The sequence below is a fragment of the Metopolophium dirhodum genome, chromosome 2, assembly GCF_019925205.1.
Source record: "Metopolophium dirhodum isolate CAU chromosome 2, ASM1992520v1, whole genome shotgun sequence".
Classification (NCBI taxonomy): Eukaryota; Metazoa; Arthropoda; class Insecta; order Hemiptera; family Aphididae; genus Metopolophium; species Metopolophium dirhodum.
Window position 1 is genome coordinate 26690204 of NC_083561.1, and position 144179 is coordinate 26834382.

The window sequence follows — 144179 nt, forward strand, 5'->3', positions numbered from 1 at the left end:
TAAATCAGTGACGGGGGAGGATTTAATGTAAAATTTGACTTGGAAAAAATAATTACGTGGCTGAAATTATTAAATAATATCAATAATAAGTTAATGTTTGTCTGTAATGTATGCTCTTTATGCATTTCTAAACGATTGGACCGAATTTGATGACACTTTTTGTGTGTGTTTGAAGTTTGACCGCACGACCGGCTTGAAGGCGGTTCGAGATGTGCTGTGTCACAGGGCCCCACAAATGGAAACGTCCCGCGACCGGTTGAAAAAATAAGTTATCGGGTCCATTATAAGTCATGTATATTCATCTAATGATTGAGAGTCGTCGATATAGGCTTGAATTCCGACTCTCTCTCTGAGACCCTACAGTAACACCTAATACCCACTAAATAGGCCTTTCAAAAACATTTGTATCGTTGGAAGTCTTTGAGCCTGCGGCCTTCCTTCTGGCTGCACAGGCGTCCGACCCGGGCCGGTGGATCGCCCTCTGCAGCCCCGCCAACTCGCATGCCAGGCAGCGGTTCTCCCCAGCTATGCAATCCTTCATTGCGTGACCCTTTTCGCCACATCTCCAACACGCCCCCGTCCTGTCAGTTGCAGTGCATTTACTGGTGTTGTGACCGATGGCCTGGCACCTGAAGCACCTTTTCGCTGCTTACTCTCTCTGAGACCATAAAGTAACACCTAACACCAACTAAATAGGCCTTTCAAAAACATTTCACACATAGCCCCGATATCCACCAAGACGGCCCTGGGTTCCCGGGATGATTAAGAATCATAATTGGATCCAGTAGGTCCAACCACGGGGATGTTAAGTTAGGTTAGACAGGGATTTTGATATTTCCGATGGACATTTTCGTTTATAAATGATTGATTTTGGTAATAGGAGAAAAAAATGTTAGAAATTAATATTTTATTTATACATTGGTTGCCATTTGTTAATCGAGCAAATCAGGTAAAAGCATATTTCTAATTATAGTTTATCTTACTTATGGTTTATTAAAAGTATTTTTTGCATATAATGATGAAATATTTAATAATAATAAATTGTTTATGTATTTTTATTCGGATTCATATTATTTTTAAAGTCCAATATATCCATGGATACGCTTTATGTTTGAAACATAACTTGTTGTTAAGCATTGTAATTTATGAGATCGCTTTATATTTGTATCTAATTAGTTAACTGACTTTGACAAGTGTAATAATTTGTATTAGTTATTTGCCTATTAAGTATAAAGTATTATTATAATGATGGATGACACAATAATGGATTTTGAAAGAGAACTCATTCCTATTTGGGAAGAATCGTAAGTAGATCGTATTGTGTCCGACGTTTAAAACTTTAATTTCCATAAATTTATTATACACTGTTTATTATTTTATTCGTAAAATTTACATGTAGTGATATTGTGTTTGGTATAACCGTATAACAAGGATTTAACATTTTGAATAATATTTCAGACCAGAAGTATATTATGATCCTGTAATACTCGAGCACGAGTTAGATCAAGTGAAAAAAGAAAACGCTGAGCTTAAATATGAATGCTCTGAACTTAATGCAGAAAATAAACTATTAAGAACAGAAATAAATACAAAGGAGAAAGAGAAAATAGACTTACATAAAAAATATAAAGTAGGTATTCATTTAAATACTAATTCCGATAGTAGCTTTATATACCGATATTTACTGTTTACATATTTTCAAAGAACAACAAAGATTCTGTATTGATCTGTAGCCTGTAGGTACCTCTATAATATTTCTTACGTATAATTCAAATCGCAGTGTAGGTATAGCTAAGTTTGAACTATAATCAACGTAATATATAGAACTCACTGTTGAATTAAACGAAGTTGTTCATTCAAACGCGCACATAAACTAAATTGCTAGTATTCTTCTTCTGATTAAAAACATTTAAATAGAAGTTGTTAAACAATGTATAACATAAATAAAAATAAATCCTATAATAAAAAATAGTAAAATATTTTGATTAAAAAAATGTAGTGTTTAAAACACTTCTTAGCATAATATAAACATTTTGTTTTAATAATCACAATGCACACACAAATTGAATCAGAAAACGTGTACCTACCTATAGCTATTATTCAGTTAGTAGTTGATCACGTAGGTACACGCGGATGAATTATAATATATTAAATTTATTAGTTCATTTTTTTTAGGATTATTCAATCAAACTACCGAAGTATCAATCAAAAATAACGGAATTCAATAAGGAAATATCTATGCTAACCACGGATAAAAAAAATTTATTATTGGCCAATAGACTTTCGATGGAAAAACGTGTAGAAATAGAAAAAAAATATAAAGAAACTACGGAGCAAAATACAGCTTTAATAGTAATAAATAATAATATAACACAATTCGCAAACTATTATATTATTCAAGATATGAATATAAAATAAATCTTTATAGGTTGTAAACCAAAAGCTTGAAAAAATTATCGCGAAATGTAATCTAGAAAAAGCCCAAGAACATAAAGACAAACTTCGAACAAAGGCTGAAAATGAAATAAAAAAAGCTAAGACTGATAATCTTGAAGTATTTTTGATATTTCAAAATGTAAACAATTACTATATGCGTATAATTTCAGATACATATTAAAACATTGCAAGTACAAATAAGTCAATATGAGGGCGAATTACGTTCCAGAGATATTTTAGCAACAGGATTGAATAGAGAGCTTAAAATTCATAAGACTAAGTTTGAAAATGCATTGGTAAGTTAGAAAACTATGTATCTCAATTTGATATCACATCAAACGAATAAATTGTGTATTATGTTTGAAACAAATTAAGTATATTTCACAAACCAATTTTACAGCAAAAATTGAGTGATTCTGAAACACGTGTTAAAGCTCTGGAAAGAACAATTCAAGATATGAATAAGGAATGCAAAGATTCCAAACTTAAATATTCAAGTCTAGTTCATGAAAATAATAATTTAAAAGCAAAATTGGTGATTATTTTATTTAACATTTTAATTACTAAACATAATCATAAAATAATTAACTTGGTGAAATTTTCCTTTAGGATGAAGAAACTCAATTGAAATTAACAGTTGAAATATTGAGAGACAATGAAAGTGGGCTTAAAAAACAAATGAACATATTTAAACGAATAATATTCACAGAGCAATTGGAAAATAAGAAATTAATAGAAATTGCTGTAATAATAAAAAAAAAACATTTAAACATTTAATTTTACAACTTATCTATATTGCATATAATATATATATAATAATAATAATATGTATTTTAGCGAGAACTGGAGAAGCAAAAAACAAAGTTTATATATACAGGAGAAGATATAACAGTAATAAAGAAGAAATTAGAAGAATGTATGGAGCAGAATCTTATTTTGTCAAAAAAATTCAGTAACCTTGATTGCCCTTTCGTAAGATATTATCCAAACAAGTTATTAAAAAGTAGAATCTTTATTTTATTTATCCGTAAGAAATGACTAGGTATATCAAGGAAAATGTATTAACCGTCACATCCGTCATTTAATTAGGGACGATAAGAAAAATTTAAAAACTTAAAAAAACTATAGGATAGTTAAAGGATACTATAACATGCATCTTCTTTTTCTAATTCGTAATATATATTTTATATTATCATAATAGTATTATCAATCAATATTTATAAAATATTAAATAAATTTGAACGTCTTAAAAATCATTCAAATTCGTTAAATATGTAACTTCGTTCACATTCACGTTCTATTTGAAAAAAAAAACGAGTGACGTTCACGTATCGTTCATTAAAATATGAACGTGAACACGTGCACGAGCATTCATGAACGACGTTCTTTTCAAACACCTAGTTAAAAAAGCGAATATTGGAATTAGGTGGTTGTTCTTATAAGAGTACTCAACTTCATATGTATATAATTAGGGTTAGGATTTGAAGGCAAATGCCTTTTTTTTAATAAGAATAGAAAAATAATTTTTTTAAATAAAATGTGTTTCATTTAATTTCTAAGATAATGGGTGAAAATTTTTTTTGTTTTTTATTTTTTTACCTATATATGCCTTTTTATGTTTTTTTGCTCTTTTTTAATTTGTATGTGTTTAAATATCAATTGACCTGATAGTTTTCTATACATAATATATCAATAGAACAAATCGATAGGAGCTTTTGAAGACTACGCATTGTCGATGTTATATTTAAAGTTATTATAATTTAACTAAATGTTAATATTAGCATTTTATTTACAATATTATAAAATTTTCAAAATATTTTGACTCGTTTTCTACTGTTTACATACAAACATTTTAAGTTTTTAATTTTAAATGTCAATAAAATGTTATTTTTTGGGTCAAAAAACTTAATATATTGTCACAATTGATAAATTGATCTAATTTTTTCCAATTTCATTTAAAATTCAAATTTTGACTAAATACATAAAAATTACGAAAATTTGCAAATTATTTTGAGTTAGAAATTCGTAAAAAATTTTCTTTTTAAATCTAAGATTTAAAAATTAAATACAAGATTCTTCATGTCTACCTTTACCTAAAAAAAAATAACTACTGGAATAGTAAATTAAATTTTTATGAGCGTTTTTACAACATTTGATATTCAATCTTTTTGTCATGTAGCGATTTTATTATTTTGATGTAATTAAAAAACGAGTACCTGTAGATACTTGAAATTTACGCCATATGTTTATTTTATCAATTCCTATATAAACATTGATAGGTAAGGATTGAAAATTTAAAACAAGGTTGGGTTCTTATGTAACCAAAAAATCTAAAAAATATAAATCCCTGTTTTTTTTATAGATATTTTATTTTCAAATTTGGACGAAATTAGATATTCAAATGAAGAATAATGATTTTGGTTTTGTGTTTATTTTAAAAGTATTATTTTTGGGTACTTGAAACTGCTAAAGCATATTATTTTGTACAAACTATTTGTAACAAATAATGAATATGATATTAAACAAATACGCATAATTCAACTTAATTGGCTATAGCGTATTAATAGCAATATATATACAATATAAAATATCCTAGGCTGATAAACTGTCCACGCTGAGAACCGTTTTTCGTTTACAATGAGATTATATCATTGAATTCAAATTTAATACCGTCCATTACAGTGACCCGCTTTTTTATTAATTATATTGCCTTCAAATCCGAACCCCATACATAATAATATTATGTATTATATATTATATAGGTACTTAAAATGAAAGTTGATATTTATGTGTAGTAATACAAATTTTACTTTACAGTACCAGTCAAAACATGGTAAACTTGAAGACGAGGAGCCGGTAATAAAATGCGGTAAGTTCTATAACAAATCTATCATCTATATTATCAATAATAATAATAATTATATACAATTAGTAAATAGCTTGATTTCAAAAGTTAACTATTTTATCTTAAGAAAAAAGAAATGCGATCACTATAGATGGTTTCTTCCCTCACCCTATTCATGTTCAAACTTATTTTAGTACATAATATTCTTATTATTCCTTTGTGTATAGATTGTATATTCTCTAATAAAAATTTTAAAAAACTATTTCATAATTCATAATTTCATAATTAGGGTTTGAATTTTGTTGTATTTGCATGTTATTAATTATGTGACTATTATATTATCCATAAAGAGTACGAAAATAAATTTAATGACTTTAAAGAATTTGTATACATTTTATTTAATTAAATATATCTTTTAACTATGATTTTATGTGCGTACATTCTGATTTTATGACTTTTTAGTGTATATTTGATTATTGGTTGTTAATATACCTAACTTTTAATAGTAGCATTATATTTATATTAAAAACATCGTGAAATAATAATAAAACAATTATTTGGAGTACTTATAAATTAATAATAATCTTGTGGCCGTAGGTAAGTAGGCGTGAATAGTAGGGAATCAAATTAATATTTTTTATATTTTAAAAAGTACCTAAATTAAAAACAAACTTAGAATCATTTTCAATGCTAAAAATATACACAAACTTAAATTAATATTGAATTTGCGCGTAAGTTGTGTATATAACTGCATGTATATTGTATATATTGAGTATGTTTTTAGTTCAAGCCCTAGTTATGAATGATAGGAACTTTTACAATATATACCTACATACCTATACAATATACCTATTCTATGATTGTTGTCACGTTTTAAATGTTGAATTAATTATTAATTCTAGGTTCAATAAAAGAAAGACATTACGAAAATAAAATATTTGCTTTAGAACAAATTATCAAAACGTAAGTTTTATTCTTATATTATACATAATAAAATACAATTAAATATATGCTATTTGTTTTATTCAATAGAAAGCAAATAAAATTTGATAACCAAGTGAAAGAACAAAAAAAATATCGAGACGTAGTGGTTAAAAGCTTGTATGATACAAAAAAAGCAAAAGATAGTGAAAAAGCGGCAAAAGTATTGCTCGAAAAACAAAAATATGAAATAATATATAATAAACTGGATGTCTTGGATAAAGACTCAAAAATTCAAAAGCTAGAGGTAAATGTTTAAAACAAATTCCCATAAACTATTTATCGGTAGTTAAAAAATAATTTCTTGATTGTTTATTGTTTTTTAACTGTAACTGTTTGAGAATGATTATGTTAGATACATTAAATAATCGTGTGTTTTTTTTTAACAGATTCAAATGGATAGTTGTGATTATCAACGTAAATTAGCAAATAGACAATCAACTTTGCTATGTAGACAAGTACGAAATGATTATAAGAAAATATATTCCATGAGAAAAAGCACGTATTACCTTGTCATTTAAATATTTGTCTAATATAATAAAAATAAGTGGTGTAAATTATAGTTTATTTTTATTTTTCCAGATTCCATGAGAGTAAATGAAATCATTAAAAATGTGGAGAAAAACAAAGAAGAGTTAAAATATAAATCTGAACACTCAGAGAAATGCTCGGATGTTATGAAAAGGCAATTAGAATATAATAAAAAATGCCAAAAGGTTCAACAATTAGAAGCGAACAAAATGAAATCTACTGTTGAAGAGGTAAAACAATTTTCTCTAAATAACATAGAGTTACTAACTTACAAACATTCTCGTAGGTTAGGTACTTATTAATATATTTTAGTATTAGACAATGTTTTCTTATTGAAAAAACTATTTATTATTGAATAATGTAAATGATATTACTTTAATAATCAGCTAATTGGAGTTAATACTTAAATAATAATAAACATATAATACATTTAAGTTTCAGAAAAAAATCTTTAGAATGCAAGAAGAATTAAATAATAGTAAACGAAAAAACGAAGAATTGACAAATGCATTTAAGCAGTTTCAGACCGACAGTGAATTGAATTACAAAATTCAAGTTAAAAATATAAAAGATGCAAAAAGTGAAAACACAAAATTGTCAATTCAAAAAAATGAATTAACGTAATTAGTGTAATTTATATATATATATATTTTTTTATTAGGGTTAAGGCTTTGACTGCTAGGTAATTAGCCTGTGGTACTGTAGGGGAGGGTACTGTAGATTTGTTTACACTATAATAATTTATATTATACATGTTAAATATCGCTATAAAAAGGAACTAGGAATTTTTCATATTATATTTGAATAGATATTTAAACAAGTAAAAACTATAAGAATATCTGTAATGAATCAAAAATAACCTGATTATGAATGAAACATTATCTTGAGTCATTATCAATTGAGAATTGAGATGTTGTAGTTCAGTACTTTTAATGAATAATAGGTTAGTAAGAAAGTTATCTTCGGTGGTAATATTACAGATTTATAAACTCGGGTTATTTTACTATTTGATTTGTCTAAGTCTACCTTTTTTACTATATGGTTTTTGATTATTAATTTTGGTGATAATCAGTGTTAGGAATAGATAACTAAAATATAATGTAGATAGAGATAATAGATAAAAATTCCTAAAGTATCTAGATAAAGATAACAGATAAATGAATATAAAAGCATTGTTATGTTTTTTTTATACTTGACATAAATTATGCAGTGGCTTAGCCAGAAATCTCCTAAGGTGGGGGCAACCACTAGATTAAATACCATATATATATATATAATATTATAAAGCCTGGCCTGTATACTACACAAAAAAGGGGGTGACCGGGTTTATCAGCCATCCTATCCTAAATACGCCACTGGAATGGATGGGTACAACGATTAATCAATATTTTTCTACGCAATTAATCTTGTCACTTAAAAAATCAAAAACTGTGGCCTGTGTTGCACATTAATTGCATCATGAAATTGTATAATGTATATTATTTAACTAAGAAGGGTTTATATTATATTTAAACTGCAGCTACAAGTAAAAACTATATGAATTTGTATTTTTAGATTAAAGCTCAAACGTCTTTCGAATACCGAGGAAGGCTATATGGAATTAGAATCCAAATTAAAGGCCGTAATACGGGATTTGGCTTATCTTCAAAAGAAATATGATAAATTATATTTGGAAAAACAAAAAAATGTCAGTTTAAACAGAATGCCAAAGTAACTAAAAAAAAAAAAAAAAATATGCGATAGTTACATTACAAACTGTATTATTAAATGTGTGTTACAGATTGCAGTAGTTCCAAGACGTTTGTTAAAATGCATTAAAATGAATAGAGCACAACACACGAGTGTCGCGCCGTAAAAATAAGGCACGTCATTTCAAAAACTGTCGCGTGCACCTTGACTATTCCGTGCGTTAAAAATAGCGCGCGATAAGTATTTTCCGTTCATATGCACTAAAATAAATGAACGGCATCACATGGGCCGTAATAATCGCCGTTAATTTATTTTAGTGCATATGAACGGAAAATACTTATCGCGCGCTATTTTTATCGCACGGAATAGTCAAGGTGCACGCGACAGTTTTTGAAATGACGTGCCTTATTTTTACGGCGCGACACTCGTGTGTTGTGCTCTATTCATTTTAATGCATTTTAACAAAACGCGCCGTAAAAATACGGCGCGGTAAAAATGTCGTGCGGTAAAATATCGACCGTGTGTTGCCAAACTCACAAATTTGGGCCCGTGCAGAACACATTAAGCAGTCATATTGACTGTAGAATATCGTTGACTTCGTATTTTTTCATATAACTGTCAGGTACAAAAATTATTTTTTTTGTTTATTGGATGGCGTTAGGGAAAACTGATTAGGTATCTTGGCTAGTTTATTTGCTTACTTTATTATGAATAAATAACGAACAGTCAGCTTCAGGTTCATTACAATATAATAATTTATTACAATCAAATGTTATTAGGCATATAAGACAATATTATAATTTCCATTGTAAACCACTACAATATGTTGATACTATAATAGTATATGTTTTATGTCTATTGCATACACTAATATATATATACATATATAATATTGTTTCGCAGATTACACAATTAAATAATTTTAAAAATATGACTTTAATATTAATTGGTCTTAGTATATTATATTAAAAGAGTTATAAATTATAAACACAGCACACGTACACATGTTGTTGTATAAAGTATACAAACTATAGCACCGCACCTACAATATATTATTTATATGTTATGCTTGGATGCGTTTTCCACTCTCATCATAATACTAGTACATTGTATTTTATAAATTAAACTATTTTTTTTAAAGTATTATTTATATTTTTTTAACAGATTTTGGAATAACCTACAAACGTAATAGAAACGTTGAAGAAACTTATAAAATAAAGTTATATTTTGCGATTTATACGAAATATGCATGTTACAGAACTTGGATACAATACGAAACATACATGCAATTATAATTGTCAGTGCCTGCATAATATTATAATATCATTATGATTTTGAATTTTATTACATGGAGATAATATAACGTTTTTCGCTTACATTTCTACGAATTTTTAATATTTTTTTTTTGTTTACCTATTGCAGTATTGCTATTAACATGCTATTGTAATACATTTATAAATCGTTTTTGGTGATGCGATTATTATATTAATATATTAAACACAATCACGTGGAGTAACGCCACGGGAGTTTCAGGATTTCAATAAGTAAAATATAATAATCGTTAATTGAATAATGTGAATTATTATAAATAAAAATGAAATCAATCATCACAGCGGTAATGGTGACAATTTATTATAGTAAAATATTTTATTATTACATGGTTTATTGTACTCGTCAAAACTTTCACGGAACGACGAACGTACGACCGTCCTGAAATGTATGATTTTTCGTCGACGCAATTTTCGTCTTCTGCATACATATTATTATAACATTTTTATAATCGAAAAAGAAACGCGTGCCGTGCTATAATATTATTATAATAATTTATTATCACTCGTCGCGGTGTGCAGCTTACAACACTATTGAAATATCAAATTACAATATAACATACAAAAACAATCATTATAATTACGAACTACCCATTCGTAAGTTACATTTATGGCTATTATTTTTAAATTGACTCTTCAGAATATTGGTCATCTAGCCACTGCGATTGGTGATTCTATGAACATAATATTATTACATCCAAATACTAGAAACCCTTATAACCCTTCAGTTTTTTCACATCATCTTTCTATCCAAAAAAAATAATCCATACAGGATTATTAGCTATTTTACATCCATCAACGAAATCCATTATTAATAGTTTGGTTGAATCAAATATTTCAATATCACTACACAAGTTTATATTAACCAAGTATGACGAGAGTTTTGTAAGACGTCAATTGTACACGTTGGTGTGGTTTGTATCGGGTCTTTCACAAACTTTTGATCGCAACTAGACGGAGTACTAACTAACAACAATTAACAACTACAATATTACAGTATACATATATTACATAATATTATATACATTAAAAAAACCCTAACAAACTTCAATCATTATTTAATAACATATTAAAATGCAATATATTTTTTCAGAAAGGAAATAAAACCGTCATGATGAATTAATCGATCCTATCTACCTACCAAAACATGAAACATGATTTTGAATTCTGATTATGATAAATACTCCAGATTCAATACTACATCTATTTTATAATTTTGTAAAAACATTTAAGGAGTCTTATCTCTTGCAGTATAATATGACGTATTTTACTAACTCAAACATTAAAAAAAAAACCATTTCCTCAACGATTTTCAGTAAAATAGATTGATTCCTATTTGAAAATATAAATGTATATAGCCACGATGCACATGGTGAAAAGTAAAATAAATAGTATAACAAATCTAATTGATTGAAAATATGGTTCTCAGGTGTGATTAAAAATTACAAAAATTAGTATTTGAATAATTTAATTACTTAAACACTGGGGAGCATGCTATTGGTGTTTGGTTGAATCAAGTCCGGAACTATAGTTATAATACGATATAGTTATACGTCATATTATAATACAATATAAATCACATTATAAATTTATAAATATAATCATTTTTGTAATATTTTGTTCACACTCTAACGAGTCTAACGGAATCCTAAAATGGTAACCAATCATTTCATAAAATCGACAAAAATATTTTATATATATACCTATGTGCCTCGTAATATAGGTAATAAAATAGTAGTAGTATAGTACCTAACTAAAATTGTGTTTCTACAACTATTGAATCGAACTAAGGGACATGGTGTATTATTTTTGCTGCCTCATAAGAATATCACAAACACATATCTGTAAAAATGTATAAGAAAAATCAACAAGTGGCTCCATTTACAGCACAAATTCTATAACTCAATGCAGTACAAAAAGACTGATGTCTGATACTAACGTTGTCGATGAATAGTTATGTACCTATATAGTATACTATATATTACATTACATATTATAACATGTAAGCTACTCATGGTGTAACTGAGTAGCTATTTAATTACCTCTTCTAATATATTATGAAAAGTATTGTAGTACCTATAGTATCTGTAGGAGTATTCGGACGTTGTCGATCAACGTCTCTGTAAAAACCGTCGTCGACTTGAGCTTAAGTATATTATAAATAAAGATCTGTTTGGCTACCGAAGACAAAGCAATATGTACAATAATAAAATGCAATATTTATTGAATAATAATAATAATAATAAAATATCAGTACATCAGTATTATTATATACCTACATTTGGTGCTTTGAATGCAGGGTTTCGAAATAGGTCACTCAAATCCACGCCAATTGCACGCTAAATATTGGCGTTGAAAAAAATTCGAATAAAAATGTTTTTGTCGTTTGTGGGTGGCTGGGGAAATTGCAATAAAGGGGAAAAGCCCACGGTTCTTGGGGCTTTGGGTTTACGGTTTCGAAATAGGTCACGCAAATTCACGCCAATTGCACGCTAAATATTGAGACATGAAAAAGTCCTTAATGTTAAAAATTCGGATGAGGAGGGGCTGTAGAAACGTACGTGCTTTTGAAAACTTTTACTTTTGACCCCCCCCCCCCCCAAAAAAAAAAAAAAAAGTACCAACTAGATTCACTTTTCTATCAGAAAAGATACTGTTGAAGAAAATCCAAGCACTTTTACTGTCCTAAAAGGTGATGACAGACATTTCTATCAGAAGGAGTGCTTTGATCTCAACATATAGTACTTTGACATTTATCAAATTGAAACAAGGTGGTACTTTAGAGAAATCATTTTTCGATTTTTTCCAATAATTATTTGAATTTGTTTAATATTTCAGATTTGTTAGTTAAAGTAGTATTTGAAACAAAACTGTTCAGACAGTTTATTGGAGGTTCTTATTTAAATTTAAATTATTCTGTCTTACATTATCCTTTATATTGTCAATAAAATCTTTTTTAATAAAGAAAGTCAAACTAAAATGATCCGTAATATCTGTTTTAGTAACAAAATAATTTGTTTTAGATATATTAATATTTCTTATAAAAATATGATCAATACAAGACATTTTAGTATCAGTAACCGTAGTGTAAGATTCAATACATGAAATAAAATTATAAGATGCCAGAATATTTAGAGACATTACTTGATTTTTCAAGGATATTAATATTCATATCACCACAGATAATTATTTTATCATTATTATTAATGCCTAGTAAGAAATTATTACTAACTAAACTTGGTGATCTATAAATTCCTATTATTTTATAATTATGTAAATTGTATTTAAAATTGATTTCAATATAATTGCTATCAGTTATAATATTAGTACTAATGTCCATGATAAATATATTATTTCTAATAAAAATAGTATCATTATCAGATTTTTTTAAAAAACCCAAGGAATGATATGTTTTATATCCATTAATATTAAAGTTTAAATCCACACTTAACCAGGTCTCCGTTAAAATAATAAAATCAAAAATTGAATTGAATTTAGATAAACCAAAAATTCATTAAAGTTCAAGTTAATACTACGAATATTAAAATGAAAAATTGATAAGTCATTAGTATTGAAAACAATATCAGTTAAATTATCAATTACCTTACTAGCGACATTGTTACTAGAATTAATTTCATTAAGTATTTCAGGTTGGAAAAACATAGATAATATATATAAAAAATATAATATAATTACTTATAACAAGTTGTATTGAAATTCGATATGAGGGGGGGGGGCGGGCTGGAGAAACGTACGTTTCAAAGGCCCCGTGAAAAACAAAAGAAAAATTAAGGAAAACCAGAATTTTTACACAAAATCTGTTTTCGAAAAAAATTAACTTTGGTTTTTGGTACAGCTCTTAAACAAATAACTGTAGGTACATGCAATTTTGACTGAATGTTTGTATTTGCATTTTCTACACACGATAAAATTTTCAAAATATTTTGACTTATTTTGAGCTGTTTACAGACATTTTCAATTTTTTTTTCTATAAATGTCAATAAAATTTTATTTGTTGGTTAAAAAACCTATAAATTAAATAGAAGGCTCCTACTATATTGTTACAATGATATATGAAAAATAATAAAAATCCTTAGGCACAGTTTTTATTTATAAGCATCTAAAGTTCAAATATTGACAAAATACGGAAAAATCACAAAAATGAACAAACTATTTTTAGTTGAGAATTCATAAATTTTTTCTTTTTAAATCTAAGATTTGAAAATGTAATACAAGATTATCTATAAGTTTGTCTATCTTTATCAAAAAAAAAAAATGTCTACAAGAAACTTAAATTAAATTTTTATGAGCGTCTGAAATTTATATTTTTACAACATTTGATATTCACTTGATTTCTCATGTAACAATTTTCTTATTTAATGTAATTAAAAAACGAATGACTATAGATAATTGAAAATTTCACTGAATGTTTATATTAGCATTTTCTATACATGACAATATTTTGAAAATAATTTGACTCTTTTTGAGCTGTTTACGGACATTTATCAGTTATCAATTTTTTTAGTTTTTTTTTTCTATAAATATCAATAAAATGTTATTTGTTGAGTAAAAAAGCGTGAAAATTTAATATAAGGCTCCTGATATATCTTTCTAATATCATTTGAAAAATATTAAAAATACATATGCACAATTTTTTTTTATAAGCTTTTAAAGTTCAAATTTTGACAAAATTGATCAAATTTAAAACTTAATAATTATTTTGGAGTTAAATATTTATAAAATGTTCAACATTTATAGCTAAAGATTGAAAATTTAAAACAAGATTCCACGTAAATAGGTAAATATATAAATTACTTTATTCACAATAATATCATAAAATATAATTAGTAATATCATAATCTGACTGACCATTTTCGCTCAGAATCGTTTTTCTTATACAATGATATATAATCATTGAATTCAAATTTAACACCATCCATTACAGTGACCCACTTGTACTCTACGGTACTGTATAAATGTCAATAAAATTGTATTTGATGGGTCAAAAAACTTGAAAAATTAATACAATGCTCCCAATTTATTATTAAAATTTCAGTTGAAAAATATTAAAAATACATAGTACAATTTTTTTTATAAGCATTTAAAGAGATGGACTGGTGCGCAGTTGACTGTGTGACCCACACAGTCATCAGTTCGATTCATATCAAAGTGAAAATTGTGAAAATTTGTGTGGTTCTACTCTACTTTCCGTGCTTTCATATAATCGCGTCATCCGGTTTAATAAATTATATTACATACAAATATACAATTTTCCGGTATTATAATATACCTACTTACGTATATTTTTTGTGTATTTTAATATCATAAGATTATAGTAACACGGCGTCTGGCATATGCAATTTAGATACACCTAAAGTCCTAAACTGTACATTTTTGAAGAATTTTACCAAATTTATGTTTTTTTGAAATTGAAGAAAAACTGAAATTATGACCTAACAGTGCCTACAATTGGGTTATAGAGGTTGGATTACAAACAACTGCTTAATATGTAATTTTTACCATAAATAACAGTCTAAATTGCATTAGAATATATTTTATAGTTTTATGTACATCATATATAAGTGTGTTTATTTACTAAATTTGTATTAATCTTTATATTTTTTATCTCAACAAAAAATATTTGCTATTTTTAGATTCTGAACAATAAATTAGGTATTTTACAAAGATTTATTTTAGTTTTTTAAATTTTTGTTTCTATCAACAACGTTTGGGTCAGTAAAATCCTTCGATTTTCTTCAGCACTATCTTTTAGATGAGAAAGTGAATCTAGTTAAATTTTTGTGAATGTAATTTGTGTATTATATTATATTTTAAATAATATAAATTTTTTTTCAACGCAGAAGAAAACTTAATTTGCATTTAAATCCTCGTTTTGTCTCTATATATTCATATAATTTTATTTATCTATAATCCCGGTCTATGGAATTATATTATACACTTATGCAATATCCATATATTATAAAATATAATACTATTAGAACAATATTGTATATCTGAATGCTGATTATAACAATTGTGATGAGTCATTTTTTAATTTAGATTTGGACTTTTCATGGTTGGTAAATAGTAATATCGGAGAACTCCGTTCTTATTGGATATAAAACCGAACTCCTACTGGCGGGGTACGGAGTGCTTACCATTCATTATATCATGTATGCCTCGCCCCCTCCCCCCTAACTGTGACTACAATCACCTGCAGATTCAGCCAATTCACACAGTGTCTTTATAATGATCATGATCATGAAGCTTTTGCAAGGTGGATTGTTATTAATCTACGTTGATTTTTAATTTGTCAGGCAAATAAATATTATTACTTCTAAATCTTCTCATTAAATACAATCTATAATTAAGTAAAAATTATAATTTATTGTATTATGTTTGTATTTTCCACACACAATGTTTGTATTATTATGTCTTAGGACTCACGGCTGTTTATATTAAATAAATAAATAAATTTATGTATATTACTTTGTTTTATTTCACACAATAGGTCAGACTCGAGATTGTTTTATTGAAAACTATAATATTCATTTAATTTTAAAGATTGTACATTGTATAATATTTTCCATGCTTGAATCGGCGACCGTATTTCTAGGCAATGTCGTACTATAGTTTCGAATAAGCATTGGATATTTGGGCTTTTCTAAAGAGCATAACGTTGTGGTAGTTTCTTTTCCAAAAAAACTGTTGAATGTATACATATCTTAAGACAATAATTTATAATTGGAATGTATGGTAGTGACAAAACAAATTTGACTACATATTATTATAATAGTATTAAGATTTAAGAATATTATTCTCATTGACAAATGCCCTTATTTTAAAAACGTTATCATATGATAAGTTCAAAGTATTCAACTGCAGTTAAGACTAATTAAAGGTGCATAACTAAGGGGTTTACCCCCTGAATATTTTTATAATCGTGATAGTAATTTCTGTTGAAAGTGAAGCTTGATAGACTAATGACTTTTGGTATTAGTATAAATAAATAATAACACGACTATATGATTATTATAAGTGTAATATATACAAAAACGTACAACTGGACGATTAACTGTGACAGTACACACACATCGTATACGCACTGTATGACGGTGCCTGTGCAAGTGAGTATTACATACATCAAAGGCCCTATATATATCCACAACGGAGGTCATGTTACATCCGTATAGAGAGTGAGTCGTATACTCGTATAACTAGATACTAAATAATATTAATTGTATATTTCAACAATTTTAATGATAACCATCTAGTTTTGGCTATAAATAAATAAATAAATGGTCAATCGGTGTTCTGGGGGAGGATTTGTTTTGTTAGTCACTCTCGAGTTATTGCGATTTATTCTAATATACGAATATTTCACTTAGCGGTGAATAAAAATAGATTGTAAAAAATGATTTAATATTTATAAATTTATCATATAAAAATTATCCAGTTGTACAGCTTAAGTTTAACTTACCAACCTTTGCTGATAGATAAGAAAAGGTAAGTACATTAAAATTCCATACTATCACAATATTTTATGATTTACTATAATGACTAGGATAGTTTTAAAATAATTCATTTCATTAAATCAGATAATTATTTAACTTACAAATGAATGAAGTGTCATTTTTTTGATTTTAAATTATAGAAGTGTTTTTATGTAAACTTCCATACCAAAGTACGTTGTGTTGGATATTCTAAGGTAAAGATATTTAACAGTTTGAAATACACATCGATAGCTTTAAAAAATTAAAATAACTTGTAATAAGTTGTAATAATAATATTTTATCAAAATATACAAACATTTCTTTAGAATTTTTTAACGTACCAACTATCATAATAAATGGTCTTATAGACATATTATCTAACACTACCTACGAACATCCATATTATTTTGGCATAACAGTACAACACACGAAAATAACATGTAAATAAAGTTATTATTATTTAGTATTTTTTTTTTTTTTTTTTACGATAGTAATTCTGATATATTATGTAGTATTTCGAAAAAAACGAGCATTACACGCGACATTCACATCTTACAACTTTTAAAATCATACCCGTATACCCAATTATTATATGCCTATTTGTATTACACATATTATATTTCCTACATTATTCAAAATTTTGTCATCATAGGTTCCCGAAAAAATATTTAACATCTTTACGTATTTGTATTACCTATAAGTAATAAGGAACAGGTTCACTTTTAGATACGTATCCACTACCTATGTATTTTTAATATTTGTTAATTGTGTTTAGAATATTTTGCAACTATTGAGAAACTATGATGTACCTTGAATTAAATTTTTAATTATTTTTTCTTATAAACACAACATTATACTATTGATCAATGACCAGTCAGCGAGGCAGTCAGGACAACATTTTTTATGGTTTTTTTGTATTTTTAGTTGTACTGTATGTTGAAATGTCCTGTTGTTGTAACTTGTAACTTCTTCTATCACAAAAATGTATTCGTTAACCCACAATGTGTTTGTCGATTATAGAATTAAATTGTTCGCATAAATGTTTTATTTTTTTTTCAATCAAGCTCTCTGCGTTAACTGTAAGTTCCCTCCTAAATATTGTTCTCTATAAATTACAATAATAGATGTTTTTACTCGAAAACCAGTTTTTGTCATTTTCAAGAGCGTGTTTTACAGTTAAAATTAAACAATATAGCGTCTTCCAAAAATAAATCATTTATTTACTTTCAGAAATATTAGTTGTTTGTCTTAAATTATTTATTTGTTTATCAAAATATGGACCTTTGACAATAACTCTAATCACAGATTATTTAAAACCAGATGGTGCACATCCTATTCAAGCCGTGTAGTTCTAAAAATGTAAATAATCCAAAATTCTGAAAATAGTTTTTAAAATCTATTAAAAATAATTTATTATTATTATTATTATTAATTTTATTAAATCGTGTTCTCTGAGATAAGTAATACCACAAATGCCAAAATTCGTGTCTTTGAAATAAAAAACATTAATTATTATGTGAAAAATTAAGATTAATAAAATTTAATATTATTTATGGTTACTTTTTTTGTAACGATCGTTTAAATGCATTAGCGTATTCAAAAATATATTTAACGACATGTGAACCAGCAGCAATTAATAGATTTCCAACAAATAGATGACACTCTCTTTATAAACTGCTCTTGCCAAAATTACTATTTGTTTTTGGAAAAATCGCGAAAATTAGCAAATTATTTTGAGTTGAGAATTCATAAAAATTTTTTTTTTAAAATCTAAGATTTGAATGGTGTAATATAAGATTACTCATAAGTTTGTCTACCTTTATCAAAAAAAAAAATGTCTACAAGAAACTTAAATTAAATTTTTATGAGCGTCTGAAATTTTAATTTTTACAACATTTGATATTCACTCGATTTCTCATGTAATGATTTTCATATTTTATTGTAATTAAAAAACGAATGACTGTAGATACTTGACAATTTTACTGAATGTTTACATTAGCATTTTCTATACACCATAAAATTTTGAAAATATTTTGGCTCTTTTTGAGCTGTTTACGGACATTTTCAGTTTTCAATTTTTTTAGTTTTTTTTTTCTATAAAATTTCATTTGTTGGGTAAAAAAGCGTGAAAATTTAATATAAGGCTCCTTATATATCGTTCTAATAGCAGTTGAAAAATATTAAAAATACATAGGCACAATTTTTTTTTATAAGCATTTAAAGTTCAAACTTTGACAACATTTATCAAATTTATAATTTATTAATTATTTTGTAGTTAAAAATGTATAAAATGTTTAACTTTTGTGGCTAAGGATTGAAAATTTAAAACAAGGCTCCACGTAAATAGGTTATATATAAATTACTTTATTCACAATAATATCATCAAATATACTTATTAATATAATTGGCTGACTGACTGTTTTCGCTAAAAAGAATCGTTTTTCTTATACAATAATATTATATCATTGAATTCAAATTTAACACCATCCATTACAGTGATCCACTTGTAACCTACTGTACAGCAGAGCGACATCCACATACCCACCTTTTTTAAATTATTGTTGACAAAACATTTTTATATTTAAACTATCTTTGTTATTTTGCGTTTATTAATGATTTACTTCATTTAAATTTTTCAAATTGTTATGCTTATTTTTTAAGTTTTCATGGTCAGTTTGAGTTTGAAATGGTGGCTTTGTATGTTTTTTAGTTTTTAAATTTTAATTGTCGTCGTTATTTTACACTTTTTAGTTTTTTTAGATAGGTTTAAATTTTTATTTTGTGATTTTTTAGTAAGTTATTGAATTAATTTTTTCCTTTCAAATTAGGTTGTGTTTAAAATTATTTTTTGGTTTTTTATTAAGTTTTTAAATATATATTTTTTAAGCTTTCTTTGTCAGGTTGAGTTTATCATGGTTGCTTTTTATGTTTTTTAGTTTTTTAAATTTTAATTGTCGTCGTTATTTTGAATGGTAAATTCACTATATTATTATGTACGCCTCATCCCCCCCCCCCCCCCCTGACTGTGACCACAAACTGTATCTAAAATAAAAATAAAACACACGTCGTTGTAAAATCAATACATTCATCGTTCCACTCAGATTCTAAAAATATTAAACCTAATCTAACCTAATCTGAAAAAGAATCTCATTATTTCAAAAATTGTATGGCACACAGAAATCATTAGTAAAAACATTCAGTGAAATGTGAAAATGTTATGTATATCTACTATTATTTTTTTTGAAGTTACACTAACAATATCGAGTTTTTCAAAAACTGGTTTTGCGTAAAAATCTCAGGTTTTTCTTTTTTTTTGTTTGTTTTTCCTGATGCTTTACAAAGCTATAGTGCTCTTTTTACTTTTGACCCCCCCCCCCCCCCATATCAAAAAAAAATACCAACTAGATTCATTTTTTTACCAGAAAAAATGATGTTGTAGAAAATCGAAGCATTTTTACAGTCTCAAAAGATAATGATGACCAGGGCTTGCATTTGAAAAAAAAATTCCGATTTATGTTATTTTTAATTAAAATGTTACACAATTTTTGCGTTTATCGTTATTTTAAATTAAAACGTTATACAAGTTTTGTGTTTATTGTTATTCTCAATCAAATATTAAACAAGTTTTGTGTTTATCGTTATTTAGAATTAAAACGTTATACAAGTTTTGCGTTTATCGTTATTTAGAATAGTGTTGTTACCTTTGCCATGATTACATTTTTTTTTTTATTAATATAATAATGAATGAAAAATGTTTACTCGTCATGCAAGGAGGTTTTAATATTAATATAAGATGTAACCAAAAGTTTTAGTTTTGTAATGACCGTCCTATAGATGTTAGTGTCTGGTTGTGCAGAGGATATGTGCGCTCAATACTTTTGGGGATTTCAACAATACCGCCCTTCACTCTTTGAGATTCCTAATGTTCTGTAGCGTCTAAATAAGAATTATTGTGAGAAAAACCCGCATACGATTATTTTACACGTAGAGGACAAAGTCCTAATTAAAGAACATAATAAACGTAATGCGTTTAGTAGGAAATGGACGAAACCGAACGAAGTGATAGAAAATAGGAACAAAATGTTATGAAAATATTAGGTAATATAAATAAAGGTCTACATAAAGGTTATCGGATTCGCATAAATAATGTAAAAATAATATTGTATTATACTGAACTATAAAGCGATAAACAAAACCCAGCAATAAATAATAAACTTTGGGTTTTTTGTTAACAAAATGTTTTAGATTCTGAGCGTAGCGATGAATGTATTGATTTTACAATGATATTGTGTGTTTTTTTTTAAATTTTTTTTTATTTTAAAATTTTTTTTTTTATTTTTGTGTCTAACATCACCTTTTAGTACAGTAAAAGTGCTTGGATTTTCAAGACAGTAGCTTTTATGATAGGAAAGTGAATCTAATTGGTACTTTGGGGGGTCAAAAGTAAAAATTTCCCAGTAGTTCTCAAAAGCGACGTGAAAAACAAAAAAAAAATTAAGGAAAAACGGGAATTTTTACGCAAAATCTGTTTTCGAGAAAATCGATTTTGGTTTTTGATGTAACTCTAAAACAAATGACTATAGGGACATGACATTTTGACTGAATGTTTATAATTGCATTTCCTATACACCATAACATTTTCCAAATATTTTGACTCTTTTTGAGCGGTTTACGGACATTGTCAGTTTTCAATTTTATAGTTTTTTTTTCTATAAATATCAATAAAAAAATTTTTGTTGAGTAAAAAAGCGTGGAAATTTAATATAAGGCTCCTGATATTTCGTTCTAATAGCAGTTGAAAAATATTAAAAATACATAGGCACAATTTTTTTTTATAAGCATTTAAAGTTCAAATTTTGACAACATTTATCAAATTTATAATTTATTAATTATTTTGTAGTTAAAAATGTATAAAATGTTTAACTTTTGTGACTAAGGATTGAAAATTTAAAACAAGGCTCCACGTAAATAGGTTATATATAAATTACTTGATTCACAATAATATCATCAAATATACTTGGTAATATCATAGGCTGACTGACCGTTTTCGCTCAGAATCGTTTTTCTTATACAATGATATTATATCATTGAATTCAAATTTAACACCATCCATTACAGTGACACACTTGTAACCTACTGTACAGCAGAGCGACATCCATTTACCCACCTTTTTTTATTATTTGTTTTTGTGTAGTGTGTACATTATATTATTATAAGTAGTCGAAAGTATACTTTGATTTTCAACTTCAGTATCTTTGAAATGTGAATCTAGTGGATACATTGGGGAGGTCAAAATGTAAAACTTCCAGTAGTAAAACGCCGGAAAAAAACGGTAATTTCAATAAAAAATCAGTTTTGGACAATATCGATTTTTGTTTTTGGTGGAACTCTAAAACAAATTAATGAAAATACATGCATTATTCACTGAATATTTATATTAGCATTTCTATAATATTTCTATAGGTACTATCAATTTCTATACTTGATAAAATGTTCAAAATATTTTGACTTGTTTTAAATTGTTAATGAACATTTTCAGTTTCCAATTTTTTTTTTTTCTCCAAATATTAATACAATTTTATACGTTAAATCAGAAAGCTTGCATGTTTAGTACAAATTTTCTAATATATTAATAATACATAGTCACAATTTTTTTTTTTTTAATCATTTAAAGTTTGAATCTTAACAAAATACGTAAAAACCACGCAAATTGTTTTAAGTAAAAAATTCATTATTTTTAAATCTAAGATTTGAATATTTAATACAAGATTCCTCATAAGCTTCCCTACCTTTATCAAAAAAAAAACGTAAAATTAAATTTATATGAGCGTTTAAAGTTCAAATTTTTACAATATTGGATAGGTATTCACTCAAATTCATGTGCGACTTTCTTATTTTATTGTAATTTAAAAACAAATAACCGTAGACAATTGAAATGTACACTATACGTTTATTTTATTATTTTCTATAATTGATACAATTTTCAAAATTTTTTGCCTAGTTTCAAGTTGTTTGAGGACATTTAAAATTTTTAATTTTAGATTCTGAGCGGAGTGAGGGATCTAGTGGTTTTACATGGTTTTTATTTTTTTTTTTTGTATCGTGTATACAAAATTTCTACCAGAAAGAGTGCTTTGATTTCAACATATAGTATCTTATCTTTAAGTAAATTGGATCAATCCACTTGTAATCTACTGTACAGCAAAGCGACATCTACTTACCCGCTTTTTTTAGTTTTTTTCCTATACAACTCTTAAGTTATAACCGTTTTAAACTTATGGTTGAATGGTAAATAGTACGCATATTATACTGCTGCATGCTCGTAAAATGTACATTGCTGACAGAGGCTTGAAATTTAAACATTGTGGCCTACCCTATAGTGGGAAAATTATAGTATAACAAGTAGCCGCTCCAGACGCCACCAAGTGGGAGAAATTTGATCACGAGCCCGCGGAATTGGTTCGTTTGGATGAGCGAGCGTGCCAGGCAAATCTATAGCGCAATTATTGGAAGTGGTGGTTGGCACAGCAAAGCGCTCATATCTCTGACACATCCATTCTACTGCACCCTACCATAATAATATTAAAATAAAACGGCGGTACTACCGTACTACTCTCGTACTTACGTTTAGTTTTCTGCCGAGTGTCTAACATAACAGTCAAGTTAAATTTTTTTCGTCACCACGCGCAAAGAGGATCATGCAACTTTTTAACCACTTAGCCGTTTTGTTCGCACTGTTTCTTTCACCATCGTACGTATGGTGTGATTTTTTTGGTGATATATGGAGCACCATTACCGAAAATCCGCTGAGACTGATTCCAATCTACAACATGGGAAACGTCGTGTACAAATTAGTCGATGGACAATCAATTAAGCCCCACGAAGTGCTGTCTATAAATCCAGTCGCTAACTCTGTGGTTACCGTGGTAGGTACAAAAAATACCGATAAATTTGTTTACGAAACAAATACAGACATTTTGCGAAAAGTCGGCCAACTATTGGGCGAAAATAAATGTCCGGAACGGCTGACCGACTCTTTGTTTTCTACAAAAGCGGTATGCAACATACATGCATTCAATTTTCGGACATTTGAAGACACTGAAATACCTTTTTTTGCCGCGTGCATGGGTTTAGACGTTGGATCGTTGTTCACCCCCATAGCCTTTGATTTGGGCACGATGCCACTGCAGATTGCATGTGGTGAATGGTTCGAGAGTCGAGTACAGTTGTACGAACACTTACGTGGCGTTGATCCTGACGAGTACGAATATTTGTTGGACATTGACAACGACGATGATGTCGCAATTTCTCGACAACGACGCGGCCTTATGGGCCCTGCGGTAAAAGGTGGCGAACATATGATATTAAAATTAGTCAAGCCCGTAAAGATTTTTAACACGGTGCTAACTAAGGTCGCAAAAAAGTTCAAAGGACCTACTGGCAAGGAATTGACCGAAGAGACGATGGATGCTATAAAAGTAATTATGGAAGAACAAATAACGTCCGACTCGATGTTCGAAATGACGGAATATCAATTCAAAAAGATTGTCAGAAAATATTTCACACTGCCGGAAAATATAGTAGAGGCATTAGATGGAAAACGATTTTTGCCGAAACCTGAAAAAATCAGTCTAGTCAAGAAAACTTTTCAGAAATACAGAGGAAAATTTTAGAAACAATATTCCGATTTTTGAATGTATAATATTACTTTAAATAAATAATAAATATATTATATATAAATATTATTACTTCTAAATTTCCTCATTAAATACAATCTATAATTAAGTAAAAAATATAATTTATTGTATTATGTTTGTATTTTCCACACACAATGTTTGTATTATTATATCTTAGGACTCACGGCTGTTTATATTAAATAAATAAATAAATTTATGTATATTACTTTGTTTTATTTCACACAATAGGTCAGACTCGAGATTGTTTTATTGAAAACTATAACATTCATTTAATTTTAAAGATTGTACATTGTATAATATTTTCCATGCTTGAATCGGCGACCGTATTTCTAGGCAATGTCGTACTATAGTTTCGAATAAGCATTGGATATTTGGGCTTTTCTAAAGAGCATAACGTTGTGGTAGTTTCTTTTCCAAAAAAACTGTTGAATGTATACATATCTTAAGACAATAATTTATAATTGGAATGTATGGTAGTGACAAAACAAATTTGACTACATATTATTATAATAGTATTACGATTTAAGAATATTATTCTCATTGACAAATGCGCTTATTTTAAAAACGTTATCATATGATAAGTTTAAAGTATTCAACTGCAGTTAAGACTAATTAAAGGTGCATAACTAAGGGGCTTAACCCCCTGAATATTTTTATAATCGTGATAGTAATTTCTGTTGAAAGTGAAGCTTGATAGACTAATGACTTTTGGTATTAGTATAAATGTAAAATGAATAATAACACGACTATATGATTATTATAAGTGTAATATATACAAAAACGTACAACTGGACAATTAACTGTGACAGTACACACACACCGTATACGCACTGTATGACGGTGCCTGTGCAAGTGAGTATTACATACATCAAAGGCCCTATATATATCCACAACGGAGGTCATGTTACATCCGTATAGAGAGTGAGTCGTATACTCGTATAACTAGATACTAAATAATATTAATTGTATATTTCAACAATTTTAATGATAACCATCTAGTTTTGGCTATAAATAAATAAATAAATGGTCAATCGGTGTTCTGGGGGAGGATTTATTTTGTTAGTCACTCTCGAGTTATTGCTATATATTCTGATATACGAATATTTCACTTAGTGGTGGATAAAAATAGATTGTAAAAAATGATTTAATATTTATAAATTTATAATATAAAAATTATCCAGTTGTACAGCTTAAGTTTAACTTACCAACCTTTGCTGATAGGTAAGAAAAGGTAAGTACATTAAAATTCCATACTATCACAATATTTTATGATTTACTATAATGACTAGGATAGTTTTAAAATAATTCATTTCATTAAATCAGATAATTATTTAACTTACAAATGAATGAAGTGTCATTTTTTTGATTTTAAATTATAGAAGTGTTTTTATGTAAACTTCCATACCAAAGTACGTTGTGTTGGATATTCTAAGGTAAAGATATTTAACAGTTTGAAATACACATCGATAGCTTTAAAAAATTAAAATAACTTGTAATAAGTTGTAATAATAATATTTTATCAAAATATACAAACATTTCTTTAGAATTTTTTAACGTACCAACTATCATAATAAATGGTCTTATAGACAAATTATCTAACACTACCTACGAACATCCATATTATTTTGGCATAACAGTACAACACACGAAAATAACATGTAAATAAAGTTATTATTATTTAGTATTTTTTTTTTTTTTTTACGATAGTAATTCTGATATATTATGTAGTATTTCGAAAAAAACGAGCATTACACGCGACATTCACATCTTACAACTTTTAAAATCATACCCGTATACCTAACTATATATGCCTATGCCTATTTGTATTACACATATTATATTTCCTACATTATTAAAAATGTTATTATCATAGGTTCCCGAAAAAATATTTTAGATCTTTACGTATTTGTATTACCTATAAGTAATAAGGAACAGGTTCACTTTTAGAAATGTATCCACTACCTATGTATTTTTAATATTTGTTTATTGTGTTTAGAATATTTTGCAACTATTGAGAAACTATGATGTACCTTGAATTAAATTTTTAATTATTTTTTCTTATAAACACAACATTATACTATTGATCAATGATCAGTCAGCGAGGCAGTCAGGACAACATTTTTTTATGGTTTTTTTGTATTTTTAGTTGTACTGCATGTTGAAATGTTCTGTTGTTGTAACTTGTAACTTCTTCTACCACAAAAATATGTTCGTTAACGTGGGTTAACGTGTTTGTCGATTATAGAATTAAATTGTTCGCATAAATGTTTTATTTTTTTTTCAATCAAGCTCTCTGCGTTGACTGTAAGTTCCCTCCTAAATATTGTTCTCTATAAATTACAATAATAGATGTTTTTACTCTAAAACCAGTTTTTTTTCATTGTCATGAGCGTGTTTTACAGTTAAAATTAAACAATATAGCGTCTTCCAAAAATAAATCATTTATTTACTTTCAGAAATATTAGTTGTATGTCTTAAATTATTTATTGTTTAGCAAAATATGGACCTTTGACATTAAACTCTAATCACAGATTATATATAATACCAGATGGTGCACATCCTATTCAAGCCGTGTAGTTCTAAAAATTCAAATAATCCAAAATTCTGAAAATAGTTCTTAAAATCCATTAAAAATAATTTATAATTATTATTATTATTAATATTATTAAATCGTGTTCTCTGAGATAAGTAATACCACAAATGCCAAAATTCGTGTCTTTGAAATAAAAAACATTAATTATTATGTGAAAAATTAAGATTAATAAAATTTAATATTATTTATTGTTACTTTTTTTGTAACGATCGTTAAAATGCATTAGCGTATTCAAAAATATGTTTAACGACATGTCAACCAACAGCACTTATATACTAAAATATTTTGACTCTTTTTGAGTGGTTTACGGACATTGTGAATTTTCAATTTTTTTCTATAAATATCAATAAAAATTTTTTTGTTGTGTAAAAAACCGTGAAAATTTAATATAAGGCTCCTGATATATCGTTCTAATAGCAGTTGAAAAATATTAAAAATATATATGCACAATTTTTTTTTTAAATCATTTAAAGTTCATATTTTGACAACATTTATCAAATTTATAATTTATTAATTATTTTGTAGTTAAAAATGTATAAAATGTTTAACTTTTGTGGCTAAGGATTGAAAATTTAAAACAAGGCTCCACGTAAATAGGTTATATATAAATTACTTTATTCACAATAATATCATCAAATATACTTATTAATATAATTGGCTGACTGACTGTTTTCGCTAAAAAGAATCGTTTTTCTTATACAATAATATTATATCATTGAATTCAAATTTAACACCATCCATTACAGTGATCCACTTGTAACCTACTGTACAGCAGAGCGACATCCACTTACCCACCTTTTTTAAATTATTGTTGACAAAACATTTTTATATTTAAACTATCTTTGTTATTTTGCGTTTATTAATGAATTACTTAATTTAAATTTTTCAAATTTGTATGCTTATTTTTTAAGTTTTCATGGTCAGTTTGAGTTTGAAATGGCGGCTTTGTATGTTTTTTAGTTTTTAAATTTTAATTGTCGTCGTTATTTTACACTTTTTAGTTTTTTTAGATAGGATTAAATTTTTATTTTTGTGATTTTTTAGTAAGTTATTGAATTAATTTTTTCCTTTCAAATTAGGTTGTGTTTAAAATTGTTTTTTGGTTTTTTATTAAGTTTTTAAATATATATTTTTTAAGCTTTCTTTGTCAGGTTGAGTTTATCATGGTTGCTTTTTATGTTTTTTAGTTTTTTAAATTTTAATTGTCGTCGTTATTTTGAATGGTGAATTCACTATATTATTATGTATGCCTCATCCCCCCCCCCCTGACTGTGACCACAATCACCTGATTCAGCCAACTAAAAAAATGGAAATTGACAATGTCCGTAAACAGCTCAAAATAAGTCAAAATATTTGGAAAACGTTATGGTGTATAGGAAATGCAATTATAAACATTCAGTCAAAAGTTCATGTCCCTACGGTCATTTGTTTTAGAGTTACACCAAATACCAAAATCGATTTTCTCGAAAACAGATTTTGCGTAAAAATTCCCGTTTTTCCTTAATTTTTCTTTTGTTTTTACGTCGCTTTTGAAAACTACAGGTATTTTTCTTTGTTTAGTTTATACTTTTCGGTCTAATTTATTATAAGACTATAATATAAAATATAATAAGAGACTGAAATATAATTTATTTTACTTTTAAATTTTAATCTACAATAGACATTAAAAAATAGTATTTTTGGTTGCTTAAAAGACAAAATGTATAGTTTACTTTTCATCTAAAATTCAATGTAATAAAAAATTAAAATAACCTTCTGAACAATTATATTCTGTATTTAAAAAATAGATTCACTGATCAGTATACATTTACATCAACATTTTATGAATCAACTATTATTATTTAATATGTATTACCTACCTAAATATATTAAATAATTAAATAAAACTAAAACCGAAAAATTCTCTTCCGACAATATTATCGGTCCCGGGTCTGGTTTAAGAAAATTCAAAAAAAGTTTCGGTAAGGTTCCGGTTCCAATATTTTCAATAGGTTCCGGTTAAAATACCGGTATTTTTAATAATATTGGTTCCAAGCCCTGAACCTACCTAATGGGTTACACGTGCGGGTTAGTCGGAAATGTCTAACCTATTATTTACGATAACTCGACAAGTATACTACAGATGTATATAACAAAATAAAAAATAGTGCATTTATAGTTTATACCATAATTCATACAGTTTACGCTGTTTTTACAATTTCATATATAATTATAATCACCTAGTTGTAAAATACAAATGTTATATATTTATATATATATATATATAAAATATTCACCATTTATAGAAATATAGTCGTTTTTTTATAAGTTTATAATTTATTTTTTGAATTATAAAATGTGTTAAACATTACAGTAATCACTTATACACACAATATTAATTTTTATATGAACCCAGCGTGAAATATGAATAGAATTCTAAAAGTATACAGCCTTACAGTGTTTAACATAATAGTATATGTATATGTTATATGTATATCCATAAGTTAATACTTTCAACTTTGATAGGTATAATACTATACAAGTGATTATATATTACTCATTATTTATTACTCATATAGTTATCTTTATTAATATTTAATACCTACAATTATTATTACTGTACGATAATCGTAAATTAGGACCATTTCGATTAATACGTTATATTTTATATCAAAAACACTTACCTACCCAGGTTTTATACTGGTGTAAATAAAAAAAAGAATTAAAATAGTGTATTAATGTATTATACATTTATACCATAGTTCTTACATTTTACGCTGTTATTAAAATTTTATAGATGTTTAGAATAATCTAGTTGTAAAACATTAAAATGTCTTTTTTTTAATGTTACACAAACAACCAAAATCGGATTTATCGAAAATTGATTTTGCGTGACAATTATCGTTTTTCCTTAATTTTAACTTTTTCCCTGCACTTTTGAAAACTATTGGGAATATTAAATTAAGACCTCCCCAATACACCAACTATAAAGTTTCACTTTCCCATTGAACAATAGATACTGTTAAAGAAAATCGAACCTGTTTTACACACATTATTGTAAAATCAATACATTCATCGCTCCGCTCAGAATCTAAAATACATTTTATAAAAATGTATAAAATACATGTACTATACAAGCTTTAATTAATAATAATACAGTATTGCAAGTGAATAACACGTCAAAATAAATAAGTATACAAACACAACACTGCAACACTAGTCACTACATTGTCTTGGGTGTACAATCCAATATAATTCAATTTATCAATGTCGATACGTCTAAAATATTATTTGAATATTAAATTTAAACAAATAATAAAACCAATAAATCCCGTTTTAATATTTCATTGAAGAAAAGGTATTAAATCAAGATAATTTATATCTTCTTTCACTTTAAGACCTTTTTCGTACCGATAAGGATATTTTACAAAATCAACTATTTTTGAAAACTCTACGTATTAAATTTCCCTGACAAATTAAAAGCCAACGTAGATTAATATCAATCCATCTTGCAAAAGCTTCATGATCTTGATTATTATAAAGGTATAAACATTTAAGACGTATTTTTCATATTGCCAGGAGTATGACACTGTGTGAATTCGCTGATTCAGGTGATTGTGGTCATAGTCAGGGGGGGGGGGGTGAGGCATACATGATAATATAATGAACTTACCATTCAAAATAACGACTACAATTAAAATTTAAAAAACTAAAAAACATAAAAAGCAACCATAATAAACTCAACCTGACAAAGAAAGCTTAAAAAATATATATTTAAAAACTTAAAAACGTAAAAAGTTTCAAATTTAAAAAAGTGGGTAAGTGGATGTCGTACTGCTGTACAGTAAATTACAAGTGGGTCACTGCATTGGATGGTGTTAAATTTGAATTCAATGATTTAATATCATTGTATAAAAAAGATGATTCTGAGCGAAAACGGTCAGTCAGCCTATGATATTACTATGTGTCTAAGTATATTTGATGATATTATTGTGAATAAAGTAATTTATATATTTACCTATTTACGTGGAACCTTGTTTTAAATTGTCAATCCTTAGTTATGAAAGTTGAACATTCAATACGTCATTTTTAACTACAAAATAGTTATTTGAAAAAAAAGAGTCAAAATATTTTCAAAATTGTATGGTGTATAGAAAATGAAAATATAAACATTCAGTAAAATGTTCATGTATCTACAGTTATTCATTTTTGAATTTTTGAACTACAAATAATACTAATTATATTTCAATTTATTGGAACATATAATATTACGTAATATAATATGTTAAATATTAGGTGACGATTCATGCATTAAAGAAATATTAAAATATTCATATAAAACTTAAAGAGGTATACCTACGTCCTATGATAGATATATTATTATCCATTCAGTTCACATACGGTAAGGAATACCTACATTAAAAATAGTGATTAATTAACTCCATTTGGGTGTAATTTGCTCTGCATAGGTATGGAAACAACATCATATAGTATTGAAATTTTTAGCCATTCCACGTGGCGTTGTCCGTGAGTTTCGCTTATGGTTATGCAAACGGTATATTATCAGGTAGTCAATCTACCTGCGGTAGATTGCGGACACAGTGAGGAGGGAGATAAAATATAGCCTATATTAGTACAGCTTTGTAGTTGAAAAAAAAATTGTATACAGTGTGTACCTAAAATAGTATTGAAGTCATAGTTGATAATCCCTGATTTTTATGAGTATTTAATATTTTTATATTAATATATTTTGGGGGGGTTATTTTATTTATTTTTATGGACTAACCGTCGTAATTGTACCTAGCTTTGTGAAATAATTCGCATATTATATAACTTGCAACCAAAGGCAACCATTAATAAACAAAAAAAAAGTTTCAATTTCCACCGTGAATCTTAAGATCCCTGTTTTACAACATCTTTAAAAAATCGAATATCAGAAACTCCTTTCTTATTGCGTATCTAGATCATTAGAAGGAACCACTAAGTATTCCAAATAATATAAAATAATATAAAATAATATAAAATTATAATTGTAAATATTTATGATGTTACGCGTGTCCGAACTGCTGGTAGTACGGCGTGCAAATGAAACGAACGTGTATACTGTATAGTGTATAGGCACCGTGGCAAGGCAATGGAGATATAACTAATAAATAGTATTTGTATGTGTATTGGTTTATGTTATCGGTGTGCATTTTATCATTTAAAATTTAAAATATAAATGGAGTATTGGTGTACGCGCGATGCATCAGATTATTTTTATCGATAAACTTCTCGGAACAATTTTTACTGTCGACCTTCGGACAAAAAGGATAGGTTACAGGTAGGTGGAAATCCGCGGGCCACCGTGCACCTGTGCTGTTCAGCACAATACGTATTGGCGATGAATAATTATAATTGTTAATTGCTTCACTAAAAGGCAACATTTTTGAAAATCATTTCTTATGGCAAGGTGTATATAAGAGAAGAAAATCTCCAAATTTCAAGTTTGTACATTGTGTAGTTTTTGAGTTACAGCGATCAGTGAGTCAGTGGTATTTGGATTTTATATGTATAGATTATTTGCGTACAACCTGCAGGAACGGTGATTCTGGTATTTAACGATGTTTAAAATATACTTGATAATATATACATGGAAACAATGTTACTAATACCATTGATTATATTATATAAAGTATTATATAATCAATGTTAATGCGAAAAAATACTTAAAAATCATTATATCAACAAGTGTTTGTAACCACTTATTTAGTATTTAGATTTGTTAACTTATTCACTCATCAATGGTCACGGGTCAAAACTCGCTATGGAGAATTATACGACGATTCCCAACCTGAGTAGATATCCGTGGTCCTAACCGAAACACGTTAGATTCCACGCATCGCCACGTATTCGACATACACTAAATTGCACAAAGTTAGGTAATTCCTACAGTCTGGATGCGCGAAACAGGTTCCTTCTCTCGTAGCGCAGAGTATAATAAAGTAGATAAAGTATGGATTAAATGTTTTACAGACCTTCAAAAATCATCATGTTTTAAAGATGTCTATGAAAAATTATACCTATTCTATAAATTATCCAATAATGTATAAGACCAAACGCAAAACAATACATTAATCGTTACCTCAAATAATCTATTAATTTATTATCGTATCTAATCGATGATATTATTGTCTATACGTTGTCTGAGTCAAAATCCTAAAATACGATATAGTAACTAAACATACTAACGTTATATATTATTATATAAGCTCATAGATATAAATATATAATATATCTTATAAATATATGTATATTAATTATTAATATAGATAATGTATCTATACTTATAGACTATAGTTGAAGTCCATGGTCACTGATAATCACCGTTATCGCGACCGGTTGCAACGTCGTGCGACCAAGTCGGCATACATAATATCATAGATTAATTATTACCGTTGATGCTCAATGCTCATTCACGCCAAAGCGTGTACGCGACAACCACGTATTTGCGTTTACGCTCACTCATCGATTTTACCAGCTAATCACAATAATAATTCCACTACCATCACTGAGTGTCTTTATGACTAATTAACGGAAATATATTGCAACAGTGTCGTTCGTTCACAGGTTGATTCGATTGGAATTATCCGGTATGGACAGGTTTTGCGGATCGACATTTTGGGTAAGTCTCGGATTTTTGTGCAGATTTTTTGTAGTCGACTTCGGCTATTCGTCCCATTATAATATTATTGAAGAGTCTTGCTAGAGACTCATTTCTGTGCCTAAGAAACACCGAGAAAAAACAGCACACAAATGATGATAGCGAGACTATACAGTATACATAGTAAGTTTCGTATCTGCGCTCGGACCTCTCTCTCGCACGCATTGGTTGTATGTGGAGTGCGAGAGAGACAGAGATAAGAACTGCAGTTTTATGATTCTCATTTTTCGTTCCGTCTTCCGTGGATCCGTCTTATCAGCGGTCAACGGTCGACGGTCGTCGGCTACTTTATGTAGGTATATTTATAGGTAGCTGGGATTAATGTACCTATAGGCTATAATATACGATATATATAAATATTCATACGAATTATTATTAATATTAATATTATTACTATTATATTATTGTTATTGTTATTAATATTAATATTATCACAATTATATTATTATTATTATTATTACTATTATATTATTGTTATTAATATTAATATTATCACTATTATATTATTATTATTATTATTATTACTATTATATTATTGTTATTAATATTAATATTATCACTATTAAATTATTATTATTATTATTACTATTATTACTATTATTACTATTATTACTATTATTATCGAAGAGTCTCGCTAGTATTATTATATGTGCGTTACTTTCCTATATATTAATTTTAATTTTGACAATATTGTGAGCTATTTAGCTCACAATGCAAAAGCACCTCACTGATCACTTAAGTTGACATAAATCTAGCACCCCCATAAATTTGACCCAAATTGCGCCTATGCTGGTCAGACTGGTCATAACACGCACCGGTTGCAATAAGGTACACGATAGTTACAAACTTGCTCAAACGAACTATTCTTGTATAACTATCTCCGTGTATATTCCGTGATAAGGAATACGTATTATGTCATAATGTCCGTTACACTGGTAATGACCGATGACCATAAAGGCTCAAGATGAGCAATGACGACGCGTTCGGCGACTTGTGCGCTCCACGCCGGCGCCCGGGTCTTCACGAAGGCCGCAGGCCATACTCGACGTCGGTGCCGTGTTCTGTTCCTGACTCGGCTGGAGCCCTCTGTTTCATCACAGAACTCGGGACCAACCGCATCGTATTCGCAAGTGGCCCCAGAATTCCAAAATTGCTCAAATTTTCATATTTGAAGCAAAATACATTGTTCCGAGATGTCACTGTAAAACGTGCTTCGGAAAAATAATTGAAATCCACAAAAAAGTACTTAGGAGAAGTAAAAAAGGCCTTCTGCGCGTAAGTTGAAGCGATTGGGAGAAAAAAATAGAATTCTGATGTTAATAAAGAAGTGAAATCAATCTCAAATTTCTGTGCCAAAAATGCCCATGGTTGAAAAAGTAGAATTTGGAGCTTAATAAAGAAATTAAATCAATACCCTAATTCTGTGCTGAAAAGGCACATCGTTGAAAAAGTTCCCGAATTTTGAGATTAATAAAGAAGTGAAATCAAACCTAAAATTCTCTGCCTCAACTTAAAAAAATATCAATTCATAAAAACTGTACAAACATTGAAAAAAAAAATTGGCACAGAACGGCGTATAATTAATGATGAAATCAGCCATAAATCGGAGTTATCGACTTGTTTACGAGTTAATATGTCTGACTCGAATTATGGTTGACAATCTATAATTTGCACCGTTCTGTGCTAATTTTTTTTTTTTATGTTTGTACGTTTTTTATGAATTGATATTCTTTCTAGTTAAGGCACAGAATTAGGGTATTGATTTCATTTCATTATTAAGCTCCAAATTCTACTTTTTAAACTATGGGCCTTTTTGGCACAGAATTTTGAGATTGATTTCACTTCTTTATTAACATCAAAATTCTATTTTTTCTCCCAATCACTTCAACTTACGCACAGAAAGCCTTTTTTACTTCTCCGTAGTACCTACTTGTTTGTGGATATTTTATATACATTAAAATATTGATTATTTTTAAAATACAATATTACCAATGGGCAGACGTCGACACCAAATATTATTGAATCACTGATTTCGTATTTTTAGGACTGGAACTTGTCCTGGAATACCACTGATCCTGATGTCACACCATGTTTTGAAAAGACCTTTCTAGTCTGGATACCGTGTCTGTTTTTGTGGCTATTCTCTCCACTAGAGATATATTACTTGGTGAATAGTAAATACAGGGACATACCATGGAACTGGTTCAATATGGTAAAAGTGGTATGTTTATTTTTCTTCGGTGCTTTTAAGTTTTTCTGTCATAGCTTGAGCGTTTAATTTAAATATACCTACTAACAAATATGAACATTATGATTATGCATACTATAATTACCATTATTAGCTTTGGATAAATTCTAAATTTATCCCCGAAATGTTTTGATAATTGTATTAGATATACCAGATATTATATACATAATACTTTTATTTTAATAAGTAATTTATATTGTAAATTTACTGTCATTGAAAATTTGAAATTTTCCAACTCATAATGTTTGTAAAATAAAGTTATAGAAGTCATTAAAACATCATGACGTATGTGCTTATTCCTTACGTTAAAATGAAATATCGTTAAACATAATATACCTATATAATATCTATACAGGATGATCGTTAAGCATAAAACACTCATTATCTCAAAAAGTATTTATGTTTTTCAAAATATTTTTTACATGGTTTCAAGTTGTTAAAAAAACAACGTTGTTATTAAAAGATTATATTTTTAAATATTTATTATCCTTACATTTTTTTAAGTTTTTTACTTTTTTGAACAACAGCATAGAGTTTCAATTTCATATTCCAAAGCAGAATATTTTTAAAAGTACCTATTTTGTTTCATAAAAATCGAATTTAGGGCGAGTAGTTTATGAGTTATAAGTATTTAAAGTACCCTACAAAATGTTTGTCCACTACTCCGCTTGTCTAAACTTTAAATACTTATAACTCATAAACTACTTGTCCTACATTTGATATTTATATATCAAAATACTTATAAAAATTTTCTGCTTTGGAAAATTAAATTAAAACTCTATGTTGTCTTTTAAAAGTAAAAAACTTAAAAAAATATAAGGATAAAAATATTTAAAAATAAGATTTTTTAATAAAAACGTTAACTTGCAACTATGTAAAAAATATTTTCAAAAACATTTATACTTTTTGAGATAATGACTGTTTTACGCTTAATTAATCACTATGTAGGAAAAGTCTCTTTTGAAAAAGTAAAAATATAATTCATAGTATACCTACGTATTTTGTTGTCAATATTTATATTGTCAAATTAAATTTAGTTGATTTACAAGTGAGTATATATTTATATAAATGTATCACATGGTATTAGCAATATACGCTTATAAGTACTTTTAAGTATTGTATTTCTCCTTCAGGAAACCTTCCAGCCACATCATAACATATTCATACCCCAATTTGTTGATGAGGTAAAGGCTGGTTTAGACCTTCCCTCAACTTCTAATCATCTTGAAAAACATTTCACGCCCAACGAAATCAAACAGGCTATCCTAAAATACTCCTTAAAAAAACCTACTACAATTATAAATTTTAAATATACTATGTTCATTACATGTATATATTCATTTTAATCTCAACATATTGCAAAAAAAATAAAAATAAAAATAAAACAAAACATATATATAAATAATTCATGCTAAGTGTCGTCAGTGGGCGGCTTCTTACTCAATTTTTCATGCCATGTTTTCTCTTAGCACATAAGCTTATTGTATTTACATGTATAGATTGTTTATATTCTAATAAATATTTAAAAAAAAAGAAAAAGTATTGTATTTCTAAGAAGAAGAATTTGATTATAATATTTTTTGAAAGAGATGGCGTACATATATTGACGACTGTTCTAAAGGCCACTGAATTCTTTACTATGCCATTGTAAATACTGTTTAGATGCACTTCATTAAGTCATTTTTTTTCATATTTGTTTAATATGTAACACGTGGATACACTGTTCAAACAAAATTTACAGCATAGTTCTTGCAGTTATTTGAGTTCTATTACGACTTGTCAATAATGTATTTATGTTAATAATTTAAACTTAATTTTGTGAGTAAATAAAAACCATAAAATGTAAATTAAAAAAAAAAATAATATCATGTATTTAAACACGTCATGACTCTAAACTTTTTTATCCAGTCATAGTAAAATTAATTTTTTCATAACCACTACTCGTATAACATTTCTGGTTTCTTAGCAGAGCGATGAATGAATTTATTTAATAAAGATGTATGGTTTGTTTCAAAATATTTTGTTACAATGTCCACGAAAAGAAGTCGACAAAACGCTTTGTGTAACTGGTAGAAAATTGTTACTAAAACTGGTGGTCTTATAAAATAAACAAAGAAAAATACCTGTACTTTTCAAAAGCTTTGGGAAAAACAAAAAAAAATATAAGGAAAATCGGGAATTTTAAGCTTTACACAGAAACTTGAAACTTGAATTATTTTTAGTATTTTCTATAAATGTCGATAAAAAACGTTCCGCTATGTCGAAAATCTTGATACGTAAATTAATACAAGATTCATTATTAGTTGTTAAATAATATTAAAAATACATAAGCTCGTTTATTCTTTTTTATAAACATTTAAAGTTTAACAAAACTCACTGAAAAGTAAAATTTGTAAATATTTTTTAGTTAAAAAATTATGAAATGTTTATTTGTAATAGCTAATGATTGAAAATGTAAAACAATTTTTTTCATAAGTACTTCATATTGTAGCCAAAAAATCTACTAAACTACTATATGTATAGTTGCAACTGGCCTTCCGAGACATAGAACCGGTATAGGTGTATTGTTATGAAATTAGTTTTCTTTATTCTGTACACCTATTTTTAGTTTGCAATTTATTTTATAACAAATAAATATACTTTTTTGATATTTTGGTATATTATCGCTTTATTTATTTTATAGGCTGGTGTATCTATATTATGTATCATATCATTAATTGATATTGTATATGCAATAATTCGATATTCATCGGGGAAGGATGTATTTAGTGTAGATATCTATACACCACTTGTAAAATTAATAACATTTGTAAGTATTCTGTTTCTAACATATTTTTGAACTTATATCATATCTGATTATACCAAGGGCTGACTGGGAATAAAAATTGGCCCCGGGGAAACAGAAAATTTAGTTATCGGCCCAAATTTATTCAAGCAGCTGACATTTTCGCCAGGCCCATGCGTGAATGGCTCATCCACCACCCTAGCTAGTCCGCCCCTGGATTATACCATTTTTTTTTATCTATTATTTATATACATTTTATGTTTATGAATTGATTTACAGGGATTTGTCACAATTTTAATTTGTGCCAATCGAGCTAGAGGGTTAAGATCATCCGGGTTAATATTTCTATTTTGGTTATCTTTGACATTTTTCGGGATAGTTCAATATCGAACGGAACTACGATTAGCATTTTATGATGTAAGAAAATATTTTACTATCGATATTTGCATATTATATAAAGCACAGCTGACTGTTTATCTTATAATAACTGGTTTTCATATGTTCAGGTTCAATCACATAATTATCCATTTATAAGTTACATGGTATACTACCCTATTATCTTAATAGAGTCTGTTCTAAGTTTTTTTGCCGATGATGAACCTAGGAAATCTGATTATGAACCCGTCCAGGTACATTTTTCAACATAAACTCGTATTCATCAACTATTTATACAAATATCAGTACGGTTACCTAATCAATTTCTAGGTACCATGTCCTGAGATGAAAGCATCATTTCCATCGAAGGTACTATTTTCATGGTTTGACTCATTTGCTTGGTCTGGCTACAAACACCCCATAGAATTCAAAGATTTATGGAATATGAATTATGACGATAGTTCACAAGAAGTAGTACCAGTTTTCGATAAACATTGGGAACGGTCATTTATTAAAGCGAAGTAAGTAGGTACTAAGTATTTATAAGCAACTACGATGATATCGATCAGTGAAAATATTATTTTGTACCTATAATTGTATTATACGTTTAATTATTGCCGTTTTACTGATATGCAGATCATTGATCCATAGTACTAAAAGATATAAACCTTTTAATTTCCTTTTAAAATGTTTAATACGTTTATGTGAATTTTATGTTTATTTTTATAGTAAATACCTATTTTTGTAATAAATAAAATGAAAAATACTTTACAGATTACAAGATAGTAAAAACGTAGCTTCCGTTAAAAATAAATCTGATGTAAGTATAATCGAATTATCACCTGCAAAATATTCACTTAAAAACCAATACAAAGTATCAATTCTTCCTGTTTTGTGTAAATCATTTGGTAGTACATTTTTGTTTGGATCATTTTTAAAATTAATTGTGGATTGTTTAATTTTTGTCAGCCCTCAAGTACTTAAGTAAGTATTAAATTAATATTATAGTCTTCACAGGAAGTTATAATTGCATTTGTTTAGGTACTTGATAAGTTTTGTTGGAAATTCGACTGAGCCTTTATGGAGAGGATATTTTTATATTTTTCTCTTGATGATGACAGCGATGTTGCAAACGTTAATATTATCTCAGTACTTTCATCGTATGTTTCTCGTTGGTATGCGTGTTCGAACTGCACTTACTTCTGCCATCTATCGAAAGGTATAGATTTATACAACCATTTGTATTTAACAAAGGTAAAATTTGTTAAAAAGTTATATTTTTTAAAACTTTTTAACATAACTAGTTAATTATTTTTGTTTTTACCTTATGAACTTCTTCAGTTACACGTTTTATGGTTGTAACTTAACTTTTTATGTTAATTATCATTGTCGTGCAGTTGAGTTATTTTTCTTTTTAACACTTAAGTAGCCATTTGTGTTTACAGTTAATATAGTTCATAATAATTGCGTTCTAATTATTTATTTTCAATTTTTTTTCTAGGCTTTAAGAATTTCAAATACAGCAAGAAAATCTTTCACAACGGGCGAAATAGTTAATTTAATGGCAGTAGACGCACATAGATTTATTGATCTGATAGCTTATTTGAATATGATTTGGTCTGCACCATTCCAAATTTGTCTCGCAGTGTACTTTTTGTGGCAGCTATTAGGACCCAGTGTACTTGCTGGGTTATTTGTGATGATAGTATTAATACCAATAAACGCTGCTGTGGCTACTAAATCAAAAAATCTTCAGGTCCAACAAATGAAAAACAAAGATCAAAGAGCTAAATTAATGAATGAAATTCTGTCCGGAATAAAAGTAATGTTATTTTGAAAACAATTATAAATATTATACATTTTTACATGCTTATTTAACAGGTTATAAAACTGTATGCTTGGGAACCATGTTTTGAACAAAAAGTGTTGGATATTCGAGGAAAAGAAATCAAAGTTCTTTGTCGAGCAGCCTATTTGAGTGCAGTTACTTCATTAATTTGGTTATGTGCTCCATTCCTGGTATGACTTTTTAAAAATTTTTTTTTGTTTATACATTTTAATATTTTATATAGTTTTGTTATAAATTTGTAACATGGTAATTTAACAAATAGAAATTACTACAAAACAAATTAAAATTACACAAAAGTCTATTACAATAACATACAATACAAGCTCAATACATTGAGCGTAGGACAAATTATCTTTTAAAATTTACAAATTACAACTCTGTGTTTGTTTAGTTATGGCTTGGATTTGTTCCATTATTGAACTAAAAATATAATCTTAAATATAATATTAGTATTTTAAATGTTTGCCATTTGTTACTCTGGCAGACGAAGGTAAAAGCATCCATCAAATCGTCGCACGCTTATGGTTTCAAATAAAGAAATTATATCTTAAAACAATTTTGAGAGTTGAATGTATATTTGTAGCTATCATATAGGTTCTCAAAAACTGCTTGACCAATTTTGTGAACATTTCGAATTGTTCTTGGAGATATCAGAAATGTTTAAAGAGTAGTTTGAACCACGTTCGATTTTTACCAAGTCATATACCCAATCCACCACAAATAGAGTGTTCACTTTAGTCGATTTAGCTCGCAAAGTTACCCAAATTTCTCTATGAACCGAGGTACACCAAAACCATACACTTATATAATCTAAATTTTTTTTAAAAATTTTTTGGCGGGTGATATCGTGATATAGGAACAACTAAATTCGGATGTTGGTTTATCCGAAGTTAATAGCCTCAAAAAATGACTGGACCGTTTTCAATAAAAGTTATTTCAATAGATTATTACTTGAAAATTGGAGGGTGTATACAGCTTGATTTTTCAACTCATAGGCTGTAGATAGGTAAAGGGTAGCTCACACATGATATTAAAAACTTACGAATTTTTGTTGTCAATCTAAATGGTTGTAATTTGTTACATACTATATTAATATTATAGTTAGAAGAAATATGGTATATACATTTAGTACAAATATATTTATTAAAAATTCAAATCTTTGGCCAAGACAACGTCAGGCGGGACAGCTATAATAATTATACATAAATCTTTAAATACCAATATGTATTAACCTCATCGGCATATTTGATGATAATTACAATATTTTGATATATTTATATATAGGTAAATATTTGTAATTCGTATGACTATTAACTATTTAATAAGTGGTGTTTTATTATATTTAGGTATCATTAGTAACTTTTACAGTTTATGTATTATCTGACGATAGTCATGTATTAGATGCACAGACAGCTTTTGTTTCATTATCTTTATTCAACATTTTACGTTTTCCATTATCTATATTACCAATGTTAGTGTCAAATGTAGTTCAAGTAAGTTTTCTGCTTGCATTGTAATAAGTGAATACATAACTATTTATTTCTTTAAAGCCTTGCCCTATTAACATGTTATAGTCAAGTGTATCTGTGAAGCGAATAAATAAGTTTATGAACTCCGAAGAGTTGGATCCAGATTCCGTCACTCATGATTCTGATGAAAGTATAAGACATTTTATAATACGGATGATTTTTCGTTTTATTTCAATTTCATTAATTATTTTTGATCTGTAGAGGATTCTCTTGTAATTGAAAACGGTACATTTACATGGGGTGACCCAACTCATGCCCCAACATTATCAAATATAAATTTACGAGTTTCAACTGGAAAATTGGTTGCCGTAGTGGGTACAGTTGGTTCTGGAAAGAGTTCTTTGGTGTCAGCTTTCCTTGGTGAAATGGAAAAGGTTTCTGGTAGAGCTAATACTAAGGTTAGTGTACCTACAATTGTTAAGAAATATAAATTGTTTTACATGAATAATAATAATAAATCATTTTTAAGGGGTCTATAGCATATGTACCACAGCAAGCTTGGATACAAAATACATCACTTAAGGATAATATATTATTTGGTAAATCATTTAATGATAGAGTTTATAAAAATGTCATTGATGCATGTGCATTGAAAGCTGACTTCCAAATGCTTCCAGCAGGCGACGACACAGAAATTGGCGAAAAGGTATCTATATACCACATTTAAAAGTTATTATTCTTGTAGGTACCTATATTAATATTTAATTTGATAATGTTATAGGGAATAAATTTAAGTGGAGGCCAAAAACAAAGAGTAAGTTTGGCAAGAGCAGTTTATAAAGAGAGTGACATCTACTTTTTAGATGACCCATTAAGCGCTGTTGATTCACATGTTGGTAAACATATTTTTGAACACGTTATAGGTCCTACTGGATTGTTGCGAAAAAAAGTAAACATTTTCTATACTTAATTAGCGTAATCTTTATTTATACATTATCAAATTATTATTTTTTTTCAAAGACACGAATTTTGGTCACTCATAGTATAACTTATCTCAGAGAAGTCGATTTAATTGTGGTAATGAAAGATGGTCAAGTATCAGAGTCAGGCACATATAACGAATTGCTAGACAAAAGAGGAGATTTTGCTGATTTCTTATTATTGCACATGCAAGAAGAAAGTGAAAATGAAATTGATGAAATAGGTAATATAAATGGAGCTTTGCACTTTGGCAAGCAAGTGTATAAACGAGTTTCAAAGTTAAAGTTAAGTTAATTAAATCTTTTTAAATTTTCATTAACTTAATTTTTAACTTAACTGACTTTTATTGATATAAACTTGAAAAATAACGAGTTACTTTTAATTAAATTAAAGTTAAAATAATATAAATATTTAAGTTACATATAAAATAAAATTATTATTCATGATGCATGTTGCATCAACATTTACTAAAATAGAAAATTTAAATTTAAATTAAATTAAATTAAATTCTTTTTCCACTAACCAGAATTTTCCAATAAAAAGAACTTAAATAAACACATATATTTATCATACCGTACTACAGCATACAGGCATACTTTAATAATAATAATATCAATAATGAATAATGCATATTATTGTATTTTTATAAAATTAAATACTAATACGACATAGGTACGATTAATGAACAATTCTTAAGATTATATTATAATATTCGTCATAATAGAATAAAACTACATAAATAAGTTATTCCCATTTTTAGGTTTTCAAATTAAAACTAGTTGGGTTATTCTCGTATATATTATTTAACATGTTAATATTTTTGTACAGCCAATATTGTCAATAGTATTAATGTAAATATTAAAATTAAAATTAACTTAACTTAGGTTGTTAATAAATGTTTTTAAATAGTTTTTGATTAAACTGAGTAAAAATAAAAATATAAACAGCTATTAACTTTAAACATTTCTATCAATTTTATTTAATTCAATTAAAAATTATCATTAACTTGGTCAGTTTTGAGGTTTGGTAATACTGACATTTTGTGAAATATACTTATTAAAATATTTTTTTAGAAATTGATAAGTTATTAGAAGATGCACCTGCAAATTTAAAAGAAAAATATGTTCGCCAGCGAAGTGAAACGAACTCAAATTCTTCCATGCAAAGGTAATACAAATAAAAATTATAAAAATGAACTTAATAATAAACTCTTTCATGGCAATTAATTAAAAATATTTAGGCAAATACCTATTGATTCAAATAAACCTATAGTGAAGCAAAAAACCAAGCTCATTGAATTAGAGAAAGCAGAAACCGGAAATGTATGTGTGCGCTTTTAAATAGATATATTAATTTAATTTAAAATTATTTATTTTCAATAATTTAATTTTTTTGTTTAATTTAATTTTAGGTCAAATGGGATATTTACATTCAGTATATTAAGTCAATTGGACCTAATTTTTGCATAACTTCAGTTTTACTAATTTTTCTGTACCAAGGATTTTCTATTTCATCGAACATCTGGCTATCAATATGGTCTAATGATGATAGTTCACTCACTGTTGAAGCAGAAAGTTATAACAATAGGTTTATGCCCTTAACAATTTACGGACTACTTGGCTTTGGCCAAAGTAAGTTTGAACATTTCAATTTCATAACTGTGAAAGTACATAAAAAACTTTGGATTTCATTTCAACTGAATATCTGTTAATTTCAATTTTTTGAGAATTCATTATAATAGTGTGTTTATTTATTATTCTTTTATTATTACTCTTTAAATTTATCATCTCAACAAAATATATTATTACTATTTTTTCATTTGTGTATTTATGATAGCTACTTTTTTTTTAGTTTTTTCGTCGATAGCATCATCAATAACTTTATCGTTTGGCACAATACTTGGTGCGGAAAAGTTATACAAATTGATCAACTCACGCTTATTTAAAAATCCACTAAGCCTGTTTGACACAACACCTATTGGACGTATATTGAACAGAGTATCTAAGGACATTGATACCATTGATAATGTCTTGCCATTAATTATAGCATCGTGCATACAAGTTACAGTTTCGGTAAATTTAGATTTAAATTTTATACACATAACACAAATATGGTTTGTGTGTAGCTCGTACATGGTTTAAAGTCGTTGATGTCAATTTAAGATTATATATAATATATATAATTTATAATTGGAATATACATGTATATATTTTATAAACCATGTATATATTTTAATTTGTTAATTAACATTAACATTTATTAACATTAAATTATTGAATATATGGATTTAGTTATGAGATTTTAGTAAAAAATGCATTAAATAAATCAACTTGCTCACATGTTCAACATATATTATTAGACACTTATACGAGGTATAACATTTGATAGAGTATAAATTGATTTCGATATTACTTGAAATATAAACGTTATATAATGATGTATCATTCACTTCTTGCATTTATTATTTTTATATTATATATTAACCCTTAAATACGATAATGTAGTTTATACATGATTAAGTATAGATGTTATATCGTGACATACAAAAAACAAGCTTATAAATTATTTCATAATTAAAAAAAAAAATTATTTAAATTTTTCGGTTTCAGGTCCTTGGTACCTTGATCATTATCAGTTATAGTACACCTATATTTGTAGTAGTGATTATTCCTATTGCTATAATTTATTACATCATACAGGTACCTATTTAACATTAATAATAATATTTTTTAAATTTCAGGCAATTATTTTAAGACTTAACCGATATTTTTAACTTTATTTACAGAGATTTTACGTTGCGACATCGCGTCAACTGAAAAGACTCGAGTCTATTTCTCGTTCACCAATTTATTCACATTTTAGCGAAACGATTGCAGGGGCTACGTCGATTCGTGCTTATGGTGCAGAATCCAAATTCACACTTCAATCCAACCAAATAGTGGATTTCAATCAGTCTTGTTATTATCCAAATATCGTGGCCAATAGGTATAATATTATTTTTAAAAATCATATTGGTAAGAATTTTGAATGGTGGTCAAAAATGCTCTAAACCTCCATTATTTTTTTCTTCCGCACACCTATTTGTTCAATAAAAATGTATTGTAATAGGATGAAAAACATATTTCCTCCTAAGAAATGATATCCTTCCAACACATGCCTGTTCATTTATATTAAAATGCAATTCATAGCATGAAATGTTAAGAAAATGTTTAAGTTCTTTTACTTTTATATAGTTTATTAAAAAGACAAATAAATCTAATTTAAATTGAATATCACGTTATTAAATTTGTTGTAAATCGTCCATCTCCTGGAATTTGGCTACTTAAATCAAATAAGACGTATAATCTTGCCTTAAATATGGAGGGGACTCAATTTCCATCTGTCGACACTTCAAAAATTGGATATAATGGTGTATACTAATAATATATTGTTTTGATTTTATCTTAGATGGCTGGCTGTAAGGTTAGAAACAATTGTTAATTTTATTATTTTCTTCACGTCGGTGTTTTCAGTACTGGGAAGAGATACATTAAGTCCAGGTATTGTTGGTTTGTCCATCAGTTATGCTCTACAGGTATGCAAAACATTTTATTTAAAATATAGAATGAGTTTTCTCAATTTAATTCTGTCTTATTAAGATCACACAAACACTCAATTGGTTGGTTAGAATGACTTCTGATGTCGAAACTAATATTGTTGCCGTTGAACGTATTAAAGAATATGCAGAAACACCTCAAGTAATATTTAATAAAATATTGTTTATTTATTTGATCATATACAAATAATATTCATTTTAACTTTTTAGGAAGCTCCTTGGGAAGTACCATCAACTCAGCCTCCCAGTGAATGGCCTACTAGTGGAGAAATTCAATTTAAGAACCTTAAAGTTCGTTACCGTGAAAGTTTAGATTTAGTATTAAAAGGTTTAAATTTTTCAGTGGAAGGAGGCCAAAAGGTAATTATAAGGAAATATAAAAAATGTGCCTGTAAACACATTACTAAATTAATCATATTTAGGTAGGAATAGTTGGACGTACCGGAGCTGGAAAATCGTCTTTGACTCTTAGTTTGTTCCGTATCATCGAAGCTTCTGAAGGATCAATTCTTATTGATGGCGTTGACATATCTAAAATTGGATTGCATGCGTTGCGTAATCGTCTCACAATTATTCCACAGGCAAGTATTCCGATATTATCTATTCGGTGAAAGAAAAAAAAACTAATCAATACAATTTTTATTGATAGGATCCAGTATTGTTTTCTGGTACATTAAGAATGAATTTGGATCCAACTAATAGTAATACGGATGCACAGCTGTGGAGTGCCCTAACACTTGTCCATTTAAAAGCATATGTTGTAGGGCTGGCTGGTGTTTTGGATTATGAAGTGTCAGAAGGAGGTGAAAATCTTAGGTAGTTATGAACAAAAGTTAATCATTTATTGACATTTATATATCTTATGGCTGGGGTCATTCTATAGTTTTGGGCGACAGGGAAAGTGTTACTGAATTCTGCCCGATTACACTTTACAGTTGTCATGACAACCAAACAATAACAAAGATTAAATTAATGTTATAACGTCTCTAGTTTGCCCCTAGCAACCTATGACTAATATATTTAGGTTACCATAGCAACCTAATTATACTTTTTTAAATTCTGAGTGAAGCGATGATGTATTATATTTACAAGACATATGATACATGTCTGATGTATCTGCATACTATGAAGATACTCCTTTTTTTAATTTCAAAATCTGTCGTTGCCCTCGTCTTATTTACAAATATTAATAATACAAGTTGTTGTGAAGCGTCATCCGACGGCTGAAATTTTCTTCGTTAGACTAACATGCGTGATATTTAAACCAATATTATCTGCACTTATATTAATATGTATACTATTATCAGGCATACGGATAAAGTTATTTAAATGAATTATTAAACAGTAAAAAATTGTAAAAAATATTAATATTGTTAATTATATTCATATCAATATTAATTATTCTATATTTTATCATTAATAATAACAATTATTGTGTTTCAGCGTGGGCCAAAGACAACTGGTGTGTTTGGCGAGAGCATTGTTGAAGAAGACAAAAATATTAGTGTTGGACGAAGCGACGGCGGCAATCGATTTGGAAACGGACGATCTCATACAAACGACCATACGATCAGAATTCAAAGACTGTACAGTGTTGACGATCGCTCATCGTCTGAACACCATTATGGATTCTGACAAGTACTTAAACTAAACAAAATAATGTGGAACAGAGTTTTTGGATATAATTAATATATTGAATTCATTGTTTCTGTGCAGGGTAATTGTGTTGGACAATGGTTTCATGATCGAATACGACTCACCTGCCAATTTACTACAAGACAAATCGTCTGTTTTCCATTCAATGGCAAAAGACGCAGGTCTAGCGTAATAACGATGTTCGGACAATTGTGCAACACTTAGGATTTTTTTTCTTAATGTGATTTAAAAAAAATTCTTAATATCTCAACAGATAATATTTTATTCAAATTTCACACATAATTATTGTCGAATTATCGTAAATAATAATTATATCGATCGACGTTTACGCCTAACCCGCATGCAGGGTGAGACGTGTCCCATTGAATTTGGTATTTATTGTTATACCAATTATACCAATCTCGTGTAACGCGTCAGCCCTAAATTTTTTTTTCGTTTTACAATGGTCATTTGATTTCGTTTTATTATTTCTACGGCGTTTACACTACAGGAATTAGTATTACATAGAATACAAAATTGTTATAATTTACCATATGTGATATAGGTGCATGTACCGTTCGAACTTTTCTGAACAAATTGTTTACCCGATTAAACTTTTGCCTGTTTTAATTTTCCTTACGTGTACTGAATACTTACCGTTGTTGGTGTTATATTATAAGTATAATATGTGTCTATTTTATGTGTTCATATTTTGTTGTTATATATTTCTTGTACTATTGCGGTACAATGTGGTTGCGTACCTATATTATGTTTTACGAGAGGTTCAACATATTAATATTGTGTTCATTGTTTTACGTTTTATTGACAAAGACTGATATTTTTATATCATCAGACAAAAATCAAATTATATATTACCCTCATATTTTGTGTAAATAAATACATTCTTTATTGTTTATATAAATAAACAAAATATTCCAAAATGTACGTTTTTATAATATATTTTAGATGAAAACTCTATGTATTGCTAAGGTATCTTTTTTCCAACGCTTTGTTTATCACCATATAAGTAAATACAATTTTAAAATAACTGCTAAAAATGAAAATTTATGAATTTATATTTATATTTTTTAATATTTATTCATTTTACTATTGATTATTGTCTATTAAACATTTATGAATATTTATGAATCTAATTTAAAAATTATAGAATATTATTTAATAAACTTACTTACTTCTATATATGTATATATTTCAGTGTTTGTAAAGAACGCGTTCTATTTTATGTGAACAAGCCATGAACGCGAACGACATTTTCGTTCATTTAACAAAAAATAAAAGTGATAGTAAATAGTAATATATATTATTATCAATGATATTCCATACTACCAAATATTGAAATATGAAATAACTAATAAAATTGATTTTAAGACCTCATTTAAGAAGGTACTTCATAATATTATTAATTAATATACATTTCGTCATTATATGTGAATAATTACGAAAACATGAGGTACAAGGTATTGCCAAGACAGTCGCGTTTATTTCTTATAAGTTATCAGTCATTCTTATCACTCCAGAACATGGTTTTGGAAGATAAGGTCCGTAATAATAACTAAAAATATTGCAACGTTAATATTAGAAACACTGAACGTGAAAGGAACGCGTTCTTTTTTTCAACGAACGTGAATGCGTTCACAATTTTAGTGATTGTTCCAAACATTGATATAATTACTAATTGTTACACCGATCATCCTCCTGCAGAATCGTTTTTTATCAAATGCAATCATTGCATTCAAATCGATAGTCTCATGATCGAATACGACTCACTTGCCAATTTGCTACAAGACAAATCGTCGGTTTTTTATTCGATGGCAAAGGACGCAGGTCTAGCGCAATAGCGATGTTTAGACAATGGTGCTTTAAAATGTCTTACTATCTAGACAGATCGTCGATGGACAGACCAACTGATTTAACCCTCATTTTTTTAAAAAGTGAGGTTTTTTTTAATATTATTCTTGAAACGTCATTAATACACATTCTGGCCAAATATTGTAACCCACAAATGAGTATTTCTGGTATAAAATTATATTTTTCTTTAACTCAAATGACGCAACCCTCATAAACAAAATAATTTAAATTTATTCCAGTCAAATAATGTAAGCATCAATGTAAGCCTCGGTATTTAAGCCAAATATCATATTTTTACCAGCCAAATAACGCAACTCAACCAAATATGAATTGGGATAACGTGTTTGTTGTTGTAATCATGGTTGAAATATACAACCAGGGTTGTAATAAAATTAATATAATTGATTATAGCATTATTATTGTTATTAACATTACTTACGGACTTTATGCAACCCGGCCTAAAATATAATGGACTAGAAACGAGCAGCTTATCACGGCCACGAATGTATTTACAAGAGGCAAAGTGCGGAGGGTCGCTATGTGTTCCTGGAGTTCACAGCGCTCTCTTCATTTAACACGGACTAAGATACAAATTGTACAGCCAAATAAAACCACCGGTAGTGCTGAAAACTTCAAGAACAGTGTTCTTATCAGCTAAGTGACACCTTTTCGTGGCCGTCCCCCGATCCCCGCCGACCATGTCGTTTCCAGTCCATTATATCTTAGTCCGTGGTCTGTAAATTTGTTACTGGCCCTGTAAGGTTTTAATGATTGTGTAAACTATGCTAGTGTTGCATAAAGAAATATTAAATTATTGATAACCGTGGTTACCAAATTAATTAAACCATAATAAACCATGTGATTTTCTTATCATTATAATAATTTTACCGATCTGTAAGTTACCTTAGATCGTATACAATGGATGGAGCTATGTGTGTATTTCTCGTATACCGCAAGCTGTGTCCAACATAACCCCCCACCACCCATTGAATTTCAAGGAACAACAAGTTATTGCACATGCGTTGCGCCTATGCCACTTTACATTCCATCCCCACCACCTATTTAATTTCAAGGAACAACGCGTTTATACGCATGCGTTTCGCCAACAATCACTATACAATAACTAATAAGTGGGGGGTTATGTTGGACACAGCCAATGATTAAAGTAGCTCTTTCCATTGTATATGATCTAAGGTAGTTACTAAAATCATATCTGCAGTTTACAGGTCCGGTAGCCGATAATTTACAGAGCCACGGGTAACTTTACCGAGCGTTCAAGCAATGCCTAATTTTATTTATAGAGCCGTCAACGCACTTACAGATCTGTAAGTCGTTACAGAACGTTTATGCAACCCGGCCTAAGATATACTAGAGGACCGGCCTTCTACTACCCCCCCCCCCCCCTCCCCGGCCTTATCGTGTCCAGTCCTGTATATCTTAGTCATGTTTGTCCGTGACGTTACCACACTGGGTTTATCACACATTGTGTGAAGGTGGACACAATTTTACCGCCACCAGGGTGGCACCGCCAAGACAAAAGAATTTTACGGCCATCGCTGCAGCGTGTGGTGAACTTTATCATATTGATAAGCACAAATCACAATAATATCATTAAAATTAGTTTTTTTATAATTCATTCTAAAAATGTAACTATTAAATTTTTAATTGTTATAAGGTAATATTTTTTTTACTATAATTATTATTAAAGAAGTTATTTTTATTTTATACCAGTTTTTATTTGAAATGTTTTATATTGTTTAAAAATATAGTTAAGTACCTACTTCACTTGTGTAAATAAAAAAATAAACAATTTTGCCAAAACATTGGTTTTTATAAATATTTTAATTATTATGTTATTGTGCGCTCGAACTAGTTCACCGCACACAGTTACGCTAGTGGTTGACCGGTTGAATAGACTGTCGGACCTCAGTGGTCGCCGCCTCGCAGTCCATGATCGGCAACCTTCTCAGCCACGAGTACGAGCAGTATCCGTCCGTTTTCTCGCGACTCGTCGGCAGGTCCTTGACCTTGGCTGCCTTCCGCGCGTCCTGCTGCACCTTCGGCGATTCCAGGGCCGCGGCTAGCAGCGCCTTGTTGCCCGAGCAGGTCCTGCCGGAAACCCTTTGGCGTTGGCCTGCATCAGGATTAAGTATTCTGCTCCGATGCACTAACAATGTTGTAGTCCATTCAATCATTCTTAATACCACTTTTAAATTGTAAAGTTGTTATTTTTATTACATTTAATTTTATTTTTAGGATTTCATGATTTTGATTTTGAATTTGAAATTTTAGAGACATAAATAAATAAACTAAACCTGAAAATAATAAATATTTACGTACCATGGAAATAATTTTTTTCCAGATTAAAGAAGTCCAAAACGAACAGTTCTGTCAGTAAAACTTTTTTGCTATACTTTATTAATTGTATATTATCATTTAGGCATAACAAATTAATATAAGAATTAGTAAAAAATTATTGAAAAAAAAATCGTAGTTATTATGTAATTTACAAAAATAATAATTATTAACAATAAGAACAGTTTTAATTCATTCTATGTTTATACTAAAAAGGTCAAGAAGGCAGTAAGGATAACGTAAGGTTAAGGTAAACGTTTAGGCGTTTTAAGATCCCCACACCTGCGTTGGCGGTGGCGTTAAATTCTATTGTCTTGGCAAACATAATCCTAAGCTCAACAGTAACTGAAAGTCAATAATAATTCAGTATTATGCTAATATTATGTACTAATTGGGTAGTGTTGTAAAAAGAATAAATAATATTATTCATGAAAAATGAATATGATTTAAATAAAATGAGTAAATGAGATATCATCTAAGATAACCAATAGATAAATGTCTCAATAGTTATCTAAATAAGATAATAGATGAGAAATAATAATAATAATAATTTTCTATCTAGATAAGTCTCAAAACTTACTAAAATCGGATAGGTGCCTATGACGATACATATTTTTATTATTATTATTATTATTATTATAGCAACCGAAACCAGCGCGTGGCGTAAACCAATGACTTGTCGCAATGTGTAATAACTATAATATATATAACTATAATTATATTGTTCGAAGTCGGACTCCTCGGCCCGGATTAAGGTACCCTACCGGCTACCAGTGTATTATTATTATTATTATTATTGATGTTATTAGCCGTACAATATATTGGGGAAAACAGTCGTAGCCATGGTTTTTGAGATTTCCAGGATTTACGTGTTATGGTGCCGTAGGTTTATTACGGTGGGGAGATGGCTGAAGCCACGATTTTTGGAATTTTCAGGATTTACCCATTATGTACCTACGGCACGAGAGTGTAAAATAACATAGTTACCTTGCTCGGGACGGGGTGAGGGGGTATTTTTTTCACTCAATATTTTTTAATTTACGTCTTCGAAACTCTAATTTCGGCCTGAGGCCGCAGGATCGTATTTATTATCATCATCAGTTGTCTCCGCGGCAGGTATATTATCACACACTCGTGCCTATAAGTATAACTTAAGAGTTATGAGCAGGGCTCGGAGCTTAATGCATTTGGATCTTTCTCAGGAAGCTGCATATTTCAAATATGATTCGATACAAATTCGTTTCATGAACCATACTATTGAAATACAATAATTTAAGTTGCATATTTTTGCATGTTTTACTAAATTTATATGATTTTGCATATTATTTAAAGATTTTGAGTATATAAATGAATTGTATGTTAAAGCATTTTAGAAATCAACAAAAATAAACAAGTTTTCAATAATTGAATATTGTAAATTAAATGGTTTACAAATAAATAGTACCGTATATGATTAAGTGTGGGAAATCTATTTGAACGCATTCTACTCTAAAATGGTACATGTGCTGCTCATGGCCTCCATAGAGTTTTGGAGGAAGTACGAAATCAGTTTGGTACTGTTCATAAAATCGTAAAAAAATATTTAAAAAAACACCTCCACGTATACAAATTTTCAAAAATTACGCACTGGAGATCCCTTTACTTCCAGAACCAATCATAACCCGTTGGGGTACCTGCATCAATGCAGTACTTTATTATTGTAAATACTATGAAAAAATGTGTGGTGTAAATATGTTGGAATGTTGGATACATACTAATTAATACCTAACATTATTTAATAATCGCTGTATTCGATAAATTCTATTTTTTTAAATTTAGGATTCCGGGAATATATGTAGTATAACAGCTCCAAATCATCAAAAAAAATATATAAATAAAATATTTATGATTTAAAAATATTTTTTTTTATAACTATACCTTAAAATTTATATTTTTTATAAAATAATATATTATGCATATTATACTATAAAGTTCCGAGCACTGGTTATAAGGAATATTGAATTAAATGTTGATGCTTTTTTATGTGCAAAACAAACATAATATTATTATCATATATAAAACGAAAAAAAGTAAAATATATTTTTTAATGTTATTTTGTATAGGAAATCAAAATTAATTAATTTTTTTTTTTTTTAGGTTTAAGGCTTCGACTGTGGTACTGTAGGCGGGGGGGGGGTACTGTAGATTTGTTTTACACTTGATTTGTTTTGGCAGAATTTTTAATTTGGGCACCTGTAGGTATCTGCCATGCCCGGGTGGGGGATTGCGGCACTTGTTCTCCGGACACCGTGACTTGCCCGAAGAAATATGCCGCCCGCGACCAAGGTATCGAACTCGGGTCAGCTGCGTCGCAACCGACGCCTTAGTCCACTCGGCCACTCCATCCCCCAATTAATTAATGTTCAGTGAAAATGTGAAGGATTTAACGATTACTTATTTTTGAACTACAGCAGAATCATTATCGATTTGTCGAAAACTATTCTTGAGTTAATATTACTGATTTTAAGTAATTTTTTTTGTACTCCTCTATTGTTTTATAAAGTAGGTACTATGGGAAATACCTATTTACTTTTTACTTCCCAAAGTTCCAAATAAATCAAATTTTCTACTAGCTATTACCATCGATAATAAAAACATGGATAGGACATAACGTCTTATCAGTGATGAATAAAATTATACAAATTGAGGCCAAATAAGTATACCTAACTTGATTACCTGATTATCTTATAGATATAATCATACTTTACAAAAATTTAAACAAACGGCCTCAATTATTTATCTATGTTGGACCGCAAAACTAACACATAATGAATACGTTATGTCCTATCCATGTCTTTAATAGCGACAGAAGCTTTAATCCATGGTCATTACATTTAATTAATTAATTTACAATTAATTGATAATTGAAGAACTTTTACTGCTCCAAAATGTGGTAACAGACATAAAAATATTCCCACATCATTATAAAACAACGAAAGAAAAATCGATGTAGGCAGTTCAAGTAGTACCTATTATACACTATAGAGTATAGAGGTTGCAAGTTGTTTTTTATAGGTTCGATTATGTGTTTGTTAGGTTGGCACTGTATATATATAATTATGAATAAAGATAATATATACATACCAACTCATATTGTCTCTGATAATGAGCGTTATCGCTACCGGTTGCAGCGTCGTGCGGCTAGGTCGGTACCATAGATAATTAATTAATTATGATAATTAATATTTCTGTTGATGGTCAGTCCCGTCAAAACGTGTATGCAACGAGTACGTATTTACGTTTACGCTCACTCGCCGATTTAACCGGCTAAACATAATAATTTCACTATCGTCATTGAACGTCTTCGTGTCTAATAAACAGCAATATATTACAATATTATTGTATCGTCGTAGTTTGTTCACACGGAGATTCCAATGGAATTATCCGGTATGGACAGATTTTGCGGATCGACATTTTGGGTAAGTCTCGGGTTTTTGTGCCGATTTTTAGTGGTCGACTTCGGCAACTCGTCCCATTAAAAGAATATGTAAATATATAATTTTAAGACATTATTGTTTATGTTTAAAATACAATATCACCGATGTGTAGACGTCGACAACAAATATTATTGAATCATTGGTCTCGTATTTTTAGGACTGGAACTTGTCCTGGAATACCACCGATCCTGATGTCACGCCATGTTTTGAAAAGACCTTTCTAGTCTGGGCACCGTGCCTGTTTTTGTGGCTTTTCTCTCCACTAGAGATCTATTACTTGGTGAATAGTAAATACAAAGACATACCATGGAACAGGCTCAATATGACGAAAGTGGTATGTTTTTTTTTCTTCGGGTCTTTTAAGTGTTTCTGACATAGCTAGAACTTTTTATTTGGATATACTAACAAATATGAATATTATGATTATGCATACTCGAATTACCATTATTTGCTTTGGATAATTTCTACAGAATATATCCGCAAAATAGTTTGATAACTCTATTAAATATATCAAATATTATGTACATAATACATATATTTTGAGAAGTAATTTAAATTGTAAAATTACAATCATTGAAAATTTGAAATTTTCCTACTTCTAAAGTTTGTAAATTAAAGTTGTTGTACTTATTAAAACATCATTATAAATATGCTTATTTCTTACGTGAATGCAAAATAAACTTAAAATGTACTTATTCTATGTCTATATAATATATAATATGTAAGAAAAGTTCCTTTTGAAAAAGTAAAAATATAATTTACAGTATGCTAATATACCTGGTACCTATACGTAGTTGGGCAGATAAACATATTATTCTACGTTTTTCATAGTAAAATTGTCTAATATTATAGTATAAGCAGGTATTATATTTAAATCGCACATGTTCGACATCCTTATTTCTGAAGATATAAAATATTATTGACTAGTGTATTGAATAATATTTTTATATTTAAACTAAAACTTAAGATTGTCAGCTAAGCGATGGTTATATTTATTTTACAATAAATGTATGTATATATTTTTAAATTTTGTGTTACGATGTTCACAAAAAGTAGTCGAAAAAATGCTTTTTCTCGAATTTTAACTTAACAAATATTTTCTGGTAGAAAATTGGTTATTGCTGGTCTAAGAAGTAAAAATATAAAATTCTCTGTAATTTTTATAAGCGTTGTGAAAAATAAAAATAATATGAGAAAAATAGGAATTTTTATGTTTTTTTTTTAAAATTATTTTTGTGTTACTCAAAAATGAATAACCAAAGATATTTAAAATGCTTACGAAATATATGTTTTCTGATTTTTTTAAAAGGTTTATTAAATGTTTGCTAATTTTGAGCGACTTATAGAAACTTGAAATTTGAATGTTTACAGTTTTTTTCTATAAATGTTTTGCTTGGTCAAAAAGCTTGATACATGCTTCAATATAAGATTCAGCAATAGTTGTTATAATAGTAGAATAAATTATTAGAGATACATAAGAACTTTTTTTTTTATATAATATAAACATTTAAACCATAAATTTAAATTTTTAACATTATTCATCAAAATAACAAAATAACTAAAATTTGTAAACTCTTTTGTAGTTAAAAAAATTATAAAATATTTATTTGTAATAGCTAAAGATTGAAATTTTAAAACAGTGTTTCTCATAAGTATAGTTCATATTGTAGCCAAAAAAAACTGTTAAAATAAGATATGTGTAGTCCTCCAAGACATAACCGGCACTCCTATAGGTTAGTAACTCCTAGACATTGTTATGAAATGAGTTATAATTATTCTGTTTGTACGTATTGCATATTCATCTATTTTTATTTTGTAATTTTTTTTTGGTATTTGATATTTGAATATTTTATTATCATTTTATAGGCTGGTATATCTATATTATGTATTATATCAATATTCGATATTGTATATGCAACAATTCGATATTTATTGGGGATGGATGTATTTGGTGTAGATATCTATTCACCACTTGTTAAACTAATAACATTTGTAAGTATTTTGATATCAAAATATTTTTGTACTACATCATATCCGATTACACAATTTCGTTACCTACCTATATTATGTTTATGAATTGATTTACAGGGATTTGTCACAATCTTAATTTGTACCAATCGAGCTAGAGGGTTAAGGTCATCTGGGCTAATATTTCTGTTTTGGTTATTCTTGGCATTTTTTGGAGTGGTTCAATATCGAACGGAACTACGATTAGCATCGTATGATGTAAGAAGATAAATTATTACTTATTATCAATACTTGTATATTATTTAAAGCGCATAATTATTTTTCTTCCGATCAGGTACCATTTAATAATTATCCATTTATAAGTTATATGGTTTACTACCATATTATCTTAATAGAGTTTGTTCTAAGTTTCTTTGCCGATGCTGAACCTAGGAAATCTGACTATGAACCCATCCAGGTACATTTTCCAACATATATTCGTATTTATCAATTGTTTACACACATATCTGTGCAGTTACCTAATACATTTCTAGGTACCATGTCCTGAGATGAAAGCATCATTTCCATCGAAGGTATTATTTTCATGGTTTGACTCATTTGCTTGGTCTGGCTACAAGCGCCCCATAGAATCCAAAAGTTTATGGAATATGAACTATGACGATAGTTCACAAGAAGTAGTTTCAGTCTTTGATAAACATTGGGAACGTTCATTAATTAAAGCGATGTAAGTACTAAGTATTTATTAGGAATTATTATGATTGTAATAAATGAAAATATTTTTAAGTACTTAATATTATATTGTATGTTTAACATAATTATTGGCAGTTACTTTTTTCAGATCATTGGTTCATAGAACCAAAAGACCTAAACATCTTAATCTCTTTTTAAAATGTTAAAACAATGCCATGTAAATATTATTAATTATTTTTTTTTTATCGATAATTATAGCTTCAACGATATCTACCATTAGCTTTATAAATTATTACATTATGTATATATTTTATTTTTGGTAACGATTTGGTTACATTCGTATGGAGGAAATTGTGACTATTATAACTATTTAATTCTAAATGTATTTCTGCATTTTGATAGTCCTTAGGAATGACGTGACTTTTTCTGGCTGACAGTCGGGTCCAATTATTTCGTATAGGTTTGTTTGTTATTATTATGTTTTTTCCCTTTGTTCTTCGTTTATCTTGGTTGTTAGTGTTAATTATTGTAGATGGTCTAAATGGTCGTGTTCACTGTAGATGTATGTATTTAATTCGAAAAGGGCATTTGATTATCGATTTAGTCAGTTTTTAATAGCTTTGCTGTTGATAGCCGGGTACGAATGTTCAATTATTTTAATTAGGTGATTTGGTTCGATTTTATAGTAGTTGCATAGTTTTATAGTTCTTGCTTATCGCTGTAACTTTGTGCGTTTTCAATTATAGCTTTAAAATGTGTAAATTTGATTTTAATATTGCTGGAGTTATCGTTGAATATTTGTTTTGCTTATTCTAATATTATGTTAAGTTCGTTGTTAGCTTGCTAGTTGGTCCGCATTACTTTGACTTTTTGAAACGAAGTTTTTTATGGCACGATGCGGGCTGGCCGGGAAAAAACGTTCCTGGCGAAATACTATAATTTATAATATATTAAACAGTTATTTTAGCCAAAACATCCAATTTTTATTCCATCATACTGATTGATCTAATAATGCGATAATACTTTTTAAAACTGATTTGAATTCTTTATTATGTCTACTTAAGATTGGACAGTTCACTTTTTCCAATTTCACTCTCCCTCCCACTCCAACATCTATAAATTTAGCTTGAATATTTTGAATTTTCGGAATTTTCAAACGTTGATTATTCGGGATTTATTTGGAATTTAAATCAGAAATCTTAAAATGTGGATTGACTGATCTCAAATAGACATTCTAACGAATTCACATCAGTTTTCGGAAATATTATCGCATTATTATTTATTAGATCGATCAGTAGGATGGAACAAAAAAAAAGCGGGAGCGGTAAGTTGTAGTGACGGTTGTAGATTGATTATATATATCTTGCGTATATTGATAATATAATAATTACTATAATTAATAAAATATATAAGTATTGAATTGTACGTATGTAATATATTTGTTGTCACGCCTGCACCGAAAGTTTAGTTTGTGACCGCGGTGGAAGCGTTGGAAAGCGAACTTTTTCCGTCCAGCAGGCCGTAAAGTGGGAATCCTCATAGTGTCGGGAGAAAATTTGGAAATCCTCAAAAGTGCTGGGCGCGTATATCACGTGTATTCCATGCACAACCAGACACTAAAATCTATACCACGGTGTTTACAAAACATAAACTTTTGGTTGCATCTTATATACATCTATTTTTATTTCATGAAATTGTTTTCGTAGAATAATCTGATTGTTGCATGTATCCCTATAATATAGTGCTTTACCTTTGCCGTGATTGCATTTTTTCGTGCGTCGTTTGTGGTATAGACTAGGTAATAGAAAACGCGTATAACGCGATGATTTGAAACAGCGTAATAAGATCTGCATATTATGTATTTATTATTATAATTTGTAAATTATAACAATTTGGTGACCTTAACATCAATTTTAATGATAAGAAATCGGAAACTTTTAATACTATCCTTATGGACACATTCAATTTACATATGATAAATAATCCAGCAGAATCTACAACGAGAGATGATACCGCTATCGATGCAGTATTTTTAAGATATTTGGAATAAACTACATCACAAACATACGTATTATATTTCAGTTATCACAGGCCTGAATTTTCGATTGTTGAATATGATTAATATAATAGGAATTAAATAGTAATAATAATAACTTTCATTTTCATTTATTTTTCACATTTACTCATTGATAATTAATTTTATTTTGAATGGTTCTGCTAAAATGTATTTGTAATCTATAATATTTGTTGAAAAAGAAACTTCATTGCTACTGGAGGTCCCATGACAGCACTCACTGCTGTTAGGTTTTTATGGGTTTTGATAAAGATTGTGTTTTGTCCATTATCAGTTTCAATTTTTTTGTATTTATAGTAGGTTTGTGAGTCGTCTGAAGAAAAAATTCGTAGTACCAAAAATCGAAACCTTTTAATCTCTTTTTAAAATGTTTAAACAATGTCATATAATTATAATTTTTATTATTATAGTTAATAGGGTTTGTGTAATAACTAAAATATAATATACTTCACAGATTAAAAGTTAGTAAAAACGTAGCTTCCGTTAAAAATAAACCTGATGTGAGTATAATCGAATTATCGCCCGCAAAATATTCACTTAAAAACCAATACAAAGTATCAATTCTTCCTGTTTTGTGTAAATCATTTGGTAGTACATTTTTGTTTGGATCATTTTTAAGATTAATTGTGGATTGTTTAATTTTTGTCAGCCCTCAAGTACTTAAGTAAGTATTTAATTAATATTATAGTCTACACACAAAGTTATAAATAAGTATTTTTTTTAGGTATTTGATAAGTTTTGTTGGAAATTCGACAGAGCCTTTATGGAGAGGATATTTTTATATTTTTCTTTTGATGATGACAGCAATGTTGCAAACGTTAATATTCACTCAGCACTTTCATCGTATGTATCTCGTTGGTATGCGTGTTCGCACTGCACTTACTTTGGCCATCTATCGAAAGGTAAACACTTAAGTAGCCATTTGTGTTTACAGTTAATATAGTTCATAATAATTGCGTTCTAATATTTATTTTCAATTTTTTTTAGACTTTAAGACTTTCAACCATGGCAAGAAAATCATTCACAACAGGTGAAATAGTTAATTTAATGGCAGTAGACGCGCATAGATTTATTGATCTGATACCTTTATTGAATTTTATTTGGTCTGCACCACTCCAAATTTTTCTTGCTGTGTACTTTTTGTGGCAGCTATTAGGACCAAGTGTACTTGCTGGAATATTTGTGATGATATTATTAATACCAATAAACGGTGCTGTGGCTAATAAATCAATGAAACTTCAGGACAAACAAATGACAAACAAAGATCAAAGACTTAAATTAATGAACGAAATTTTGTCGGGAATTAAAGTAATATTATTGTGCACACAATAATGAACATAATTCATTTTTACATATTTATTTGTCAGGTCTTAAAATTATATGCCTGGGAACCTTGTTTTGAACAAAAAGTGTTGGATATTCGAAGAAAAGAAACAAATGTTCTTCGCAGTACTGTTTATTTTAATGCAGCTACTTCATTTATTTGGACTTGTGCACCACTTCTGGTATGAAATTATTATCTTTTTTATATACATTTTAAAATTTTATACACCTTTGTTATAAACTTGTAATATAGTGATTTAACAAAATATGGAAATTACTACAAAAACAAACTTATACTTATATTAAATGTCTATAACAATAACTTTAAATACTACTTTTTAGGACAAATTATCTTTTAGAATTAACCATGTAATAATTCTGTATTTTCATAGTGATAGGTAGGATCACAGGCGTTCCATTGTTAAACCAAAAAAAAAAATCTTAATTAAAAGTTCATAATATTTTTTTAATTCACATTCATATGACCACGTTTTTGTTTACTTAAATATGGGTAACATTTAAATGAACACCTTAGCACAAATTGCATGATTATTGAATGGTAGTTCAATAATTCTAGGGTGGTTGTAGTTCAAATATTGATATAGTTAATGTTATATCTTTAAATACCTACTTATAACTACTGCAATTTACGGTCATCGGCATACATGATAATAATTATAATATTTTTATAATGTATTTATATTTTATATATTGGTAATTTTTTTTTATTTATCTGTCCAATAATTATTTAATAATATATGCTATTTTATTATATTTAGGTATCATTATTAACATATTCAGTTTATGTTTTATCCGATGATAACCATATATTGGATGCAGAAACAGCTTTTGTTTCTCTATCATTATTCTACCTTTTACGTTATCCATTATCCTTGTTACCAAGGTTGGTGTCAAATATAGTTGAAGTAAGTTTTCTGCCTAGCATCGTAATAAGTGAATAAATTACTATTGTTTGAAAGCCTTTTTATTTTGTAGTAGAATAAATAAAGAGAAAGAATTAATATTATACTATTAAATAATATAAATATAAATATTTTCCAAAGGATATAGTAGGAAAATGCGTAAAATACGATGTGTACTGCAGGGGGTTGATAACTCGTCCGAATATGGTGTTCGAGAGCAGTTGTCTGCGTCCTTTGGAGTAGAGTTGGTTCTACAACCCCATGTTACTAGACCGTATATCTGAGTGATTTAGGGCGTGTTTCTGTAATATGAAACTAGGGTCTATGGGTTTATGTAGTTGTATAGTTGTATTGTACATTATATTATATATGGTTAAGTAAATAAGGAGTGGAGTGTATAATATTAGGTTTGGTGAAGATACATAATATTACCAAATTGATTATTTTGCTTATAATGAGAGATAATTAATTGTACGACCATACAGGATGCTCGAATGACCCAATATATATACAATATACACGTGTGAACGCATTCGCTTGAATGGTAATAATATTGTCGAAGTGCATACTGGTGTGGACGATGTGTCTTGGAGGATTTAACGGAAAAACTGGCTTGCGTTTAGATTTTTTCTGTTTGTTATATAGTACGATCTTTATTTAATAACTTCCTAAGTTACTTTCCCTATATTGGTGTGTATCAATTAAACGTTACGGTAAGGTATCACGATACGTCTATGATTTTATATTGAACGCTGCAACGTAAGTAACGGTGGTAGAGCATTTGTTTCGTTTTTTAGAGTGTCCGAACTTGGTGAGTGTGTGTATAAGACATTTATGTATATACCTAATGCGTATGTATAATATGTAAAATGTATATTGCATCATCTCGCATATTGTATGAATCACCGTAATTAATTATTCAGTGTTCATATTTAAGTATATACTATTAAAATGTTATAGACAAGTGTATCTGTAAAGCGAATAAATAAGTTTATGAACGCTGAAGAATTGGATCCAGATTCCGTCACTCATGATTCTGATGAAAGTATATGACATTTTATAATACAGATGACTTTTTATTTTATTTTAATTTAATTAATTATTTTTGATTTGTAGAGGATCCTCTTGTAATTGAAAACGGTACATTCACTTGGGGTGACCCAACTGATGCACCAACATTATCAAACATCAATTTACGAGTTTCAACTGGAAAATTGGTTGCTGTAGTGGGTACTGTTGGTTCTGGAAAGAGTTCTTTGGTGTCAGCTTTCCTTGGTGAAATGGGAAAGATTTCTGGTAGAGCTAACACGAAAGTCAGTGTACCCACAACTATTAATAAATGTAATTTGTTTAATTTGAATAAGAAAAATAATAAGAATAATAATATACTGTTTAGGGATCTATAGCATATGTACCACAGCAAGCTTGGATACAAAATACATCACTTAAGAATAATATATTGTTTGGCCAAACATTTGATAATAGAGTTTATAAAAATGTCATTGATGCATGTGCATTGAAAGCTGACTTCCAAATGCTTCCAGCAGGTGATGACACAGAAATTGGTGAAAAGGTTTCTATATAGTATATACCATATTTAAAAACTATTATTTGTATAGGTACCTATATGAAATTAATAATTTTATAGGGTATCAATTTAAGTGGAGGCCAAAAACAAAGAGTAAGTTTGGCAAGAGCAGTTTATAAAGAGAGTGACATCTATTTTTTAGATGACCCATTAAGCGCTGTTGATTCAAATGTTGGTAAACATATTTTTGAACACGTTATTGGACCTACAGGATTGTTGCGAAAAAAAGTAAACATTTTCTATACTTAATTAGCGTAATATTTATTTATAACATATCAAATTATTATTTTTATTTCAAAGACACGAATTTTGGTCACTCATAGTATAACTTATCTCAGAGAAGTCGATTTAATTGTGGTAATGAAAGATGGACAAGTATCAGAGTCTGGAACATATAAAGAATTGATAGATAAAAGAGGAGATTTTGCTGATTTCTTATTTTTGCACATGCAGGAACAAAATGAAAATAAAGTTGATGAAATAGGTAATATATTCATATTACCTATTGTATGTTGAATGCAGCTTCGCGCTTTGGCAAGTCTGTGCATAAACAAATTAAAAATTAAGATTAAGTTTTGAACTTAATTTAATTCTTGTTCTGCTAACCAGAGTTTTTAAATACAAATTACTTAAATAAATTCATAATATATACTATATAATGTTGCTTTAATAATAATAATCATATTAATAATTTTCCATGTTTATAAAGTTAAATACTACTATGATATCGGTACAATTATAATGTACAATTCTCAAGAACAAATTATAAAATAATTTAATCATAATGATATGAAATTAAATAAATAAGTTATTAATGTTTTTTAATTTCAAATTAATACCAAACATGTACAATTTTTAATTTAATTAAGATACAAAATAAAATTTGGATAACTTTACTTTGAACTTTAAATTTTTAAATTTTTTTTAGTAATTAATAAGTTATTAGAAGACGTACCTGCCGATTTAAAAGAAAAATATGTTATTCAGCAAAGTGATAAGAATTCAAATTCTTCAATGCAAAGGTAATAAAAATAATAATTATAATAATAAATCTAATAACAAACTCATTAATAGTAATTAATTAAAAATATTTAGGCAACTATCTATTGATTCAAATAAACCAGTTCCTCTACCTATGATGGAAGAAAAAGCCAAACTTATTGAATTAGAGAAAGCAGAAACCGGTTATGTATGTTTAGGGTTTTAAATAAATATACAAACCAAATATATAATTGTATAGGTATTTTCAACAATAATTTTTTTTTTATATAAATGAGTTTTAGGTCAAATGGGATATTTACACTCAGTATATTAAGTCATCTGGAACTATTTTTTGCATAACTTCAGTTTTATTAACATTTATATACCAAGGTTTTCATATATTATCGAGCATCTGGCTGTCAATATGGTCTAATGATGATAGTTCACTAACTCGTGAAACCGAAAATGATAGTAAAAGGTTTATGCACTTAACAGTTTACGGACTACTTGGCTTTGGTCAAAGTAAGTTTAAACATTAAAATTTTATAAATGTAAAAGTACATAAATAAGCTTTTGATCTCATTTTAACTTAGCATTAAGTTTCTATACCAGGTTTAGTTTTATCTATTCATTTCCATTTTTTTGAGCATTCATGATTATGACTTTTTTTTAGATTTTATCTTTTTGATATTAACAAAGATACTCTTAATACATATCGACCGTGTTTTGTTGAAATGGTGCAACCCACATAATTGAAATTGTTCAGGAGGGACTAAAATAAATAATGTTTTTAAAAATGATACCGTTGAAATCGGTCAATCTCGAATATAAATTCATACAGTACACATGTTGATAATTTGATAAAAAGTTGTCATTCTAATGGTTAAATGTATGCGAATTATATTTATTATCATTCAAAGTGATAATAGTCGTGGTACGTGCCCTTTTATACATCCGATTCTTGAACTCCCTTCTTATGATAAATCATAACCAAATAACTAAAAATTTTTGATAAACGCCCTTTTAACATGTTCAGTATACATTTTATTTTACATATATTTGTGTGGAAAATACCCTTTTTACATACTTTTGTTTTACTTTTATTTTATTAAAAGGACGCCTCCATTCAGTATAATTTTTATCAGTTGAACATATTTTTTATCCAATAAACTTTTTTTTACAGATAATGCTCCTAATTTTTTTGAAAATATTGATACCAAAAATTCGATTTTGATTTTTTGAGGGTTACGCAATTTCAACAAAACACCGTCGAATTATATTATTATTTATATTGTTTGACATGTATAATATTACATAAAATACATAATATAATAAATTATATTACATAATTTACAATTTTCCAGTATTATAGTACCTACTTACGACTTACGGATATATTTTGTGCATTTTAATCATATATTATATATATTATTATGGTAACACGGCGTCTTGGATATGCAATCTAGATACACCTAAAATCCGAAACCGTACATTTTTGAAGAATTTTAATAAATATATTATGTTTTTTTTTTTTGCAATTGAAGAAAAAGTAAATTTATGAATTATGACCTAACAGTGTCGTAGGAATGTAAGTTTGGTGATAGAGATTGGATTCCAAAAAATTGCCGATTATACAATTTTTACCATAAAAAGCCTGATTGTGCACATAATATTTGTTGATAATTTAAATATTTATAAATTATAAGTTGATATAGAATATTATATATTATATAATAAATTGTATGTGCATTTAAACTGTGTTTATTTTTATAATATTATTACTCTTTAAATGTATTATCTCATCAAAATATTCTTGCTATTTTTTTTCTCTTCTTTTCTTATTTAATTTGTGTATTTATGATAATTACATTTTTTTTTTTTAGTTTTTTCATCGATAGCATCATCAATAACTTTTTCGTTGGGCACAATACTTGCTGCTGAAAAGTTATATAAATTGATCAACGCACGCATCTTTAAGAATCCACTAAGCCTGTTTGATACAACACCTGTTGGACGTATATTGAACAGATTATCTAAGGACATTGATACCATTGATAATGTATTACCATTATTGATTAAATTACGTATACAAGTTACAGTTTCGGTAAATTTATATTTAAATTTTATACACATAACAAAAATATGCTTTGTGTATAGCTCGTATATCGTTGTAAGTCCAAAATATTTGAAAATACCCTAAATACAAGATACAATACTGAATACAAGTACTATATTATATTAATATGTTATACCACTTACACCGATCAAATGTTGTAGGAATATTAATTAAAGTATATTTCATATAAATAAAACCATATAATTAATTCAGTAAAATAATATCTATGAGAATTTGTTTATCAATCGAATTATAAAATGTTGATGGTACATGTGATAATGTATGTGAAAATATAAATACTAATAATTCCAACAATAAAAAAAAAGATGAAAATTTAAGACAATTCATAATTTATAATTTGAATATACCTGTATATTTATAAACTATGTCATCATTTCAATTTTTAAAGAATTTGATACAAAAAAAAATGTATATAATAATAAATTATATATATATGAACTCAGTATATTAGACACGACCTAACTTCAGTTGGAATACGTAGCAACTATAATATGAAAAAATAATACATAAGAAAATATTATTGTACCATTGAATGAACATAGGGATTTAAATAAAAAATAAAGCATTAAATCAATCAACTTTCTCACATGTTTAACATCCATTGATATTATGCTTGTCTTATACGAGGTAATACATATAATGAAATACATATTTATTTAGATCTAATAGTAATGATTTTATTGAAATATAAACGTTATGATTCACTTCTTGCGTATATTATTTTTATATCTACTAACACTAAAATATGATAAGCTTGTGTGTGCATGTCGCATAAATGTCATATCATTGAGGAGTAGTAGTGTTCACACAGATCCTCCTCTGCTGTCGGTTCAAACGGAAAAAAAAAAAAATGTCATATCATAACATACAAAATGAATAATCTAATTTATTTAGTTTAAAAATATAAAAAAAAATTATTATAATTCTTTTGTTTCAGGTCATTGCTACTTTGATCGTTATCAGTTATAGTACACCTATATTTACAGTGATTATTATTCCTATTGCTATAATTTATTACATCATACAGGTACCTATTTAACATTAATAATAATATTTTTCAAATTTCTGAAAATTATTTTAAGATTTAACCGATATTTTAACTTTTATTTAGAGATTTTTCGTTGTGACTTCGAGTCAACTGAAAAGACTCGAGTCTATTTCTCGTTCACCAATTTATTCACATTTTAGCGAAACGATTGCAGGGGCTACATCGATTCGTGCTTATGGTGCACAATCTAAATTCACACTTCAAACCGAACAAATAGTGGATTTGAACCAGTCTTGTTATTACCCAAAAATCGTTGCCGATAGGTATATTATTATTCCTGATAATCATTTATCACATATCCTAAGTACTGATATTATGTAGTACAATCAGTGGTTAAAGCGGGAACGGTTTTGAAAGGGTACTATAATCAACAACAATTTAGGTGTGTTCCTGAGTTCTTACCTAAGTCTATATCCAACCAATCTGTTTTAACTTTTGAGAAGCCGATGGGTTCTAAACTTCCATTATTTTTTTCTACTACACACCTAGTTGTCTATAAAAACATAAAGTCGTTTTAATTTTATATATTTCATTAAAAAGACAAATAAAAACTAATTTATATTTTTAATATAACATTAATACATTTCATATTAATCGTTCCTTCCCTCCCCCCTTTGACTTTTATGACTTAAATTAAAGAGGCATAATCTTGCCTTAAATAAGAAGGGGACTCCGTCCCCATCCGTCACCCCTTTAAACAATGGATATAATAGTGTGTAATAAAATGGTTGCGTCCAAAAACCACACACTATTTTTAGTGCTAAATAACGGATAAGATAATAAGATATATATGCAATAATAATGCTAACATGTTTAAAGTCAGTCTTGTGTAGGTACACCGTACACATATATTATCATAGTGGTTAAAAAGTTCCATAAGGGAGTGTAAATATTGTCCGTCCAATTGAAAAACAAAAACAAGTTAGTAAATACATAATAGTAATATTTTTGATTTTTAATAAAATAGTATTTTTTTTAGGAGCACTTGTTTAATTTTTTTTGAATTTGAATATATATAACTAAATTTTTTTTGTTTGAATAAATAATAAATTATAAATTATACATATATATATATACATTATAATTTATAAAGTATTATAGTTAAGATGTTTTTGGGGTCAAAATCATAAGTGTGTGGTTTTTGGATACAACAGTTTTAGAAACTGTGTGGTTTTAACCTACCAAAAGTGTGCGGTTTTAACTTATCAAAAGTGTGCGGTTTTAGGAGTCAACGAATAATATATTAGTTTGATTTTATCTTAGATGGATAGCTTTAAGGGTAGAAACAATTGGTAATTTTATTATTTTCTTCGCATCGATGTTCTCAGTATTGGGAAGAGATACAATAAGTCCAGGTATTGTTGGTTTGTCCGTCAGTTATGCTCTACAGGTATGAATATACTTATTTAAAATAGAGAATAAGTTTTCTTAAATTAAATTTTTTCTTATTAAGATCACACAATTACTCAATCTGTTGGTAAGAGTGACTTCTGATGTCGAAACTAATATTGTGGCCGTTGAGCGTATTAAAGAATATGCAGAAACACCTCAAGTAATATTTAATAAAATATTATTTATTTTGTTGATCATATACAAATATTTATTTTTACTTTTTAGGAAGCTCCATGGGAAGTACCATCAACTCAGCCACCCAGTGAATGGCCTACTAGGGGAGAAATACAATTTCAGAACCTTAAACTTCGTTACCGTGAAAGTTTAGATTTAGTATTAAAAGGTTTAGATTTTTTAGTGGAAGGAGGCCAAAAGGTAATTATGGGGGAATATAAAAAATGTGCTGGTAGAACCAAGTTACTAAATTAAAGACATTAAGGTGGGAATAGTTGGGCGTACCGGAGCCGGAAAATCGTCTTTGACTCTTAGTTTATTCCGTATCGTCGAAGCTTCCGAAGGATCAATTCTTATCGATGGCGTTGATATATCTAAAATTGGATTGCATACGTTACGTAACCATCTCACAATTATTCCTCAGGTAATTATTCAGACATTATCGATAGTGTAATGAATCAAAAATATGCTTGCACGTTGATGAAATTAGTTAAGTACTTTTAATAAAATATAAATTATGAGGCTTAGAATGTCGACTTTCTTTACCTTATTTTTACTATCTATTAAAGCATTTATTTTATTATTATTATTATTATTATTATACGTATTTACGTATCTAGGGGTAGTGAGTACCGATTTATAAATAGGGCATGTTGATAATCTTGCTGAAATTTTCTTCACATCCTGTGTTTTTTTCTGATTATTGGAGTGTTTGTTTGAAGATTAAGTGATGTTTTGTTGATTTTAAAATGTTTTTAGAAAAATATTAATTTTAACACGGCCTCTAGCTAGTGCGGTGAGCGTAATACGTCTTAGCTGTGTCGACATTGGGAACGTCGATCGCGACGATGAAACTGTAACGCATGTAAACGGAATAAGAGCGCGCCACGTATTCCGTTAGCGGTCTTGTCCCTTGGGAGTAGACTTAGATGTTCAAGTACCGGTCAGGCTGCTGAGGGCTGACTACTGACTGACTGTCGTGAATGATTTGGATGCCACTTAAATCATTGATCTTTCGTAATTGTTGTTCGATTCCACACTATTTTTATTTATTTAAACAGTACATAGGTTATTGCACATTTTATGATATTAATGTCAAAATATATTAAATGGGTATTAAATGTTATACATAACTTTGACTATTATCATGATACAAACAACATTGTATGATCGCAAAAGTCCAGATTTGGTTCAAGTTCGCGCAATACGTCACTTGCTTACCCGTAATATCATATGGTTATTAAATTATTATGACTATACACTACGCGTTGCTTCGACGTGCTCATCGGACGTATGTGACTGCCAAAAAGTTACGACCATGCCTTGTTGTTTATATCATGATTATTATAAAATGGACAATGGTACATGGTACAGTTATTGTATTATTTTTAAGAATGATATAGTTAATGCCTTTGGTATTAAGTTATGAAGATTTGTGGCGTAATAATGTGAATATCATCACAGTAGGTTGAAAAAAAACTAATAAATTAATTTTTTTTAATAGGATCCAGTATTGTTTTCTGGTACATTGAGAATGAATTTGGATCCAACTAATAGTAATACGGACGCACAGCTGTGGAGTGCCCTAACACTTGTCCACTTAAAAGCATATGTTGGGGGGCTGGCTAGTGGTTTGGATTATGAAGTGTCTGAAGGAGGAGAAAATTTAAGGTAATTTTAAACAATAGTTAATGTAATTATTTATTTTTAATTTTTCAAAATCAATCGTTGCGTGGGGCTCATTTACAAATAAAAACAATAAATTGTTGTAAAGTGTCATCCGAAGATTCTAATATTTTTGCTAGACTTATGGACGTGATATTTAAACCGATATTATCTGCACTTAAGTTTATATAATATAATATACTATTATCTGGCATACACATTAAGCAGTGGCCAGTGGTTTATAAACAGTAAACAAATTAGCAAAAAAGCGGCTAAGTGGATGTCGCACTGCTGTACAATAGATTACAAGTGGGTCGATATCATGGATGGTATTAAATTTTCATTTAATGATATAATATCATTATATACCAAAAACGATTCTGAGCGGAGATGGTTTGTCAGTCTAGGGTATTTTATATTATATTTGGACTGTTATTAGTTATTACTCATTATTAAGAAGACGTCTAACCCGCAGTGTTGTATCCGTAGTCCGTACATACGACATAGCAAATTTTCGTTCGCTAGTTTCAATAGAGTGCTGTTAGTTTTGATATTAGAGTTAATTGAACTTTTAAGTTTTAAGTCACACAATCTGTGTTCTGTCGTTGGTATCTTACGATATTTTAATTTTTATAGAGATATACGTATGAAATAGCACTCTATTGGAACTAGCGAACTAAAATTTGCTAAGTCGTATGTGTGTAAGACTGTTACAACACACGCAGATGCGTCTTCTTAATATGGTAAGTAAAGTAAAAGTTAAAAGTTAAAATTAACTTAACTTTTAACTTAACTTTTACTTTTTAACTCGTTTATGTCCAGGCTTGAAAAATTCCTGTTTTTCCTTAATTTTTTTTCGGTTTTTTCCGGCGCTTTTGAAAACTTCTTGGACATTTTTACTTTTGACCGCCCAAAATGCCAACTAGATTCACTTTCCTATCAGAAAATACATAGTTGAAGAAAAATCGCTCCACTCAGAATCTAAAAAAAATATATACATTGATAATTATATTCAGGTCAATATTAAGAATTAACAATGTATTATTATGATCTATATAATCATTAAATAAAATATTGTGTTTCAGTGTGGGCCAAAGACAACTAGTGTGTTTGGCGAGAGCATTGTTGAAGAAGACAAAAATATTAGTGTTAGACGAAGCGACGGCGTCAATCGATTTGGAAACAGACAATCTCATACAAGCAACCATACGATCGGAATTCAAAGACTGCACAGTGTTGACGATCGCTCATCGTCTGAACACCATTATGGATTCTGACAAGTACTTAAACTAAACAAAATAATGTGGAACAGAGTTTTTGGATATAATTTATATATTGAATTCATTGTTCCCGTGCAGGGTAATTGTGTTGGACAATGGTTTCATGATCGAATACGACTCACCTGCCAATTTGGTACGAGACAAATCGTCGGTTTTCTATTCGATGGCAAAGGATGTAGGTCTAGCGCCATAACGATGTTCGGACAACGGTGCAACACTTAGGTTCTATACCCTTAAGATAATTTTACTAAATATGTCGTAATATCTTGTCAGATAATTTATGAAAATGTCACATCATAATAATTATTTCGAACGACGTGTCCACATATTATAACCTGCACTGCAGGGCGAAGCGTGCCCAATCGAATTCTGTCTTTGTTATACTAATCGTTCGTGTTATGTTATAACTTATAAGTATAATATGTGCCTATGTAATGTATTAACTTGTTGTTTATTTGGTCTTGTATTCGTGTTAAAAAACGGTTGCGTACCTATATTAGAATTTTAAAAAGTTTCAGCATAATATTGTGTTTAGTGTGGTACGTTTTATTGACACAACGACTAATATTCGTATATCATCAAAAAAAAAATACAAATTATAAAATATATGACTATCGTATTTTGTGTAAATAAAAAAATAAACAATTGTGCCAAAACGTTCGTTTTTATAAATATTTGTATTATTATGTTTTTGTGCGCTCGACTCTTGTTCACCGCATACAGTTACGCTTGTGGTTGACCAGTTGAATAGCCTGTCGGACCTCGGTGGCCGCCACCTCGCAATCCATGAACGGCAACCATCTCAGCCACGAGTACGAGCAGTATCCGTCCGTGTTCTCGCGGCTCGTCGGCAGGTCCTTGACCGCGTACTCTACGGCTGCCTTCCGCGCGTCCTGCTGCACCTTCGGCGATTCCAGGGCCGTGGCCAAAAGCGCCTTGTCGTTGCCCGAACGGCCCTCCAGCCCGGCCACGCTGTACAGCAGGTCTGCCGGAAACCCTTTGGAGTTGGCTTGCACCAGCGCATCACCCAGGTTACTGACTCCGGCCACCTGTGGGGCGAATCAAGGTACAGAAAACACATTAAATTACGTGTTTGGAAAAATATATTTTTCAGTGGCGTGCGATGTGGTGGACTGGGTTTGCAAGCGATCATCAGTAGATTAGCTGAATATATATTATGATGTGTAATAACTTATTACTAATAAGAGTTTTGGGGGACTTCGGACTTTTTTTGGAAAAAATTATTCATTGCACGCCGTTGTCCACAATGTCCGATAATTATTATTACTTTACAGTTAGACTTGAATGCGGTATCAAGCGCGACAATTTACAATTACAGCATTGGCATAAAAAAGCAAATGAGCTATCGTTTTCAAAATTCAACAAAAAATCAGATCTTATGAGATTTTTAACAGGGTATTATTTTTATAACTGACACAATTTATAATTATTATTATAAATTATAATACTCGTGTGTTCCCAGCTGATTTTGTAGGAAGCGTGTAATTCGACTGTAGGATCAGTACTTAAGGGGCCTTGCTAGTTGTTACTGTCGTCATTTTGAGATCAAAAGACCTTAAGTTTTAACAAAATTAAAGTTAGGTTACGTTGTCCTATATTGATTCTGAAAAGAAAATTGAACTGTGCTGAAAACTGTCTATAATTATGTCGTACCGATCACTTTGTAAAAATTAATTTATTTTTAATGTGAACTGTATCACAATATAGTGAACTTCAAATCATAATTCAAATTAAAATTCATATTAAAAACAAAAAGTACGATCTACAGACATTTTTCTGCTGATTTCAATTACTTTTTCAGAATCAATATCCATTTCTTGACAGGTGGCACTACTGGGAGCCTTCCTACTCTACAATTAATGTTATTTTATGTCACCACACTTACTTTATATACCTTGTCGTATAGATTGTAAATATATATTTTTAAATGAAAAAAAAAAAAAGTTGTCGGAAAATTCGTATGGGGAATTTTATATTGTTATATATTGTTATCGAGTTATTCACATATACCTAAATTGTACCGCGTACGATAGTGGTACCCACATTCAATTTCATTTGCCCAAATAATCATTTACAACTACTAAACATAGATCCCGGGCGGCTAAGACAAGAATAAAAATTGCCTAAATGTTGCCCCTTAAACGATAATTTCGGGTGTAGGTATTCCGAAACAAACATTTATACGAGAACGCATAAATTGCGAATAATATTAATTTATTGGTTGATTTTATTTACAACATAATATTATACCACACTAGTACACTACTAATCGAAATTTATATTGCTAATAATTTTGATATAAATAATAGTTATACAATATCTTTGAAAAATATTACGCGGATCAGAATCGGAATTATAATATGCAATAATTTTATATCATTGTACTCGAATTTAAAACATCCATTAAGGTGACGTGGTCGGAGGTATACTCGAAACCTGCCGAGCATAGTTCTCGGGGTTTTCAATTTTTCCCAATGTTGTGTTGTCTACACGTGGTTTTTCAGGCGTTATTTTTATTTGCAGTTGGTTTGAGATCACTATCGTTATCAGGAGAAAAATGTAGGCAAATTAATATGACGTTATTTTGGTAACTTAACATATTGCCTATATTAAATTTTTCAAAAACGGTCGGTATTGATACCCTTTAATGGTTTTTTTGTTATCAACGCACTTCCGTACTAGAAGGTGGGACAGTTAATGGATTTTATTATGTTCACTGTTGTCATTCAGTTGATAGATCAAAATATTCAAAATCAATTTATTAATGGACGTGAAATATATTATATACGCCTGATAAAAATGTAAGTACTTCCAATGGTAGTTCCAATAAATGTAAAGATGTCTGAATGCATAAACAAGATTACTTTGCATCGGTCGGAGGACTTTTAAAATTTAAGCAATTTCTTGAAAGGAATAAACATTTTACATTTTATTAATATTTAATTTTTTTATATTAAATATATTAAAAACTATTATAAATAATGAATATAATATGCTCAAACCAAAGCAAATTAAATTTCTTTATCGAATCAAAAATGTTTAACATATTTTTTAAATCGAACCACTAGAACCAGAGATGTAAGGCTCAAAAGTTTCAAAAGTTTTCATTACCTATCGGCTATCATATAGTGATTGATACTATTATTGAAGTATTAATTAATTTTAATAATTAAATCAATAACAGCTAATATATCACTATCATATAATTTGGTAAGGGATGAGATGTAAAGTATAATAAACAATTTTAATTGTAAAACAGTATACAAATCAAAAAAGGTCTAAAAGAGCAAAATTCAAAATTTCAATTTTTTTTAAAGTTTTATTTTGCCATTAAAAACATGAAATTTTACATCTCCGAGTCTTAAAGTTAGAAGGGCCTATTATAACCTTAATTTTTGTCAGTATCGCAAAGGTTTTTTTGATGAAAAATGTAAAGGGTTTGCAGGGGCCTTAAAACAATATAAAATATGATAATATCGCTCGACAAAACTGTATGACTTCAGTTAGACAAACGGATGTTTTGATTCATTACCTATCAAGTTAACTATGTTTTAATCGAAGCTATTTTTAGTATTTCCAAAATTGATTTTTTTATAAAGATATAATATTAAAATATTTTCGTTTATTGGTACTTCTGCTGAAAATACAAATGTTAAAAATCGCTTCGATTAAACCACATCTGACTTGTATCCATTTTAGATTCTGAGCGAAGCGATGAATGTATTGGTTTTATAATGTAAATTATAATTGTAATGTTTTTTTAATTTTTAATTTTTTTTTTTTTTGTGTCTGTCATCACTCATCACCTTTTAGGACAGTAAAAATGCTTGGATTTTCTTCAACAGTAGTTTTTCTGATAGGAAAGTGAATCTTGTTGGCACTTTGGGGAGACAAAAGTAAACATTTCCCAGTAGTTTTCAAAAGCGATGTGAAAAACAAAAGAAAAATTAAGGAAAAACGGGAATTTTTACGCAAAATCTGTTTTTGAGAAAATCGATTTTGGTTTTTGGTGTAACTCTAAAACAAATGACCGTTGGGACATGAAATTTTGACTGAATGTTTATAATTGCATTTCCTATACACCATAACATTTTCCAAATATTTTGACTTATTTTGAGCTGTTTACGGACATTTTCAGTTTCCATTTTTTTAGTTTTTTTTTTTCTATAAATATCAATAAAATTTTATCTGTTGAGTAAAAAAACTTGAAAATTTAATAGAAGGCTCCTAGGTTATTGTTTCAAAAGCAGATGAAAAAAATTAAAAATCCTTAGTCACAGTTTTTATTCATAAGCATTGAAAGTTGACAAAATACGGAGAAATTACGAAAATTATCAAATTATTTTGAGATGAGAATTCATAAAAATTTTTCTTTTTCTAATCTAAGATTTGAAAATGTAATACAAGATTATCCATAAGTTGGTCTAGCTTTATCAAAAAAAAAAAATGTCTACAAGAAAGTCAAATTAAATTTTTATGAGCGTTTGAAATACATATTTTTACAACATTTGATATTCACTCGATTTCTCGTGTAACGATTTTCGTATTTTGTTGTAATAAAACAACGTATGACTGTAGATACTTGAAAATTTCACTAAATTTTTATATTAGTATTTTCTATACACGATAAAATTTTGAAAATAATTTGACTCTTTTTGAGCTGTTTACGGACATTGTCAGTTTTAAATTTTTTTAGTTTTTTTTTTATAAATATCAATAACATTTTATTTGTTGGGTAAAAAAGCGTGAAAATTTAATATAAGGCTCCTGATATATCGTTCTAATAGCAGTTGAAAAATATTAAAAATACATAGGCACAATTTTTTTTTATAAGCATTTTAAGTTCAAATTTTAACAACATTTATCAAATTTAAAATTTAACAATTATTTTGTAGTTAAAAATTGATAAAATATTCAACTATCATAGCTAAGGATTGAAAATTTTAAACAAGGCTTCACGTAAATAGGTTATTTATAAATTACTTTATTCACAATAATATCATCAAATATACTTGGGAATATCATAGGCTGACTAACCATTTTCATTCAGAATCGTTTTTCTTATAAAATGATATTATATCATTGAATTCAAATTTAACACTATCCATTACAGTGACCCACCTGTAACCTACTGTACAGCAGAGCGATATCCACTTACCCAACTATTTTAAAATTAAATTCCGTCGAACCAAAGTTTCAGTAAGTTTCTTACAGTTTTGTCAGGTTATATTATAATCCCACCCTTTTTGTTTAATGACTGCTATCAATTATCATCTCTTATCGTTAGGTTGTAGGTGTAAAATATTAGTTAATTATATACTTATGAATATAAGTAACAAGGAGCAGACTGTTATATTATTATGTGTTGAAAAAGTGAAAAATCATCAAGTATGAAAAATAAATGTAAACCGTCAAAAGTTATCGGATAAGTAGGTACCTACGGCTGATGATAATAATTTAATCGCGAGAACTCGTCTATCGCGGACTGTAGTTGATGTTATGTGAAAATATGTGTACAATTATAATATAATAAAAAATAATATATAATTTAAGAAAATAAAATCGAAATTGTGGAAAGGTGCTGCACGAGCGTATAAATAGTCGTAATCCGTAATTGTATTAATTTGTTTACTCTCTTCTCTTCGCTTAAACCGGTTTCGTCGTAAAGATGGCACGAGTGTTTTTATACGCAGTTTTCGAATTTTTACGTTATTTTATCCATTATCGGGGCCTGTCCATACAACTTTCTACAAATATATTTTATAAAAATCGTCAACAAACACTTGTTGTCAATACGGGCTTGTGCGTGAGAATATAATAGTGTTATGATAACGTGCGAGTGATGTCGACTCGTTCTGAAAACATCGCGATTACCGATGGCGAGATCTTCTACAAAAACTAAATATAAATCTGACAACGATACACGGCACCGTCAGTAAACTGAGTAGTGACACCGCGTAATTCGATCGACGGTTATTGTATAATAATAATAATTAAAATATAATCCCGACGATCTCGGCAACTCTGAGACGCGTCAAAATATTATAAACATTACGCCGCGTGTTAAAATCGAAAATGCGCGGAAAACCTTGACCTATTTATCTGTTATTTTCACTGGTGTAAATATTTGTTTGTTTTTTTTCTCTTGTCGGTTGCAGGCATTGACAAAAAATCGTTAAAAAATAATCCCGTCGCGCTGCCGCCCCGGCCGGAAGTGAAAAAGCCTGCAAAAGGGCGAGTTTTGTTTGGGAGGGGGGTGTCAAATAGCGGAGAAAAACGTTAGACGATAACGCGCCCGGCGCCGTTATATATTATTATGTACGACCGTGTTTGGGTTAAAATTGCGACAATAATCTAGGGGATTACGCAAAACGCTCACGGAATTCCCGCCTGCCGTTCCGTCACAATCGATTTGCAGAAACACCCCTTGAAGTCTCACAATAATCGTTTACGCGAAGTCAACATTTTTGAGCGAATAACGTCGAATCGTGCGAAAACAACAATAATATATCGCGTACAACGGCCGGCCGGTATCCATCCAAACTAAATGTTACCACTCCGATGTCATATTGAACGATATCATACATGATCGAATTTTGGGCGTATATAAACTCATTTGTATAAATGGGTGTAGCTCGGTGTAGTTATTTTTTGAGGAGTCTTTGTGTGCCCAAACATATTTATAATATTATAGTCCTTGATCATATGTAATCTATAAAATTATGGCGTTTATAAAAATATATTATACTAATCATATAGGTACTCGTTGTCTAAAAATTCTAAGCCATCGATTATAATATTATTTTGTGCTAAACAATTAATATTATATTTTAAAATCATTTTATTATAAGCTAATATTTCGACGATTATAATATGTGACGGACGTGCGAAATAGTTGAAAATGTCAAAACCTTTTCAAACTTGTCCGTTAAAACGGAAAAATGGTGGGGGGGGGGGAGAGAGGTGGATAGGAAAACTTCTGTGGCTGATAATAATATTAGATGAGACCCATTAGAGGTTTTCCGTGGAAAAGCCGTGGCAAAAACGACACTCTCTCAGATACTTTAAGTTTATACACGTCGTATACACGCCCCCTCGTATTAATATGTTCCTCCGATTTCCTCGGGCCTATATAAACACTATATTATTTTATCATTCGGACATTCCGGTATAAATGTTATGACGTCAACCGTTATCGCCACAGTGTGTATGTGTAATTACCTGCAACGGACGGACAGGACAGGTACCTACGACGATATTTATTTTCATTATTATTATTATGATAACGACCGAAACCGGCGCGCGGCGTGAACCGATGACCTCGTGTCGCAATGTGTAATGATAACAGACTGTTCGGGGTCCGACTCTCCGGCCCGGACGTAGTCAACAAGTGTATTATTTATTATTATTACGCGTATGATATAATGGGGAAGCCACAATTTTTGGGATTTTCAAGATTTTCCATATACTAGCTGCTCTCGACGAAGTGTCCAGGTACTTTTGTCGCTCAATATTTATTTTTACGTATTCGAAACGATTTCGGCCCGAGGATCGTATTATTATCATCATCAATATTGTCTCGGCGATAAGTATATAATCACACACACGCACGTGCACTGCACTGTCTCCGAACGACACAAAGCACCCAACGAGCGTATTGTTATAGCGTATTATACGTAAATATATTATAATAATGGTGGGGAGATGGCTGAAGCCACGTTTTTTAGGATTTTCAGGATTTGTGTAGGTACGACATGAGACTATAATATTATATAGGTACCGTGCTCGCGACGGGGTGAACAGGTATTATTTTTGACGTTCGATGTTGATTTATTTACATCTTCGAAACGATTTCGGCCCAAGGATCGTATTATTATCAATTGTCTCCGCGACAAGTACAATAATATTACAACACACACCTACGTGGAAGGAACGCACGTGCGTGTATGTATATTATAATAATATGTAGGTCGGTTTTCTTAACTTGAAATCCACCTCCTCTGCGCTTTGGGGGTCATCACAGTGGGTACTTTTGTTATTGCGAACTCAGAGCACGCATCGATATAATATATATTTTATTTTATAAAAGAGTACCTATACATAGGTTAGGTTACGTTTTACCTACCTACGTCTTTATTTGTTAAAGCATTTCAAACTAAACTAAATCGTGGATAGCCTACCCTACCTCGTCTCGTACACGGCGAGAGAGAACAATTAATTTTTCTCAGAAATTAAATATATTTTTTTTTTATAATAGCTTGTAGGTATACCGTATACCGCGTATACATCGTCTGCTGGTCTACGTTTTCCTGGTAAAGAGAAGATGAATCCCGCTGGGAGGCCGTTCGGGGAGACGTGACGCCTTTTTACGTCTCCATTATTAATATGAATTTTTTTTTTACATAAACGACTTTATTATTATTATTTTTTTATACATAAGATACATCGACGACTGACCGAAACAAATTCGAATTCGCGTTGGTAAATATTATTGTCAGCGGTTATATAGCATATACATAAAACATAATATACGTCTTATCATATTATTATACATATTACACAAGGTTGGTTAAATATTATACTATGAATCAATTCGTTAATTTTAGATTCCCAATTGGGCGAGAGAACTATTATATTGGTTTTACGATCTCCCACACTCAATCTCAATACTGTATATCCTGTCTGTAACTAATTTTAATTTGGTATTGGTTGAGGACATATTTGGCTCAGCTGAATTCAAGCGTTTCTAATTAAAAATTGAAACGGAACCCTGAACAAAGTGGGAATTGAACTCCGAGGTCTTTGTCTCTAACAGTATATTATCCGAATCCGGACCACATTGGTTTACAATTCTAATTTATTAATTATATTATATTTTGTACTTACAAGTATTACGTATTTACACTCCGTTCTATCAAATCAATGTTTTTAAAGTATAAATTATTTCAATCATAATATGTATGTAGGTGGGTACAGACAAAGATTAAGCGACTACAAATAAAATATGTACTTATAGTACCTATATAGGTTATAAATTATAATTTTGTTGTATTTTTAATTATTTAAATTTATATTTTTGATTCCCTATTATTACTAAGCAAAGTCAAATACTTAATATTTTCCTATTGGTACGCTTTATTCATATATTATCACTGTAATATGTTGTTGTGCCTTAATAATAATATGTACCCTATGTATGTACTATGTATATGTAAGTACCTTTTAGCTTTTTAATATTGGTACCTATGTTATGTTATAATATCATGTACGCGTATTCTATATATTATACAAAGTGATTGCAAGAATTGTATTTTACCATAATAACACACGTAAAAAAATACCATCCGCCCGGCCTTCGCAGTCTTAAATATTTACATTTTCATACTACATACTAATATAAATTTCAAATAATGTTGTGGAGCGGGATAGTCGAATTCCTAATTTCAAGCATAATATTTTATACCAACCACCACCGTAATATACACATTTTATAAATTACTCACAACTGTGTGAAATTTAACAGTCCTGCGTCGTCTACGTATTTTTATTATGATGTATACAATATAATATGTATATAACATATTTATTATATAAGTTACACACAATGTATATACAGGATACCTATATAATGTTATGGCATGCTACACTGTTATCGTTGTGTATCACGTAAGTATATTAGTTTCCAAATTTTTTTTTCTAATCGGCTTTGATGAAGGTAGCGTTTAAAGTAGGTATGGGTACCAATGATCGATCGGAGCTTAAGTGTTTTACTGTTTTGAAACATGAAAATATATCGATATATCGGTAATGGGTACGTACATCTAGACGATATTATTGATTTGTTTGAAATATTCAGTTGTTATACACCAGTATCACATATACTTGCAGTTGTTTTAGGATCCGAACGGTATATATTACAGCGCAGTGCGTATATTTGCATGCCATTTATACCTGTGTGTGTATAAACAAATTACACAGTGTACATAATATATTTGTATTATTATAATAATTAGAAGCTATCCTCGGGACTGTTGGACAAACAAATCGGTTTTTGATAAATTAGGTTAAAATACAATTCAATTATATAAGGTATATGATGTATGTATAATGCATATATATAATATAATAATATGTTTGACTGATTAGGTGGTTCGTTTTTGAAAATAATTGTAATAGTTTGAGGATGTTCCTCGGTTCCGAGTTCAGGGCTTACACATAATTATTACCTATTATATTATATCGGAACGTTGTCTAATGTCTAGGTATAATGATCTAAATATTTTTTTGGAGCTACAGACAATGTAATATTGTTATAGTGAGAATAATATAATACATAAACTCAGTTATGAAATCATAAAAGGCTGTAGCCTTAAAAGAATATTATTTTTTTTTTTAAAGTAGTGAAATCGCACCGCGACGATAACAATTGACAACTCGTGGCATGTCTGCATCCCGCCACCAGAAATTCAAAAGCCCCGTGTGAAATTACCCTACGACATGACCCTGCATTACACACTGCGCATAATATAACCGTATGCAGTTATAGTATAACGTTTACCTGCGAATTATACTTATGATACCTGTTATTGAGTGTTGTGTTCCCATTGTATATGTGTATGCATATGAATAATATATGTCATGTAGGCACTATATGAGAGTCCTGTTCCGAGCTCGATCCTGGCTATTATAATATAACATCTAGGGTTTCGGTTTGCATTCTCCGCGACACTACAGCAGCACAATTATATACCGGCGGTGGCGTGACACGAGAGGAACTGGAGAGGCCACTTTAACCCTTTCATAACGTTCGTTTTCCAACTCATCGGGACGGCGTTAACAAACACGAGTGTGTGTGCGTGTGGACCACCGGATCGCGGGAAACATTTTTAGCTGTTTCGAGTGTTTGGTGTAGCCGAGTGTGCGATATAATAATACGATGATGATGGTATATACCAGCTACCTAGGTACCGTGTATACGTTGCCGTGGCCGTCGCACATAATACGCTGAGTGCTACTTCGGAAAACACATCGTACGAGGTTTAGTATATTTTCGGCATGATGCCTATATGCTCTTGTGCACAGAATGTCTTTTTTTTCATATTTTTTTTTTTTGTGGCATCGACGAGGCTGCTGGAATTACTTAAGCATCACATCGACAGACAGACAGAATGTCTGACGAACATTAGCTTGACGTATTTCAACGCGTGATGCCCTAATATTGTAAAACAGCCGTCGTTGTCTTCGCCCCGTGTGACCTTTAAATTAATTAAAAACCACGGCTTTGATTTACCGCAGTATTCCCATTTTCTTGATCCTTTTATCGCAATAAGTCTACTCAACATGTGTATACCTACCCACCCCAAACGATTTAGACCACGATATATTTACAACTCGTGAGAAAAATCTGTTTCTAACACGGTTGTTCATATTATTATTTTACCTAATACATCAATAATTACAGGCTTATTATAGTTAGGGTAAATAAAAATTCCCCCCGAATATTCCACCCCCTCCATATACCTAGTTTATTATTTAATAATATTGTATTATTTATTATGACGAAAGTCAGTGTACCCACAACTATTAATAAATGTAATTTGTTTAATTTGAATAGTAAAAATAATAATAATAATAATATATTGTTTAGGGGTCTATAGCATATGTACCACAGCAAACTTGGGTACAAAATACATCACTTAAGAATAATATATTGTTTGGCCAAACATTTGATGATAGAGTTTATAAAAATGTCGCAGATGCATGTGCATTGAAAGCTGACTTCCAAATGCTTCCAGCAGGTGACGACACAGAAATTGGTGAAAAGGTTTCTATATACCACATTTAAAAACTATTATTTGTATAGGTACCTATATGAAATTAATAATTTTATAGGGTATCAATTTAAGTGGAGGCCAAAAACAAAGAATCCAAATCCTTTCATTAATTATTAACTATATTTTATTTAGAAAATCTTTTAGGTATTATATTCATTTAAAATTATATATTTAATTAATTCTTTTAAACATTACTTTTTATTGTGTCAAATATAATGTATTAATATGTATAATATAGTACCTACTTGTTTCAAACATATTATTTTTTAAATTATTTTAATATCAGTTTTTATTTTTTCAAGTAGACAATTATCAAAAATATACATCTATAATTTATTATATTTATGAAAATATTTCGAAATTTATTCTATACCTAGAGAAAATTAGACGATAGGCGAAAAATAATAATTTCATATTAAATAATAAATAATAATAAATAATAGTATTATAATTGAATGGTCAACTTTTAAAATAAAAAAAAAAATGTGAGGAAAATGTCTGCGTCAAAAAATGCTTCGGGGAAGATGTCCTTCTTACTACTACCAGGGAACCTCTCCGAAAAGAACTGGTTTTGGAACCAGAACCTTTTGAATATTGGGAATTTCACCTTACCTAAAAATCATCAAGGTTCCAGTCCCTGTCTACTACACCGAATACAGATGTCTGCGAATCATTAAGTAGGTACCTGAATAGTGAATAGTGTGTACAAGAGCGATGAGCCAGTGGCGTACTTAGAATTGCATTCTTTAAAATGTCCCCCCCCTCGTTAGTACGCCACTGGTATGAGCTGTATATGCTGTTAGTGTATCGCACCATCCCGATTTCCGATTCCAGAAAAAAACGATACTTTATAATATTTTTTTTTAGCATTATAATCTGTTTGATACATGTATAACGTATTGTTTGTCTGTTTTACCTTTTACATGTTTCGAAAATTCTGATAAAGATTTACAAGTGGAACACCTGAACTTTGAATTGGGCATTTATAATGGATCATTACACCAAGAAGGAATTAAATAAATAGTAAAAATAGTTTAAATATTTGTAAACGTGTAAATTACTAATGCGTCATATCTTCATAGCACGCAATGACATATTATGCAATACATTGTACAAGCTTAATAAACTATTAAAGGTTACTGGTCCAACCAATTAAAGTTTACCATGCTCCATCAAGTACTCATGATTTTGGCACCCATCTAAAATTAATTAATATACCATAGAATTTGTTAGGTATTATCGATTATTATGATTTATGACCATAGGATTTTTAATGATACGATGATGAATACACATTGCACAATATGCATTATACTATATAGCATTAAAATAAACCCAACCAATTTAAATCATTATAGTACAACATTTTAATGTAATAAACATTACGTAAGATAAATATTATGGTATTAATTGAAAATCAAAAATGCCAATTCCAATATTTAGTTTAAAATGTTAAAAGTCCTGTTTAATCGGAAAATACAAACTTGATTACTTGAAGTAGGTACAGTTAGTTTATTAATTATTGGATTAAATTCAAAATGCTTAGTTTAATATACTGACGTATAAAATAAAGTACCTACTTTATAGTGTTTGAATTGTTATAAACATTTAATATTAATGACACTGTTTCAACACTTACATTATATCATTCTACTATACTAAAATGAACAATTATAATGAATCAATAATTTAGATGATAAAAAATGCAGTTAAGTAGTTATAATGATGAAATTAATAAGCTGTAAAGTTTGATAAATTTAACTTATATCAAAAACTTATTTTTATTAATTTAAATAGAGATATAGGTAATTAAAGTAAATTGAATTTGTTTCATAATATATTTTTTAATATTCCAGAGGGGGTCGTTATACATTATAATCTAATTTATAGTTTTACTGATATTTTATCTCTTAGACTTTGATCAACATAAGGAAACACTCGTGGACACTGGACACGTTATGTGAATATAGTTATGTAATGATTTGTTTAACTCAAAAAAAGAATGATGAAAAATTCCAGAGGTGTTTGACTAAAAAAAAAATTAAAATTGAGTTCAAAATTCGGAGTTTACATACAAATGCACGTTATAATTCGTCCCACTAATTTAAATAGACATGCTTTATAATTGCATGCACGGTTCACTATATAAGTATAATTATACACATTTTTAATAGTTTAAATAAACTAAAAAAACTCAAAGTCGACCGAATCTAAAAGAAATTACATATTTAAATTCACATTATACTATTGGCCTGCCTAAGGAGGAGTTGAAATCATGTATTATTTATACATTCAGTAGCTGAAACGGAATAGGACAGCAAATACATCATGTTATGCCCTACGCGCATATTACGCGTCGAGTGGGTTATTACTTATTAAATTGATCCGAATTTCGGGTACTCCCGAATAGCACCTGACATAAAAATGCAATTATCATTAGAAGATTGAAATCATATTAAAATGGATAAAATAATATTATTTGACAGCATAAATGATGATCGTTTGAATTAATGTTATCCCTCTATATTTGGAAGCTGTATGGCCTACGGGCACTGGCACAGAGTATACAGTTCGGCGGCACTCGAGAAGAGGATATAATTTCATTTCGAGTATAAAATCAATTGCGAGCATTCACGATTTACGTTTAGGTGCATAATATATTATAAAATAATGCTTTGCGCTGTTACACGCAGTACAGCGACCCCATGCGACCCATTCAATTGCATTTTTATTTTTTTTAAATTTCGGTGGTAGTCGAGACTTAAATGGTATACATAGGTACACGATTGGTACCTACTCGTGCACAAACACAACCATCATATTGTTATTATATTGTTTCTAATGTACTCTAAGCGCCGTCGTCATTGTTGTTATTATTTATCACATTTTAAGATTATATATAAATATAATACAACAATGGTCAACGACAGTTATATTTTTGATAACTGTAAAATATTTATAGGGTAGTATCTATACTATTACTGCCTAGTAAATGTATACGTCATGATACAAAGTATGTTTTATACGAATATCAAAGTATAGAAAGAGACGAAAACCGAAGTTGATTTATTATGTTGTACAATGACTGTGTGTACGTTATATCGTAAAACTACTATTATTTTCGGAAGACAAACACACATTAAAAGCCATGTACAAAGGATTTAACCTCTTTCCTCCGAATCTGTTGCCACGGAAACACTTTATACGACGTACGACGGATATAATATACAACAATTAAAGGACTTGTACTGAAATAAATCTTTTGTTCAAGTCACAAGCTTCGGTGAGATTTATGGCTTTTCAAATATGAACAAAACAAATATTATATTGGACCATATACATTATACAATAAACGTTTTCAAATATTCAAGTCCTGGTTAAGAAAATACTAAAGTAAAAATGTCAATATCAGATAATTTCAAACGGATCTATTATAGTTTTATACAGTTTTATGCTACCTACGAAATTTTTTGAAATAATAATAATAATTATTATTATTATTTGTTGGGCAACCAGTAAATGACTTTCCCTCAACGAGATGATTTATTAAATGGTAAATTCATCACTTTCAGGCCTAACACGTAATTTCTAATACAGCTAAACACTCGCCAATGAAGGTCTGGCGTGTAAAGCTCAAGTACTGACCCCCACTAGCATATATTATTGTGTGTGTTGTGTGTATGACATTTTTTGCTGAACATTAAAATATTCTGTTATTATTATGCGAATAAATTGAAATACGTATTGCACTTAACAAACGTTAATGATCAATAATTATTAATAAAAAATGTAAAACAGGAACAAAATAAAAATGTAAACAGTAAATAAAATATATCGGAAATTGTCTTTTCTTACATCTACGTTTTATATTTACTGCAGTAGTTCGTTCCCAGCTGCAGACATACAGAAAAAATCAGAATCACGAGTTCCCAATTTGGCAATTTGTAAATACAATGTAAATACGCGAATATAAATACTACCTATATAATAATGTAATTGTTGTATGCGTGGTCTAATAGACGCAAGTTTGTTAGGCGAACATTCGTTGCTGTCTGTGTGTGTGGGTGGGGGGGGGGGGGGTTGAGATGGAGGATTATGTATATAGGTCATCGGGAATAGACTAAATTTGTTTTATCAACGATATTGATTTTTGTACGAATATTGTGTTAAGTTCGCCGAACTAGGACTTTTAAAACATTCACCGCGTAGACATAATCGTACAATAGGGTCATCAACTATAATAATATAACGCGTTGCATTGGTGTTACAAAAATCAGATAAATCTATCGTTTACCACTTAACATTAACGATTTTGCACCCAAACACTCATACTGCACCCGTACACGAGATTTAAGTAGGTCGTAACAATAGAAGCATGTGTTACGAGACTACAATAATAATATTATAATATAAAATAAATGTATCCATTATTATTGTACCTATAACAGTATTTTACGCGCATCGGTTAGGATAACTATTATTTCAGATATCGTCAAGCCCTGACTGACCTGTATGGGATGTAAATGAATACCATGATTTATGGTGTAACGCAAACCAAAAGAGTTGTAGTCATAATATGTATAATAATATACACATTTAAGAGTGATATCATAATATTATTATGAGTGAGGTGGTAAGAAAAAGGAACAAAAGCGGAATAAAAATATGGGTCGTAACAGCGGCGGCGGCGAAAAGTCTGTTCATGTGTCTGCGCATTTATAGGTACATAGTACGTGCATACGTTATTTACAGGTAATATTATTGTATGTTTGTCGGTTGATATTAATTTATTATATGTATACGTCAAAGCTTCTGTTTTTTTAACCGTCAGAACTAACAACTCGTGAAAAATAGAACGTGTTCGGTGACCTCTGCAATAAGATATTATTATTATCACGTGGTTTTCCGGCGACGGATCTTTAATTATACAGAAGCCGAGTAGAAAATACAATTATAATATTATGATGGATGTACCTATAGGTACGCGAAAATATAATAATATAATTTTCACCGTCGTCCGAATATTTATCGAGTTTGTGTGGAGCGAAACAACTTTTGGTGATTAAAAAAATAAAAAAAAATAATAATAATATTATCATTATTAATGATTCCAAAACGACCGGCGGCGACTGTGGACGTCGAAATCTGTTTGGAATATTATGATTTGTCCCTCGCGCGCCCGTTTTAATGCGGTTTTATTTTCGCCAACAGCGTCGTTATAACCGCGTCATCGTCATATCGTTAATGTTACGAATTATAAATATTTATATCACTGCGATTGCTCTACAATCCACGACAACTCAACAGATATATTATTATAATATTTATAAAATTGTTGTTTCCAAACGTATATAATATACATATATATGTCTATGCCAACATCACAGGCGTGCGCAGACTTCAATCGCAGATGAAGCACAGAAAATAAAGCGGTTCATTTTTTTACATTCGGCCGAATTAATCTTCAAAAGTAATAACTGTAGTATACACAGATAGCCTGTAATAATATAGTTTGTAAATTTAATTAGGTTACCTATTTGTTGTATGCTGGTAAGCTGGGTATAATATTTGTAAAAATATAAAAATTAGATTCAGATCCAATTTATACTAATACTATTGTATTGAATAATGAATTTTCTCAGCCAGACGACCAGCCGCCGACCTTGTAGATTAAACGGCTACAACTCACAATTCCGCGGCCCACGGGCCAATCAACCAAAAAAATTGTTGCAGATGCAGCATATGCACTTTCTGCTGCACCCGAGCGCATGCCTATGATGATGTATAGGTACCGTATAACATAATATTATAATCTATAATATTATGGTTTGCGGTACAACATCATAAGCGCGTGAGCACGTGTGCAGCAGAAAGTGCATGTGCAACATTTTTTGGGGGCTATTGATTGGCCTGTGGGTCGTGAAGGTGCAAGTTATAGCCATTTAGTCTTCACGGCAGGTCGACCAGACTGACCTTGAAAATGCATTAATCATTACCTATTCAATATAAGTAGATAAAATGTATCTAAATCAATTATTTATTTTTTTACTTTTTCATTTTTACAAATACTATACCCAGTATACATCCTGCAGGGGCGTCATTTGGAATAAAATCGCGGGAGGTAGCGAGCATCTTGAATAATATTTTTTAATTCAACTGCATGTGGCTTAATGAAGCCTGGGAGCAGTTGGTGGATAAACTAATAAAATTGGTGCTATTGACACCCTTCGCTACCCATCATAATGACGCCTATGATATAGCGCGTAACGCGGGCAACGATTAACATAATCAAATCATTCGAATATTTTCGAATTATTGTAAAATATTGTTTTCAGACTATATACGAGGACGACATGGAGCCATTGGGGTTGTGTGTGTGTGTGTATGGGATTTGTTCCTTCACCAGTAATAATCACTATCACGGCTATTATACAGGACACACACACACACAGACTTATTATTACGCGTTGGCCGTTTGGTTTGACAAATAATATTATTTTTTATAATATATAGTGTACAGGTATAATATTATTATATACGTAGAACTCGTTACGGAAGTCTTTTTTTCTCCAGCGAGTTTCATCATTTTCTCGTTAAAAAAGCATTATAATATTATTATTATTATTATTATTACCTACTACACTGTGATCATTCGAAACCGATCAAAGGCCTCGGTCGTCTTTTTTCCCCTGTGTGTTCGAACAACCGATGACGGATAGTAATGATTCGCAGTGGAAACATAATCTATATATTATTATCTTTACAGCAGCAACAGTGCCTACGCTGCACAACGCGCCGACGAGATTAATTATTATTGAATCGGACGATATTATTTATTTTCTAAAAAGAAACAAATTCTGAATGTACGAAGGCGACAATAATATCTAATATTATGTACCGTTCACTGCAGTCGGACATTGAACGTGAACACGAGACACGCGGCTTTCGGAACTAGCGTTTTTCTTGTTGTTAGCTTTATCTCGTTCTAATAAGCGATGCTCGTTATAGTGATTACTGCTGTACAGTGCACCTATAAAAAAAAAATAACGTCTTTTCGCGCGAACGTGTTTTATTACACCATTATAGGTATTATTTTGTGCGTAATAGAAATTATGAGCATTTTTTTTTTTTTTTAAATATATTTACCCGAGTAAATTAAAGCTATACAATGTAGTGAAAATAAATTAGATTAGTCGGTTGACTTTACAATTTGGTTCACAGGGTGTCTCTCGAGGATTCACTTCGAGTAAATAAGTGAGATCGTGGAGTTGGGTCCTCCCCTCATCCAGCGGCCCTTTAAAACGGCGAATTTCATAGGGACACCCTGTACAACACACATATACAATGTTTAAACACTTTGCACACTGCAGTCTCTCTCGTCCGGTATATATAAATTATTATTACAACGTTCAAGTTTATTTTCCAAACGATTACCTATGTGTGCAGTGATGTGACAGAAACTGGGCCTTTTGGCTAAATTGTCTCAAGGGAACCGTCACAGCGTTAGCTCGTTATATAGGTACTAAATACATATAAACATATATAATGCAGAAAACGTTAACGGTTTTCGGCTTCTGTTTATAAACAACTGAATATTACGTCTAAAAAAGAAACATTGTACAAATAAACATCGCAAAAATGGCATAAAAGTACACAAAAGAAATATAAACCTACACGCCGTGGTAAAGTCATATACTATTATATATTGTTATTTTATTAAACTTTATAAAATTGTAACAGTAGGTAGGTAGTGGTTAATACGCCAACACTGTCATCGTTACCCACAAAAACATGATTTTACATGACATTATTATTAACATATCATAATTCTTTTTATTTTTGACCCAGTTCAGAGTTACACCATTTAATACCTACTATTATGACAGCGTTTTAAATTCCGGTGATTTATTTGGGGCTTACTTACTACACATTTGGCATAGTAATCCTATTATAATCTACTACTTTAAAGTATGCGTGTGGCTAATGAGTAGTTGTGACTGACGCCTTACAACACTTGTCACCATAAATTATAGGTATATCGTTGGCTTACAATGTTCAAATATTATTTAGGATAAATGGAAAAATGATATGTTAAGAACCAAAAATTGTGGATTGTGAGAAACTTGCAGGTCATATTATAAAGAATGAAAATTATATGAAATTTAATATGTCGTTGAAACCACATTGTCGATCAAGACGAGGGTTACGACTGCAGTTTTCCTTTTAACCATCGATTTTTGATAATATTCATAATAATATATAGGTGTTAATCTATGTCGATATTATCCGAAGGTGTCCACCTAGGTATGCCAAGACATTTTCGCAAATGGTATATACTATATACTGCGTCTCAGCGTTTGGAACATTGGTATAATATATATCTACACACCGGCAGACGGTTTTTCACGATCGTTATGCGGTCTGCTGCCATATACACTCAATGTAATATTATGTAAATGCAATAGACACACGGCAAAGTAGAATATATTGGCGGAGGGAAATAGTGTACGTTTTAACGGTATATTGCGTAGGTGCCTATATATTCTATGTGCATATTATTACAATTTCGTAACGTGTGCGAATAAATATTGAATTCTAGTGGCCAAGGGTATAGGTAATCGACGAACCCGATGTCAATAAAAATCGCAAAATATCGTACGTACCACGTGTGAATATTTTAAGTATACTTTATATATATAGATATATATTGCAACGAAGGTGAAATTAACGAAAAACCAAAAGAGCTGACTACGATGAATATTATGATACTATAATGTACTACCTATACGATATACACTGTAATGAAATTACCGACCATTGTATACCACGAGAGGTCAAAGAGTGTTGTTATATTTTCTCCGGTAAAATAAAACGGTAATTATAATTTATTACCTCCGTGGATGAGCATTGTAAATTATATATATATGAGGTCGTGTTTATTGTTGTCCGTCTGACGGCGTTTGTGTAATTAATAATTATTATTACTGCAGTATTATAATGTACGTATATATAGATACAACACGTGCAGTACGCGAAAAATAAATCGTAACGCTTGTATACACGTAAATTGCAGTAAATTGTGACTTGTGTATGAAATTTACGCACAGACACAGACACACACACTATACACACATCTCATAATAATAATAATAGTACTATCAATAATAATAATGTTATTATTATTATTATTATTATATGTAATGAACGGCGGCGTTTCCAGGTCAGTGAGCCGTGCCCGCAAACGGTCTCTTTACCGTCTGGCGGTTGAATCTGTGACTCGGAGCTCTAGACGACAACGTTATTATTGTCGTGCAGTCCTCCTCTCTACACGATAATATAATATTATCATTAAAACATCGTATGACCGGGAAAGAGGAGTCGCGCTACTTCCAGATGAGATGGCGACGGTTCGCGTGCAAATGTGCAATGTGTATAAAGTAAATTGTGTATAATAGGTGTGTGTTTAAGTATTTTACTTCGCGGGACGTCTACAGACTTCGGCATTTTGCCACACGGTTTTACGGTGAGCCGAGCGCCTGCTTATAACGAGCTGCGGAAAGTCGTTTTGTGTTACACATTGTATATATTATTAAAATCATAATAATATTATGTACAACGCCGTAGAACGGGGGTACAATAATAATAATAGTATTATGACGTGTGTTATGTATAATGCTAGCTGAGCCCGCGCACTTCGTCGCCCGTAAAAATTACATCTCTTAAAAAAAATTGTGATTGTTCAACTCCTTTTGAGTGTAACTCGCTGTGAATGCAACTCAGCCACCTTGGTTGTTGGTAGGAAATGTGCGAAAATTCGATTTGATGCATGCTTGCACCTCATCTGCCCGACTTACCAATGTCAACCAATATACAAAAAAAATAAATATGAATTACTACTATAACTATTTTATTCTGCAACCAATTCTGCGACCTTACAATAAACAAAAATATATTACGATTTAGTTTATTTTTTTCCTGGACAGATGGTGCCACTGTTATATTTTTGCCATCCATATGTAGTAGAGCCATCCTCTCATCTCCGCAACTTGCTATCGAACGAAATGTATGCTCCGTAATGTCCTCTTTAATTAAAAAAAAACTGCATGACGATTGTATAAGTAGTTTCGAAGCAAAGATTTCCATTTTCACATTTATGTAATGTATAGATGTATAATGTATATTACGAGTATGAGTGACGTTTCCGTCGTAGTTTCCGAAAATCTATAAATCGCGTATAATCATAATACCTACACAAGTTTTTGCCAAAATGAGGAGACGTCGTGCGAAACGTCAGACGACCCTCTCCGGATGTATGTGACGCGCGGGCAAGAGATGGTGCGACGAGTCTTAACGTTCTTCTCTCATAGAATGTATGCGACTATATTATTATAATATACTGTCGGGTAACCGTGTATCCGGTAGTTGTATTGTGTATACTCGTGTTGTATTATTGTCATACATACATACACACATACATACACACATACATACACACATACACACATACATACATACATACATACATACATACATACATACATACATACATACATACATACATACATACATACATACATACATACATACATACATACATACATACACACATACACACATACATACATACATACATACATACATACATACATACATACATACATACATACATACATACATACATACATACATACATACATACATACATACATACATACATACATACATACATACATACATACATACATACATACGATAATAATATATTATATTATATTATATATTATTTGTGTACACATTTTTATATGCCTATAGCGATGTCTGAGGAATGCGTGTTTGTGCGCACTTAAATATGAATAAGGTGTATATAGGCACATATTATTATGTTGATATTATGTGGGCGTACAACGTGCCTACCTATATATAACATGGACACTGTCTCTCTGGAGTTTCTCGCAAAACGATTCCATTATACCTAGGTAATCTATATATGGAATAATATCCCGTTCAACATGATGATAATATTATATTATACGTATGCCGCCGATTTGTGCAGAAATAAATGCTATCGAGTTGATTTCTTTCAGCTCATCCGTGTGCTCATCCGCATTACAGTACTACAGTATAAATAAGCTGCGTATAATATATATATGTGTGTCCGAGAATACTGCGCTAGGGGTATGATTGTAGTTTTCTATATTTATTTTATCGTTATATACCTGTATCATTACATAAATCCCATCGCTCTTAATACCTATATACACGATAAAAATAATATGTACCTATATGTACTAAACAGCGACGCGCGACGGAGAGTTCCACAGCATGTTTGCACCGCACGTTCGATACCGGAGTTTTTTCTAACTAATTTTTTTTGGAAATTTGGGTTTTTTTCCAGATAAAGTTTTTTACAAAGGTTCTGTGTACTGTGTTTTTTTTAAACATTTATTTGACCCTGCAGTCGATTTTAATTGCGAGCGTTTTATCAAAACGATTCGCGAGTTCTAGCTGCGGACCTACACTAAATATTAGAATAGGTACCTAAGTGTATACGAAACTAGCATTTTGTGCGTGTTTGGTTTATAAAACTGTTTGTTCAAATATTAGACGCCGTTTAGGAAATAAAACATTTTATCAACAACGATTTGTACTCACGTGTTTAATTTTTTATACTCGACATAATATTACTTATATGTGAACAGCTTATAAAAAAACGTGCTAATCGGTGCTATACGAGTTATCACATAACGATGACGTGTGACGTGACATACGCGACAAAAAAATTCGCGGAATTTTTAAATTCGCACTATTTGACCTTTGATGGGAAACTAATAGAAAAAACTAGTCATTCCGATCCGATGAAATCACCGACGGGGAATTTTGTGAGTGGCGGGAAAATCTTCTACCACGCGTATAATACGAGAGCGTAAGAAAAGCTGAAAAAAAACTTTTATCTCATAATATATCGTAAAACAATAATCGAGTTTTTATAAAATATATACATCACATTCATTCATTCTCATCAAATTTTCACATTCTACCTACCTAAGACCCAGTAGTATATACTTTTTTCATTGCAATTTCAAATCATAAAACATGATGTCTGTTTCAAATAACTTTGTAGGTACCTATATACTGTTTATTCATTTAGATTTGTGCTGCAAATAATAACTCATTTTATTTTATGTATATTTTGTTTTCTTTGGAATAATTAATGTTTGACATGATGTTTTTCCAAGAGGTATTACCGTAGTTTCTCTCATTTTGTCACAATTTTATTTTTGGCCAATTTTATCGATTTTTTAAAAATTTGTTCGACTGTGTACGATTACCATTCCACACCATACAATTTTCATGTTCTTCTACTGTCCCAAAAAGTCACAATAGGTATCATATAAATCTATAATAATATGCAATAACTATCCTTTATCGTTCCACTCCGAACACAAAATCAAGACACGGACAATATTGGGACAAGAACGCCATAATATATTATTGCCTATATTGTCCCGCCACGACAATCGCCGCATTTCACGTTTGATTTTAATAGAATAATAATATCGAGTTGTATCTTATTATATGCATATAAAATACGTGCGCTAGACTCGATTCGTTGTTAAACCATAGTATACATTATACCTAAACAGATTCGAATTTATTATGCGTTTGCGCAAATGAAACATATATAAAGCTGGTATACACAACGTTGTGAATTTAGGACGAACGTTTAGAACATGATAAATGCAATCTCATAAAATATCTCGTTTGCTCAAAATCTGCTTTTTACGGCTCTGAGACTATAGGTTTATAGTATTTTATTACAATGATATAAACGAATACATACGTCGTATATATATATAGAGGTGCGTATACCAATATATAAAGTAGCATTCCTCAATCCCGTCAAGGTACCGTCAACTATCTGCTCGTTGATTTTTTAATTAATGAACTGCGATATATCTTTCAACGTTTTATCGGTTTTTCGTTCGCATTGTATTATCGGTAGGTATAATATATTATTACGTGACATTAAATTATTCGAAAGTATTTGTTTATATATTAAATTTAGTTTATTTCAACTCCAATTTCGTTTGACGTATTGTGCAGTCTGTGTAACCAAGTATAGATATAGGTAAATGTAGTTCGAAAAAATGTGTTTATCTTTACTGACTATTTGAGTACATTTCAAAAATATATATTATATCGAGCGTTTTATCAAAATATTTATATCGAAACTTCACGTTTTTTGCCATTATTTGTTATGGTGTTTTACAAATACATTTTTTTTATTTTTTTACATTTATACTTCTCTCAACTAGTTAAATTTGTTATTTTAGTGTTATAATATTCTCAATTATGTTAATATAACAATATAATCACGTCATTAGTACTACCGCAATAAATACTGGCAGATAGAGAATATGGATTAGAGAACATTTTTAAATTATAATATTTTACATTAGTACATTTTTCCAATATCAAAGCAAACAATAGTAACAACACGAGATTGGTGCAACTAAACGCAAATTTGTTGTGCTGCGCATGGGTCACTGGTCAGGGAGATAAAACAAATAGTGATCTGAGCTTTGAGGTCCTATTAATAAAATATCGAGTCGATCTTTGTTCATAATAAACAAAATACATAGAACAACGGCTGCAGTGCATCATCATCATCATCATCATCATCATCATCATCATTACCGTCGAGGCGTCGCCTTTTTCACATTTGGACGTGAACATCTAATGATGTAAAAACGCTTTTTTTATATGGAAAATCGAAGGTCGTGTGCAGTGCACGTTCACGAGGGAAGCCAGAAGCATATTAAAGCATTATTATTATTTTTTTATTTTTTGTGTCCTTTCTACGGAACACTGAAAAAATTGCGTATAATCTACGAGTAAAATATTAATCGACGCTTTTATTTATTTAAATTATTTACGTCGCCGGCGACTGTCAATAATATTATTTAAGCGAATTAATTATAATAATAATAAATTATATTTTCAGCACGAACAATAATATTGTAATACCTACTGGTCGATAAGTGTATTAGAAATCGCCAGCCGATTAAGTATAATTTATGCGGAAAAACTATAGACATTTTATAGGTTAATTGACCCATATAGTATAATAATATATAGAATAATATTATAATAATATGACAAATGACAATCGTCGTTAATATTCTATTGAGTATTATTAATGAAAAAAAAAATGTTATCGTCAATCGTTAATCATTATTATTTATTAAGCGAGACCATATTGTAAAATGTGGTAAAATGGTACCTATATACACATTTACGCCATCCGTTGTTATTAAAATATTGTGTTCTCCGAGAAATCGTTCGGAACGACTGGTCAATAATTATTATGTACCTATTATTATTATATTATTTATTGACGGAAAATAACAATATTATGTACAAAACAGCAGTTGCGTGCGCGGGTATGGACCTACGCCATGTCAAATATTGTCAACTACGGTTTTGTGCGTTTGTTTGTATTTTACCGGTAATAATAATTACACACATTGTATTAGTCTCTCTAGCGGGGCTCCCGAAATTATAACTATTCCGACGACGATAATTTTACAGCTTTTTCTCATTAAGTTAACGTTTATACAATAATAATAATTATAATTATTCCACCTACATAATCATATTTTCATTAATTCGTATTGTGTGAATTTTGAATAAGTTTTGTCGAGCACTTAAAATGTACAATATCCACCAACCAATCCGTCGCCGGCGCGCACATAGAACTTTATAGTTTGATATGTGTATACTTACTACTAGTTGCTAGTTGCTGTAAGGAGCAGAACTTATCAGTTATGAGTTATCATATAATATAAAATGTAAGAAATCAATAGTTCTAATCAAATCGTCATAACCTCCGTCATAGAGTAATACATATAACATATTATATACATATATATATACATGATGATCCATTTACCGCATGCCACTCATTATATTTCAGAAAATTGCACCAACGTTATTTATAATAGAAAAAATAGTAAATAACTTCAAGTGGTTAAAAACTATTTTTATCATTTTAGATTCTGAGTGGAACGATGAATGTATTGATTTTACAATGATGCGTGTTTTTTTTTTTATTTTTTTTGTGTCTGTGTACACGATAAGTAGTCGAAATAATGCTTCGATTTTCAACTTCAGTATCTTGTTCGATGGGAAAGTGAATATTGTTGGTACATTGAATAGGTCTAAATTTAAAATTCCCAGTTATTTTCAAAAGCACCGTGAGAAACAAAAGAAAAATTAAGGAAAAAAGGGAAATTGAATGCAAAATTTGGTTTTTGGTGTAACTTTAAAACGAATGACCGTAAGTACATAAAACTGTCATTAAATGTTTATATTAGCCTTTTCTATACATGAAAAAAATTTTAAGATATTTTACTTGTTTTGAGCTGTTTACGGATATACTCAGTTTCCAACTTTTTTAGGTTTTTTTTATGAATGTCAATACATTTTATTTGTTAGGTAAAAAAGCTTGAAAATTTAATATAAAGCTCCTATTATGTTGTTACAATGACGTATGAAAAATATTAAAAATCCTTAGTCCCAGTTTATTTTATAAGCATTTAAAGTTCAAATATTGACAAAATACGGAAAAATCAAGAAAATTAGCAAATTAATTTAAGTTGAGAATTCGTAAGCATTATTCTTTTTAAATCTAAGATTTTAAAATATAATACAAGATTATTCATAAGTTTGTCTAGCTTTATCAAAAAAAAAAAAATATCTACAAACAAATCAATTTAATTTTTTATGAACGTTTGAAGTTCATATTTTTACAACATTTGATATTCACTCGATTTCTCATGTATCGATTTTCTTATTTTATTGTAATTAAAAAACAAATGACTGTATATACTTGAAAATTTCACTGAATGTTTATATTAGCATTATCTATACACCATACAATTCTGAAAATAATTTGACTCTTTTTAAGCATTTTACGGTCCATTTCAAAACCGTTTCCCTACCATTTTTTTTTGTTGGGTAAAAGAGCGTGAAAATTTAATGCAAGGCTGCTGATATATTGTTATAATAGCAGTTGAAAAATATTAAAAATACATAGGCAACATTTTTTTTTATAAGGATTTAAAGTTCGAATTCTGACAAAATTTTTCAAATTTCAAATTTAATAATTATTTTGTAGTTAAAAATGTATAAAATGTTCAACTTTTATAGCTAAGGATTGAATATTTAAAACAAGATTCCACGTAAATAGGTTATATATAAATTACTTTATTCACCTTAATATCATTAAATATACTTAGTAATATCATAGGCTGACTGACCGTTTTCGCTCAGAATCGTTTTTCTTATACAATGATATTTTATCATTGAATTCAAATTTAACACCATCCATTACAGTGACCCACTTGTAACTATTAGTGTATAGCAGAGCGGCATCCACTTATCCACCTTTTTTTTTTTTTACTCTTTTGGATGACATCATTTATTTTTTTAATTTCATATAGTTTCGATAAAAGATAAAAATCAAATTTTGGACAAGTGGTTATTAATTATCATTTATAAAACCTTTAAAGTTTTTACTAGCGGGTAGTAGACCAACATTTTGTGGGGTACCCCTCCACTCTGCTCATTTAAACTTTAAACACTTGCAACAAAGATAATACATAAATGCAATCCAAAAAATATTATGCTTTCTAATAAATAAGTGAAACGGTTGTTGTCATTTGTCGTTGAAAAGAGTAGAAAAACTTAAGAAATTATAACGATCCAATTGGTTAAAAAACTTAATTTTTTTTCCAAAAATGCTAATTTCTAAAAAAAATATATTCAAAAACGTTAAAGGTTTTTGAAATATTGAGTGTCATACATTCTTACGATAAATATGGTTCACCCGGTATAATATATATGTAATTACGGGCCTCGAGCGCGCAATCGTATTAAGTTGTAAACGCAAACCACACAATTGATGCAATATATTCCAATTTGTAATCTCTTTTGTACAACAATTTTCCGCACGCCACAGCAGTAGGTACAATAATATGTCTTCGGAACATTCGTCAAAGCCGGCACAAAAAGATTCTGTAACTTAATTTTCGATTGCATTGGCATAATAATAATACAGTTATGGGAACGCGTTTGAACGTCGGGGAAAATTGTAATCAGCTCGACAGCGTTTCTCTCGAGTCGTCATAGCATATATCGCTGCTGGCACTGTCGCATATCGATTTAAACCGTTGTCACAATATTACGATTCAGAGGCATGATGGCCGCGCAACGGATGCAAAAATATTTTAGATGCCCTCTTCCCGTTGACGTACTTGGGTGAAAATTAGCCCCCCCCCAAATATTAGTTGATATCAATATCATCCAATTTGTACTCACTTGAATATAATAATAAAAATCAAATTAAAAGTTCGTATAGCACTTACAATAAAATTATAACTTGAGTTACTTTATCAACATTTTTTTATTAAAACCAAAATTAACACACTTATTTATACCTCCAAGTTACAATATATTATTAGGTATGTAATTAATAAAATGTACAAATATCAAATTTAAATCGGGACATTTTTTTTTCCCTGCAATTGGTACATTTATTTATTATTATGTTGATGTCTAACACCCCGTTTTAAAAATATCATTATTTATCATATTATTTTGTGATGAGTTAGAAAAAACTTTATTATTATTGTCTACTATACTTTTGAAATACGTTACACGCGTACTTACACTCATCGTATTATTATTAATATCAATGTCGCAGGAATCGTCGGAAACTATTTATTTTTGAAATACACAATTTGTCTGAAACGTCATAACTATAAATAATGCTTTGTGCGGTATAAAAAAATATAGAAAAAAAAATGTCTATGATAAAACCCGTGGCCTGTGTAGGTATAAAAAATGTCATGTCCTATGGTTACGACACAACATCAAACTACAGCAAAGGTAAACGCAATCGTTACGCATTTATGGAAAATGTAAATACGCAATTATTACAGTTATTGTATTATATTATTATTTGTATTATTATTATTTTGTATTATATTATATTATTATTATTATCATCGCACATAACCGTTGAAATGACTTTTATCGGGTGCTAGGAACATATTTTAAATCATATAATACAGGTTCTTATAACGAGTTTTCGACTTGAGGTAATGCAAATCTGACGGCGAGATGTGGCTCGCAAGTTTCTGAAATTGTGAAAATCAGATTTCAAACGACGTGCGGACTGCGCGAAATGGAAACCATAATTATATACGTAGGTAACCAATATAATATATCCGCGGCACGGCTTAAAAAATGAGAAAGACGGTAACCGCGGTATTGTGGGTTGTATTGATCTTTATAGGGATGCGATGGTTATCAGCAACAGCTGATTTCGGATGGCAATATGTGCAATTTGAGGGGAACGTTGGATGATACACATATCCAATTAGTTGTTACTGTAAAAAATTGCTATGTTTTATGAGTAGGGAGATGGATGGTAAAATTTAGCACCGGGTTGCTAACATTTTTAATACGTCTATGAGTAGTCGACTACTTGACTAACTATTATAGTAAATGAAAGCACATCACCACCGGGTTAAGAATATAATAGTATAGCTACCTATCGCTCGTCTGGTGTAACGCTAAAATAAATTACCGAAGTGGCTCTTCGTTTATCATAATAATATTATCTAATTAAAATGTCATAGAATTATACACGCGCATATTGTAATACCTGAAGCTGCGATAACTATAACAGTAATGCACTAATAAAATTAACGAATGCTAAACTACACGCCAGTACACCAATACCCATATATAATTATAGACGTGATTTCATTACATGTTCGTTGAGAATGTTTCTCCTAGTCTGTACGTGTTTCGTATATGTGCGCGTACAACTCTAAAATGTTCGCTCAACAGGCGGTATTTGAACGAACATCAAAGAAAATGTTTGCCAACATCGTCATCAGTGTGGACGTGATCGACAACAAATTTGTTATAAATTATAATTTATACATAAAAATATAAAATGTATAGTTTATCTTTAAATTCATAAGTATTTTGAATAAATAATTATCATCCAAAAAGTTCATAGAATGACTGGTTATTGATCAAGTTTCCCTACTTACCTATAATTTTAAATATTGAATGAAGGATTAAAAACTTATGTAAATTATTGTTTTTGTTAAAATATTGCACAGAAATTATTATGATCGAACTTATTTACTAAAAATTATTTGTATGAAACTATAACTTATAACGGTAGTTATTATTATTTAATGTTTATCAAAAAACAATAATATACCATCATACACTTGTTTAGAAGTATATCACTTCCTATCCAATTGGCAATTATATTGAATTAATTGGGTAGGTAGGTATAAACTATAAGTACAACATTTCAAATAGTACGTATTTTTTTTACGTATTGTACTTGTACATTCAAACTAATTTATGAATAATATACTCATGTCCAAAAGTGATTACAATTATTATTTTTTTTGTTTTTAATAAAGTTGTAGCCATTATTTAATAATTTTTGTTTTTATTTACCTATTGTAATAAAACTGTCTGTACCTTTATCATTTAAATATATTTTATCTACATATTATTGGCATTATAATATTATTGATATTATGATGTCAAAATAACTAATTTTATAATTTTGATATTTAATATTTACCTGAACATATAATTTTAGCGCTTCAACTATAGCTTCACACACTTCTGGTACTATATTAGATATTAGTTGTTTGGAAATTTTAAAAAGATACATTAAACTTGTATATGAATCACCAGTAGCCCAAAAACGTAATGTTACTGCCAGCCGCAAATTTGGTGAAATAGTTTCCCTTAAATGAGTTATATCCTTCCCAATTTGAGGACCAATAACTTCCAGCAATGATTCAAAATCTGTTGGTGACATTCTTATAAAGTTTTTGAATCCTGGATGTTCCAGTCTTAAATCATTTAGTAAGTCATTACCATTATAACGACTTCTACTTTCAAAAATTGTACGTTGCCACCAACGTCTTTTATGAAGTTTTTTTTTTTTACTCGAGAAACTAACGATTTAAAAACAAACGCTGCACTTGCAATAATTATATCTTCGTCACTCATATTGAAAAAAAAATATAACTAATAAATTGTTGAACAACTGGCAATTACACGTTCACACCGCAATAGATGGGTTCGTACTAATATGAAAATAAATAATATGAGTGGGAAATCTTTAAGTTGCCAATTTAAGCGGGAAATCGTTGTGTATGTAGAACGAACACTGTTCTCGAACATTTTAAAGTACAGTAGCATTGGTTCGTCGAGTCAGGAAACATTCTCAACGAACATGTTCGACAACAATGTTCGTCCTAGTGTGGACCCGGCTTAATGCACACTTTCAGGTAGGTAAGTGGACGATCGGGCGTAGACCGTTTGGGCGAATCAACCCAAAATGTGATCTGTTTGGACGAATAAGTTATATAACGATTTGGTGAGTGTTTATTACACAAAAAATACCATCTGGGCGAATACATATGCACAGGCTTACACTTGATACGTAAACTAATTAATATATTGTAAAGTAATGTACCTATAAATTGTCCATTGAAAAATTGTCATATACAAAATACATAATAAATAATGCAATTTTAAAAATATATTTGTATAGTGATATTATAATATATAGTCAACAGTAACAACAATTTTGCAATTATTAAACAAAGTCATATACGGTTTACATAATAAAAATAATTAATGATGAACCCTATTTTTAAATACGTTCGCATCAAAGTCGCCATGCTTTTACCTTAGCAGGTAAAAATAATTACACACGCCCAAACAGATTATTAATAATTGTTTGGTCAAAATTACTACCTCCAAACGACCAAACGACCACCGCCACCCCTTCCCCTTTGGCTTTTATTTCCCACACTTTTTTACATATTATATAGGTACACTCGAAACATTTAATAATAATGTCATACAAAAATTGTTTAGGAACTATTTATTTTTTTTTAATAATAATAATATGATTCTAAAACGTCGTAATAACTTTTTCATTATTATTAATATTCGTTTATATTTGAATTGTTTTATATTTAGTTGAAAACGCGTATGATATACAATTCTAGGTACTAGGTAATAATATTATACTTTTAATGCCCACCGCGATTTTTTTTAGCACCGCCTGCAGCACCCTATACGCAGTAGTCGCGGCATTGGGTTAAAACACACACTTTGCGAGTCGTACACGATATAATGATAGATGATTAATGAGATTATAAGAAATCGAAAATGTGTCAATCCATCACTTCTCCAGCGTTCTAAAAAAAAAACGAATTTTTACCATCAACAACGGGTCGATTGTATAATAATAATATTATTTAATAGTATGTCAATACCTAAATGTATTATTGTTTTCAAACACCCGCGCGCTTTCCAGTCTTAGATGTTTTGACAAATGCATTTGGGACACTGTAACTCAACGCGTATGACCCCATCAACTGTAATAGAATATTGTGTTTTCCAGAGCACTTAGGGAATTGTATTCGTCTCGAGTTTCTAGCACACGCGTTTCCGAAATGCATGCGAATTTATATAAAATATTACGAAAACTTCGATGTCCACCGAACGCGTAACCGTTTCGCGTGAGGAGGTACCGACTAGAATTTTTATTATTATCATTATCGTTATTTATATATAATAAAAAGCGCCTGGAGGTGTTTATTACAATATTAGAACCTCCGTATAATAATATACGTCATGATGTTTTGACGGAGACTATATGTATACATCGGTGGTTTTTCAATCGACTTAATTGCATATTTCTCGTAACTTTTTTTCGTATACCTCTAATATTTAATCATCCTAATAAGCATCCTCGTACCGTGGTTTTCAGTAAAAAAAAAAAAAAATAATAACAATCATCGAAATCGATTGACGAACACGCGATGTATAAGACTACGCACGCGTATACCTAAACCTACACATCGATCTAACGGTCCAAAAATATCGGTGATTTGCACACCTACAATAATATTATTATCACGAGAATATAGTGTCTAACACGCGCACAATGTATAATGGCATAATATTATCATAATATATCATTATATTATTATTATTTTACTATAATATTCCACTGTTTACGTCTCGTGCGCGCGTTAAACGGAGAACGCCCATTAATAATATTATCATTATTATAATACAATATAGTATTATAATAATATTGTACGACGCGGCACGTATATTACATTATATTTTCAAAGTTCATTTTTACAAATCAGCCTTGTCAACTGTTTATACCCGACTGCTGTATTATTATATATTATTCTTTCTGCAGACTTGTATATGTATACATATATACATTACACAATAATATAAACGCGAATTGTTTTATTATATGTCGTCACGGCGTGTACGAGGGAGTTATTACCGGAAGAAAAACACATTTTCCACCTGGGATTAAGCACGTATTATATGTAATGATAATATACTTTTGTAAAACATTGCAAACGTATAAAAGGGAAAATTCAAAATAATATACATTAAAGTATCATCCGACGCCGTGTTATATACCTATATATTATTATTATGTTCTGCGCAGCATTTCGTTGGCAGCTGCTAAAGTTTTTTAAAAAAATGTATACTATGTATGTATATAGGTATGACGGGTCGTCATCGCTAAAATGTTTTGAAATATGATCAGGTATTATATTACATAATATTGTATAATATATTATGTACCTCATCTTCGGTTCGATAAAATTCTAGACACGGACGCGTTGATAGCGTTGACGCTGGGAAAAAAAATTGTATTTTATGCGAAAGCACTTTTGTTAAAATGCTCGTAGGTAACAATTGAGCAAACGTCGTATCGAGTCAAACGACGCATATAAATATAATTATTCTCTCTCGCGGGGACGGGACCAGCAATAGTATAATATAATAATAATAATAATATTATTATCTTTATCATTTAACAGCTGAACTACGCATTATAGATTGTTTTCGAACGAAATACGATTAGACGTTACGAATTTCAAGTTTTGGTCGACATAAGATTTAGAACGTACAAGCGTGCAGGCGAATGTAAACCGACCGTTTTGACTGACTTTTGGCGCAGTTCCATAATATTATTTTGAATTTTGGTGGAACAGTGCACCGGTTAACGCAGCATAAAAGGTGAAATATATTCGTGCATACCCTTCTCCTCTCAACTCGACTACTCGCCCACAACTACAGCGGTTAATCTGTTTTAAATACGTATATAAATATATGTGACTAATGACCGTTTATATTATATGACACTACAGCAGTGCAGAGTAAACGTTTCTACGATGAAGTTTTTTTTTAATATGTAATATAATAATAGTTATATATAAATTTAATTATAATTATTCCGCGTTTTTTTTCTAAAGTTTTATAAAAGTTTATTTTTTTTTAAACTAAACCATTTTAAGAGCATGTGCCATTAAGGACAAAACATATTTATTTCATATTTAAACTTCAAACGTATTTTTCGTCAAAAAAATTTAAAAATGGACCATTTTTTGCTTTTCTATAGCTTTTTTTTTTATCCTAAGTACAAAATACTGTAAATTAAAATTTTGAAGAATATTTATTTTTTTTCAAAGGTTATTCACTTTAAAATATTTTTAAAACTATGTATTTGACTATAATGTTGTTGATTGCCTATATTTAAATAACCACATCTACCACTGTATGTCCGTATCGTGGAGTTCAGTGGTGGTTTTACGGGGTAGGTGGGTGGTTGGCATAATAATGGAGTCCATAATATTATATAAGTACGAAGTATGTGTATATAGCACATCGATTTACTTCTCAGATAGGTACCTTCAACAAAAAAAGTGAGGTGTGTATACATATTATGTAAATTCAAAATATTTTCGCCCTCTCCCATTCTTTGGACGTGTCAAGAACCTCTCCCGGTAGAGCGTATACCTATATTATATAATAATATGAACCAATAATATTTCGTAAAAGTTGGGAAAATTAAATAATAATGTAAGAAAAAAAATCACAATTCTTTAGTTACCTTGCTCATTTCAGAAGCCCGAATGATTGATCATATTTTTATTGCGTTGTAATAATATTGTGCTGTAAATTTAAATTCGTGGTATTTGTGTCTAACTGCGAATAAATGTATAAAAGAAAAATATTAAATATAACGAGTTTGTATTGTATTCCTTACGAATAATGTTCGAATGTCTAAAAACGAAAATGTCGGTTAAGTTGAATGCTCATTCGTTTTTATTCAGTTATATATATAAACATTAAGCATATTATATATATATTGTGCGCCTGGTGTCTGCAGTTGTAACTTATAATATTATAATGATATATTATGCGTCGTCCAGTAGGTATATTATGAAAATATTTAAGTGCATTGAAAATCCTGCGGGGGGCGATAAAATGTACGTGTTCCTATATATAATAATATAATAATAATAAAGCGACGGTTATACCTGTTGATGTAACCGTCTTTTGTGGAATTTCTCCGAAGGTTGTACATATTATTATATTATATCGCCATTCAAAGGCACGCAACGTACCGCTATTATTATTATTATATATTATAGTCCCCACGCAGCTGAATGAGAATAAGTTACAATAATAATATAATGATGACAATAAAAAAAAATAAAATACGTCTGCAATAATAATATAAGGGTAGAATAAATCGTTTTTCGGGGGTTGTGAGTGCGTGTCTTACCGGCGGCGGCAGCAGCAGTGGCGAGGCTGCGATGGATATAATACATACGACCAGGTAGTTCGTCCGAATCATCACAATTCTGCTTCAGGTATGTGTATTATTATGATATCTTCGACACGTACTCTTATTATTATTATTATGTATGTATGTGTGGGTAAAGAATGTATGATTGCAGCGAGGCGCCCGACGATTCGAATGTCCGTTCACAGACTGACGGCCATAGCTGCAGAAGGCCGGTGTACGAGGTAACAACATTTTTGAGTCAAATGGACGAAAAAAAAGAAAAGAATTAAATTCGATACGATAAAACGCGCGCGTACACCAGATTAGATACAATTGTCTTCGTCCCTACACTTATTCGTACCTGCAGCACTATACAATAAAATGTATTATGATATTATATAACAACGTTACAGTATTATAATGTCCGTCGCGTCCCTATATTATGATATTATACACCTCGCATTGTTCGTCGTTATCTACCCCTGCGGTTAGCCTCGTGCGTTGCTCCAGTTTGTTTATTTTTTAGTTCTTAACTACGACGTAGGTAGGTCGTGTAGGTATACGATAGATACATAATAATGTACACAATAACATTGTTATAATATTGTATGCACGCGCTGTTGTTATATTATAATATTATTATATATAAAGCACCGCGTCATGTGCGGGTGGGAATTCCTTCCGATCGGATTTGCGATACTATAATAGTATAATACATATTATATTTTGTGATATTATGTACCTACCTACATTACGCATTTATATCTAAACATACATCATATTATAGGCAGTGGCGTCATTTCAGTTTTTGAGAGAGAGAGGCAAAATATTTCACCAGCCCCTAATAAAACTGAAAAAAAACCTAACAATTATTAAATTACATTCCATAACAATTGCATTTTCATCTCAATACAAATATTTTTTTTTTTTTTTATTGACGTGTTTTAACGTGCATTAACGTGTGTGACAATACAAATTGCCTTCTTACATAATTGTATACTTACTAGTTAGTAGGCATAAATAACCCATTTTTTGAGAGATAACAATGACTAAATAATTAATACATAATATGTAGACCGATACCTAAATATATTACCTATTATAGCTACTATATGAAGTCATGAAGGCCCACAACTAGTCCATATACCCGGGCCGGCAGCTAATGACAAGGGGAGAGGGATTCCCACCCTAGCCCCTCTCCCTAAATGACGCCACTGCATAATATTATAGGTACGCACAACAATAATGATAAAAACTAAAAACTATAAAATAATAACAAAACGCGTATCGGAAACGACCTGCGGAGAAATCTGCTTACGACCCAGGTATACGTATAATATTATAATGATACGTAATAATTATTATTTTCACTGATCACCGGAAGCCGAGACGCGTATAGGTCATATCGTCGAGATGTTGACACAGATATTATCCAAAATAGGCAGTGCGCAGCAGAGTGTTGTTTCAGGAACCCGCGCTTGTGCTGTGTGAATACAGAATAGAGATCAAACACGACCGTAAATAGTATTATAGGTATATATACCCATATATTATTACATGTGTGTTTAGACTATTATTTATACAATAATGTAATATATTGCAGAGTACATAGAAGGAGGAGGAGCAGCAGCAGCAGTAACAGTAGCAGTAGTATAGTGACGGTCATTAGCAGTATATAACATCAGTACTATAACACTAGTACAGACTGCATATGTACCTATATATATATATAATATATAATATATATTATATAGAGAGAGATAGAGTATATGATACAGGTATATTGTATATACGTATATAATAATATGAATGCGTTTCAATGACCGTAAATGCAATGTGTTTGCGATGGTGTACTATATTATATCGTGTATATATGTGTGTGTGGTCCGAGCGGAGCCCCTTCCGTACCCCCTTCCCCCGGGCACGCAAGCACACACACACACACACACATTACACGGTTTGTGTTCAGCAGTAATAATATATTACATATATACGCGCATTACGCACACGTGTTTTTTTTTATGCGTCTAAAGTTCGTGTGCGGCAAGTTTTGGAAAACCGCAATATTCGAAAGATCCGCTGTAGTGTACACAGCATATGTATAGTAGTTTCAGTAATAGCGACCAGTTTAGAAATAGTGCTATGGTGTACAACAGTCGTAGGGTATAGTGGTCGTTGTGTGTGGATTTCTCTTAATTACACGCGCAGCAGCTGTTGTTATACGATTTCGAACGCCATAAATAACCGGACGCGCACCGGAAGTGTGGTTTTTTTTTTTGTTTCCCTCGGCGCGTTAAATTTAATTTTTGCGAGTGTCGCGCACGAAAAAGACTTGCCTCGGTGGCAAGGACTCGGCGCGAAGAGCTCATAACCATGATGATAGTAACAATGATAATAATAACAATAATAATAGGAGACCGCGCGCGCCTTTGTGCAAACAAATTATACAACTCGACTTTATATTATGATATATTATTATTATATTGTATTAAAATAATATCGCACGTGACAAAAATCGTTGAGAAGCGCACTAATTATTGTCGGGCAGACACATTATTACCATAATATATATTATGGTAATAACGTCTATGTGTTCATACGAGTATTATAATATATTATTATACTCGAATAAATGGATAATAATTAATAAATAATATTTATACATCGCTTTCGTTAGAGAGTGTATAATACGTATAATACACCACTGTTTACTTCGCTTAGTTTTTTCGACGAGCGGCGTATAATAAATAATAATCGTTTTTTTCGTACTTTGCGTTCCTATATAATATTATGTCTGCCTATGACAACAATATAATAAAAAAATATTATGCAAATAAAATAAGTAAGTATTGACTTAGTCATAATGCGGCGGTGAATACAAAATAGGTATAAAGTATTATTATTATTATTTTTTTTTTTAATTGATCTTTAAACCCGGTGACTGTGGCCATTAGCTGATTGTGAGGTTTTTTTTTTATAATTGTAGGTAGTGGGGCTTGTAACGGTAGGGTTTTTACACGTGTGTGAAAGTATTACTATTATTGCAGTGTATGCGCATTTTATATAATATGAACGTTAAATAATGAGCAAACATCGCTGTATAATATTTACTAATACCTACCTATATATACTTTTTAATAAAGAGCTATACAATTAAGTATTAAAAATATTCGAAAAAGATGCGTACAGACTATAACGTTGTAAAGTATACACACCTATTATACATATATAGGCTAGCTTGTATAGGATTAATAATGTATTGTTTGTAAAAACAAAACGAAACTTTTTTTTTAATAACTTATCATTGTTGTAGTTACTTTGATATTTACCGTTCGACGATATGACTTGAAACTTAATTACAGATTGCACAATATATTGGATAGTTCAATGTGATTTGCTGCTGTTGTTTAAGAAATGAAAAAGCTTAAAAAGTTCATTCACAGTCAAGAAAGCGTTTTCTTTTTTCATATATACCAGCAATATATATATATATATTTATATGTATTATAAACATAGCGTGAACAATGAAATACTTTTACTATGGTTTTTAAGTATACTTTTATGTTTGTATAAAAATTGCAATTACTATGTTGAAAAAATGAAATAATAATACTGCAGGTAAGTATAAGTGGTCTACAAAACTCATTGTATTATCTCTACATTAAATTCGTAAACTTCTGAGGCGCACGGAAAAGAAGAAAGAGACTGTTAAGGGGTACAGAAAACATAATTAACCCTCTTATTGTTCTTAAAAGTAAATTAATGTTTGCGGATCAACATGGTTACATTTCAAAACAATAAGGTCGTGTTTATTTTTTCTTGTTGTGAAAATTAATTTAGTATATTTTTCTTTTCCATTAAAAAGTAACGAAATTGAAAAATTATAGAAGACACCCAGGAGAAAACTTTCGAACTTGCAGGCGCGTTTACGATCCGAATGAGTACCTATACGCGTAAGACGAAATTAAAAATACACTTGTAATAATAATGTATATTGTATTGTTGAGAAATGATAAAAAAAAGAAATGTGGGTTGAATAAAATGTTTAACGTTTTCGGACAGTCGTGCAAGAAAAGCGTACGGTCGGCGGCCAAAACAAAAGAGTAAATTTTAATAACTTGACGTACAAGTAAAAAAAAAATAATATTCAAAGACAAACATAGGATTATAATAAACAAAACCTCAGTAAAATCAATCTGCACACACGTGCCCTAAATGGGAAACAACAATAATCTTTCACGTCGTATTATTCCGGTAGGTATAGACTACAGGTATTATCACGGTTGTCGGAAAATCGAAATCTTTTTCCGCGACGTTATGGTAGTATCGGCGTAGCACAGAGAACACAATATATTATAGGTCGACAGTTATTTGATTATTATTGATACAATACCACATAGTGAAAAATAACCGAGGCCCGCGTCTCTGCGGTGAGCGGGGCGAATGATCTGGCCACTGACTCCTCGACAATACCTCGATAACCTACCCCAACCTAGAAGTTAGTGCAAACCAAAAGAAAGCGATAAGATAATTACCTTGTAATCTGTATACGGCGTGTGCGTTTTTGTTGGACGTGATTACGGGTGTAGTAACTTTCGCATGTGGCCTGTTATTCACTATATTTTATAATACATAATAACATTAGTATTAGGCACCTATATCTAAATATAATGTACACATACCTATATACATAATCGTATACCATTTACTGAATTTTTTCTTCCAATTTGCATCATCACACATTAGCAGTAAACACAGTATATAATATATTGTACAATAATAGCGTAATAGCGACAAAAAAAACGTGTAGATTTCGGGTTTCCGAAGAGGTTATCCATTGATGGAATTTTGGGGCTATTATTGTATATAGATACAATGTGTCACGTTTTGTTTGACGTCATCGGCGTTGCCTCCTTACAAACTGTACACATTACAGTATTTATTTTATTACAATGACCTGATTAAGTATATTATATTATAACATAGGTACACGCGTGGTGCGTGTAAAAGGCGGTATATTCTATATCGCATTACGATATCCGTCAAACACTCGTCACTTGCATAGGTCAGGACACAAAAGACTACCACCGTTGAAGTGGAGAACCATGATATAGACGAAGTAAAGAGCGGAGGATACATATCAAACAACTTAAATTAATTTAATTAAAACATCAATATCAAAACAGGAATATTAATTATTATTACACAGTGAATAAATGAAATTGTCATACCTGCTGGAACTAAATCTGCTTTTAAGTCCGTATCAACATTTGTCAACTCACTCTTTTGGCCCGGGATAAAAATAATTTAATAATGGTAATATAAATCAAATTCAAATACCTATTGAAGCAGTATCATCATCGCACAGTGAATTAGTGAAATTCAATTCCAAGTTTTCAGAATTGGACTGATCTGTAACATAAATCAAGCATAAATGGTAAACAAACGATGATACAAAAGTTAAATATAATACTAAAATATTAATAAAAAAAATATCTGTCCGCGAGAATAAAAATGTTTGTGCAAGTTATTGTTGTATAAGACGCATTAAATTACCTTGGGTCAATGTAGAATTAATTTCAGCCAGTTTTGACAAGATAGCACTTGTTAAAAAATTTTCACCAGTGCTATTACGTTTTCTTTTTTTGTTGCAAGATTCAATTATTAGAATACTACTTACTGATACTATTATTAAACAAATATTTATCAAAATAACATCAAAATTCACCCAGAATGGTCCCTCACCCACCAATTCTCTGAGGAGGGGTGTCAGTCGACACCCCTGACCGTCCCAGTGTGGGCCACTGATCGCACAATATATATTATGGTTAGGTTTAGTTGTCCAATAGGACACGTTCCGGCGCTTTGTAACCAACTGAGCAGTCTGTTATGGTTGCTAAACAGTGGACACAGCTAGTGCCTAGTATTATAACTCATCAACTCGTAACAACACGGAAATTGTATTTTAAAGCTTTAGGAAATAACTGGTGAGTGGTGGATTAGGTGTTTTCGTATTCCATATTATACCTATTGATATGTGAAAAAATCCTTTTTAGAGAAATATGTTTGTGACGTGTCTTTTATAACGGCTTTGAAAAGTTTTTATTTTTTATAATAGTTAATAATCTGACTATTACGTATAATAATGTTATATATATATATATAGGAATATATAAGTGGCGCGATTGCGTGAATACCACTGAAAAACACGACAAAAAAATAATATATTTACATGCATTTTACTTTCGCTCTCTATTTTTCTAGTACAGAATATAATATGATGTATCCGAGCGACTAGGAAATAATAATTTGACTGATCTCTCACTGCATCGTTTTCTATATTAATTCTCATACGTGTTATTATTGCATTATTATAATATTATTTTGCGTTGACCTTCATCGCTAATTACAACGCGCACAGCGCTACGACGAAAATATAATATTACAATCTATTGCAGTAATTCGCACACACACATACACATCGCTCGGTAGTCGATATGAGTGGAGTTTAATTTTTCGCTGATCCCTTGAGCGTTCCACTATCGAACATTATAGCATCTTTACGACGAGGAAGGGACCTCCTATCCAATATTGTACTCGAAAAAACGTATATCATCATCTGTAATACCCAGTGAAGACGTACGATTAAGTAAATGTCTTTATAATAATATTATAATATTATAGTTACTAATTACTATACGCGAGGCGTATACAATCCGCGGAGAGACATGCCATACGGTTCTCGACACTCGTGATTCGAGTCGTATCGGTAATATAATACGATATAGATTCATATAATAATAATATTACGCATAGCATTGCAGTGGCGGTGGACAGGGCTAGGATTCGGTGCGGACCCCGATGGCGCGGTTTGGGTGGCAGGTTGGTGGTGAGGGGGGGAGGGGGGGGGGGGGTGTCACGCGAATCGCAGTGAGTCGCACGGCGCGAAACGTGGTGGACTTAGCGAGTGAGAGAGAATGACAGGACTATAAGGAGGGAGGGGAGGTGGACTTTGACGGATTGAGATGGAGTGATAGATAGAGAAAGAGAGAGAGAGAGAGAGAGAGAGACAGTGACGGAGAGCAAGAGGTGTACACGGAGACAGAGTACATAATAATAATAATAATATAAACGCTGAAGCGGAGAGGCGAGCGAGGGGGTTTATTGAACCGACGCGAAACTGTACTACGGTGTGTGACGCCATTTGTCAACGCCCCGCGTAAACGGTATCGTCTTCCACCGCGAGTCGTCGTCGTCTTGGTCCGCCGCCGCAAAGACTACACGACTTACTGCAATATCGCGCGGCGGGAATGACCGCCGCCGTTACGTATATTATACGGCCGGATCACACGGTTATTGTATTTTCCCATGGCTTTACGGCGGCGAGTCTATGATATGTGACGTATATAATATCTTATATATATACATCAAACAATTAACAATAAAATATTATATAACACGTAGCGTGGACTGCCGGCACATTATATAATAGTGTAGTGCATCGCGTATAGGTTATGTGCGCGGACAATATTATTATGATTGTTATAATAATTTTGACAATATGATATAGTGAATTCTAAGCGTAATAATATACGCATTTGCAGATACTTCGAAAGCTGGTGGAGCGGTCAACACAATATTAATAATTAACAGTCAGTAAAAACGCGAGGTGCCGTAGAATAAAATATTTCATTTATAAAACAATAATGTAAATATAAATATAGTAAATTAGTTCGCCAATAATATTGCGATTTACGTAAACGACATGAAAATAATTGTAACATGAGTTTATGATAATAATATTATGTTATTATGTATTAATGATGCATAATAAAATAAGTTTATAAAATATAGGGATGTCAGCTCGATTCCACATAGTTTTAGAAAAAGTATATATTCATTAAAAAACATACAATAAATATTAATTTCAAAACACTTGACTGTCCTTACTCATTTCCTTCCGAGTAGTACTTTAGATTCTGAGCGAAGCGAACCGAATGATGTGTGTTTTTTATCTGCGTAGATCTGACGCCACCTTTAGGAGCGAAAAAAATGTCAATGTCTGAAGACACTTTTTATAGTAGAAAAATGCTTCAATCTTCAACTTTGGGGGCCGTATCTAGTAGAAAATCGTATCTATTTTGAAGGGTTAAAATCAAAAATTATTACATTTCAAAATAATTGGTAGGTAAAAACGAAAAAAAAATAGTGAAAAATGGGAACATGTTTTATTTATACTTTAATTTTTATGTTTTTAGTGCAAGATAGGTTTTTTTAGTGCACACATATAACAAGTCCTAATTTAATGAGACATACAATAAATATTTTAACATGATCTAAATATCAAGCGAACAAATATAACAAGTCCGAACTTGTTACTTTTGTCAAAAACAATACATTCAATTTTGGACGTGTAATGTTTTAAATAATATTGAATTTGTTTATCTATTTATAAAAAATGAATATGTCCGGACGTATTATTTTAAATAAAAAAAATTTTAATTTTAAATTACACTAAATAATATGATATCTTCAATTAGCATAAAATATCATTAAACACGGGTTTTATTTGACTAAAAATTTGATGAAAAATGCTACTTTATTATTTTTATACATTCAATAAAAAATTGCAATATTTTTATATTTTTACTTTTTTACTGCAATTATATAAACGAATTGAATTTTTTATATCAAAAAAATTAGTCTTACGTACATTTTAACTATTTATATAATAAATTAATTAGAGTTTATATTAAATTAACAACTGTTAATATGTCCATCAAAACCTTATATGTCCACGGTAAAAATATATTATAATTGCCATTCATAACAAGCCCCATTTAAACTTAAAAGAAACATTAAGATTACGTTGAAAAAAAATTTTAAGACCTAAAAGTAATAATTTATGTAATCTACAGAATATTTTACAAATAAATCAGTTGCAACACCGAAAAACAAAAATCTACAACACAAATATTTTGGTGTAGAATAATTTAAAATCTTAAAACTGCTCTCCTGTACAATTTTATGTTTTAGACATACAACTTTTGGCCTCTTAGCTACCGATATATAAGTATGTAATATAATATAGTATATCTATAAATAAGTACTCACAACATTTGAAACTTATCTTAGTGACAATTTACGTAAGTCCATGTAGCAATATTTGATTTTGATTTTTTAATATAAAAATAAAAAAATGTATTGCTTAAATTCTTTCAACAAATATTTATTCTTTCCCATGTTGCCATTGTCTTTTTTTAATAATATAATATATTTATTTGTACCTAACATTGTGTACCTATCCTATAATTTACCCATACTATCTATTGGTAATTTCTATACTTTTCAACCCATACACATAATTGTGAATTTGTTTTCAACAATCTTGCTAGGTATTTGGGAAGTTTCAGTGCATATTATGCAATGTTTAGTGCATATTTCACGGGTTTTTTAGAGCATCAGATCCATGGCACTGAAAATTGTGGGACCCCTCCCCTACTTACGACATCGGTCACACTCGGACATACGCGGTCTTCCGAATTCAGCGTCGCAGGACCGATTTGCACGAGATCTTGATATTATGTAACGTTATCATCACATTTATTAGCCTTTGGGCATAACGTGAAATTCTGATGACCTCGCGTATATAGTATATTATGAAGTGTAGTTATACATAGTCGTCGTATGTATACGCATAAAATGTTACGGAAGGTTATGCCCGCAAATGACGAAAAATAATAAATAATATAATAATATAATATATAATCATCCGTCCAATCGTCTATATTATGTAGCTTTAGGTTATAGGTATAATATAATATAACCAGTGGAGGGGCTGGCTTGCAGAGGTTAGGAGTTATCTGAGTTAATATTTATTTGATGATCGTACCTCGCATATTAGATAGCGTCTATATACTGATGTCTACTTACTCGATGGTTGTCGTCGTTTAAAATGTCGTTTGCCGTTCTCCGAGTGTAGACGAGCAAGAACGCCATAGTATAAATTAATGTATAAATCATAGCCCTACAACGAGTCCCGCTGTGGTACAGTTAAAATAGGTTAAAATATTATCTCTTTTCACAACCACCGTCTCTTTGTAATCTGTATATTATTTTAAAAAACAGCGACAAACTCGGAAAACTCTTTTGTTTTGAATAATTATAAGCTTTATGAATCTAGGACATTTCCCCCCATATATTGTATTAATAAAATGTAAAAACTGCATAGTTACAATAATATTATTATGTACATCACAATAAAAAAATGTATTTATTTAATGGGGGGGGGGATAATATATATCCTACTCTTTGTGTGTGGGGGAAGGGGGGGTCGTATACGAAACTTTATGAATGTAAACAAAAATAAACATAATTCAATTGTATTCTTCTTATAATTTAGTTTTTTTTTTATTTTATAATTATTGTTACATTGGTGACCAAAAATGTTTACTGTCCGAAAGCGGTTATTACAGAATGGCCGAAACGTTACACGTTGGCCGAAAAACGAAAGGTTCATCTTGGCCGAATATGGTTTCGTCCAGACGGGCGTTTATCTTGTATGATATTTTAATACTAGCTGTAAGTCAGTTATAATATGTTTAATAAGTTATAGCCTGCGCAGCGACTGCGCCCGACGCATATTGTTCTTGTCATTGACTTGCACTTATGTATAGGTATTATGTATACGTAATGAATAATTGCATATCGACGTTTCCAATATTGACAAGTAGCTATCAGTAACGTATTGAAATTCTAAGTTTGAGAATGCCAATAATCTGGTATAAATTATTAGCGATTTCCATTAAAGTGTTATTTTTATATCATATTACTTACCTATACGCGTATAGGTATCAATATATTATTCTATACTATTATTGGTATTCTGACAATAAATTATATTAAAAGCGTTAGATTATATAGACACTGGAATCGTTTTTCACATTTTTTAAATGTATTTCAACAATGGAACACTTCAATTACTTTTCGAGTATAAAACTTAAAAAGAGCATTATACATTTAGAGACGACTATTGTTGCGTTGATAATAACTTATTCGCCCATTGAAGCGCGTAACAATCTGTGTAAGAAATACTTGTAAGTTATAAATTGGTTTGATTGAAAAAAAGAAGCTCACATCATAGTTTCAAAATCGATCGGACGAATTCCGCAAAGCCACTCCAAACCTACTCTCATCCTTCAAAATGTGATAGCGCCCGCAAACGGAGGGAGTGGGCTGCCTTGTGGTTTTTAAGTCTTAATTGAAATTTATAATCACGGTACCATAATATACCATAAATTTGTGGTTGTTATCAAAACCTAAATGATTGTCAGTAAAAGTTATACATTTTTAAAGTGAAAAAAAACAGCATAAACATTATACAATATAATAATTTTATATATTATTATGCATTATGTATACAAAAGTAAAAACAATATGGATTCACAAAATAAATGTCAAATAAACTCGAATTTTTTCCTTATTATAAAATATATTTCGTATGCATTTTAACTCACAGATGTACAAAACATATATTATTAACACATATTAATTTTATTCAAGAAAATACATTGCCGCTTTAGGTTTTAAAACTTTCGACATATATTTTACGATGAAATGTCTATGGCATCGCAGTGTCCTAATATTTCTTCTCTCGCCCGTCGCCTGCAAATATGAACGTTTGTCGTGTACCATTTACTCTGTATAAGGAAACACATAAATCCTTTGAAATATTTCACGTCAAACCGTTTCCCCTGGTTTCGCTAATTGTTTTAGTAAGTCAGCTGCAAGGTACGCTACAAAATAATTGTTATTATTAGCCCAAATCGTTTTATTCTCCATTATATAGGTAGTTACGGTGCAGTGAGGTCGGATATTTTGTACAATTTTCAATTTGATTACTCTTTTCCCATTACGGATTACAAATGATCAACGTCGAGTAGGTGGGTCCGGAAATCAGTAAATGGGTTCATTGGTCGTATTATATTATACGCCATTTGCGGGAATTCTTTTAAATTTGTCTGGGTGGGTAACCTTATAGAACTCTTTAAATTACACCCATGGGTGGCCTTTTCGCATTGACAATATATCTCAACCCTGCAATGTTCAATCCCGTAGATATATGTACAATATGTTTCCATCGAGAAACCCTGAGGCAATTTTGTTCATGACATGATTTTTTGTTATATACAAAACCTGGTTACATTTAAATGCTAAATTACCTTTGTACTTATAGACAGCATATGACTTGCTTTTGAAAAGTATAATAATATATAAAATACCAATGTATTAATTATCATTGGTAGGTAGGTACTAAAGTGCATATTTACCATTCATTATAAGAGCATTATTTTATTTTATATCGGTATCGGTTTCTTCAGTTAATCATTACTATAATGATTCATTAGGTTTATTAATGAAATTAGGCAATTTTGTGACAGAAAAAATACACGTACCTATATATTATGTATGTCAATCATTAAATAGAACCAATAAAATTAAAAATATCTGATGTATATAATTAATTTATTACTGTCAATAATTTATTGATTGATTAGAAGCTATTTCTGCAGAACCTCTATATATCGGCAGTCCCACACAGCCAAAGGCTTTAAAGGATATATCCATTAATCAAACGATAGTATTATTTTGGTTTATACACACACACACACACAAATAGTAAATCTATTTCGTTATCAAACGAATTACATTTTCTTTCGTCGATCTAAAAAAAAATAATCCGTTTACTCGAACGCGAAAATAGTAAAACAATAAGATTTTTTTGTGTTCCTAATGGAAAGCTGAAAATTAGAAGGAAAAAACGGTAGTTACATTATTGCAACGAAAATCAAATCTATTCTCTTAGGTTCGCTGGAAATTTGTCATTGAAGCAAAACGAAATCGGTTATTCCTTAGGAAATAGTTACAGTTCAGCAAGCTTGGTGCTTCGACCTCATAGCTAGATTAAAACGTCGTTTAGCTTATAAAAAAAAATTGAACTACACATATATATTATATATTGTAAATGTAAGATAGATTTGTAGAAATTCGCGTCATTTGGAACGTTTTAGTTATAATAGATAACTTTAAAATGATTAAATATATTTTTTGATTCTACAATGATGTGTGTTTTTTTTTTTTTTATTTTTTTTTTTTGTGTCTGTCATCACCTTTTAGGACAGTAAAAGTGCTTGGATTTTCTTCAATAGTAACTTTTCTGATAGAAAAGTGAATCTAGTTAGTACTTTGGGGGGTCAAAAGTAAAAATTTCCCAGTAGTTTTCACAAGCGACGTGAAAAACAAAAGAAAAATTAAGGAAAAACGGGAATTTTTACGCAAAATCTGTTTTCGAGAAAATCGATTTTGGTTTTTGGTGTAACTCTAAAACAAATGACCGTAGGGACATGAAATTTTTACTGAATGTTTATATTAGCATTTTCTATACACCATAAAATTTACAAAATATTTTGACTCTTTTTGAGCTGTTTACGGCCATTGTCAGTTTTCAATTTTTTTAGTTTTTTTTTCTATAAATATCAATAAAATTTTATCTGTTGAGTAAAAAAGCTTGAAAATTTAATAGAAGGCTCCTAGGTTATTGTTTCAAAGGAAGATGAAAAAAATTAAAAATCCTTAGTCACAGTTTTTAATTATAAGCATTTAAAGTTCAAATTTTGACAAAATACGGGAAAAACACGAAAAATAGCAAATTATTTTGATGAGAATTCATAAAAATTTTTCTTTTTAAATCTAAGATTTTAAAATGTAATATAAGATTACTCATAAGTTTGTCTACCTTTATCAAAAAAAAAATATATACAAGAAACTTAAATTAAATTTTTATGAGCGTCTGAAATTTATATTTTTACAACATTTGATATTTACTCGATTTCTCATGTAACAATTTTCTTATTTTATTGTAATTAAAAAACGAATGACTGTAGATACTTGAAAATTTCACTGAATGTTTATATTAGCATTTTCTATACACCATAAAATGTTGAAAATATTTTGACTCTTTTTGAGCTGTTTACGGATATTGTCAGTTATCAATTTTTTAGTTTTTTTTTTCTATAAATATCAATAAATTTTTATTTGTTGGGTAAAAAAGCGTGAAAATTTAATATAAGGCTCCTGATATATCGTTCTAATAGCAGTTGAAGAATGTTAAAAATACTTAGGCACAATTTTTTTTTATAAGCATTTAAAGTTCAAATTTTGACAACATTTATCAAATTTATAATTTATTAATTATTTTGTGGTTAAAAATGTATAAAATGTTTAATTTTTATGGCTAAAGATTGAAAATTTAAAACAAGGCTCCGAGTAAATAGGTTATATATAAATTACTTTATTCACAATAATATCATCAAATATACTTGGTAAAATCATAGGCTGACTGACCGTTTTCGCTCAGAATCGTTTTTCTTATACAATGATATTATATAATTGAATTCAAATTTAACACCATCCATTACAGTGACCCACTTGTAACCTACTGAACAGCAGAGCGACATCCACTTATCCACCTTTTTTATATTAGCACCTTGCAGGTTGTTTTTTTTTTGTGAATTTGTTTTAAACTTTACCATTTTAGGGTGCGCAATAATTACTCTGTATTATATATATATATATATGAATATATTATAGGAAAAATTGTTATTGTGTTTCTCTTACAATAACGAGTGTATGAGTGTATGAGTGGATATCGTACGTTTTTCCCGAAAGTGGGTTAATGGCACTTAATGCAAACAAACTATATGATAGGTATATAATAATATGTGCGGAGAAAATAACGCATTCCAATCGTTGAAAATAGTTGTGAGAGTGACAGCGTGACACGTCCGTTAATATGACTCGAAACATAAATAATATTAATTACTATTGTAATAACAGCATCATGAAGCATCTTCTGTTATTGTATATGTGGACACAGCACATAAGTATAAGACGTTTGTCTAAAACACGTGGCAATAAGATAACTGATAAATTAATTTCGAAATCGGAAACTTGCATACGGTGAGTTTGTAAACTCTCGAGAGTTATCAAGACCCGATATAAGGACGTCTATTGATATCCAGATATTAATGCTCTGTAAACTCTCCCAGGTCTACTTCAGTACTACCTGAAGGGTATAATATTATGTAAGCTCTCCCGAGTATCAAAAAGGTAAATTGTACACTCTTACCCACATAAAATATTAATATTAATTTATAATACGATTTTTTTCATTTATTTAATATGTGAGTACTTGTATATTAAGTAACGTAATTATACTGCAATTAATTAAACAATCGCGTGACGATAAATAATATTTATAATGATAATATATAACTGCAGTCTCAGCGTGTAGTGATACAATTTAAAATGACTCGGGAGGTTATACGTCATATTTCTTTTTGGTAAATACGTAATTTAATGTCGACCCGGGGAGTTTTAATAGTTTTAAAAATAGGGAATGTTTACCATGAAATTGGGAGAGTTTACCCCCGACCATTGCATATATTATATCAAGGCAATGACGGTATAATGACGTATAGATGTATATTCAATATCAATATGCTAAAATGTCAACACTAACGATTGCATACCAATGGTTAGGTTAGGTTATATAATATTATTATATTGTAAATATGTTTATATGATTCAATACGCTCGGCTGTTATATGTTACTTACTTTTTAGTTTTTGTTGTGTAGAATGAGTTTTCAAAAGTTCGATACAGATGGCCTGTCAAATAATATTGACAATTGTGAATTGGATACGGACCGAACTTTTTTTTTAATACACAGTGAATTTTCGAAATTTTCCATTATAGTTTTTCAACAAAATTGTGATAGGGTACCATTATAATATTATAACTATACGATCATATAACTTTTACAAGAAATCCCAAGTTCCAAGAAATTGTACGGTGATAGCGATTACTTTTTCCATTCGTTCTATAACTCTTCTTATTATTACATACGATACGGCTATACCTACGAATATTATATGAGCCGCAGGGTAACATATTAAGTATATTATATTATATCAGTACCTAGGTACATGAATATAATACAGTCGTATTATACCTGCAGTGTGCTGCCGATTTAAATCGCAGAATATCATTAATACGACCTATTTCGCATTCGTGTGACGACTGAGTGTGCACCAATTATATTACTTCATTGTATACCTACTCTACATAGTCCGGCTATAGTAATAATATTATACAGGTTGACCGAAAAAACGCATTTGTCAATCAACAACAGCCGACTTTCTCCACATTATTTCATTTGTGACGCGGGCCATAAAAAAAATGTGTTGTACCTATGCTTATATTATATACCTATAACGTCTTATACGCGCAGATAAATACGCAATATATCTATGTATTATTATATGCTATATTATATTGTGTAACAATAAATAGTTATTAGTTTATTGTATATATATATTAAAATTAATTAAAATATCGTGAAATTACGAATAATCCGTTCATTCGTTTTGACAGTATTTTATTGCAGATAGTATTATTATAATATAATAATAATGTTATATTATGAAAACAAAAGGTAACAAAACGAAACTCTCTCTATACATGTTATGTTACACAATTTGTGTGTAGGTACGTGTTATAATAATATAAAACCGTTGGTTCTAGTTACGAAAAAGAAATACGAATTATTTTTCTAAAGCAACTAACTTTTTTTCAGTTTCGAGAATTGTTATATATAGGTACCTATAGATATGTAACATTCCTAACAAAGTTTTAAAATTGAGTAACTAAACTGTATAATATTCTATAAAATATACAATATTATAATATATGAAATGCATACAACGTATAGGTGTATTATATATTATGCAAAAAAAAGTGTATATGCATATACAAAGTGATGCGCCAAGCATGCTCACTTCCATTTTTACCTTTAATAATGAGTTTATTCTAATATAGTTATTGAAAGAAAATTTTTTCAAATTCTTGAGAATTTTGTACTATTTGAGGAATGTCCTGTGGATATAGTGGATAAACTACTGTTTTTTAAAATAAGAACCCATTTTTTACTGTAAATTATTTAGTAGAGATTGGAATGAGATTGGAATGAGTAGTTTCTTAGTTATTTAAATATTTGTACTAAGGATAATTTATTATAGTCCTTAAAAATAGTTTTACATGAATAAAAATAGACGTAAATCTTGGAACTAGTATTTATTATACCTTGGGCATTTTTACAAATTATTAATAGGTATTAATAGATTAATATTGATTACTAAAATTTTCAAATCAACTTTATAGCTCCCATATCTTATAAACCCATTTCCATGGACTTTTTATCCTTATAGAACACAGAGTTAAATAACTCAAAAACTACTCGTACGAATTTTGATTCTGACACGTCAAATATTAAAACTATCGTCAACATTAACCACTGAATAGTTTTTAGTTGAAAGGGGTGGAGAGGGTTCTCAATCAAAAAACAGAAGTTTGTATTTCCACGGGACACCATCCTTGAGTAGTACAAAAAAATCTCAAGAATTTTAAAATTTGGTCTATAAGTAGGTACATTTAAAAATTCCAAAAATCAGATTATAAAAAACTGCATTATTGAAGAATAAAAAGAGAGCGAGCATGCTTGGTGAATCACACTGTATAGTGTATAGAAAATGGAGTTTCTCCCTTCCCATCAGAGGATTAAGTTAAATACGCGACGTGATAATCATATACAATTATAATATTATTATATATAACTACGACAGTTAATGCTCGTGTACATGTATCGTCGTGCAGCGTGAGTGTGCGGGGAAAATGAATTTAGTTTTCCAACAGATGTATTTGAAAACAGCTTTATGTATAGGGTTTGGAAAGTTTTTACAAGTTGTTCGCAATACTTGCCGGAGCAAAGTTCAACCGGACACTCGAATAATTGTTATGCTCGCGCGACGCCATCCACCACGCAACGTTCTCGTTGCCAAACTTCGATACAGACAATTTTCTCGGAGCGCCGTTGTACAATATAATATATTATTATTGTAGGACTCGTTCGAAATTACTCTGCCGAAACGGTCGAGCAACAGTCCGAGGAGATCCGACCGTTTTAATTCCCTCGCCGATTATTTAACCCTTTTCACTATATATACGTATATATATTATTCGGCCTCAAGACGACGTTTGCTCCCCCGAAACACTTACCATCCCCGACCCCGTCCGAATGTGACAGGGTGCATTTGTGATTGATCATTATTATTGTTATTATTGTTGGCATACACCACGCGTTTTCCAGCCCTCCATCGTATAGTACGTACTATAAATTAACGAGATTTTGATTTTTTTTTTTTTTCAAAAAGTTCAAAAACTGCACAGTTTGACACGCTGCTTCGACTACCGCGCAGGCGGGTACTGATTTGATTATAAACACTGCTCGTAATATTATTATACTCCTCCGCTAATATAAAATTATAACGACATAATATTCATCTTGACAGTTTTGTTTCGTCCGACCGACCGACAATGAGCTAAATAGATTATATTTGATGCATTAGATCCGTCGGCGAAATTGTGTAGCGGACATTTGGTTTTTGCTGTGATCGGGGCCATGTCGTCCAACCAAAGAGGTCTCGACCTCACTTATTTTTATTTTTAATACAATGCGCACATTAGAGTTTTTCATCTGTCGAGGTGTGTACATTATAATACACCGGTCGACATGATATTATACTATATTAATATAATTTTGTAGGTACTGAATATTTCATTTTAACGCTCGCGTATATAGTAATAATACGTTGATGAACACTCGACATCGAATTAATTCACATCATTTATTAATATGTCAATACAGGACTGTAGACTGTATAGCAGTATAAATAGTGAACTGAGAAAATAAATCCTTAATCAATTTGTGGCATTATAAAACGCGGTCAGCTGAAGAGTATAATATGTATATAGATACGGAGAACTGAGAAGTGATTAATATAATAATGAATGAATGATATTCGATATTGACCTCGTTGCGTGCGCTGGTCTGCAGTCAAATTATCACTCCGAAGGTTTGTTTCATTGAAGAAAAATTATCACTGAATAGAAATAAATCGTCAATGGAGGTATTGTCTACGCTAGTACACAAATTGCATATAATTGCATTTAATAAGGGGCGAGAAGAGTGACTATAATTAATATAGCCGTTCAATTGGTATTTACATATTTTACATTTTCGAACATCGAGTAATGTTCGATCAAATGGGCAGCATCGATACCAAGAAATGTACAAGTCAGATAGTGCGGAAAATGCCTGGTCTGTAAATAGTAGGTAAATTTACACGTTTTACTATATAGTCAAAATGCAGATGAATTCAATTTGCTCGTAAAGATGCGAGTACTTAAATTTCCTTAAGTATGTAGATGATAGCAATTTTCCAGGACACGAGTATACAAAATATATACATATCAACTAGTTGTACTGTATATTTACTCATGGAATGTAATTTAATTCATCGAAAATGGTTAGTTTAAAGTTTTTGGTACTAGGTTGACGGCATAGACGTGTAAAACTAAAAAAAATAAGTTGAATTTGAATTTGAATTTTTTTTAACACGACTAATTAATTTGTCAGTCGTATTAAATTCGCAAAGATATTTCTTTTATGCATCATAATTCATAATATAATATATTGTATTTATCTCCTACAAATTTGTTTCTATTGTGTTCAACGAGACGCCGTCATTCTTTTACATACCGCTAGTCGTAGGTTTTTGACGCCGAGAAAGCGTACAAAATAGGATATCATTATATTATTGTGTTTACGATTTTAGTATTTTACGTAACACAATATTCTACCAATCTATTATCGATTAACTCTGAGATAGGTGCTCGCGTAATAATAAGTTTAGAATGAGATAATATATAATATATCATAATATAGATACGCCGAACACAGATGAGCGTTATTACGACGCGTATATATTTAATATTTATCGTATAATTGGACCAATTTTCGTTAAGGTAATTCGGTATACACACCCACCTCCTGCAAAGTAGAAACTGCGGAGGAAAAATGTTTTTCCGTCATAAATGGTCTCGTCGTCGTCGTCAAGGCGACAATGATATTTCTCAGCGTGGTCGGACGCTGCGGCGCGCACCAGAAAGTTCGATTTTGAAAAATGAATTAGAAAAATCTAATCACGAAACGCTAACCGCACATACATCATTGTACATTATATGATGTATAATAATAGATCTCTCCGATAGTGAAGGTTCCTTCGTATATAGGTATATACGTATGCCTCGAGCGGAAATATTAGTTTGGCCTGAAAATGGTACCGACACACGAATGGAATGTTTATCGAACCGCATGACACGCCGGAAAAATTAGTGAAGCAAACGTAAAATTCATACTTTCTGTGAATAACGTCAGGTATCATGCACTACTACACCTACAAAATATATAAATATTATATTTTACACATTTTAAATTCTGAAACCGAAAAATTGTCTGATCATCATCATAATATAATAGGTATATAATATTATGAGTATGTATAGCACTTTTACTAATAACATTTTTACGAACATATTTTGAAACTTTTATTATTTACGCACTAATGAATTCGGAAAAAAATATCTTGCAACTTGAAAATTTAAAATCAAATATATGGGTTGTCTTTTGAAAAAAAAAAACCACCCATAATATTTTTAGTAAAATGGTAAATATCCAGTCAATTGATATGCTTTTACATAATATCAAGTATAGGTATTCAGAAGTCAGAACATTAAAATTATATAACCTATTGGAAATTATATAAAAACACATCAAATTGACCAAGGAAATATTTAATAGGGTAGTCTGCTGAAAAAAACACCCTGTATGCATTATATCTCATGTTATACCGTTATACGTCGTATAATATTTATCTACATAATTTATAATAATATATAATATACCATAATATACCTACTATGATATGCCCAACACAAATAATAATGATAACGACACGCCGTTATAAACATCATAGGTACCTAATATTGTTATAATCACAATATTATATTATTATTATTGTATCGCTTATTATACGTATTCCACACTGAAACTAATGTTTATATTATATACATAATAGTACAATATGCAGAGGTCGTTGTCTGTCGATATATTTGAGTTATGTCTGTATATTATTATCTTATAATAATATTACGAATTGTCAAACCATAATAGTTTATACTGAAAGTTCTTAATAAAAAAAAAAATAATAATAATAATAATATTATGTCATGCATTTGTGCCCAACACGAAGCGAACCAAATACGGATTTACGAAAATAGAAAATATTCTTAAAACTCTCCTCCCGCGTTTGGTTTCGGACCATTACTGTCGTACACACACCTATAGTACGCGGTATTACATTATTATTATAATATTGTATGTTATACATTATTATGACACGCACAATACACTCGATGCAATGCACGCGCCTGTTTCGAGGTGACCGTTTTGCAACAAGACTGACTGACTGCGTGCTTACAAAATATATAATAATGATAATAACACGATCGTCTCGAACAATAGCCGTCCGAACGACGAACCATAGCGTCCATTAAAATGCAATATTTTGTGTTTACACACATATCACACGTATTATAATATTATTGTTATTATTGTTAGACATAAGACGCGCGTGCATTGGCCAACAACGGTCTGTATTATGTAGGTGTATGATAATAATATTATGATATAGTGACATGACGACAGTGATGACTTAATAATATAAGAATACGATTCTGATGAAAAAAAGTATCTTAAAAGTAAGTAGTTTTTTTTGTATAAAGGCGCGTTTATATTATTCCTACATTATGTTTATGACGTATCACATAGATATTGACATTTCCACAACTGCGTGGGTGCGGGTCAGAGGCAGACAGATGCGAATTGGAAAGCTTTTCATATAGGCTTCCTATAAGATAGAGATAGGTTTTTCAAGCTCCCCCTACAAAAAATAAATAAATAATATGTCTAGGTCTAGGTTAATAATATGATGTTTATTTTTCATTTTATATTAACAAAATCAATTTTGATTATTGAACGATATTTACCTACAACTTAAACCCTAGAACTATATGGATGAACTAAAATATATAATTAACTGTACCAGTAGCTCAAGTATTTTTCCGGATTTACGACTCTACGCCACTGTCGTCTTCACTAATCATCGTTTATATTTATATAAAATATTTCAAATCATATATAAGTAATACATACGATTCGACAAACTGCAGTGCTCGTTTATAATACGGACGTGTACCTACCGTGTGTATTGTGTACACGTAGCATAATATTATGATACGGCACGACCGCAGGTTAGAGGTGTCGGCACGACCATAGTATCATATAGTATAATATGTATGCCACTGTGCCACTGATCAATGACAATGCAGACCAACGATCTCGCTTATAGGGCACATTACGCGGAACTGCGGAAGCATTCGATGTCGGATCGACAAAATATGTAGTCTGGAAAATAAAGTTCAAACCATGAGCGGACACGACTCGTATAAAATATTCGACGTCACGAATTAGATTGATCTCTTACTCGCGGTGCAGCCGACATGTCATATTACATATATTATGTATCATTAACACGCATGCATACAGACGTGTTAACCTATATAATATGATGTAGTCGACCGCCTTACAAGTCTCAAAAACCGTATAGCTTCTTGTATTGAATATGTCTATACCTGATTGCGTATGAGTCGTCGAACATGTTCAGCAACATAATTATATTATTATATCGCATTGCTATAAAATAAATAGGTAATATTATGTACACACAGCATGATCGTGATACTAATATTATCGTTACGGGCCGTTTTACGAGGCGAACGGTATATTATTCTTCCAGAACGATGATATTACTATATCCACGGGGTTAAATACAATAACTACCAATACGTGTGCAAGTGCAACATCCACAGCTGTTATGATATATTATGTGGACGCTCAATCATCCGTGTTATGAAGAATGTACGTGTATATATTAACTCATCATCTATATACGTTAAGGTGGCCGCCAACGTAGTGATCGCACTATTACAGTGAAAGTGCCTATTATATTATGCAGTATAATATAGTATGTATATAGCTGCGAATTATAATTATTATTGTATTCGGATGTAATCGTTACGCACGCATCGGAAGTTCGTTGAAAAATCCTCGCGAGATTAGCAGCTCGTGCCGCATAATAATGTATACCTATAGGTATTATACGAAAGGTAAAAGTGGTGCTGATAATATATATATAACAATATGCGTATTACAGTGAAAGTCCCGCATGGTGAAAGATTATGTTTTAATGAAACATTTTCGGAAACCGTGTGATCTCCGCTGTTATATTTTGCTACACGCGTAACGAATAATATGTGTTAAGCACCTCGCCAACTCTGATTATTGTGGTAAGAATATAATATGGTAAAACATAGTATACAGTTTACTCATTAAAATATTATTTCAAAACGCATATTAATATGACGTTTATCTATAATAGGCTCCCGTACCAAGTGCTCCCCCAAGTCTTCTATTATTTTAACCATCAGCTCTTTGCCTCTTTACTATTATCTCTCGACACCAGGTCTATGATACCATCCCCTTTCCATTGGTTCCCGCGGGTACGTAAGAATTATCGGCGACGAGCACGCCGAGTCGTCGGCTAGCTTCGCATCCAACAATACACCTTATACTCTCAGCCCCCCCCCCCCCCTAAGGTACGTTATCTGATTTAATCTTGCTATACACCGTCAAAACACCCACATAAAGCACAAACTATATGGAAGCTCCCGAGGACCAGGAACTATATGTTCCTCTGTAAAAAACATTCACCCCTCCCTACATCTGTGGTATCAGTCTTCGAAGATTAATCAAGCAAATATTGTACGATGCACCACTGGGAGTCAATCATAACCGATAAACTGCAGTATACAGTACATCACATTATATTAAAATAAACTTAAATAAAAAATTATGGATGAACTTGAAATTGTTCAAGTATATTGCAATAGTTATTATAATCAACATAGTAAATAAAATTATGTAGTAATAACTAATAAGTATAGGTATATAATATTATAATCTATTTGAATGTATAAAAATGAATATTCTTTTGTATGGGGCTTATAGACTCAAAAACGGCTCGATCTAATATATTGTTCTTAAAGGTATCTGGAAAGTTTTAAGAATATAGTCTGAAACACGCGTTAAAGAATACATATAAGTATAGCTGCAAGTGTGGGTTGCTCGTGAACTGAGATATCATCGATGTCGTTATTAATAACGTACGAGATAATCCCAGCCAGGGTTGAATTTTCATTTCAATAATCCACGCAAGGCTTTAATGTTAGGTGTTAATAGTCATTACTCATTATATATTATACCTACGTGCGTTCTGGTCGTATTCGTATTCACAAATCATAATAAAAATACAGCCCGCCGGGACACGAAACAAGAGATGAATATAATGTAATTACTGCAGTCATCCGTCTTATTATGAAATCGAACGGAATGGTATTATATTGTAAAGACTTATTTATAACATACGGAGGTCGTGCTTATGAATATGGAAGGTCGAATAGAAGGTTTATTATTATTATTATTAGGAACAAAACGCTCGGTCTGGTTTGACGTTTGAAGGTGAAGGATCTCTGCCGACTACTATAAAAGTTGTAAAACGAGTGTTCGAGGAAATCATATTATCGCACGAAATTAAACGGCATTTTAAAAATATTTTTTGTATCATCTCGATTATGCATGAATTAAAAATTTTGTGAATAAAAAAAAAGGTTAAACTTTTAATAACGTTCATTGTTTTCACGTAGGTACACGGTTTATTATTATGACTACATTATAATACACTTGTTAATAAATAATATTCGTTGCGGTTCATACATTGTTTATTTTATAAGTTTAACAGAATAAATCATTTTTAACTCGAACACGTGTATGACACCAGCATAATAATATGTGTTACACAACAATTTGAACCTATAGAATTTAGTTATTACATAATAATATACGTAGGTATACATTATGGACTACAATTTATATTGTACAAATTTCATAAAAACTAAAGTACGTAGTATAATATGTAGAATAGTAGTTTAAATTCACTTAACTTCCTATCAGTCGTATTACCTAACTATAGTATCTAAAATTCTGTACGGTCTGAACTATTCAACAACAACTAATAACTTAAATATATAGGTAAGTATCGTATATGTAATTACAAAAATAATTTAATATTTCTAGTATTTGATATAATTCAAAACACTAATATTCGATTGATTGGTATGGCTGGCACATATTTTTTTAAGTATACCTTGACCGTGTTTGGTATTTGGTGCCCAACAGTCTTGTTAAGTCTTGTACTTTTCAAATGTATTCAGAATATATATTTAAATACTTGGTGTCAATTGTATTTGAAATACGTATTCGATACTGTCTTTCAAAATTTAAAAGTATAATTAATACAAATACATTTTAAAAGTACTCAAAATTCCTTACGAGTAGGTACTTTCTTTTGTACGTTAAAACATTTGTATGTCCATTCCAAATGTGTAGGTACATACAATTATTAATAAATATTTAAATGAAATAAAAAATGAATACATTCTTTGAATGGTTCACAAGTTTCAGATATCACATACCCAATATATTTTAATCAGGTTAAGTTGAACTTCAGCTTGATAAATATACGCACTTTAGCTACAGTGCCATCTGCGTATTTAATGAATTCTTATAAATTCTTAGAACCATTATAAAATATTATTTTAAGAACAATAGTTTGCATAGTAGTAAAATACGAAACAAAAATATTGGTCGTTGAAATACAACTGTAAAAAGAAATTAAGTATTTAGTATTCTGGAATAAAGTATACAAAGAAAAGGTATTTTCTAAACTATTTAAAATACACTTGTCAAAAAGCATTTGAGAAGCATTTGAAATACCAGAAAAGTATTAAAATACTGCAAGTATTCGAATCCTTAACGAGACCGGTCACTGCCCGGCTGATATGTTAGAAATTATAAACAGCAAAAACTTCGTATTCAGCCTCCATGTTGAACGTGTTTGTTCATTAAATGATTCTATAAAATACCACATACGAGTAAATAGCACAGTAAAATTATGTAGTCTGCCTTAAATCTTAACTATATATTATGTGCTAACGAACCTTGACGGAATGTTAATATGGTATTATACTATTCCGCGTTGAACTTAAAACGACTTTAATATACATAATATAACTACTGTGCAGGTGTATATATATTGTCTTCGCAGTGCAATTTACCGTCGATTGACAAGAGCCATATTATAATTTATGCACACGTACGTCAGTGGATAATTTTGATTTGAACGATAAAGACACATTTATGTACATGATATGTAAAAGTTTAACCCAGATTATATTACAACTGGTGTACATATAGGTATAAATATATAATATATTGTATAACCTCATACATGGTCATATTTTATAGAGAATGGATGCGGGGACTGAAGGCCTACCCCTCTTGAATACTATTTCGAAGATACCTTTCTCGTATACAGATTGACTCTAAAATTCGATTTTTATGTAGATATATTGCAGTGCTTAGAAAGATGTTCTGCATTCAAACATGTTGTTTGTAACGAATTAAAATAATGTAAAAAAAAAAAATGTTTCCGTAAACGTTAATACTATTCGAGAAAATTAGCTTACATTGCAAAGAACCAATCACCTCGTATATTAGTAAATTTATGAGGTGGTGTAAAATGCTTTAGTCGCTAACAAGGTGTAGCAACAATCACTAGCTGGTATATACAATGTCTACCTACAATACGCCTATTTTAATTGTTTAGGTTTATCACTTTTTAAAACTACAATTAAACGGGGAGATTTCCTAGATCCTCCCCTGATTATATAGACGCAGTATACGCATAACCTACAGGTGTTATCAAGGCCGTAACTGAAAAAAATTTCTTATGTGGGTCGAACATTTTTTTTTAATACAGTTACTGGGTACTTATCATTTTTACGTTCAAAATATAAAACTCTTGTTCTAATTTTGAAAATTTCAAGGGGGTACAGACTCCCGGCCGGCCCAATTACGGACCAGTTACGGCCTTCGGTGTTATATGATAAAATAAGGCCAGCAGAGAAAAGTATACATGGAGTCATGAGCATATGGCCGTTTTGGTATACGTCTATAGGAAATATACAATACATTATATCAGCTATATATCATGACCAATTATTACCAACGGTGTGCATAACATACAGGTATACGGTTTCCGGTAACATATTTTGTGATAATAATATTATGATATGTGCGTGTAGTACAAATCAATCCGATGGTCGTTTTTTTTTACTACACGTGCCAGTATGAGTATATCGCGTGCGTCATACTCATCCTGCACACTGTGACTCGCGTGCCTTTTAATAGCTACCTATAATACAAATACAGACAAAATAGTCAATACCATTTATTTTATCAGACGGTCAAATGACGCGTGACTCAGCAGTCAGCACACACACACACGGTACCGTATGGTATTTTTATTATTATTATTTTTTTTTTATTATTAATATCATCTGCAGTTGGTCGGTTTAACATTAAAAGGACGACTCGATTAATACATTATTTACCTGCAGGTTATACCACATGCGTGTTGTGTCTGTAATATACGCGTAGGTAATAATTTTTTTTATTTTAGATTCCGGAGCTCAGCGATGATGATATTGGTTTTACAATGACGTGCGTGTTGAATACTACGAAGACACTTTTTCTACAGTAGAAGAAAGACTCCGATCGTCAATTATTTCGAATGAGGTTTCTGGTAGACAATTGGATCTAGTTTGCACTGCACATTCGTAAATCGTTGGTCAAAATTAAAAAATACTCAGTACGCACTTTTTCTGATAATCAGTGGGGAGGGAGGAATAAGGAAATGTGTCAAAGTTTTAATATTATTATTAAAACGATTGATTGGTAACCTTGGTTACCAAAAAAGTAAGACAGTCTCCGCTCAGAATCGTTTTTCATCGTACACTGCAATTATTCATTATTATTGAATTAAAATTTAACGAATCCATTATACAGTGACGACCTACTCAATGACGAAGTATACACTCGACACCTATACAGTAGAGCTTTTATCTACTTGACGGTTTTTATTACGCACATCGTGTACCTATATATAATAATATATGTACCTATGTCCTATATGTTATACCACTATACATTATCGATTCATTATATTTTAATAAAATTTCATTATGACAAAGTTCCTTCAACGGGATGATTATTTAATCTGTCTCTTCCTCAACAGCGATACCGCTGCAATACCTCAAAATATCCAACTACCTATAGGCGATGTTCGAAAAATATGTAAAAGAAAATTGATAATAATAAAATAAAAATTTAATTGATGCACTGTTGAATAACGTCATTCCGTGCAAATTATGTAAATTGTGTAAACGTTTATTAACAAACCGTACTAATCATTAAAGTTTGGCAATTTCCTATTGGACCTCGGAGGTGCAATACATTTTATTATATTATACAATAATATAACCTTTCAAAAAGGTATCAGCCACCGGATAAAATAGTTTAAGTATAGATACAGACGATTGTCGTATTGGTACATTGTATATGCTAACCTACTCGAATATGAAAGTATGAAAAGTAAAAACTGATTTTATTCTTATATAATATTTAATATTATATATTATAATGTATACACAAGTCGTTATTAAAACACACATATTTTGAGATTATGATATTTTATAGGTATATGTTTTATTATTTCAAGTACATCGTACACGATTTATTTTACTATACGTGAACGTGAACACTAATAAGTGAGTTCAATTTGTATTAATATCTCCCTATATGAAGCAGATGAAATTGATAAAGTGTACGGTATTTGGGTACATTCGGAAACAATCTATTAAAATTAATAAACTAAACAGTTCGCTAATTTAATAAACTAACAAGAAATATAACATACCTTATATGATTTTCTCCACCACGTTATGATATTGATCGTTCTAAAGATATACCATGATAATATAATACATATTATACCTACCTATGTAGTTTGAGTTTCACTATTTATTTTCTTTAGAAGGTTTTATATTATACAATTTTAAAACAATTAAAACTTACATAATTAACTTTTTAATATTATAATAGTTGATAATTTTAATTATAACATGAAAATATAGTAAATATATGTTTTAAAGTTTCAACAACTAACTACTATAATATTATTTTAATCAAAGAATTTACGAAAAAAATTTTTTCTGATAGGTACTTAAGTACTTATATAGACATTGATATGAATCGTAAAAATAGTTTATTTTAAATTAATTTTCACGAATATAGTAGCTATTACGTGTCCAGAATCCAAATAGGATCGACCGTAGGAGAAACTATTAACGAATTATATAAATGTGATTTATTAAGATAAATATAAAAATTAAAAATTAAAAATACATGGTAAATGTATGATTCTTTGTAACGGTTTTAATTTAACTCATTTGAAAGTTAACATGACGAATTAATCCTTAAATGGTTTACCTATAGTAATTATCTTTAGATCGGAATATTTAAAACATAAAATGTCCAATCGCTATAGGTATAGCACGAGAGTTTAGGAGTCATTATCTATTATAAAATATGGTACCCACCTGCCCACAAAGTCAAAACTCACTACGTGCACAACTAAATAACAAAATCAATTTCGTCTGAAATTTTCTGATGTCTGTTTTTGGGAAGTCCCGCGTGGCCACGTGCTACACACGACTATTATATTTTTCAATGGGTACTTGATTGTATATTTTGCTGCAATTTCGATCGCTTTATAAAACGTGTAGGACAAATGAACGTAACACGATTTTAAAATGCCTTCAATTATAATATATGCGTTCATGCTGTACAAATACACTACGACTGCGTATACATATTATACCGTAGAGTTTTCGTATCTCTTCGCATAATATATTCGATAGTCAGATGAGCGTCAGCAGTTGAAATAAGAAGTCCGTTTAATTACACGCGCTCGGGACGCGGCGTGGGTCAGTGATTTCGGTCATAAGATTATTGTGATCGAATACAACTAAAAAATAACAGTAATAATAATAATAATAACAATAATAATCATGTTCTGTGCAGTGATAAATGTGAGCTCGGAATTAAGGCCGTGCACTGGTGCCATAATATGAAAATAATCATCATGCAGCTTAAAATATTGTATTATGTACACAATATCACAATACCATTCGTTACCGGTCGAGTGGCGAAAAAAAAGACTGCAATTCAACTCGACCAAGACCAACTCGTTATCTCGTCGAAGGAGTGTTCGTCATTTATGCGCGTACACACGACCTTGAATCAAAGTCGAACAAATACGCAATACGGACGCGAAAATTAAACTGTGTAATTTTTCGTTTCCGTATAAATACGTGTGACGGGGGGCTTAGCATCATCGCCGTGTTCGTTTGGCTAAAATGAGGAAATTGATTACTCTATTGTTTTTATATTTCAATTTTTACGTAAATTAACGCGAAACATTATCAACGAGAAAACGCCCTAGTAATAGTACGTTATAATAATACATTGTCATATACAACTGGGCGACAGTTTTCGAGGAATTTTCCAATTTTAGCGTACTGCGTGTCACCGAGTTGGGTTGTCACTTACCGGTGTCCATCGTATAAGGACATAACAAATAATAATAATATAGATAGGTAGAGTTGGGCGATATGGTTACGTAATCTATTTGAAATATAAAATACGTAATTGATTTTAAATTGTTATTTAAAATACTGTGCAAAAGAAAGAGTTTTTTTTTTTTTTTTAAATTAAACGATGTTAACATAAGTAATAACGTAACGTTAAATTGTTTTATTAATATATTCTATAATATAGGTATAGCGTTTTCCAATATTTTATAAGTAGTATTATAAATACACTTTGGGACTGTATACAATTATTATAGCTTTTAATATCGTAGAGAAATAGTCTTGGTGGTAACAAGTACCTATTGGCGTAAAAGGGCATGGTACACTTTTTGTGGAAAACCACACTTAAATACAATTACATACATAAAATATTATTATAAAAATACAATTAGACGACTAGAAATTAAATATTCGTATGTTTGTCAAAATTAATGAATTTGACTTAATGCAATATAAGTATTTCGTTAAAGAACCACGAACTATTTAAAATGAAAATCTAAAATATAAAACACAATCACAAAATGTAAAAATATATATTTATGATACATTACTCATTTGGTAACCTTGCAGGTAGAATATTAACTCATACTATATTAGAAAATAATATCGTTTGTGGTAAATGTCATAACGACCGAACCGTTCATATAATTTTCGTGTTAATTGATCGTTAACTCGAATACCTATATGGCTACATAGGTATCCTATAACTTACCTATGTAAAAAATGTTTGTTCGGTCCATGGTCATACGTAGTTATAATGACTCTGTTAATTGCATGGCACGAGCTAACAATGATGTATACTTAAATTGCGATTTTATCTACTACGGGCGACAATAATTATAAGTAATTATGTATTTTGGCATTAAATTACAAAACAGCAGCAAAACGATTGACAAATTAACATTTGGATAATATAACACGAAGACTACCGAGTTTTGTGCCTTGTGGCTACAACCGTGGACCTCACATTAGCACTTTGCGCTATAGTCGAGGAGGTTTACAACGGTCGTATTTACGGTTTTACCCGCCGTCCGTCGTCTAAAGGTACGGTTTCGTTTGCGCAGTTGACTGCAGCAGTCATACAAAATACCAGTCCAGTCGACTGCTGCAGTCATCTGCGTAAAAGAAACCGTACCTTAAAGACCAAGAGCATCGAATCCAACGATTCGTACCTTTTTCGGGTATCCACAAGGTACCGTGGTAATTCTTTCTCCGCCGGTCCCACGGCAACCACGTTATAACTGAGATGCGCCTCAACCTCGGCGTGCACTTCCGGTCAGCCGGTGATGGGCACCCTGCCACCCGTGACTACATAACTGACTAATGTTTCAATTACGAGTTGACGTCAGTGGGCCAGCCCGAGTCTCGGTCCCTCCGCCAAGGGTAGCGATTTTCCACCATTATTTTGGGTTCACAAACCAGCTAATAGTCTGCCTACGGTGATTCGGATAGTCCCGAAGTGTCCACGGTTTTCACCACATCCCGTGTACTAGTGTGAGCAAACTTCCGTAAGCAACGTCGGCCTAGTAACTGTCGGTCCCGAGTTATCGAGTGACCTCCTTCCCCTGGCTATCCCTCGACTAGGTTTGTCCATGGCGTCCTCTTTTCAGGACGGAGGACACAGGCCACAGGGTTATCTGCCGGCTCTTACCTGTTGAATCTCACTGCACCCGAGGGCAGCCGTGGAAATAGGGTAACAAACCGGTAGTTTCTATTTACGAGTCACCCTCCGAGAACTTAACCTAACCGGAGCCGATGCCCCAACCAGACGGGAACACCACGTAAAAGTGGACTTTCTTCGACCCCGTGAATAATATAACAATTAAAATCAAATTCGTTACATGAAGTTCGCCGTTTCATTATGCCATGCCAATAACCACGAGTGGTGGTAGGCAAAATGGGGATTGCCCCTCCAAAATCCAATGATTGCTCTCTGTAAAAATGAAGCCGATATATAAATATTAAAATTTAAAACTCAACGGGCGAGACCGTTTTCGACTAAAATTGTATCCTTTCCTTTTCGCCGATTCACTTTTCGGCCAAAACAAAAAGTTATGTAATATATGTAAACAAATAAAATAAGTTATATAATTTTTGAAAATTTATGGCTATTATAATTTTGAAAATTATTAAAAGTATAAGTCCCATAAAATGTTGTAAAATAAAATATAGAAAATTATTTAAAATATAAGAATACCTATATATTAACATTATTTTTATGTTAATATGTCACAATATGTATGATATTTATATATAAAGAAATAAAATAATAATATACAATGTTTGTCAATAATTATTAAGTACAATACCTTTTAAAATTAAACCAAACAAAAAGTTGAATATATTATATAATATATACAATATTTTATTCAATTTATACTTTTAATATAAAAGTAAGTTTTATGGTATAGCCATATAGTATTTTACAAAACTTATAAGCGCCTATTAGTTTATTTTTTTATATATTATACACATTACTATTATACTTAATAATTATTGATCATTATAATTATAATTATTTATTTATATAATCTACACATTTTATACAGCTTATGTTATTAATAATTTTAACTTTTAACTTTCTAACTTGAATTTAGTTTTCTGACTATAGATATTGCCCAGCGTAGCCTTAAATACATACATATACCTAATTCCTATATATTTATGTCATGACGCGTTTATT

At 30.0% G+C, this 144179-nt stretch overlaps 4 protein-coding genes across 7 annotated transcripts; 3 read left to right on the forward strand and 1 right to left on the reverse strand.

Annotated features, from left to right (window-relative positions):
- The first annotated feature begins 1149 nt into the window (after positions 1-1149).
- On the forward strand, positions 1150-8507 carry LOC132939943 (uveal autoantigen with coiled-coil domains and ankyrin repeats protein-like). The gene is made up of 15 exons (XM_061007383.1): positions 1150-1304; positions 1459-1630; positions 2176-2352; positions 2429-2554; positions 2607-2732; positions 2837-2971; positions 3046-3180; positions 3274-3408; positions 5254-5305; positions 6184-6244; positions 6314-6509; positions 6652-6760; positions 6845-7023; positions 7229-7413; positions 8348-8507. The coding sequence occupies exons 1-15, from the start codon at positions 1246-1248 to the stop codon at positions 8505-8507; spliced, it is 2007 nt and encodes a 668-aa protein (XP_060863366.1). The 5' UTR covers positions 1150-1245.
- A 25519-nt stretch (positions 8508-34026) lies between these two features.
- On the forward strand, positions 34027-50286 carry LOC132939766 (multidrug resistance-associated protein 1-like). The gene is made up of 29 exons (XM_061007119.1): positions 34027-34236; positions 36320-36496; positions 39207-39332; positions 39588-39725; positions 39815-39937; positions 40014-40204; positions 40458-40667; positions 40725-40902; positions 41185-41505; positions 41565-41702; positions 42879-43025; positions 43107-43191; positions 43263-43459; positions 43531-43707; positions 43783-43950; positions 44022-44205; positions 45056-45149; positions 45223-45304; positions 45394-45613; positions 45834-46054; positions 46592-46681; positions 46768-46967; positions 47430-47556; positions 47621-47719; positions 47788-47937; positions 48000-48158; positions 48227-48393; positions 49021-49215; positions 49294-50286. Exons 1-29 carry the CDS (start codon positions 34207-34209, stop codon positions 49403-49405), a joined length of 4506 nt encoding a protein of 1501 aa, XP_060863102.1. The 5' UTR covers positions 34027-34206; the 3' UTR covers positions 49406-50286.
- A 6408-nt stretch (positions 50287-56694) lies between these two features.
- Positions 56695-74702, forward strand: LOC132939764 (multidrug resistance-associated protein 1-like). 3 transcript variants are annotated; one of them, XM_061007116.1, is made up of 29 exons: positions 56695-56894; positions 57070-57246; positions 58779-58904; positions 59001-59138; positions 59215-59337; positions 59414-59604; positions 62099-62308; positions 62369-62546; positions 62632-62952; positions 63012-63149; positions 63747-63893; positions 64851-64935; positions 65007-65203; positions 65287-65463; positions 65539-65706; positions 65779-65962; positions 66407-66500; positions 66574-66667; positions 66762-66981; positions 68343-68563; positions 69534-69623; positions 69708-69907; positions 70908-71034; positions 71098-71196; positions 71262-71411; positions 71476-71634; positions 72715-72881; positions 73961-74155; positions 74234-74702. In XM_061007116.1, the coding sequence occupies exons 1-29, from the start codon at positions 56850-56852 to the stop codon at positions 74346-74348; spliced, it is 4536 nt and encodes a 1511-aa protein (XP_060863099.1). In that variant the 5' UTR covers positions 56695-56849; the 3' UTR covers positions 74349-74702. The 3 variants fall into 3 exon arrangements, with proteins under 3 accessions (XP_060863099.1, XP_060863100.1, XP_060863101.1); XM_061007117.1 differs by lacking the exons at positions 56695-56894; positions 57070-57246; positions 58779-58904; positions 59001-59138 and having other exon boundaries at positions 59220-59337; positions 59395-59604; XM_061007118.1 differs by lacking the exons at positions 56695-56894; positions 57070-57246; positions 58779-58904; ... (1 more) ...; positions 59215-59337; positions 59414-59604 and adding an exon at positions 59961-60894.
- On the reverse strand, positions 74679-110945 carry LOC132939767 (uncharacterized). 2 transcript variants are annotated; one of them, XM_061007120.1, is made up of 2 exons: positions 110747-110945; positions 74679-75204 (listed from the first exon to the last, which is right to left on the reverse strand). In XM_061007120.1, the coding sequence occupies exons 1-2, from the start codon at positions 110816-110818 to the stop codon at positions 74866-74868; spliced, it is 411 nt and encodes a 136-aa protein (XP_060863103.1). In that variant the 5' UTR covers positions 110819-110945; the 3' UTR covers positions 74679-74865. The 2 variants fall into 2 exon arrangements, with proteins under 2 accessions (XP_060863103.1, XP_060863104.1); XM_061007121.1 differs by lacking the exon at positions 110747-110945 and adding an exon at positions 110069-110155.
- Positions 110946-144179: the final 33234 nt, after the last annotated feature.

Bases quoted from the DNA above. Each gene is read 5' to 3' on its own strand.
- LOC132939766 (XM_061007119.1), top strand. From the start codon at position 34,207: ATGGACAGGTTTTGCGGATCGACATTTTGG. The intron at 43,192-43,262 runs GTATAAGACATT...TTTGATCTGTAG, and splicing joins CACTCATGATTCTGATGAAA to AGGATTCTCTTGTAATTGAA. The intron at 46,682-46,767 runs GTACCTATTTAA...CTTTATTTACAG, and splicing joins TAATTTATTACATCATACAG to AGATTTTACGTTGCGACATC.
- LOC132939767 (XM_061007120.1), bottom strand. From the start codon at position 110,818: ATGATTCGGACGAACTACCTGGTCGTATGTATTATATCCATCGCAGCC. The intron at 75,205-110,746 runs GTAAGACACGCA...TTCGCCCCACAG, and splicing joins CACTGCTGCTGCCGCCGCCG to GTGGCCGGAGTCAGTAACCT.
- LOC132939764 (XM_061007116.1), top strand. From the start codon at position 56,850: ATGGAATTATCCGGTATGGACAGATTTTGCGGATCGACATTTTGG. The intron at 56,895-57,069 runs GTAAGTCTCGGG...TCGTATTTTTAG, and splicing joins TTTGCGGATCGACATTTTGG to GACTGGAACTTGTCCTGGAA. The intron at 71,035-71,097 runs GTATGAATATAC...TTTCTTATTAAG, and splicing joins CCGTCAGTTATGCTCTACAG to ATCACACAATTACTCAATCT.
- LOC132939943 (XM_061007383.1), top strand. From the start codon at position 1,246: ATGATGGATGACACAATAATGGATTTTGAAAGAGAACTCATTCCTATT. The intron at 6,245-6,313 runs GTAAGTTTTATT...TTTATTCAATAG, and splicing joins TTAGAACAAATTATCAAAAC to AAAGCAAATAAAATTTGATA. The intron at 7,414-8,347 runs GTAATTAGTGTA...TTGTATTTTTAG, and splicing joins ATTCAAAAAAATGAATTAAC to ATTAAAGCTCAAACGTCTTT.